General features: G+C 30.7%; 10 protein-coding genes and 1 pseudogene across 17 annotated transcripts; 6 read left to right on the top strand and 5 right to left on the bottom strand.

Moving 5' to 3' along the window:
- Positions 1–32,996: 32,996 nt before the first annotated feature.
- On the bottom strand, positions 32,997–35,916 carry LOC111274846 (pyruvate dehydrogenase E1 component subunit beta-3, chloroplastic). The gene is made up of 4 exons (XM_022859791.2): positions 35,642–35,916; positions 35,435–35,541; positions 35,295–35,338; positions 32,997–34,315 (listed from the first exon to the last, which is right to left on the bottom strand). Exons 1-4 carry the CDS (start codon positions 35,748–35,750, stop codon positions 33,343–33,345), a joined length of 1,233 nt encoding a protein of 410 aa, XP_022715526.2. The 5' UTR covers positions 35,751–35,916; the 3' UTR covers positions 32,997–33,342.
- Positions 35,917–51,347: 15,431 nt separating this feature from the next.
- Positions 51,348–52,537, top strand: LOC111274845 (protein TIFY 5A-like). Its single transcript, XM_022859790.2, has 3 exons — positions 51,348–51,552; positions 51,644–51,740; positions 52,120–52,537. The coding sequence occupies exons 1-3, from the start codon at positions 51,482–51,484 to the stop codon at positions 52,312–52,314; spliced, it is 363 nt and encodes a 120-aa protein (XP_022715525.1). The 5' UTR covers positions 51,348–51,481; the 3' UTR covers positions 52,315–52,537.
- Positions 52,538–55,171: 2,634 nt separating this feature from the next.
- Positions 55,172–59,465, bottom strand: LOC111274844 (glycolate oxidase-like). Of its 2 annotated transcripts, none has more exons than XM_089755273.1 (12): positions 59,327–59,465; positions 58,619–58,796; positions 58,327–58,451; positions 57,725–57,771; positions 57,504–57,581; positions 57,110–57,234; positions 56,817–56,883; positions 56,667–56,729; positions 56,506–56,575; positions 56,316–56,416; positions 55,862–55,966; positions 55,172–55,549 (listed from the first exon to the last, which is right to left on the bottom strand). In XM_089755273.1, exons 2-12 carry the CDS (start codon positions 58,753–58,755, stop codon positions 55,364–55,366), a joined length of 1,104 nt encoding a protein of 367 aa, XP_089611399.1. In that variant the 5' UTR covers positions 58,756–58,796; positions 59,327–59,465; the 3' UTR covers positions 55,172–55,363. The 2 variants fall into 2 exon arrangements, with proteins under 2 accessions (XP_089611399.1, XP_089611400.1); XM_089755274.1 differs by lacking the exon at positions 59,327–59,465 and adding an exon at positions 58,883–59,315.
- Positions 59,466–64,403: 4,938 nt separating this feature from the next.
- On the bottom strand, positions 64,404–66,296 carry LOC111318663 (uncharacterized). The gene has a single exon (XM_089755721.1). It carries the CDS (start codon positions 66,080–66,082, stop codon positions 64,679–64,681), a length of 1,404 nt encoding a protein of 467 aa, XP_089611847.1. The 5' UTR covers positions 66,083–66,296; the 3' UTR covers positions 64,404–64,678.
- A 4,182-nt stretch (positions 66,297–70,478) lies between these two features.
- On the top strand, positions 70,479–71,698 carry LOC111318662 (cotton fiber protein). The gene has a single exon (XM_022921535.2). It carries the CDS (start codon positions 70,560–70,562, stop codon positions 71,373–71,375), a length of 816 nt encoding a protein of 271 aa, XP_022777270.2. The 5' UTR covers positions 70,479–70,559; the 3' UTR covers positions 71,376–71,698.
- Positions 71,699–90,146: 18,448 nt separating this feature from the next.
- Positions 90,147–93,253, top strand: DEG5 (DEGP protease 5). The gene is made up of 8 exons (XM_022859785.2): positions 90,147–90,673; positions 91,055–91,204; positions 91,350–91,412; positions 91,545–91,634; positions 91,807–91,929; positions 92,226–92,313; positions 92,662–92,736; positions 93,001–93,253. Exons 1-8 carry the CDS (start codon positions 90,422–90,424, stop codon positions 93,105–93,107), a joined length of 948 nt encoding a protein of 315 aa, XP_022715520.1. The 5' UTR covers positions 90,147–90,421; the 3' UTR covers positions 93,108–93,253.
- Positions 93,254–93,670: 417 nt separating this feature from the next.
- Positions 93,671–95,320, bottom strand: LOC111274203 (uncharacterized). 2 transcript variants are annotated; one of them, XM_022858827.2, is made up of 2 exons: positions 95,170–95,320; positions 93,671–94,249 (listed from the first exon to the last, which is right to left on the bottom strand). In XM_022858827.2, the coding sequence occupies exon 2, from the start codon at positions 94,225–94,227 to the stop codon at positions 93,889–93,891; it is 339 nt and encodes a 112-aa protein (XP_022714562.1). In that variant the 5' UTR covers positions 94,228–94,249; positions 95,170–95,320; the 3' UTR covers positions 93,671–93,888. The 2 variants fall into 2 exon arrangements, with proteins under 2 accessions (XP_022714562.1, XP_089611587.1); XM_089755461.1 differs by lacking the exon at positions 95,170–95,320 and adding an exon at positions 94,636–94,961.
- Positions 95,321–95,689: 369 nt separating this feature from the next.
- On the top strand, positions 95,690–100,769 carry LOC111274840 (KH domain-containing protein At4g18375-like). 3 transcript variants are annotated; one of them, XM_089755460.1, is made up of 9 exons: positions 95,690–95,829; positions 96,315–96,931; positions 97,493–97,993; positions 98,108–98,347; positions 98,434–98,700; positions 99,498–99,553; positions 99,654–99,750; positions 100,215–100,374; positions 100,507–100,769. In XM_089755460.1, the coding sequence occupies exons 2-8, from the start codon at positions 96,338–96,340 to the stop codon at positions 100,344–100,346; spliced, it is 1,887 nt and encodes a 628-aa protein (XP_089611586.1). In that variant the 5' UTR covers positions 95,690–95,829; positions 96,315–96,337; the 3' UTR covers positions 100,347–100,374; positions 100,507–100,769. The 3 variants fall into 3 exon arrangements, 2 of the variants coding, with proteins under 2 accessions (XP_089611586.1, XP_022715519.2); XR_016334169.1 differs by lacking the exon at positions 100,507–100,769 and having other exon boundaries at positions 99,654–99,875; positions 100,215–100,350; XM_022859784.2 differs by having other exon boundaries at positions 100,215–100,769.
- A 2,812-nt stretch (positions 100,770–103,581) lies between these two features.
- Positions 103,582–109,326, top strand: LOC111274843 (ornithine aminotransferase, mitochondrial-like; annotated as a pseudogene). Its single transcript, XR_016334170.1, has 9 exons — positions 103,582–103,782; positions 104,485–104,714; positions 105,189–105,348; positions 105,559–105,616; positions 106,255–106,441; positions 106,735–106,831; positions 107,070–107,139; positions 107,714–107,958; positions 109,100–109,326. The product of XR_016334170.1 is annotated as an ornithine aminotransferase, mitochondrial-like (transcript).
- A 13,011-nt stretch (positions 109,327–122,337) lies between these two features.
- Positions 122,338–124,927, top strand: LOC111274839 (F-box protein At5g46170-like). The gene is made up of 2 exons (XM_022859783.2): positions 122,338–123,835; positions 124,434–124,927. The coding sequence occupies exon 1, from the start codon at positions 122,628–122,630 to the stop codon at positions 123,813–123,815; it is 1,188 nt and encodes a 395-aa protein (XP_022715518.2). The 5' UTR covers positions 122,338–122,627; the 3' UTR covers positions 123,816–123,835; positions 124,434–124,927.
- A 3,045-nt stretch (positions 124,928–127,972) lies between these two features.
- On the bottom strand, positions 127,973–137,380 carry LOC111274838 (transcription factor TCP2-like). 3 transcript variants are annotated; one of them, XM_022859780.2, is made up of 5 exons: positions 137,164–137,380; positions 136,935–137,045; positions 136,350–136,564; positions 133,851–135,703; positions 127,973–128,316 (listed from the first exon to the last, which is right to left on the bottom strand). In XM_022859780.2, the coding sequence occupies exon 4, from the start codon at positions 135,308–135,310 to the stop codon at positions 133,895–133,897; it is 1,416 nt and encodes a 471-aa protein (XP_022715515.1). In that variant the 5' UTR covers positions 135,311–135,703; positions 136,350–136,564; positions 136,935–137,045; positions 137,164–137,380; the 3' UTR covers positions 127,973–128,316; positions 133,851–133,894. The 3 variants fall into 3 exon arrangements, with proteins under 3 accessions (XP_022715515.1, XP_022715517.1, XP_089611531.1); XM_022859782.2 differs by having other exon boundaries at positions 136,046–136,564; positions 137,164–137,352; XM_089755405.1 differs by lacking the exons at positions 136,350–136,564; positions 136,935–137,045; positions 137,164–137,380 and adding an exon at positions 135,835–136,015.
- Positions 137,381–144,179: the final 6,799 nt, after the last annotated feature.

Raw genomic sequence — 144,179 nt, 5'->3', positions numbered from 1 at the left:
ATCGATATTGAACAAAATTTATCCAATCTTCAACACTTATGATATTTGCATATGCCGCAGGTGAAAAAGTCAATACATCAACTTCACCAACTAGCGATAAAATATATTGGATTGTCAATCTACTTTTAAAATCTCTAAATGCTTTCCCAGTAGATTGCAACATAATCTTTTTATAGTCAATTAGGATGTCGAACCGTTCCTAAATAAGTTGATACAATTAGTATGAACATTTTGAATTTCAATTAAATGATCATTTAATAAATTTTACGAAATAGTTGAATAAACATACCACAGCCGACTACCATATATCATCATTTAGATCACCAGGAACTCATTGCCAATCGATGTACCTAATGAAAATCCTACGACGGATGATGGCTCTAATATGAGTAGCCATTTTGGTAGCTCCTTCAGACACAAGCTGCCCACTTTGATTAAAGTCAACAAAAATTTTTGTGTCACACAAGTTGCCCCTTCCTTTTTTTTTTTTGGCTTATAGTTGTGTCTTGTGCACGTTCATTAAAAGAAGAATGATGTTGTTTAGAGTCCATGATACCTGCAATCTTGATCATAATTATACAAATTACACATTATGATCATCTAAATTTAACACTGTACTTAATTAAATACAATCAATACCATAATATTTAAGGTGTACTACATAGAAATAGCATACATGCAATGAAAGGTGCTTGGACGACTATGCTTACGGTGAAGTTAATGAAAATATATAAATGCATATGTAAATATTAAAGAATCGAAAAAAAACTCTATCGAATATTATAAATAATACAATAAACTAAAAAAAAAGATTTACCGATAAAAAGAGAGGTGTACACCGTTGATTTGTTAAAGGTCGGCGGTAATGATAGCGATAAAAAAACTAATGGTCTAATAGAAATGTCTTTAAGGGTTTGGTTTGGTTGAATAATGTAGCTTTTAATCATTTTGTGTACTAACAGTTTGTGATTCTGATGTTTAAGGCAGGAAAATGAATATAAAAATTATTATTAAATGCATTTTTTTGGAAACAACACCTTTAACAATCCCATTAAAATTTTATTGAAGATTATTAAAGGTATTTTTTACAAAAAGACACTTTTAGTAATCCAAAAAATAATTTTTCAATGAAATTATTAAAGGCGTTTACCCTTAAAAAATACCTTTGATAATTCTTAAAAATTATTGAAGGTGTTTCGAGTAGAAAATCGCCTTCATTGATATGCCCGTGACAAAGATGAAGGGAATTATTGATGGCGTATTATGCAAAAAACACCTTCAATAATTATGGACTTTAAAAGTTTATAACCAATTATTGAAGGCATTTTATAATAAAAGATGCCTTTAATAATCTCAATTTTTTTAAAAAAAAATTATTGAAGGTAGTTGTTATCTATAAACGACTTCACTAATTATCTATAAAACTTAAAAAAAATTATTAAAGGTATTTTTCTTGAATATATGCCTTCAATAATCATGTTAAATTTTGTGTGGCGGTATATTGAAGGCGTTTTATAATAGAAGACACATTTAATAATCCCAACAAATTTTAGAAAAAAATTATTGGAAGCGTTTATTATTAAGAAATGCCTTCAATTTTTATGAAGATAATTTAAAAGAAATTATTGAAAGCATTTGTCCGTAGAAGATGCTTTTAGTAATTATGTACTAAGTTTAAAGGAATTATTAAAGGTATTTTTCTGGAATAAAACACCTTCTGTAACCATAGTAGTATATTGAAGATATTTTTCAGTAGAAGACACCTTTAATAATCCCAAAATTTGTTTTAAAAAAATTATTGACAGCGGTTGCTATTCCTAAACACCTTTTCTTGAATTTTTCTTGAATATACACATTCAATTACCATGTTAAAATTTGTGTAGTTGTAAATTGAAGGCGTTTTATAGTAGAAGATGTCTTTAACAATCCCAACAAATTTTAGAAGGTGTTTATTATCAAGAAACGCCTTCAATATTTATGTAGATAATTTCAAAAGAATTATTGAAGGCTTTTGTCAATATAAGACATTTTTAATAATCCCAAAATTTTAAAAAAAAAATTATTGAAGGCATTTTTATAGAATAAATGCCTTCTATAATCGTAGTGGTATATTGAAGGTGTTTTTCAATAAAAGACACCTTTAATAATCTCAAAATTTTTAAACAAAAATTATTGAAGGCAGTTGTTATAAAAAATACTTTTAATAATTATGTACTTAATGAAATGTACTCAGTGAAGATGTTTTTTTGGAACAAAAGCCTTCACTAATCGTTAAAAACTTTAAGTTCTTGATTATTGAAGGCGTTTTTCACTAGAAGACGTCATTAATAATACCAATAATTTCAATTGGAAATGATTCAATGTGTTTGTACTTAAAATAAAATAAAAGCATTTAATAATGGCATTTTTCTACAATAAACGCCTTTACTATCCGTCTTAAAATTTGAACAGTAGAATATTGAAGGCATTTTGCACTAGAAGACGCCTTCAATAAATTACTTCAAAAAATAAAACTAATTAGTCAAGGTGCTTTTCTAGAATAAAAGCTTTCAATTACCCCTTAAAATTTAAGTTGTGTAATATTGAAGGCGTTTTCAATAGAAGATACCTTTAATAATCCCAAACAATTTTTAAAAAAAATTATTGAATGTATTTTTTGTAGAAAATCGTCTTCACTGATATTATAAGATAAAAATGAATGAGTTATTAAAGGCGTATTATGTAAAAAATACCTTCAATAAATACACAAAAAATTTAGATAAAATTAGTGATGGCATTTTTTATGGCATAAATACCTTTAATAGTCTCAAACAATTCTACTACGACTCTATTGAAAGCACCTATAATATATTGAAAAAATATTTAGGATAAAATTATTGTATGCATTTTTCTTGGTAAATGTTTTTCATAATCAGGTCCAATAAAAATCTTCTCAAACTTAGAGCATCCAATCACCAACTTCAAACTTCATCTTTATTATTATACTATTTTTTTCATATCAAGTACAATTTACTTTCCCTTTCCTTCAGCTTTTAGTATTCGAGCATTGTCTTTTAGAACCCTATTTTGACTATTCATTACTTATTTACTTTAGCTTTTACTTCATTCAACTATTCTTTCAACTTTTGTAATTCACGATTTTCTTTTTGGTGTAAACAATTTTCTCTAAAATCCACCTTATTTCACCTTATTTCAACCCCAACTACAAATACTCTTAGGTATTATCTACGTTAGTAGCAGAGTTTTAACATTCACAATATCTAGTAGCTGATAAATTACTTCACAACAAAGAGTTCTCATTTTGTGTAAATACTGGTCTTGTTATTATTTTTTGTTTAAAACATAGTAAACTTAAGTATTGTACATGTTCATTTTCATATAAATTATTTATATACATTTGGTCTGATAATGTAACAAGTACTAAATGGATAAGAGTTGTATGCAAAAGTCAAGAGTACAGAGATAGAGTGAAAAATTTTCTTAATTTTGCATTTGAAAATACAAGTGAAGATAATATGATATTTTGCCCATGTGTGAAGTGTGATAATATCGAGTAGCAAATGCATCAAGTTATTTTTGAACATTTAATTGTATTGAATTTCTTTTAGGATATGTTAATTGATATTTTCATAGAAAGTCTGTACTGTCAAGGTCTTCCACTAAAGTTCTTTTAACTTCAAGGGCTCCTCAACACTAACATGATCCTTTTATAATAGATGACATTGAAGGTGTGTTACAAGATACTTTTAACATTCATAACCAACATTTTCATAATCATTCTCCCCAAAATGAAGGATTTAATTAGTCTAATATTGAAATACATGAATTTGGTAAACTTAGAATAGGTGTACGTGACCAATAACCTAAAGGAGAAGCATCAAAGTTTTATAGGTTACTTGAGGATATGAATGAAGAACTTTTTGAGGGATTAAAGCATTCGAGGTTATCTTTCTATGTTCGTCTTTTTCACTTGAAATGCTTATGTGGATGGACGAAAAGCTTTCTAACTTTATTATTAGAGTTTATGAAAGAAATATTTTTTTTTACAAAAGTCCCTGAATCTTGTAGGGAATAAAAGAAGATAATCAAAGATTTAGGTCTCGGGACATGAGAAAATGCATAGTTGTCCCAATGATTGCATGTTGTATTGGAGGGATAGAAAAAATAAAAAATCTTGTTATTTGTGTGGTATTTCTCGTTAGGTGGATAAAAATTTTGATGAAAGGTTAAATAAGGATGGTGATGAGGTATATGTAAAAAAAACTTGTTAAAATTTTACACTATTTTTCATTAATACCAAGACTTCAACAACTCTTCATGTCTTCCAAAACTGTAGATTCAATAAGGTGGCATCATAAGAAGTGAACGAATGATGGATCATTGAGGCATCCTATAAATTCTTTGGCATGAAAATCATTTATTTTAAGTTTTTAGACTTTGTATCTGATCTTTGAAATGTTATGCTTATATTAACATCTGATGGATTCAACCCATTCAAAATGATGAGTACTTCTTATAGTATTTGGTCAGTTATATTGATTCCTTATAATTTGCCATCATTGATTGTTATGAAGCAACAATCATTTATATTGTCTATGATAATTCTCGAGAAAAAAAGTTTGGTTAATGATATAGACATCTACTTACAATGTCTTATTAAAGAGTTAAAGTAATTATGGGAAAGAGTTGAGACTTATAATGCATTAAAAGAAGAGAACTTCAATATGCATGCTGTTTTATTATGGACTATCAACGATTTTTTTACTTATACGAATTTATTTGGTTAAAGTACAAAAGGTCATTATGCTTGTCCATGTTATGCTGTATAGACATGTTCGACGTGGTTACCTAATGGTAGAAAGTTTTGTTATATGGGACATCATCGATGGTTAGATGATAATCATCGATTTAGATTCTAAAAACATTTCTTTGATGAAACTGAAGAATTGAGGAGATTGCCTTTACCTATTAGTGGGTTTAATATCTTATCAAAGTTAAAAAATATCAATTATGAAAAAATGACTCCATCAAGAAAAAGAGTGAGGGACATCTTTGAAGGTGTCTGGCCTCGTATTACGCAAGTTGGTGATACTCATACTCAAATTGGTGATCTTGATGTTCAAAATAATGAAGAAAATGATGAAGAAGATGATCATAATGAGTCTGAGTTATGAAAAAAAAGTATTTTTTTTAATCGTCTTATTGGGAATATAATTTATTACTCGATAACCTTGATTAGATGTACATAGGGAAGAATATTTACGAAAATTTTATTAAGATAATTTTCAATGTGAATAAAAATCCAATAATGACTTAAAGAGTCGGTTTGACCTAGTTGATATAGGGATTCGCCCAAACCTTCATCTGAAGTTGCTTTCTAATGGTAAATATCGATTGTCTACTGTTTGTTTTAGGATTTCTAAAGCTAAAAAAGATGTGTTTTGCAAGGTTTTGAAAAATGTTAAAGTTTCGAATGGCTATATGTCAAATATATCGAGATGTGTGAATCTGAAAGAGCGAAAACTTTTTTTATTGAAGTCACATGATTATCACATTTTGATGCAAGATTTACTTTCCATTGCTTTAGGTTCATTAATGTCAAACAAAGTCACTTCTGTGGTAATTGAATTGATTAACATATTTAAATCTATATGTCAGAAATGTATGAATGTGGAAGAGCTTGACAAACTTCAAAATCGAGCTGTGATTACTTTATGTCATTTAAAGAAGATCTTCCCTCCAAACTTCTTCACTATTATGATGCATTTAGTTATCCATCTTTCATATGAAGCAAAAGTCGTGGGTCGATTTATTATTGATGGATGTATCCTATTGAAAGGTATTATTTGTTAATAGATTGATTACGTTTTTATTGATGATCAAGCCACTCTACTTAAAATAACATATGATTAATGTTTTATGCTATAGGTTTTTGAGGAGGTTAAAGTCTTATTATCGCAACAAACGCTATTCGAAAAGTTTTATTGCTAAAGGATATTTAATAGAAGAGTGTATGACATTTTATTCTCATTATTTGAAAGATGTTGAAATGAGATTTAATAGACCATCGAGAAATGTTGGCATGCAGCATATAGACTCTGCCAACAATTATCTTTTTCAAAGTTTTGGACAACCAATGGGCAAAGCCGAATTGGTGGAGTTAGATGATAAATTTTGGGGACATCGATATGTTCTTTTTCATTATATCTCAATTAAATCGTTTCGCACGTAAGTTTTTTAGCAAGAAAATTATTCATTATATTAAGCATAATTTATTATCTTTTTTTTTGTTAATATTTTATCATGATGCTTTATAGTGAGTATAAAAATAATTTGAGAGATCCTACACATTATCGATGATCAAATCCTCGAGAGCTTGATAAGTTATTCGCTGAAAACTTTCATGAATGGTTAGGAGCAACTATAAGTAATGCCATACTTCCATTATAAGAAATCTACATAAAATGCTTACGGTATAAATAACATTAATAACATATATATATTTATTCCACTTTTATAGGTTTGGAGTGGAACGCTTGTTAGTGAAAAGTTAAAGTGTCTTTCACACGGTCCGAATCGGATTGTGAAACGATACAAAAGTTTCATCATTAATGGATTTAAATTTCACACTAAATCCCGTGAGAGATTTAGAAGTACGTAAAACTCAAGAGTTGTTGTGACTTTATCAACTACTAGCTATACTAGTGCTAGGGACACAAACCCTTTAGAGAAAAATATTGACTATTATAGCATGATTAATGACATCATTGAGTTAGATTATTATGGCAAATGGAAAATTATCTTATTTCGATATGATTGGGCTGATGTGAATAGTACGAGAGATATTAAGAAAGATCAATATGGATTTACACTTGTGAATTTTTTTTAATTAATTCACACTGGACAACAACTAATCGATGAACCTTATATTTTTTCATCTCAAGTCAAACAAGTATTTTACTATGAAAATCCTAAATAATTAGGTTGGTTTGTTGTTCTTCGAAACACAGTTAGAGACTTATTTGATATAAGGTTTGATACCAAAGATGATGTTGAACATAAAACTGAATGCTATTCTTTTGCTGAACAAAACTTGGATGAAAATATCTCCAGTACCTACGCTCAGTGGCTCCATGAAGATGTTATTGAAAATGTTTATGAACCATGAATTAGTGCATCTATAATTTGTAATTCAAGTGTTTAAGTCATAATGTAGTAAATGATTGTATGTAATTAACATCACATTCGCTATTGTATAATTATTGTATTCTAAATCATACATTATCTTTTGATTTAATTAAATCGATATGTTCTTTATATATCGTAGGTTTTGATTTTTTAACTTTTCAATGTCTTTATATATGTTCTAAACTAATATCTTTTCTATATTTGCTTTTATGATGTATGGTAGCTATAATGCGGAAGAGTAGATTAAAAAGAAAACATATAAGAGATATTACTTCAAAATCATCTACGACACCTGTAGATATTGGTTATGGACTGAATCCTTTAGAAAAAAATGAACGTACTGTCGGATCTAACTTCATCACTTCTAATCCTTCAACTAATATTGGATATAGCAATATGAGAGGTTTAGATTTAGATAGTACCCCATCAATTGATTATGTTTTAAATTTGAATGCAGGTATGATATACTCCAATTTTAGAATTCGAGTATAATGATAAAAGTATTATGATTTTACAAATTTATTTTTTATTTGTTGCAATTGATAATAATGGTCAACAGAGGACCAGAGGTCAGATAACTTTGAAGGAATTGTTTGCATTACCTCCTAACAAGCGTATTGTAGTGTCTGCAAACTTTGATAGGCAATCAATTGGTGAAAAGACTCAACTGTTGGCTGGATTTCTAGGCATGCTAGCCTGTAATGGAATAAAATTACCTATTCATTATGAAACATGACGTAAAGTTTCAAAATAAGTTAAGGCCAATGCTTTAAATTTTATTGAGATATTAGTATAATTAATTAGATATAAAAAAATTTTTATTTTACATTTTGTTTATTTATTCAAACCTTTTTTATTGTATTATTACAATCAAGATTTATACTTGAAATACCAATTTCATTTGTGCTTAAGTCATTAGGAAAAAATGGAAAGATTATAAGCATAGTTTGAAGAATAAGTATTTCGATCAAAATACTACTGTAGAGACAATGATGGAAAATCTACCCCGTAATGTGATTAGATGGCAATATGAACAATTAGTTAGATTTTGGTTCTCAAAAAAATGAGAGGTACTAGTTTATAACTTTGTATAGTAGAATAAAATGATGAAAGTGTTTTATGGTTTAAGTTGGCAATATTTATATTTTTATCATATACGCAATTATTTTTTATGACAGAAAAGAGAACATATTGGGATTGGTAGTAGAAAGCAATAGAAATATAGCCACACAAGTGGATCAAAAAGTTTTACAAGAAAGCAAAAAGAAATAGTATGTTTATGATAATAAACTTATTCCAATGAATGAACTTTTTCTGCTGTTAAAAAGTAAATATGCAAATTAACAATTATTGTTCTGTTTTAATAGTTTTGATAGTTTTAATACATTATATTAAACTTATCGAAAGTTTTGAACTTAGTTGACACGGATGATATGTATGAAAAAGTTATTGTTTACGTATATTTAGGTAAAAATACAAATTTGTTGTTATTATTGTATTTTAACAGTTTGGATAGCTTTAATACTTGATATTAAACTTGTCTGATTGATTGAACTTGGTTTCTATAGTTGATATATGAGAAAAAGTTATCGTTTATGTCTATTTGGGACTATTTTTGCATATAAAAGGTAAATATACAAATTAAACTTTTGGATGGCTTTCAACATAAAGAATAGCTTCAATAATTGATATTAAACTAGAAAAAAATAATTGAATTTGGTTTCCATGATCGATATGTGTGAAAGCCCAAAATACTTTTATCATTTCGTATGTTTATGACTATTATGTTGTTACGGGGTCAAAATATAAATACATGAGATTAAAATTATTTAAAATGTTAATAATTGATTAACAGGCTTGATATGCATGAATAAGTTATGATTGATATATATCCTATCAAATAACACATATTTTTGTATAGAAGAATAAGATGGATGGTACAATAGGTCATGTGGAACTTTTTCTCATAACACACACAAAAAAGACGGATCTTACATAAATATCAAAACATAATAAATTAAGGTAATTTGTATAATCCATTTTAACAAAAAGTGAATATTTACTCTTTTTAACATATTATCAATTAATCATTAAACTTGATAGTTGTATATGACAAATTCACAGAAAAAAGCGAAAGAAAAAATAACTGCTGAGATTGAAGTAACATCTGATGGTTTTCTCAACATGCAAGAAATGAAAAATCGAATATTCATAAAAGTTGCTAGAAATGAAAGGCATGGACGGGTCCGATACCTTAGATTGGGTCCAACACCATCTACTTACTATGGATATAGCTCTCAACAATTTACATTCTCAACAAGTCAGTCTTCGCAAGACATTTCAATATTGAGAGGGGAGTTACAAACTACGCTGTAGACACCCAATTGGGTCCGGGCCCAGATCAATTGGGCCTGGCCCAAAGGGGTAAGGCCCATTTCAATCCTGTATTTTTTTTTCTTTTTCTTCTTTTGTATTTTATGTATTTCATTATTATTGTTATTATGTATATCTTTGTGTATTTATTTTTATTTAGATTAGATTTATATGTATTGTATGTATATAGTTATATATTTATTATTTTTATTATCTTTTTTTTTTTGTAATATATTTTTGGGTTTATCTTATGTTATTTTTTTTTATTATCTGTTAATTTTATCTGATCTTTTTTTTGAATTATCTGATATTATTTTTTTATTTTTATACTATCATATCTTTTAATTATCTAGTATTTTTTTTTATTTATTTTGATTTTAATTCTGGATGGCTAAGATTCAAAGTTGAAGAATTTCACTCTGGAGGGGAATTCAATCAGAAGAGTCCAGTTGGATTCAAAGACTGAATTCCCGTCCAAGGAGGAATTGGGATTGATCAGGAACTCCTGATCAACCCCTATAAAAGGGATCCCCCTGGAACAGAGAAAAAGACAGAAAACAGTAAGCAAAGCTACTGATTTAAGAGAAAAAGAGGCGTATAGGAAGCTAGGAAAAGTTTAGGAGTGTTCTGGGAGTGAGAAAAAATTTTTAGAGATTTTTTGGCGAAAATTTTTTCTGGAAATTTCTGGAAAATTTCCAGAATCCGGCGAAAATTTCGGCGAAATTTGAATTTTCCGGCAACAATTCCGGCGAACATTGAAGTTTCCGGCGACCAGTCCAGTTTCCGGCAAAGAATCCCAGAAACCGGCGATCTTCCGGCGAAATTTCCAGATTCCGACGAAAATTTTCAGAATCCGGCACCGGTGTTCTTCAGTTTCTAGAGAGAAGGGAGAGAAAAAGGAAGAAGAGAGAGAGAGGGGGAGGAGCGTTCTGCCAAAAAATGGAGGAAGGTGCCTTTTATACCCTCCCAAAACGACGTCGTTTTGGCCTTAAGTAACCCAGAGGATCCGCGCGTTTTGTCGAACCCGACCCGACCCGGGCGTCGACCCGCTTTCTGACCCGCGCGTGCCAGCCCCCTCCGAGCTGAGCCGAGCCGAGCCAAGCCGCCAAGCCGCTCCCCCCGAGCCGTTTTCTCTTCCTTGAGCCGAGCCGAGCCGAGCCGCGATCCGAGCCGCTCCAGGTTGTTTTTTTTTTTTTATTTCTTTGTTTATTTGTTTATTTTATTTTTTATTTATTAGATTAGGTTTATGTAATATTCTTTTTATTTATTTTTTATTATTTTATTTTCTTTAAATAAAAATAAAAAAATTCCAAAAAAATATATTTTTAGGGAAAAGTTGAAAGTATCAATTTTCCTTAGAAATAAATTTCCAAAAAATATTTTTGGGAAAAAGTTGAAAGTATCAATTTTCCTCAGAAATAAATTTCAAAAAAAAAATATTTTTAAGGAAAAGTTGAAAGTATCAATTTTCCTTAAAAGAAAAATAAATTTCCAAAAAATATTTTTGGGGAAAAGTTGAAAGTATCAATTTTTCCTGAACAAAAAAAATCTTTCTTTTCTTATATTCTGATTTTGATCTTGATTTTTCTTTAAATAATCCGACGACGGAGCCTCTGCAAGTGAAACAGTAGTTTTTCTTGCATACTCTTGAGGTGAGGAAATTTTCTCAATTTTCTGCTAAAAGTATTAGAGTCAATTGAGAATAATTTCCAATAATTAATTACTTGGTAAAATTTTAAGGCTTTTGGATAACAAAAATTTAAGCTGGTACCATCTTTTGATGGGCATTGTGAGGGTGCTATAACCTTCCTCACACGTAACCGAACTCCCGAACCTTGTTCTGGTTTGTAGACCTGAACCTATTCTTCTAGGGACCCTTAAACTTAGGTGTTCCCTGAAAGGACAGATTCCTTAGGTGGCCAATCGCACCTAGATAAAAAAGATTGGCGGCGACTCCCTAAAAGTCAATGTCTAGCGATAGATCCCCGGATCTAGACGTTACGACATACGCAATAACGTTTTCAGCAAATGAAAGCAGAAAGAGAGCAGGAGTGTGCCAAAATTGAGGAAGAATGTGCTAGAATGGAGCAAGAGCGTGTAAAATTTTAGCAGTTGCATGATCAATTCGATCATCTTATGAATTTTATGCAACAACAATTTTCAAGAAATGATTTTGGTGCTCCACCAACTTAGGTATTATATTTAGTAAATATTTAAATTTTTAAATATAAAAAAAGCTTACAATGAAGTGTTAAAAATTGTATGATATTATTCAGTAGATTCTTGAGCACACTAGTGACCAAGGTGAAAAATTTTTTTCATCAATTGACAACCATCAAAATGTATGTAGTCATCCATTTCATACATTTTAATTTTTATTTTGTTAATGTATTAAAAATATTTGAATATTATTATACTAATTATTAAACTTTTTATTAATTAGATGCATATTTAAATGTGAATTAAGTTTATATTAATTTTAGTTTCTGAATTTAAGCTCTTTTAATGAAAATAAAATTTATTAACAGAAATTAAAAAAATATATTTTTACATAATGACGGCAATTGCGTTCAACAATATCGCTAAATAAATAATTTAGTAGCATTTGTATCATAAAATGCTACTAAAAGTAGTGACGCTTTTACTAGCAAACGCCACTAGTTAAGTGACGTTTTTATACAAACGCCACCAAAGCAACATCATTTTTCTCATAAAACGTCATTAAATTAGCGACGTCTCAAAGAAGCGTTTTAAGATATAATGCCTCTAAAATAGCGACGTTTTTAGTTATAAACGTTACCAAAGCAATGACGTTTTTCTCATAAAAATGTCACTAAATTAGTGACATTTCAAAGAAAAAAACGTCGTTAATATAGAGATATTTTCATATACAAACACCTCTAAAGTAATAGTATTTTCAGTTACAAATGCCACCAAAGTAACAACGTTTTTCTCATAAAAATGTCACTAATTTAGTGGCATCTCAAAAATAGAAACGTCACTAAAATGACGGCGTTTCAGATATAAACACCATTAATATTGAGGTTTTTTTTTTTAAATGTCGCTATTTTTCATGACGTGTGTATAGTCGGTATTTTGAGTGACATTTTTCATAAACGTCATAAATCTTTTAATGGCGTTTATAAATACTGTTAAATGTTAAAAAAAATACCACTAAAAATCTAAATCTTTGTAGTGTATGTTTCCCAAAGTTAGATTAATTTAAACACTTCAATTGACAATTCCACTCAAAAATGAAAAAGAAAAATCACAATGGCAGCAAGCAAGCAATGCATAAGCCTCCATGAAAACCCTAACTGCTTTGAAGCACATGGTGTCACGTGAAACCCACGTATTATCAAGGGCTTAAAAACCCAACCCGAAAACCAGCCAGAACAAATTAAGAGAGAAAAAAGTTAACTACTACTACTAAAGTAACAGATGAAGCAAGCCAGAAGAGAAAAGCATCCATGAAAAAAGAAAACTTAAAGAAGGGGCAATAAATGGTGTGGGGTGAGTGGGACAATGGCCGCCAAATCAGTGGTTGGCAGTTTTTGTTCACCCTGCTGACCAAAGGCCGAGAATCCTTTGGCTCTTCTATCTTCCCATGGCCATAAACAAGTGTGCACCATAGCGGCGTACACGTCCACGTTTCCCATGTCACCCTGCGAGAGAGAGAGAGAGAGAGAGAGCAAAAAAAGTGGAAAGCACACGTTTACAGTGTATAAAGGGCAGAAACAGAAGATCAATTGAGGAGAATTTGTTTTTTCTTTGTATGTTAATTTCATCATCTAACTTGCCCTAAAATCTCTGCACTATGACGAATTGGATGATGCAAACTTCTACTACAGCTACTACCATTACTATATAATATTCTTTCAACTTAATTCTTAACAAAATAATTCAATCAATCTTTTCAAGAAATTCGTAAACGCCCAAGTTTATAAAAAAAAAAAAAGCGGCACTTATTATATTATAAAATTTATAATTAATGCATAGCTTTTACTACTATTATATATATATATATATATATCTTTTATATTTAGAAGATGACCCACTTCTCTATCCTGTGTCATTGTTTAAGACTGATCACCAAACTCTTCTCCTAGTCAGTGTCTCCTAATCAGATATCATCTCTTAAATTTCTTTAATTAATTTTTTTCTATCTTTTTGGAAATCAATTATTTGAATAATTAATTAACTTGTGGACTGCCCTATTTAATCTTTCAAGGCTTGCAATTAGAGAAGGGCGAGTGGCCACCCTTGCTCCCTCCACTTCCATTGGATAAATTTATATACCCAACTTTCCATTGAGTTCGAGGATAAGTAAAAGAAGAACTAAAAAAAAAAAAAAAAAAAACCTTAATCCTAGTAACAAATTCGTTTGTGGTGGGCACAGACAGAACACCATCAATGTTTTAAAATACCAAAAGAAATAACCCAAAGTTTGCCTTGCTTGAGGTCGGTCAAATATTAATCTATTTACCCTCATCCAACTAACTTGATGATAATGTTACATAAACTCTCACTATAACAACATTTTTTTTTCCCTTAAAAAATCAGCACAAATAATTGTTTACTTTTCACTTTGTTTGGATTGCTGAGACAACAACTAGGAAATATGCTTATGCTGGTTGTGATGTCTCTGAGATCACTTACAAGCATGCATGCTTGGCAAATTTTTAAGTGTCTTTTTTTGGTCAAACCCAAGTACTTAAATGAAAATTTTGAATTACAAACATGCTTTGGAAAAAAAAATTTCTTCATCCGATCTTAACATTCCTCAGTCACTAAGACAATAAGCTTGTGATTCTAATTAAATAATTTAATTTTTTTACTTTCTAGTTTTTATAAATAATAAATAAGTGCCATTCATTAGAACTTTTCACCTATTATAAAATTCGACTTAATTAATTTGTCGGCATCTAACTGTATTATGACTCATCTCTTCCTTATTTATTCTACCCTTTTTAGGAGTTGACATTTGGTTTTGAGGCTCTTGTTTGATCCATGATCAATGGTTTTTTCTGCACTAATAATTATCTTTAACAAATATTAATATATACTTTTACTTTGTTCGATGTGCAAAATGAATGTTGCACTAAACCATAGTGCTACAAAATGAGAAATATTTTTTGGTTGCCTATACTAAGTGTTAAAGCATAAAATTAATGGAGAAAATAAAGAAAAAAATAAACATTGCAAAGTTCCCACAATAGTTCATTGATTTTAAATTTAGCTAGTTAGCCTAATTTTCTTCTTCTGTAAACAATAAGAAAAAGTTAATATCTTCTATATAACTACAATATTTTATGCACACTATTAAAAACAACTAAAATCCCAAGTTAATGTTGATCATCTATCACTATAGTGCATTAGTTGTTTAAACCAAATCACAGTCGAAGTATTTTTTTAATTAAGGGGTTAAAGTTTGAACCACTGAAATTAATAATTTTTTTTTTATAATTTTTTTATAAACATTCTTTCATAATTTTTTTTTTTTTGGATTAATAAACTGTCGAATGCAAGAATATATTAAATTTTCCTTTAAGCTCCACGAATCCTTTGGTCGAAGCCATATGCTCAAATTTTGGCAGCCCAAGCCAATGAGACCACTGAATCCTAGTTAGAAACCATCAAACATAAATTTACAAAACCTGTTTGATGGATTTCCCAGAATTTAATATATAGTCCTCATTCCCAATCATGATTAGTAAACTGAAACTATTTGTTTAACAATACCAGTGAGGTAGAACAGCATCTGGCCAAATAAAAAACCGGCCGGAAAATGTTTATTTTCTTTTCCTCTAATGATCAAGCAGCAGCCCCTTGGATGCCACTGTTGAGATTATTTCATATCGATTGTGGAAGGAGATTCGTTGTTGTAAATTATGTTCATGAGATTGGAGACATGCAATAGAATATGCTGTAACAAGGCGTTAGCTATAGGTGAAATTAATTGGATGAAGTTGATTTTGCTGCACATGAATATTGATTATCTTGTTTGAATCCGGTGGAGTTAGTATTGATTTGATCGTGTGTAGTCAAAATTTTTTGAAAGTCAATGTTGTAGTTGAATTTGTGTCAATGTGGAAATTTATTAAATATTGACTCAAATTATAATTAGAAATAAATTTGAATTTCAGTAAAATTTTATTAATTAAAAAATTACTTGGTAATTAAATTTATTTAAGGATAAATAATCTTAATGGGTAAGAGTTTTTAATAAATAATAATTATTGGTGATCAAGTAATTAAACTTTATAAATATAAAATAAGTATTAACTTTTAGAATTATGAGAGTTATGAAATCTGAGAGATAAGTTTGCAGGAATGTAAAAAAAAGTTTGTTTGAAAAAATATCGATGGTATGAGATGAAGAATATTCCATAGGTTATACATTAGGAAGTATGAAAATTAAAGATTATTTTATATGATATTTTGTATTATTTATAATCTCTACATTTATAGTATTTTTTTTTCATCCGTGAATGTAGATAATTGAGTCAAACCACGTTAAATATTATCTTTTGTATATAATTTATTTCATATTTATCTTATTGTAAAATTTGTTTCTAGTTAAAAAATTCCAACAGTCACGAGCTGATGGCACCGATACAGGGTGCTTTCAAACAAAAGTTTTGACTAAAAGGAAATTTTCAAACCGGTGATGATGAGATCGTTTCCACCCTTTACATGACAACAACTTTAAATGCATGGATGGAGTACGTAATGAAATTGTCATCATTTCCAAAACCTTAACACCAGCATCACCATCCATATCACTACAATTTACTAGAAAACAATGCTGGTAGCTAGCTAGCTAGTAAGCTATGACAGCTGCTTGAAACTCGTTTCATAAAATCGACATGCTACCATCAACAAATCCAATCCCATGACCAACAGAATTAATGATTCCAACAGGGTAGGGAAAAGCAGACGTGTATGGCCCTGCAAAGATCAACTGTAGATTTTGAATTGTTGCTGTGTCGAGATTACATTCAATCACGTATTGCTCTCTCCGCTCTCCTGGATTTCAGTTTGCTATATGAACATGCTGACCAGCTTTGAGTCGAAATCTACCTGACTCTTAAAGTTCCCATGGGTGATTGAGTGACGACTTTCATATTCGTTTCTTCATGTAAATGTGCTAAGACCAAGTACTTAGAATCTACTGGACAGAGATGGTCTGGTGCAATGTAACCAATATCAAGTAATATATTATTATAATGTCAATATTATAAGCTCATATAAATAAATTTATTGTTGCCACCATCATCTCATATATACCAAGGATCAAACTTATTGTCGCTACTTACTCTTATAATAAAAAATAGAAAATTAGTATATTTTGTACAACTAATAACTCTTCGACTTATTTTCACTTGCATTCCTATCAATTATCCTAATTATTGAGTATAGTATCAAAAATTACATAATGTAAAATTCAAATTTTAATTTAATTGATTTATACAATTATTTTTAAGATGTGACATTTAATAAGTATAAAATTCAAAACTCAACATAAAAATTTAAACCTCTAAACTCTTTTATACAAAATAATTTAAATAAAGCAAAAAAAATAATGGGTAAAATCCTTATTAAATACTATAAACTTGCTATAACAAAAATGATCTATAGAGATTGTGCATATTTCAATTTTGGTTTAATATATAAAACCCCAACATGTGATTTTGAATGCAACAATATTATTTTAATTGATTTGTTCATAGAGCCGGACTTTGCATATAGAAAATTTGGAGCCATTCACATAGTATTAATTAACTACGTGGCTTTATGGGCTGATTTTGAAAGATTGAGAGTATTTTGGGGGTTTGGTTTTTGGTGAAAAGGAAGATCTTAGCCAGAGGAACAACGCAGTCGAAAATGAAGGGATTTGGTGCTAAGGAGATGAGTGTTTTGATGTTGGAGCTGAGGCCTTTTGGCTTAGATCTAAGTTTTTAGGGGTTGATTTTGAAAATTTTGATCTTGGAACAGTGATCAAAAGGAGAATTTGGTGAAATTTTAAATTGAAAAAGAGATCAATTGGCAATGACCAACGACAATGCAATGACAGACTGGTCAGAATTTGGAATTTGGGTTTAGAGGGGATGATTTAGTTTTAAAGATTTAGTTTTTTTTAAAAGGAGATGGGATTTTTTTTTTTTTAAGATGCGAGGTTGAATGAATTAATAAAACGTTTGGATTTTTAAACTATTAAAAAAAAAAAAGAAAAAGGGTTCTGCTAACCTGACCTAGATCTTCCGACCCGAATCGAATCCTCCCTTTTGATTCAATCCCGTCAAATCCAAGCGTGAGCCGAAAGTCTATTAAAGTTGGGCTCCAATTTTTAGTTGAACCCTAAAAAAAAATTTACTTTGGTATATTTTTCTTCTCTCATTTTATTTTATTGTGCTATCATATATATTTGTTTTTAATGTTTACTTAATATTGAACACCCTTAAAAATAAATTATTTGTAAATAATTAAAGTTGTTGCCAAAAATATATAAAATTTTAAATAAACATGAATTGACATAATTTTGTAATTGCAAAATGATTTTTTTTTAAAAAGGGAATTTTAGAAATAAAAACATAAGATAATATCTCTAAATGAAAAATAAAATTTAAAATTCTATTTAGATATTGAACGGACTTGAAATAATTATTTTTTATAAAAAAATATTATCTTTGTTTTAAAAAATTTTATTATATAAACTTCTCAAGTGAAAAATTAATTTTCCTAAATTCTACCTAAGGAGTTAAGGAAAATTTTCATCACTAAAATTTTTTATTTCTAAATATTTCATTAAAAAATTAATGATAAAAAAATAGAAATAAAAGATTTGAAAAGAATGGAATAAAATTGATTATTGGCACTATTTTATTTTTATTTGTATTATTTATTTCATATTGCATCATATGCATTGTACTAAGTGGTAATAAAAGTGAAATGGTAAAAATAAAATTTTAAAAAGATAATTTTTAGAAATAAAAAGTTATTCTTAAATAAAAAGTAATTCTTAGAGAGTTTGCCTAAATATTAAAAAAAAATTTAATAATTATTCTTCATAAAAGATATTAATCAGATTATAAAGGTTATTATGAGAATTCTGATTAAAAAACTATTTTTCAAAACAAAAATTTTTAGAAAGAGATTTTGCAAAACATAAAATAAAATTACGATAATTATTTTAAATATTAAAATTAAAACTATTTTTATTAATATTTAAATATTAACATATGATTAATTAATATCATTTTTTAAAACAGATGTTATAGAAATACTAATATTTTTAACATGTAATTAGACTTTCAAAATTAATTTTATTTATTCAAAATAAAAAATTATTTTTTTAATAAATTTTAATTAAAAAATAATTTTTTTCATATTTTCAATCACATTTAACTAAAAAAAATTAATCACAACTCCTTATTTTAGTTTTTATCAAATTTTCGAACAGCTAGTTGTGACATCCTCCCACGTAAGAAAAAGGAGACTCCATGTGGAACCACCCATCTGCCTAGCTTTGACCAATATCCTATTCTTATATGCATTGGAGAGAGAAAGAGAGAGAGAGAAAGAGCTTTTTTTTTTTTATTTGTTTTACAATGTTGTTTAATTAAAGGACTAAGCAGCCACACATTTACCCCACGTGCACTTGCAGGTGCTTGCTATGTTGCAATTTTAATTGCTAAGGTTAAATAGATTATATATTTTTATCAAAAACAAAAATGAAAATTAGATACGACGGTTGATTATGTTGTTATTATTATCATTATATTTACAGTTATAGTCATAGATTGTGAATTTCATTTTTTTTTTTGTTTTTTTCCGAAACACTTAAAAAAAGTAAGTGCAATACCTTTATATATGAGGCAAAATTGTGCAACCTTGTTCTAATTTGTTACTACCGTTTGGCGATCAGACAGACGTAGGAAGCTCTCTATTTATTAAAACTATAAACAGTAGAGATTGTAAGCTCGTCTTCTACAAAATGTTTATTCTTGTTTGATGAATGAAACAAAAGAACAAATAAACAATAGGATGTCTGTATTTTATTTTATTTTATTTTTTGTTTTGCTTCATCAGTATTAAACATTACTTTGATCCATGTTCAAATATTCTTTCGTCCGAGTTTAACTACTATATATTAAAAGGTTTTGTTAACAAGTAATTAAGGTTATTGTATTAAGTTATTATTTCTAGTATATTGAAATTTATCAAATTAACTATTAATTATTCTATTAAATATAAAATCTTATTATAAATAATAATTATTCATCAAAAAAATCCTATATTAAAAGGATTTATAACAGAGTTGAATTATTAGAGGTCATTTTACGAGCAAAGGTTGGTAATTAAAACAAACAACGTTTGTGGTGAAGTAAGGTATAAAATTTCAAAGAGACAACTTTCTTCGAATGCTACATTTAAAAAAAAAAAACTAATTGCCCTAATCCGGATATCCATAAGAACAGGTTTCAACAGTTGTGAGCCCACCGGCCATTTCATGTACTACTCCATTTTTTTTTATATATATCAATCCCCAGGAAAACTAAAAACACCAGGATAATTAATGACTGACATTTTGAAATGGGGATGGCTAGAAAAGACCCTTCAGGTTGCTTTCAATCTAGCAGCTACTGCATTTTATCTCCACACCAGTCTTGTCTGGGCCACAATGGCATCTGCATATAATGTGATAATGGTATGGATGCAGTTCAATTTTTTTATGGTGAATCAATGTATTGGCCCCGGTCAAGCATGTTTTAGGCACTTGGAAACCGCAAGAAAAATTTAAAAAAAAAAAAAAAGTTGGGGCAGGCCGGGGTCACTTTCTTTAGGGAGAGTCAGGTGCACTGATAAGCCCAGTTTTATTACTCATGCTTATGCGTTGCCTTAAACCACACGCTTCGAACACCCACAACTTGCTATTTCACATGATCCATTCGCATGCCTAATGCCCAAAAGAAGTACTACAATGTTTCTTGCTGTATCCATGTTAATGATTATGATCACTGACATGGATGGTTTACTTGATTATGGTATATGAAATAATCCTTAAGGGACAAGGAATTGATTTTTAGAGCAAGGCCGTCTTTGAAACTGGTTATCATATGACAGTGTCGAAAGAATCTTAGTAAAGATAAATATAGGCAGATTCTACCAATTAACGGATGAAAAGAAGGAAAATTTATCATTTTATAAATGCCAAAAAGTATTGCAAAAAAGAGAACATATCATATCCAAATATCTATTGCCAACTCATCACATTCCAATTGGATTCCACTAGTCTTCCACATGGGTAGGATTTAAATGCATATATCTTGACTGCTGCTGGGACCAATAATCATGCCTGAATTGATTGCCTTTCTGGCAATTGAAGATGAAAGGAAATATTTATGAAGAAAAAAAAATGCAATTTTTTATCCAAGGAGCATGCTTGAAAATCATGTTCATGCACTTACAGATGTTGTGCTAACACTTTTGATAATCTGATCTGCTCAGAACCAGTAGTTAGCCAAGAAAATGAGATTAGGATGTGACAGTGAGTGCGTTCACAGAGAATAAGGCACAGCGACATTCATGCGTGGATCATAGGACAGCAAGAAGCGTGTGAAAGAACATGTTTAAGCATGTTTCAGACAAAGTTTTAATTAAAAATGAGCACGTTTTTGTTTGATTATATCTGCAGTTGATAGCCCTTTGGAAGGGTGCGAATCACATATCAGTCTATAATAGACTCCTGACCAACAATTTTCCACTAATTTGTTCTTGCCGGTACAAAGTAGCAGAACAAGTGGACAATAATTACTCTATTTTATAACAATTGTACTGTATTAGAAACGATTTTTGACCGGGACAAAATTTCATGAATAGTATGTATGAAAAGCTTACCACTAAGAGGAATCTTCAATTGAAAATGAAACAATTCTCAGATGATTTATCGAACTGTGTCCATCTGAAAAACAAAATACTAGTGAATCATTTGTGTAGACAATCAAGCAGGAAAGGGAATCTCATCATGCAAAACCAGTAGAGTCAGAGCTCGACAGCCCTTGAAGCCTAAGCTATTAAATTAAACACGAATTTCAGCCCTATATAAAATCTAATATCTTAGGTTGGTAACAATGTCCAATTGAGCGAGGGGAAAAAAGAAGAAAGATCATGGCAAGCAGGCGGCAGCTAATTTTTTTTTTTTTTTTTTTGAAAAAAGCCGATCCTGCACATGTGCTAAGAAAATAAAGAGGAAAAAAGAAAACCATTACCGTGATGGGGTGCATGTCAATACCAAAACGTAAAAGAACATGACAAATTAATCTAATTTGATTTGAAGCGCAGTCAACAAAAGAACGAATCATATCTTAAAGTATTTATGTCCCACAAGCTAAAACATCAAGGACCACTTTTACAAAAGAGTACTTGCAATATAGTGACCGTGTTTATGCTCTTGTTCATGCACTTAATGAGCTTCACCTACCATTGATCTTCTGGTTCTGCAGACCGCAATGAATAAGTAGAGACAAGTAGTTGTAAAGTGCTTTCAACTTGCAGAAAACCCCATCATGTCCATGTTAGAATGTAAAACCACTCACATGCAATGATGCAAAGCCAAAACAAATGCTGGTGAACATGTTTATGCATGTTTGAGCACACTCTGGGAAATGAAATTAGAGAAAAGATTTGCTGCATTGTCTACACTAGCAGCCAATTATGGAATTTGGAGTTTAGGTTTACTCTTTATAAATACAATAGATAGAGGATAGGCCAGTTGAAGTCTGAACAACCTAAAAATTAGACATAGATGTGGAGTACTGACAATCGAAAAATCATTAACCTAAACTGCTTACAGTTTGCTTTCCCAAATCTCAAGCAACCCGACAAAAACTGTTAGTACCTCATATTGACATTGATAAATAAATTAGAGACCATTGTGATTATTGAATACTTTGTATTATTGCATGAAACTTGGTTATGAACTCATGATTGACATGATATATCGCTCTCTGAGTGATCTTTTCCCTGACTAGAAGTCCTCAGCTGACAACCTGGTATATATAGTAGTTTCTACTGTGTGAAAGCGAGTAACATCCTCCTTGAGATTTGTTATAACCATCAACATATTAGAAACACCAATTGGCGAAACTAGAATTCAAAGCCAGCACTACTATCCAAAACTGCACTCCATATGGTTTGCCATCCTTCCTAAATGTTTCAAACTACTTCTGCAGACTAATGGCTTCTCAGGTAACTAGAGAAATTACGTAGGTATAAAAATCTAAAGGCAAAAAATCAAGGATAACATGGAAGACTTACAAAAAGCCTCTAGAATTGTAAACCCAATATCAGATTTTAGTTCCAACCCTGGAAGCAAAGGCACCAGAAATAATTAGGGAAGGCCAGTTAAAGTATAATAAAAGTGGGGTTAATATTGAGATGTCTGTGTTGCTGCTCCTTCCATATGCCCACAAGCACATGTATGTTGTTGAAAATCAAGCCAAGAAAATTGCAACTCCATCAGTAGTAACAAGATCAATTCATCTTTTGACATTTCAATTAATGCTGATACATGAACCTGTGGAGCCAGAGATTATTATGAAATTTAAGACAAAGAGAAAGAAGGCAGGAAAACCACATCTTCATCAATCTGGATCGAGAGAAAACCAGCACTAGGACTTCTGACATAAAAACATGGCTTATCTCATAAAGAAATCTTCAGCTGTCTGATTTTATTCCCCATGTCTTCCACATGGATAGATTTGAATGCAAATCAAGAAAACAATAGATTGTCAATCTCTGTAATGATTGCTTTCCCGGACTGCAGGACAGTTGCTTATGCATGTACCAGCTACCATACTGAAAAACATTGTTATTCATGCAACAGCTAGTTTTCAAAGTGCCTAGGCTAGCTGTTTCATTGTACCGAGATCCTTTGGCCAAGTAAATTGCCTCAGCGAGACCATCTCCATGGTATGACACATTCACATGCTTGGTAGAAAGCCACTGAACATGCTTGTTTGAATCCACTAACCCACACTTACATGCATTCCAGTGGACAACTAAAGATCTCAACTGATGGAAAAGAAAAAAAATAGTCCAGCATTTGTGGCAATGGAAATGGCACAATAGCAGCCATACGTCACCTTACAAAATAATCCCAAAGAAAGGGCACGCAGCTTTCAACATTTTCAAGTAATTATGGTTTTAGGAAGGGCTAATAGAAGCTACTATAAAATATCTGATGTGTCAAATTCCAATGATTTACAAGAAATTCACCTCAATCTATAGATTAAAATATCACTTAGCTTCTCGTTGATCTTATATAATTGAGTAGGGTTCTGATTTTAGCATGGACAGAAATCTCTTGATTAAGAGCTAAAAAGGAAAAAGGAACCATCAACAATTTATACCTTCTTTTCTTTTTATATTTCTTTGAATAGGTTTTACGTTGAGATGTACAACCAAATTTTCATTCATTTTTTAGTATTTTTGTGCATTGTTTATCACTTAATTTACTTTTTACTTACTTAGAAGCCTTTATTTTAAGGCAATGTTCTATGATTTGTTTAGAAGCAAAATAAATTCTATTTCTTATAGAATTTAAATAGTCTTTATTTTCTATTGTAGGGTTGCGAAATTCTAAATATTTGAAATACTATTGATTACAAAGAACATCACATGGTGATGGTAATTTATGAAAGTATTTTTTTTTTCCATAATTAGGAATGAGTTTCATCCAATTTTTGGTATTCATGAATATATAAATTCATCAATGGAGAGTTACGCCCTTTAGACTTTGTAATGCTCCACAAATTTTTCAAAGATTGATGGACAATATTTTTAGAAAATATAAAAATTTTTGTGCAGTATATATTGATGATATACTTATATTTTCTAAAATATTAAATAAGCACAAGAAACACATAAATCTTATAGCTCAAGAATTTATAAAATATGGTATAATATTAAGCCTTAAAAAGATAAAACTTGAAAAAACTAATATAGAATTTCTAGGATTAAATTTATCTTCGGATGGTCTTACTTCACAAGATCATATTATAGTAAAAATAAAAAAAAATTTCAGAACAATTAGAAGATAAAAAAACAACTTCAAAGTTTTCTAGGTCTTCTTAATTATAGAAGACAATTCATTAAAAATCTCTCTAAAAAGAAGAAAGTTTTACAAAAAAAACTAAAAAATGATATATCTTTTTCTTGAACAAAATATGATTATGATATTATTAAACAAATAAAATAAAATCTTAAATTTATACCTAAAGTATATCTTCCTAAATCAAGAGAATTACTCATTCTTCAAACAGATGCTTTAGATCAACATTGGAGATGTGTACTTAAATCAAAGGTATATAATTAAGAATTAATTAGTGGTTATAATTCAGGAAAATTTAAATCTAATGAAATAAAATATATTATTTTTGAAAAAGAGTTGCTATCAACAAAAAATGTAGCTATTTAGCACCTGGAAATTTTATTATTAGAATCGATAATCAAACAGTTAAAGATTTCTTAAAAAATAAGAAATTAAAAACTAATCCTAAAAGGATTATATGGTATAATTTTTTATGTCAATATAATTTTTCTATTGAATTTATTAAATGATCTAATAATATTCTTACTGATTTTTTTAACAGACCAAAAAGATAGAGGCAAAAAACCTATTGAGCAACAAAGACAATAGATCACCATTCAAAAGAAGTAATCCAAACAAAAGATTTCTTCTCAAAATTTTAATCAAGGATTATCGTATCCTACTCCTTTTAGACCACCAATCCCTTATCTTAATTCAGGATATCTTTATTCTCTTTAGACATTTTTTTTCCATAACCTTCAATATGATCAGTAATGAAACCTGTTCAAGTTCCCAACATTTCTCAATTTTCATAAGATCCAAACCAATAGACACCAATTTCATATTCTAAAATTCTCCAAAATTTTGAAGAATTGCTCAAGCCAAGGCAACCTCCTCTAAAAATAAAAAATTTTTATAATCCAGGCTTACTCCATTAATTATATAATCTACTTAATAATGTATGAAAATCCCATATATCTGACAGCAAAACTAATTTTAGAAGAAACATGACAAAATTAGCGCAAGTTATAGCTAATCAAGCTGAACAACAAGCTCCATTTCAAGAACTTGTATTCAAAAAATGTGTACAAGTAACCTACTAAAAGAGTAAGAGCCAGACTTTTTTGTTATTTATGAAAATTAATTCTCCCTTAAAAAGATAAATAATCTCTTAGAATTTTGTGAATTCTTTGAAAAACAAAATTTTTCTTTTAAAATATTAAAATTAAACAAAATTTTAATATTTGAAAAAGTTGCAATTCTCTTACCCAAAGAGATATTTCAAAAAATAAATAGAACTATTCTTCTTGAAATAGAAAACTATTACAAGAAAAATTTACAGATTATCATTTTCAAGAAGACAATTCTATGATATATCTTGAAAATACTAAAATAGAATAATCCTTTCCAAAAATAAAATTTAGATTAGATCATGAATCATTCGATATAACAAGTATCGAAATTGGATTAGTAGGCAAAATAGGTTTACAAAATTTTTCCTTCCACTTGATAAAATAATTTCTTGCTTTTTTTAAATCAAAATTTATTGATTTCACAAAAAATGATCAATATTTTTGTTACATTCATTTTAGTATTACCAGCCTACTGAGATTTATCAAAGAGAAAGGTTTATCCAACCCTATCAAATATGAAAAATTCAAAAATTGATGGATGGATCTCTTCTTGAAAAACTCAACGAGAATTCTAAACAACTTAATCAAACTTTAAAGTAGTTCTCATTCCTTAATCAATATCAATTCCAAATAGGAATATCTATGATGAACAAAGGAAAAACCTTACATTGTGAAATAATAAAATCTCAATATCCTCAAGTCTCTATTTCAACCGACGACTATAAAATTTTCATTCAAAGATCCTACAATGACAAAAGACTACCACCAATTGAACCACAAGCAATGAATCTTTTGGAACATTTATAAAAAATGAAAGACATAGACCATCCACAACATTTATTATTTAAATACCAAGAAAATGGAACATCTAAAATAAAATCAAAACTAGTTCTCCATAATCATTCAACTCGGATGATGAAAAATTAATAAATCTTGATAACATCCAAGAAGGATAGAACAGGCTATAAAATCAACATCAACAAGATAAATAAAGAAAACAACAAATCAATAATTGTCGCTAAAAAAGAAGATATATTCATTATAGTATAAATTATTGTTATCTTTTATAAAAACAAAAGTTACTTTTATAGGTATTGATAATTAGTTACCTACACTATAGGTATTAATTAGTTACCTATCCTAATTGATGGGGAAAAACTTTTGTATTATAAAGAATGATGGGATAATGAGAAAAGGTAAAGACTTTTTTTTTCATTTTTCTTCTTTTTTTACTCTTTCTCTCTCTTATCTTCTGTACATATTTATCTCACCTTTCTTATCTATAAATTGTCTCTAACTTGTAATAGGTATCAGAGCTTTGTAAAGAAGTTTGTAAAGAATCTTGTATATCATAGACTACACAAATCAACATTCAAATATAAATATATATTTTTTATTTGAGAGCTCCATATCCCAGTTATCATTGTAAATATTTCTTTACTTTCATAGCTTTTAATTTTAAGCTTTATGTTCTAAAACCCATATATCTGTTTACTATCTATGTGCTAGTGTTATGGCTTTGTTATAGCCTTTAAATATAGCTTTAGCGATCTTTGAAAAGTATACAGATAGTCTTAGGTATCAAGAACATAGAGTAAGATATTGAAAACTGTGTTTATTCATAAATACCTTATAATTATAGTTTGCATGTGGATCCTCAATTAAAAAATCATATACCGACAATCAGCTATAGTATTAGTGGATTAGTTGATTTATCTACTATTTTCTTTAAAAACTTATTTAATAAAGTTGACATATTAGAATAAAAAATAGATAATCTAGGAGTTTAGATCTAACCAAGATTCTAAACAGTTATTAGTAAATATTAATAAAAAATTAAAATTATTATAAGTTGATAAAAGTCAAATAAATGACTTTGAACCTTTATATTATGGTAATGCTATTCTTACTCTCAATGATGATAAAATCATTATCTTCTTAACCACTTGATTTTTTTTAAGTAGAAAATTAGATTTTAAATCTTATAAAAGTCTTAAAGAATACCTTAAATATAAAATGAAAACAAGCATTGATCCTAAAAAAATGATTGATTATTTGAATATGATAGAAAAACTATATGAAACACCTATAGAACTTTTTAAAAAGTTTAATTATCATTATATACTTAATTATGATATTACGATGAAACTAGTTCAGAAGAAAAAGATAAAGAAAAAAATAAATTTTAATCACTAATCCAGTAGTAAAAGATGAAATTAATAGTATAAAATCTTCATCTTCTGAAGAAATAAATGAAAGAATAAATATTAAGCCTACACTTATGGATCTAGATCAACAAATATTTAATTGGGATAAAGAAAAGTAAGAAAAATTTCTAACCAAGAAATTAATGATAAAAATAGGTTTGATAATAAAACCGAAGTTAGTATTTATAAAGATGAAATAAAATAAACAGGAATATCTTCTAGAACTATTATGAAACCTACATCACAATCTAGTTTTATAGAATTTTTAAACAAAAGAACTGTAGCTCAAGGAGAAATATATTTAGATCTTTTTAAAATATCTATAAATGACTATGAAAAAACCATAGAAGCTTGGGCACAATTTATGATTATTTTAGTAAACAACTACAAAGACACATGGTCTAAAAAAGAAATTCTTAAATTATTTCTGTGGAACATTTCAAGAAGATATTTAATAATTTTTGCGTAAATAAGAAAACTCCGAAATAGGAAAAGCTTAAAAAGGACTTTGTTAAATCAAATAACTACTATACCAGATTTACTAAAAAAAAAACTGACAAATCTACTAAAAAGTAAATTTTATGAAAGAATGGAACCGGTTGATGAAAACAGTGAAACTAGTTATATATTGATTAAAATAAAATTATGCGTAGAATAATTTTCTAAAAAATATATTCATGGATACCAAAAATTGGATGAAACTCATTTCAAATTTTAGAAAGAACAATATTTTCATAAATTACCATCACCATAGGATGAACTCAGTAATCAACAGTATCTCAAATATTTAAAACTTCACAACCCTATAATAAAAAATAAAGACTATTTAGATTTTATAAGAAATAGAATTTATTTTGCTTCTAAACAAATCATAAAACATTGCCTTAAAACAAAAGATTCTAAGCAAGTAAAAAGTAAATTAAGTGATAAACAATGCACAAAAATACTAGAAAATGAATGAGAATTTGGTTTTAAATCTGAATTTAAAACTTATTTAAAGAAATATGAAAAGAAAAGAAGATATAAATTAGTCAAATGGAAGCCAAAAAAGCATAAATTTGACAAAAAAAATTTATTAAAAAAAAAACTCTAAAAAGAAATCTAAATGCAAATGTTTTATTTGTGATGAAAAAGGTCGAATAGCACTTCAATGTCCTAATAAAGGAAAAAAATGCTAAAAAAGTTATTAAAACTTTCAAAAAAAGAAATTTAGAAATTTTTTTTGGAAAAGAAGTTTCTAAAGACAAAATTATTTATGAATTAATTTCTGAAATAGATTCTAATTTTGATGATTATGAATATATTTTTATGCTTAATACAAGCAGCAATCCTAATAATAATACTATATCAAAAGTTAATAAACTTAGTTCTAAAACTAAAAATATACCTGCTGAAAAACAACAAATGATAAAATTAAATAATGTCTTAAGACAAGATGTTACTATTTCAAATGAATTGTTAGAAAAACTACAATCATTAAAGAAAGATGAAATCTATAAACTTTCTGTCTTTTCACAATTCAAACCAAGGATAAAAAGACACATAGAAAAATTTAGTGGCAATACTATACTTACTGATTCTAATCAAGAATCTACAGATATTCCTTTATTTGCTAAAGAAAAAATCAAGAGAATTAAGCAAAAATATCCTGAAGTTAAATGTATTCATTTAGGAATAATTATGATAACTATAAAAACTTTATTAGAAGGTATTATAGAACATGTTCCTTTTAATAGAAAGTTAAAATCTATGAAAATTTTTGCATAAAGAAATAACTTGTATTTTAAAAACTAAGAAGAAAGTAATTCTAGTAACAATCTAGTTCTACTACCTCCCTCTTTTATACATTTATTCTCAAATAGAGATAATGAAGACAAAGAAAGTATTGCTAGTGAACAATCATTTGTTTCACATAGGTAATCCTTTTATTTTCAACCTTAATCAATAAGTATAAAAAATATAAATATTCCTTTTCTAGGGGATACTAGCAATCAAAATCAAGAAAATTCAGTTTATAACTCATTAAACTCAGTTTTAAACTCAATCTCTTCCAGAAATACTAGAATAGCAGATATTTGAAGTTTGACTATAATTAACCAATATAAAATTGGTAATGATGAATTAATTACTTTTTAAAAAAATCAACCAAAAAGGTATTATAATTATCTTGAAGCATACTTTAAATTTAAAAAGTGTAAACCATACTCTTTAAATGTTTTAATTGACACTAGAGCTACTATATGTAGTTGTTGAAATAATGTTTTACTATTAGGAAAATGGGAGCCAATAAAACACCATATTGTAGTAATAGGAATCGATGGAAAAGAAACTATAATAAGATATAAAGCAAAAAATATTTATATTTATTTTATGAATAAAAAATTCATAATCCCAAAAATTTTATACTTTCCATTTATACATGGTGATATGTTATTAGAAACAATTTTATATACAATTATCTATCTTTCTATTTGAATAACAATAATATTGTTTTTACTATAGATAAATAATCTATAAAAATACCTTTAGTAAAAAATCATAAACAACAAGGACAATGGATCACCATTAAGAAGAAACAATCTAAACAAAAGATTTCTTCTAAAAATCCTAATCCACAATTATCGTATCATACTCTTTTTAGACTACCAATCTCTTATCCTAATCCAAGATATCTTTATTCTCTTCAGTCATATTTTTCTTTCCCACAACCTTCATTATAATCAATAATGAAACTTGTTCAAGTTCCCAACATTTCTTAATTTTTGCAGGATCCAAATCAATGAACACCTATTTCATATTCTAAAATTCCTTAAAATTTTGAGAAATTGCTTAAGCAAACACAACCTTCTCTAAAAATAAAAGATTTTTATAATCTATATAATCTTTTTAATAATGTATGAAAATCTCATATATCTGAAAGCAAAACTAATTTTAAAAGAAACATGAAAAAATTAGCACAAGTTTTAGCTAATAAAGCTTAACAACAAGCTCGATTTCAAGAACTTGTATTCAAAACAATGTGTCCAAGTTACTTGCTAAAAGAGTAAGATCTAAAATTTTTTGCTACTATGAAAATCAATACTCCTTTGAAAAGATAAACAATATCTTAAAATTTTGTGAATTCTTTGAAAAACAAAGTTTTTCTTTTAAAATATTAAAATTAAAAAAAATTAATGTTTGAAAAAGTTACAATTCTCTTACCTAAAGAGATATTTCAAAAAATAAATAATACTATTTTTCTTAAAATAGAAAAACTATTACAAGAAAAATTTACAGATTATCATTTTTAAGAAAACAATTATATGATATATCTTGAAAATACTAGAATACGAGAACTCTTTTCAAAAATAAAATTTAAACTTGATCATGAACCATTCAATGTAACAAGTATCAAAATTGGATTAATAAGCTAAATAGTTGTACAAAATTTTTCCTTCCACTTGATAATTCTTTCTTTTATTAAATCAAAATTTATTCAATCCTATCAAATATGAAAATTTCAAAATTTGATAGGTAGACCTCTTCTTGAAAAAATCAATAAGAATTCTGAATAACTTAATCAAGCTTTAAAGAAGTTCTCATCCCTTAATCAATACCTATTCCAAACAGGAATATCTATGAGGAACAAAGCAAAAACCTTACATTGTGAAATAATAAAATCTCAATATTCTTAAGTTTTTGCTTTCACCGACAGTCGTAGAATCTTCATTCAAAGATCTTACAATGAAAAAAGACTACCACCAACTGAACCATAGGCAATGGATCTTTTGGAACATTTATAAAATATGAAAAATATAGATCATTTACAACATTTATTATTTCAATACCAAGAATGATAGAACATCTGGAACAAAACCAAGATCAGTTCTCTGTAATCATTCAATCCGACCGATGAAGAATTAATAAATCTTAAAAATATACAAGAAGGATAGGACAACCTACAAAATCAATATCAATAAGATGGATAAAAAAAACGACAAGTCAACAATTGTTACTAAAAAAGCAAATATATTCATTACAGTATAAATTATTGTCATCTTTTGTAAAAGTCAAAAGTTACTTTCATAAGTATTGACAATTAGTTACCTACCCTATAGGTATTAATTAGTTACTTACCCTAATTAATGGAAAAAAACTTTTATATTATAAAAAACAATGGGATAAAGAGGAATGATAAAGACTCCATTCTCCACTTTTTTTCTTCTTCTACTCTTTCTCTCTCTTCTCTCCTATACATCTTTCTCTCACTTTTCTCACCTGTAAATTGTCTCTCACCTATAATTGATATTAGAGCCCTGTAAATAAGTTTGTAAAGAATCTTGTAAACATTTAAAAGATTACCTTACTCTACAATATGAAGGATTCTCTTCCTAGGGCTATACATAACCGAACCGGATCCAATAAATAACCACCACATTTCTCCTCGCCACCAATCTTATGGTTTCAGATAAATTACCAACTCCCCTTGCTAAGGATTATATGTAAATTTTGTCTTATCAGATTTGAGAAAGTTACCTTCATGTCATTCATTGATTCTTTGTTAATGTTTCACTACTTTTTGTGATGAGAGTGAAACTGCTAACGCTTTGGTTTGATGATCATAGAAGCATAAATTTGTGCATAAGACAATCAACATATCTAACGCAAATGAATTACATTCAAAGGTAATTAAAATAAACTCAATAACCCTAATGTAATAAAATCAAGAAGAAATGATAATTGACAAACAGATTAGATTTCACTTTTTTGTCCATGGCGAAGCAAAAAACATACCTTTTTTATGCAACAATGATATTATGCCAGACTGCAAGCAGCCAAATTGTTAGTATATTACCATGTGCTAAATCTTCCACTTCAAGTGGAGCCAAGTTGTTTGGGACTTGGGAGCTCGGGGGCAAAAGCAGAGATCCAACAGCAGCTACGAGTTGATTGAAGTTTGAACGTAAACAAAAGCAATGAAAACTGAAAAACCACGGAAAATTTAAAGACAATAAAAAGATATAAATAAATGAGATCATTTTTGCATACCACATTCATAGGAAAGAATTACACAAAATAAATTAGACAGCCTTATCTCTCAAGTGTTTAGTAAAGTAATAGCAACTGGAAGTACAGAGTTATTTTGCAGTATTCTACCTGAAACTATTTCTAAAAGATCTTACTTGACATTTCAGTCAAGAAACAAGATCAAACAAAGGCCTCAACTCGATGAACATTTGCAAGTTTTTAAATGACACAATATTGCTAAAAAATGGAAATTAGATATCAAAAACAAAGTTGCAAGAGAACTAGTTTCAAAATAAATATGACGAGACTAACTATGCCATCACCATTTCTGCTATAGCAACTACTGGCAGAGCTGCTCGACAGCTGTCACAATCTGGGCAGGCTGAACGACAGTCCATTCCTCCAACGTTCCAGCATAAGGTGTAGGCACATCCTGTGAAGATAGGCACATAACTGGAGCATCCAAATAATCATGGAAATTCTCAGTAATGGCTGCCGTCAAGCTAGCACCAATACCACCAGTCCTCATGCACTCCTCCACAATAAGAACACGATGTGTCTTCTTAACTGAATTACCAATAGTGTAAAGATCAAATGGTTTCAAAGACCTTATATCAATTACTTCGGGATCATAACCTTTGTTCACCAAAGTTTTTGCTGCCTGCATCACATGATACCTCATCCTTGAATATGTGAGAATAGTGATATGTTCTCCAGGCCTTACCAACTCAGCTTCCTCAAGATTACAGATATAATCCTCATCTGGGATTCTCTCCTTGAGGTTGTAAAGCAAAACATGCTCAAAAAGTATAACAGGGTTCTCACTTCTAATTGCAGCCTTCATTAGGCCTTTGGCATTGTAAGGGGTTGAGCATGCAACCATTTGGATTCCCGGGATTGACTGGAAATATGACTCAAGACGTTGAGAGTGCTCAGCCCCCAGTTGACGCCCAACGCCACCAGGTCCACGAATTACTATCGGTATGGTAAACTGGCCACCAGATGTATAATGAAGCATACCACAGTTGTTGGAGATCTGATTAAAAGCAAGAAGTAGAAATCCCATGTTCATACCCTCAACAACTGGTCTTAGACCAGTCATAGCAGCTCCTATTCCCATGCCAGTAAATGAGTTCTCAGCAATAGGGGTGTCAAGAACCCTAAGGTCCCCAAACTTTGTAGCCAGTCCTTTGGTCACTTTGTATGAGCCTCCATAGTGACCCACATCTTCGCCCATGACACATACACGAGGATCCCTCTCCATTTCTTCTTCCAAGCCCTCTCCCAGAGCTTCAAACAGTAAAAGCTCGTGACTGGGGATACAATATAGATCTAATTAAAGTATGATCTATAAGTGATACTGACATGATAGTGCTAACATTTGTCTAAAAATAACAAAAGGCATGATGATAGCAAGTATGAATACAAAATTTGACTATGCAACATAACCCATTGCAACACATAAAAACAGAGACACATATACACACATACACCCACACATACATGCATGCATACACCCAGCACTCATGTAACACCCTTTTCATTCAACATTTGACAAACAGGTCCTTGGCATCCAGTTGGTGATAATAGAACGGTTGAGAAGACTCAGTCATTGTCCTAAAAGTTGCAGCATTGCAACAGAAAAGAACAATGCTAGTCAAAACAAAGGCACGAATTGGAAAAGACTAAGCCAACTACAACATATCAATACCAACAATAAATTCATTTGTGAGACTGCATTGATTTTACAGAGAGGTGAACTGATTAAATGCATGAACCTTACACTAAAATACAAGGTTAAAGACTTTGTTAAGCATGCATCTAAAGAGGAAATTATCTACACCCACACCACAGTAATCGCACATGCTAGAAACTAGGGTACCAGTGGCAACTCTTTTATACTTAAAAAGAGTGAAGAATAGATACATATGAAAATGATATGATTAAAAATAACACAAGCAATATTAGATTCGAAGACCATCAATGGAGATAAAACTAATTAGAAAACAAAATTACATTAAATTATAAAATAAAACATCAATAAGAACAAAAAATAGAACAAGTTGATTTCATTTTCGAGGAATGTCATTAGGCAGCAAAGTTTGAAAGCAATTTCCAATCAATGCTAATGATGCAGTACCAAAATCACAGCTATCGTATTTCCACCAGATATTAGTACACTTAATTAGTTGCTTTTTACTTTCTTAAAACTCATCTTTAACAAAAATAGAGCAATTGACTACAATGTAACACTAAGTCCAGAGTCATCTTTGAATCGAAGTAGAATCATACCCGGATTTCGAAGATGAAGAAGCTGTAGAGCTATCAGCTTTGGTCTAAAAAATTAACAAAATACCATCAATTTAGTAACAACACAAAATAAAAAATTAAACTTTGAAAATTCAAAACGTAAAGAGAGAGAGAGTCATTACTGCAACTGCATTGGCAATCAATTGTTGAGCCCTTCGACCTTTAGGGTTCAAATCCAAGTTCACGCTTCCATCGGATCTGACCACTCCAAAGCTCGCCCCTTTCCTTACTGCACCAAATCAAATTTCAAAAACAAATTTTCAAAAAATAAGAATAAAATGAATGAAATAAAAATAAAAGAAAATCGAAGAAACTTTAATGCAGCGAACCGTAGAAGGATCTACGAGGAGAGAAAAGGAATTTCTTGGAATCGATGGAATTGGACGGTGATGATAATAAAGCTGCAGCGGCTCCAGCTCCTTGGAAGATCGCAGCCATTGGATTTGCACCCGAGAAAATAAGAAAAATTGAAATTTAATTTCAAATAAAAGGAAATGAAAAAAGAGGAGGAGTAGAGAAGGAAGAGTGAAATTTATACGAGAAAAGAAAACGAAAATGGGCGGAGAATTTGAGGGTCTTTTATTATTTCTTTTATTATTTTCTCGTTTAATTAATGAGGTTCGGCGATTTATTTGAAGTGCCAAAAAAGAGCGAGCGAGCCACCACGTGTTAAAATGGCTTTGTTTTCATCGACTACTGCTCAGCGATGACGTTTTGGAATGTGACGAGGACACGCGGGTACGGAAGGAAGGTGGGATGACGTAATTGCCCTCTTTTCGGTTAGGTGGGGAGGTTTGATTGGATGGAAGTAAGAGTGTAAGATACAGGGAAAATGGGTGTTTGTGTCTGATGAAAATAGTTGGTGACTTACCATGACCAACCAACAAACTTAACTAGCAGCTCGTCGATGGTTGGAATTAGGTATAGCAACCCTATATTCGATGGATTTGATCTAATTTCTTATGGTTACTTTTTTTTTTAAATCAGATTTCAAGTGGAATCAAATAATAATAAAAACAAATTCAAGACCGGAAGAATTTTAAGAAAACTCATTTTGATTTGATGTATATATATATATATATATGTAATTATTTTTTAATTATTTATTTAATATTTATTTATGAAATTTTGTATATTTATTAAATTTTATATTTATATTAAAAAATAATATTTTATATTTTTAAAAAATATTATTTTATTAATTTTAAATCAAATTGAATACAATTTTATACATATCAAATCGGATAAAAAAATAATTAAATTAAATTCAAATATTATAAATATAAAATCAAATTAAATTTGAAATGAATAAAAATAATTGGATTAATGATGGGGCAGTGATCTGGTGCTCCTAAGGTTAAAACGTCTAAGTACAAATATTTTGATTGTTTCATTGATCATGATTCCTTTTTTTTTAAAGAAAAATAAATTGATTTGTTCAATGAAATTATTATTTTTTCATCAACAAAGAAAGAGTTCGAAGATACTTTTCTGTGGCCTAATTTAAAAGATTTATTACTAAATTTTTTTTAAAAAAATTTAATATAATTTTAATAATTTTTAATATATCATCAACGGTTGCAAATTCTATCAAAATATTAGATTTTATTAAACAATATCAAAATTCTTTGAAAATTTTTAAAATTCTTTTAAAAATTATCAAAATTCAACCAAAGGTTATCAAATTTGTATGAAATATTACAAAAATTCTATCAAAAGTAACCAAAATTATAACAAAGGTTATTAAAATTCTATCAAATACTATCAAAATCCTATTAAAGATTATTAAATTTCTACCAAAGATGATCAAAAGTTACCAAAGTTTTATCAAATATTATTAAAATTATAAAAAAATGTTATAAAATTCTACCAAATATTACCAAAATTCTAATAAAAAATTGTCAAATTTATGTAAAAAATTATCAAAATTCAATCAAAGTGCCATCCAAGGTTACCAAATTTATATAAAAAGCTACTAAAATTTGATCAAAGTGCTAAATTGATTTATCAGAATTAATTTGCGATACCATAGACTAAGCCATGTAAATTAACATCTTGAGTGAGAATTAATTTGCATTTTGGTGCCTGCAACATAAGGTTCACTTTTAACCTACGCCACCATGCACCATGACAAGCACAGAAGTGCTTAGAAAATTCAAGATTAGTTTATTACTTAGCAGCTTGACTCTGTTTCATTTGGATATGTCCCAGAGGCTGTGGCCATTGGTTTTACACTTGCCGTTAGGAATGCACACCCTGTCAACTCATTCTATCAGTGCCAGAGCTTAATTAGACTGAAATGCATTTGCTAGATGCTTTCCACTTGATACAACATTAAGCTTGGATTGACTATTGGTTTTCAGGCTCTAAAGCTATGGTGAAAAAATGTGCCATTCATACGACACCAATGTACACTAATCCACCATACAGGAAGAAAGCTTTGAAGCATGATAGAAAGCTGCAATTTTGTCCAGGAGTGCATGGGATGGAACAAAGTTGAATTCATGCAGGTTAGAGGAAGTGATTCAGGAATTGAGGCTAAGAGAAATCATGGGGAACGATTCTTTGTATACGGAGAGATGCTAAGTAGCCATGGTCTTGAATGTTGGGCTTGCATACCATAACAGATATGCTTTTTCCTTCATAATTTTCATTTTACTAAACTGCACTCTACATGAAATTCTTTTTTCTGAATACAGCATTTTTCTGCCATTAATTATTTTTGCTGACATTTTCCCCATTAGAATGAAGACATTTTGAAAGTTGTGTTTGATTGAACAACGAACTCCTTGTAAATCTGTCATAGGGAGCCATAAACGTAACTAATTGCATCCCTCTTGCCTGATCACTTAATTTCCCCATCGGCAGGTAAGTACGTAGTTTCATCAAGATGTTACCATTCCTTGCAGTGCCCTGCCAAAGCATCACAACCCCAGATTTATATTATACCGCAAAGGTAAGATCGTCTCCCCCAAATCTCAAGTCAGGTTCTCTAATGAGCACCCATAAGTAGCCAGCCTTTTCCACCCGCATGACAGTGCCACATTCCTGTAAAACATGTTGCTTGCTTTTGGAATGAATTAGGCATGGCTGGTATTTATGATATGGTTGTCATTTGTGCTTGTTGATCTTTCAGATGGAATTCTTACATTACAAACATGTTCTCCTATCTTAAAATCTGGTGTCTGATGGAGAGTTGACTCTGCATTTGTATCTATTGAAATTGAAGCTTTATATAAAGATTAGTTCGGTGGAAAAAAGATTTTATTTTCCCTTTTCAGCATAACATTAACGTTATGCCTCTGGTATGGCTGCATTATTTGTGCAAACAACTTTAGTTTAGCCTAACTTTTCATGAAGGAATTGGCAGCCTAATTTCGAAAGGAACAACCGAACTAGTTGGTTTCTTTCAAAACTATCTTCTCCTAAAGACTCTTAAATTAAGATTGAAGGGACAAGGTGGTAGTGATCACGGTTTTGGGCTGGAACCTAATTTTAGTTACGACTACGACTAAAAATCCAGTCAAAATACAAATTTTGGCACGGTGGGAGGACTCCACCACACACTCTGTCTCTCACAACTCAAAAAAAATAATTTAAAATAATATAATATTAAATTGATTTATCTTAAAAATTAAATAATTTGGATTCAAAATTATTTGAATTCAATGACTTAAATTCAAATAACTTGAATATTATTTCAAAAGATCCCAAATTGAAATGTTTCAAATTCATATAATTTAAATCTAAAATGATTCGAAATTTTTTAAACAAATTCAACCTATTAATTGAGGCCTCTTTTATTTATTTTATTAGTTAAAACTATTGAACTATCAATTTAGAAGATTTAAATTCAAATTTTAAAAATAAAAAATATTTTTATTATAGAATAAAATAGAATTACCTCTCACTACAATACAACGAGCTACATACTTAGTACCTCCAAACTAATAAAATATCAATGTGGGGACAAGGGATCAACTGGCTTCAAAATCATGGTTCTAATAAGCTTAATGAGAAACACATGCTTGTTTGGATCGCAATCAACAATTTTCTTTCATACAACAACTTTCATATGTTTGTGCCATTACTTTTCATGCTAAAATTGACAAAATGATCATGGCTTGGCTCACTCTCAATCGACAGATTTAGATTCCGCTTCATAGATACTTTCGTTTTTCAGACCAAAATTGAAAAATTCTTCGATGTTAACCGAAAGCAAAAGCAGAAAAGTAATAAAGGAGGTTAAATAGTAAATTCAATGGGAAGGGAGTCAAGTGTTCATATTGGGTGATGCCAGTTACCGTGCAATAAGAGAGCTACAATTGTTTTAGGGGTCGTGCCCCTGTCTCCCCCTGACTTCGCCCTCGTCTTAACTAGCCTTGACAATTAATTTTTTATAAAAAAAAAAATCTGTATAATCACCCAGTAAATTATGATAAATTGACCTGTAAAAATATGTTACAAGTGACATTAAATTATTTCCCAAAGTATTTTTAGCTGAATTTATATTAGTATAATAATATATTTTTCTATATAAATTTAATATTGCTCATAATATCTTAATAAATAAAATTCTTTATATATAAAAACAACTCAATTTGACTTAACAATCTTTTATATTCTCTAGTGAAAGGTCAAAGTTAAACCTTTTCAAAGACAGTTTCTTGTATATGATTTTTCCAATTCAGACCAATTCAAAAGCATTATTTAATTAATAAAAATGTTTATTTAATCAAGATATTAAAATATTATCATTTTAATGTGTTTAATGTATTTTAAAAAATTGAGCCTTTTGAATTTTGTAAAACAGATAATGGGCAAAATTTTTTAAAAAAATCAACTAACCTGATCATGAATGATTCTAATCAAATCCAGAAAACAAATTTTCATATAATTATCATATATATTTTCTTAAAATTTTTAATTTGCTGTTAATTTCCTCAATTTTTATTTATTTAATTCACTCTCAAAAAAAATTCTAAGCTTAAACACTTAAATCCTAAAACCCGTAACTTCCAAAAGCTTGCCACACTAACGCTCAATTGGCATTAATCATATATATCCATATTAATGAATATATATATATATATATATTATAGGGGCGTTGAAGCCGTAGATTTTGACAGTTGGGTTTAGGCGGAGTTGTCATTATGTGTGGTTTGAACAATCATCATAATATTAACCTCACCTAACAGTTTCAAATTGGCACAGAATGAATCGAACGGCTGTAATTTTGTTTTGATTGGGACCCATCACGCCAAAACAAAAGCATTTTCTCCCATGTGATTGCGTCGTGCACCCCACGCCCTACAACTGCACGTGAAAGCCTCATGGGTTTTCATTCTTTTTTTTTTTTTTTCAAGTATCTTCCAAAGATTTTCTACTTGTAGCATTTCCACAATTTTCGTGCAATACTGCATTTATTTTCCTTTTTTGTTTATGATCTTTTCAACAGTCAAATTTTCATCTGATTATTTTTGAAAGGTTTCTAGTTTTAGCAATTGAATTGGTTGTTCATCCACTCCTATTTTATTTGATTTGACATACCACTTAAAATGTGAAATATCGATTTTATACGATTTTTTTATATTAAAACAGGTAAAAAGTATATATTAAGAAATTCTACTTCTAAATCTGACCCAAAAAAAAGATAAAATTTATATAATCAATGATGAAAATTTTTTTTTTCAGGTCAATATGATCAACATATATGTGTATTATATTTGGTTTGAATGACACCAAAACAAATAAAATTAAGGATGAAGAAGATTTTTAACCAATTTTTTTAATTGAATAGTCTAAATATTGTTTAAAGTGAATTTTCATCTCTGATTTCTATACTTTTCCATTGGGATGACTAAATTTAGCATAATTAACAAAATTTAGTGACTTTATTATTACAAATTTAGTAATTTAAATGAGATTTTGATCAAAATTCAATGATTAATGGTGAAATTTATTTGTGAACGTTAATAGATTGGATGAATTTTGAACAAATTCAAAAAATATCACAAATGAAAAAATTGAATTGTTCAATTCAATACTAAAAATAAACATTAAAATGCAATTTGATGATAATTTGATTTTTTTTTATTTAAAAAGAATTGCAGTTGTTGACATGAAAACTTTTTCTTCCTAAGAATAGGTTAACCAAGAATGAGAGTACTTTCGGTTGGTTTGTGATGCGATGTTATTGTCAATTTGTCGGGAATTAAAAAAAGTGGGGTAATAGTTTTACATGAACCAATAAAACTTGCTTTGCTTTTAAGACTTTGTCACAAAACCACCACCACCAACATTTTACATCAAAACCCAAAAAATTCATGTGAAAAAAAAAAATTGATCACGTGCTATAAATGAAATTTTGAGCGTTTGAAAAAAAATTCAATTTGCTTTTCGTAGGTCAGATGGCAAACATCTTGAAACACCCAACGGCCAAACTCTCCTAATTTTTTTTTTCCAAAACGAACCCTAGAAGCCAAATGGTTTTGTCTTTGGTCACGTGAAAATATTTGTAATTGCCACTTTTCCCTTTCTTTTCTTTCTAACATGTGAGAAATTAGGTAATAGGAAATTTAATGTGTTTAGTTTTCTTGACAATTTTAACTCATGAGATTAGGAAAAAGATCTTTGTTTGTAAAGTGGTACCAAGATTCGTACCAAGATTAGTAGATCACAAATGCTTGGGATTATAGAATATTGGATAAGATTAAAATCATAAAAATTAAAATCGATAAATTAATAAAATTTAAGTGAGTAATTAAGTTGACAAAGGTAAAAAGTTTAATTGTGAATTTGTGATACACAAAATGTAAGTTTATATCAGAGAAACTTTTATTGTTTACATAATTTTTAGTTTATTTTCAATTAAAAATTTTATTACTTTTATCTAACAAACTCTTATAGCTATCAAAATTTAACTCAACTCAAGAAATTCGACTCAATTCAATTAAAATCATACGAGACTATAACTTGATAGTATAGCAAAAAACCTTAATTTGAACTCAATTTGATCTAAATTTAAATTATCCTTATTCAAAATTACTCCAAGATAAAGTGGCCTAACATTCGATTTAACTTGACTTGGGGTAACTCAAAATCCTAAAGTACTCTGATAGTTCATGGTAATCTAAACCTATTTAAATCAACTCAAATTTATCCTAAACTTGACATTACCCATTTCATGTTGAAATCTTTGATGATTTATATCTAAAATGATTTATACATGCTTGTATACCTAACACTTTTTTTTTTTCAAGTTGAAAAACGACCTTTGGCCCAAAAAATTGAAAAACCACCAGGATAAAAAAATATGTTGAAAATAAATCAAAGAGTTTAACAAATTAAAATTTTATTAACATATAAAAAGATTTAAATAAAAAGAGATATATCTTATATCTTATATAAATATAAAAAGTCAACCATTTGACATAAAAGATGATTGTCCTGACTTAATTTTTTTGACATGTGAATAACATAAATTAATGCCATGTGTTCTTTAAATTAATTTGTTTGATTAAATTCCACTGAATTAATTACAATTATTCTCTTCCAAATATGTGATAATTTTACTTACTATGACATTGAATATTTTTACTTTAATTTAAATTTTCATATTGAAATTATTATTTTTTTAAGTTTCATGTTCAAATACCAAAATATTTTTCAAAAGTTTCAGATTTAATTTATATTTTCTTATTATTGATTTGTTCTTATTAGTTTAAATTTTCTATTATTGTAATTTTTTTTTCTTTTTAGAGTGTAAGAAGTTTTTTTTCTTATAGTTAAGCTTTTAAAACTTAAAATATTATTGATTGAAATATCTATAATCATTTACATTTGACAACAAAATATTTTATACCTAAATATAAAATGTTCATGAAAATTTAATTAGTTGAAATATTATTATGAAAAAAATGAAACACATAACATGGGTCAAAAGCTAGTATTAAAAAAAAAAGAGACTAATTAAGAAGCAATTAATCACTATAATATTAGTTGAATGTTATCTTAATAAAATATATTTCACATTTTATTGTTTTACAAATTACAATAGTATTATTTGAATTTTAACCTAATAACTCATAATGACTCAAATTTTAAAATGATCAAAACTCGAATTTGATGTATAATGCACGGCTAGGTAAATATGTATAATAATAACGTGAACATGATTTAACCCGATTTAAAATGAACCGAAACCCAATAAATGAAAAGACTTGAACGTAAAAAAACCCAAAACACTCGTGACCTAAATTGATCTAAATCTAAAATGATCTTGTTTGAAATTGATCACACTAATCTGATTTTCACCCATATAAACTCTACTTAAATGTTTTATATGTGATCATTATTTACTCATATTAAGAAAAAAAAAGCATAATCAAATTAATTTCATCCGTAGTTAAAATGAAAATATATCTAATTAATTATTATAGGTAATGGTTGGCAACAATTGAATGTCACATTCAATTTTAAATTGACACGTTTATTGTCTGAGTACAGTTATGCAGTCCAAAATCAAGATATTCTATCTTTTTTTTTTTTTTTTATGAGGATGATGTTCTTTGCCTTTCTTGTCAAAGGGGCAGAATAAATTATAAAGTGTAGCCCCACATAAAAGCCTAACCCTTTGCATAAGTTTGTGACAAGGGCATTTGGTAATAAAAAAGATATAGTGATTTTTTTTATGTAAAAAGTTTTTAATAAATAATTATGAGTAATTTTATCATTCGTATCAACTTAACATATCAATTCAATTTGACATACCTAATATCACATCAATTCGACATAGTTCTTATTATCCCCCAAGGATCTTCATTATTTACCTATAAACATGAAAATTCAGATACCATTAAGATAAATCTTAACTTATATATTTCTCTTTATTACTCTCAGTCTGATCTCATCTATTCTAACTTATGTGTCATAATGCAAAGATAGGGACCACCCATTGCTTTTATCTTTAATCATCATTTTCTTTTATCTTTTCAGATTCTGACCCTGAAATCGAAGTTTGACATGAACATTTGGCGCGTTAGGTAGGAGACCTTTTTATTCACTAGCTGAGCATGAAACAATACCATTAAAGAAGAAAACCCTAAAGGAAAAAGAGAAGGACATCTCGATTGGAACAGATACACACAATAGCCAACACTCAAAATGACTTTTCTGATCAAAGACAGGCTCGACCATAAAATAATTTTAGGTTTTGACCGAGCAGATACAGGCCTTTAAACATATGCTGCAACCATAACCCCACCATGAGCTTTGAAAGTGCCTGACCTAATCATTCTTAGTCGAGGAACTGCGTAAAACAACTAAGCTATGAAAAGTTAGAAGCTTTCTCTGCCTTCAAAAAAGAGGTGCATAACACTTTAGTTTGCCATTACCCTAGTCACAATTCAACACATGCCATAAACCAAAAATTTAAAGAGACAAACCTTGAATCCCAACCAAACAAGGACTTAAAAGTTCAAATACATGTTATATAGAAAAAGTTGAAAACAAAAGCCGTGACATTTGAGGATAAGCTTAAGTTCCTAAAGACCTCATCTTTTATTAAAAAAATCCATAGAGCCATGCCTTCTAAGGGGTTCAAAATGTTGATCTTGGAAACTTATGACAGTACTTCCAACCATTTCAATCATCTGAAACTTTATAGGACTAATATAATGATGAAAGTCACAGATAAAGGCTTAATGTGTAAAGGCCTGGCTACCACTCTAAAGGGCGTAGCTTAATCCTGGTACAATAGCTTGGAACTAAGGTCAATTATGACATTCAAAGGGCTTAGCCATTTTTTTCTATCTTGATTTGTAAATAGTTGAAGAGCTATCTCAAGTGTTTTAATGCAAAGGCTCTACAAGTTAAAGACTTGGAACAAATAGTCAGTGTGGCCACCTTAACAAGTGGACTCAATGATAAAAAATATCACCTGAAGCTAACCTTGTTGTTAAAATCACCAAAAACTTTGGCCAACGTCCTACTGATAGCTGATAAATATATAAATGTCAAAGCTACAATGAAAAATAATCGAGGTAAGAGAGACTTATCTTTCTTCTTCGATCATAAAAAAGGTAAATATTTTTATGATCTTCTCTCAAGAGAGAGACGACATAAGGCTAGAAGCCTCAATGGAGAAAGAAACTACAATGCATTGAACATCTTTCGAGAAAGGATTCTGATGCAAATTGAAAAAAATCTCAACTTTAGATGGCCAAAGCCTCTGAAATAGAATACAAAGAAAGATCCAAGCAAAAAATGTGCCATTCACATGGATATAGGTCATAATACTGAAAATTACGTCAACTTAAAAGATAAGATTGAAGCCTTGATAAGAAAATGTTAGTTGAAAAAATTTGTAAAGCAACAAAGACAAGGCCAAATCAGAACATACTACAAATAAGATCGAAGAGAGCATAAGCAAAGAGAGAAGGCTATAAAATGAAAAAAAGAAAGTTCAAAGAGGTGAACCGATTCAAGAAAAGATTTGAACTAATAATAACAGATCGATCGTCAAGGTGATTAATGTGATCACTGAAGGTAATCCTACCTCGACCAAAAAGAAGTTCAACCTAGGAATGGTCATGGCAATAAGCACTTCGACAAAGAGAAACAAAGATTAGAGTGATAAGTTGTGAAAATTTACACCTAACTTGCAAGGTATTGTTCACTTTCACTCGAAGGTCTTACGATTTTGTTTCATAAAAAGTACATTTTAGATTTGGGTTAGATCACTACATATATATCATACCATATCCATACATTCTTCTAATGTGAGATTAAGGGTATTACAATCTCTTCACCTTTAAAGCTTGACGTTCCTATCAAGCCAAGTCTAACCATAGGATCAAGATTACATTAGACATTGAGATTCTAGATGTGACTTTCATCAGTGTAGCACTTAACAACTCCTACAACTCTATTGTGTAGCATTTAATGACTCTCACAATGTAATACTTGTTCTTGCCGATTGGTGACCACTTTGATACCATTTGTGGAGATTTACACTCAACTTATGAGGTATTATTTATTTTGATCAAAAAATCTTACGATTTTATCCTACAAAAGATTCTTCACAGATTTGAGTTTAGATCTCTATATATATCATATATATCATATCATATCTATACATTTTTTCAATTGAGATTAGAGGCATTACATGAGCCGATCTCATTTAGCTCGAAAGATATTGAAAGAATCAAACACCCGCATGACGATGCTATAATGATCACGACCGTGGTATACAACTAAGTAGTCAAAAGAATCTTATTTAGTAATGAGAGCTCGACCAACATCATGTACTACAATATCATAAAAAAAATAGGAATCAGTGAAGACTAGCTACAACTGATCACCATGGCACTAATATAGTTTGGGAACAAATAGGTATCGATAAAAGGAACAATCAAGCTACCAATTTCTTTGAGGATAAAACTGAAGACTATCACCTTAGTCATAAAATTTATGATTGTCGATATCCCATTAGCTTACAATATGATATTGGGCTGACTTAGCCAATTTGTTATACAGCTCATAGACTTAGTTTTCCATCTAAAAATAAAATTTCCAACACCCAATAGGGTTAGAGAGATCAGGGAAGACTAGTCCATGGCATGATAATGTTATGTCACTATAATGAATGGAAGGACTAAGAGGCAAACTGACAGTTCAACCGAGAATAAAAGTATTGAGAAAAGGTAGAAAGTGAAGGTCGACAAGAAACAGGAAACCACAAGCAAAAAAATAAAACGTAAGACCTACTTGATACAAGCATGCTCTTAAGCCACTCTAAGCTCAGAAGCTCTAAAAAAAATTTTTTTTTTGTTCTATTTTAAAAAGTTTTTAAGGTAACTTCAAATACGACCAAACTCTTAAGTTAAAGTGAACAATTACATATCATTTAGACTGAGCTAATAGGTCGATCAAAAGACAGTATGAAATAAAAAATATATACCAATTTTATGACATATATATTCAACAAGTCATTAACAACATACTGATCATCACGTTGGGATATATTTTTGTAAGAAATAATCCTGACCTAATCGAATAAAAAAAATAATTAACCAAAAATAAGACTCGGACGAAAGTCAACCTGAGTCGATCAAGGATTTGGTAGCCATACTATTATAGGATAATGTCCTTGAAAAATATATGCAGATTAAAACCAAAATTCAACATAAGGATTAGTTAATTCAACTTTTGAGAGATAATGTTGACTTATTCACTTGAACACCATCCGATATGGCCAGGATTGATATCAAAATGATGGTCCATAGGCTGCATATTAATCCTAAAGTAAAATCGATTTGATAAAAAAAGAGAACCTTTACCCTAAAAAGATAAAAGGCCATTGAGAAGGAGATCGATAAATTACTGTAAACGGGCTTTATCAAAGAGGTCTACTACCCTGAGTGAATAGCTAACGTGGTCATGGTCAAACAGCACAGCAAAAAATGAAATATGTGTGTTGACTTTACTGGCTTAAACAAAGCATACCCTAAAGACAGTTTTTCTCTCCCTAGCATAAATCGACTAATGGAAGATAGTGCTAAGCATGGCTTCCTTAACTTCATGGATACCTATTCTAGTTATAATCAAATTAAAATGCTAAGGGACAATGAGGAAAAGATAACCTTTATCACCAAAAAATACCTTTACGGTTAAAGGTAATGCCCTTCAGATTGAAAAATGTAGAAGTGACCTACTAAAGACTGATGAACAAGATATTTAAAAATATATTGTCCTTAAATTTCATAATGAGGTCACAAAGAGCATATACAAAGGTCTCGGCTAGTTTATCTTACTCCATAGGATTCTCTTCTTTGCTGTCACTGTCTCCAACTAAGATATTTCTTTCCTCTTATTCTTTCTCGGAACCTTTTTTATCGTTAGAGTCTTTACCACCAAAAGACTCTAACTCTTAAGTAAGAGTAAGATTCTGAGGCTAAACTTTGGCTGAGAGCAACTCAACTTCGAGAGAAAAAAGACAAAGTGGAGACCCTTCAGGAGAGGAAATGATCTCAACAAGAACTGATAGAGGGGGAATATAAGTGATAACGAGAGCATTGATAGGCGAAATAGTAAAAGTAAAAAAAAAATTAATGTGACTAAACCCCAAAAGAGAGAATAGCCGAAGATAAATGAAGGTCGACCATAGAAAATAGATCGACTTAAAATATGGGGAAAGGTGATGGATTTTATAGGTTGAAGTCTATTTGAACACATAGTTCTTTTATGCATAGGACCCGTTTTCTTTTTACCCGAACATTGTTTTGATTTTGTCGTTGCCCTTCCTTAGACATCGGATTAAACCAAACGGCCATTTTTTCACAATTACAGTTCTTGATGAATGGTGGAATTAGATCATCATTGTCTTACCCGAGCTTACCTCAATTAGGTTTTACTCTGAAACTCCTGACCTTCCCAAAACTTATACTAAAAGATATGGTTAAGAATACGTACTGAAGAAAGTAGAGAAAAACTTTAAGGCTGGAAAGCGTTTAAGATCGAAAAATTCATATCAGATTGAAAGTGAAAAAAGCAAAAAAGTAAAAAATGAAAGCCCTAATAGCCTTTTATATAGCCATGTCATAGATCAAATGAATGACACACACCACCTCATATGTCAGATTGAAGAGGGAAAAATATATTTTCATCATTCCTCTTTAATTTTTTTTGCTCAGATTATCTCTCTCCTCATTTAATACCATTAGACTGATCAAACTGGATAAATCCCAGGTCAAATGAATGACACACACCACCTCATATGTCAGATTGAAGAGGGAAAAATATATTTTCATCATTCTTCTTTAATTTTTTTTGCTCAGACTATCTCTCTCCTCATTTAATGCCATTAGACTGATCAAATTGGATAAATCCCAGGTCAGACCGACCAAATCAAATGAATCTTAAGTCAGATTGGCCAGATCAAATTCCCTAGAGCAAATCAAACACTTAGTTCATTATTAAAGTTCAAAGTAAATACTTGAACCCAAACTCCTAAAATAAAACACAAGTGTCACATTGATTAGACGAACTCTAACATTAACCTCTCACCATTTCGAACAATTATCACCTTGGCAACCTTCAAGCTAGTTGTACACCCAACCTAAGACGTACATGTAAGATCAAACAACCACAAAATCGGACCACAGTTCAAATTTAGTTGCCCTTAATACTAATCCCCCTTTTACGACGTTGACTTTGAAGAATCAAATTTTATGTCATTCTCTTTTGCCTACTTGCCCTATACTGGGTGTGTCGATCATACATTCAGCAGTCTGATACTCAGACTATTTGATAAAGGGATAGAGTGTAAAGGGCATTTGCTTGTTAAAAGGATCTAGTGGTCTTTTTTTCATGTTAGAAGTCTTCAGCAGACAACTAGAGGTAATTTTATCATTTGCGCCTACCTGACATGTTAAGTCAATCTCACAGGTCCAGTGCCACATTAGCTCGACACTGTTTTTGTTGTCCTCCAATGATCCCTTATTACTTATTTATAAATATAAAGGTCCAGACACCATTAAGATAAGTCCTAACTACTCCTATTTTTTCTTATTACTCCATTTCTAATCTCATTTATTCTGACTTACACGTTGAAGTACAAATGTAGAGAATATTCTATGCTTTTGACTCGAATTGTCCTTTTCTTCTATCTTTCCAGAATTTAGCTCTGAGATTGAAGCTCGGCACTAATAATTTGAATGTTATAAATATTATGATAACATGTTTTTTTTTTTTTTTTTCTCTTGCTAGTTATAGAAATGTTTTTTGGACTTTAATTTAGGATTATTTAATAATTTGAATGAATATTAATTTTAAATTTAATTGAAAGTAAATTATTTATTTTTATAATTGAAAGTAAATTATTTATCTTTGGATAAAATAGTAAAATTTTGTATTTTTTAAGTACTGAAGATGTTTTCTATTTATAAAGGTTATTCTGGTTCCAATCCAAAATTTATTCGCAAATCTAACTTCATATCTATCATTTGAACTAAATCCAAGTGATTTTTTAAGTTTTAACTTTCTTTTTGAATGAAAGTGAAGAGAGCACGAGGAAGCACATGTTTTGCAGCGAATTTAAATTATCTCACCATAAATTCAAATGCTATTCGTCAATTATATTAGATGATACAATAAAAATACTTAAATTTCATTTATCTAATAAAAAATTAATTGAATATTAGCTTAAATGGCATAAATGCTGAAGAAGTTGTTGGAAGTTGCAAATTCGAGGACCTATGAGTGTAATATTTTCCTAAGATAAATATTTTTGAAAACTTCCTGAAGTAAATTAAATAAGGACAGGAAGGTTAAGATTATTTTTTTTTTTTTTAAGAAAAGAAATTTCATAAAAGGACTAGACCCAGAAAAGTCTTGACCCTTAAATTTTGCATTAATATTTTTTTAATTCATTAAGAGTACTAATGAGACAAGGACAAGAACCCACATTAATCAAAGTACCAAACAAAAACCATCCAGAAATTTCCTAAAGTTTAAAAAGAGAAATCCAACCGACTAATTTCTCTGTCATTCAAGTACTATTTTAATAAACAATAAATCCAATTCACAAAAAAACTCAAAAAGTCTAATGATAGAAAATCAAATAGCATAAAAAAAAAAGAGAGAGAGAGAAAGATAGAAGTTATTAATTTATAATAGGAAAACGAAAGAAGAGTTTATGCCGACTTTTAAAGCACGTGGATTTTGTACAAGGAATACGAAAGCCGCAGCTTCAGCTGCAGTACATACAACTGGAAGGCCCAAAGAAAAAGCAAATCAGGAAAATTGGATTTACAACTACTATTTATTGAAAGGGAGGCGGTTCTGCTGATACATGAATTAGAAAAAGATGCATGTTTCACGTGCTTAAATCAATTTTTTTTTATAGCTATTTGATTTAATTTTTGTGTGTGTGCGTTACGTGTCTAACATTGCTTTCAAAACGTTGTGCCCACCACAGCTCAACCACACTTGCACACCTACCTACCTTTATATAAGACCCTATCTTCTTCAACATTTCCCATCCAAATTATCAATTTCTTCTTCTCTTTGAAATCCCCCATTTCTTCTTCTTCTTCTTCTCCAAAACCATCCCCATTTTTCGCATTGCATAATTTGTTCATCATATATATATATATATATATATCGACATGAGACGAAACTGCAACTTGGAACTTCGCCTCCTCCCTTCTAGTTATCCCGGCGACCGTCACGACCACATGTGTGTATGCATACCTTTTCTTTTATATATAAACATTGGTTTCTCAGTAATATTTCGAGTATTTGACTGATTTTTTTTTATGTGCTTAAAGGATGGAAGAGAGCAGCGAAAGCCCACAAAACCAACAGCAACAGCTAACAATTTTCTACAATGGAAGAGTTTGCGTTTGTGATGTTACAGAGCTCCAGGTAAGGATTTGGTTTTAATTCCTTTCTTTGCGCTCATATGAGAAGTAGTATTAGTTGAAACTTCAGCAAATTCATGCATTAAAATTGGTTGAAGAAGTCAAAGAAAAAGAAAGGTCATGATTTTTAGTAGTAGAAATGTTTTTGCCAAATACTATGAGGGATGTAAATTTGGATTTTGGTTGGTTTTGCCATAAATGAAATGGTGCTTTTTTGGTGTTGTACCTTTTGGAAATGTTAGAAAGTACAAGACCAGGTAGCAACGAATCAATTTCTTGTAGAACTTTCAGTAATCAGGAAACAACATTAAGCATTAAAAATTTTCTTTGAATTTCCCTTGGGTTTGTTTTTGTTTAATAAATATTTGAACATGGAATTGCAGGCAAGAGCCATCCTAACGCTAGCAAACAGAGAAATAGATGAAAGGATAAAAACTCCAACGGCATCTGAACCTGCTTCACCAACGTTACAATCTCAGCTACATAGCCCAACTACTGCACTTTCCATGAAGAAATCGCTTCAACGTTTCCTCCAAAAACGAAAGAATCGGATCCAAGCTACCTCTCCTTACCATTAATATGTATCATCATCATCATCATCATCAATCCTTGCTGTTTAGTGGAATGGAAGGAACTGATCTATCGTTTTGGCTAGCTAGGAATGGAAAGAATTCTTTCCATGAAATTAAGGAGACTTTCCGTGGGATATCTTGTTCCTTTTTTCTTTTTTTTCTTTTTTGTATATTTATATATGAAATATGCTAGTAGCTTGATCAAGACTATGGATTTTGCATTTGTTCATTGAGTTTTTTTTTTTTTTTTTTGGGGGGGGGGGGGGGGTGATCACTCTGCTTAATTACTTTGTGATATTCCGTTATATATTTCCATCATTCACAGCCCATATACAAAAAATTCAGGCTTGATATACGTTATGTACATGATAAAAACAAAACACGTTATACGTACGCATTTTAATGTATACATACATGCACGGTTTGAATTAATAATGATACATATATCGATTTTTGATTAGGTAAAAAATTAAAAACCATATATAAAATCAGAGCGGTGTAGTACTTATATGTATATGTCTAGATGATATATTGAAAACACTATGCTGTTTTCAACTTAGAAAGAAGTGAATTTCTTTCTTTATCAAATCAAAAAACCTTTAACTGGGTCGTTCTGATATTTAATGTCGTAAAAAATAAAGTACTCGCGTCTTGTTTTGACTATAAGTCTAGATTGATGGAAATATATATCAAGTTACAAGGTCGTAGACATGGGACCTGTCTCTTGTTGCAAGTCTCACATATCTTTATAATTGTTGACTAATAATATTTTAAGCTTTTAATGTTTAGAATCCCCCCCCCCTCTTCCTATTTCAAACATTATTAGTTGCAAAAGTTCCAATTTCATTAAAATATGAGTGCCCATTGTCCAATTAAAGTTCATACTTGAACTTCAAGAGGAAACAAATTCATGAAATTTTGGCGATTTAAACTCATTTTACTTGTGACCAAAAAAAAAAAAAAAACTCAGCTTACTCGAACATAATGTTTTGAGCGTTTTATTTGATTTTGAAGGCTAGATCTGTTAACCTATATGAAAAAGAAAAGTTTGTCATGATGTTAGTTGGATACTTAATTTTTATAATCAAGATTTAACTTTTTTGATAATTTCAAATATTAAAAAAAATTGAGAAGTTGAATTTTTTTTTTTTTTTTTGGCTTCTGTTAACTTCTTCGTCTCCCTCAATCATGAAGTTCTATTTATTGATAGGACATGGTGTTACATGTGTTTGGAAAAGGATATGACCTCGTCGGGGGAGGTCCACAGTCGGTCCACTGGAGTGGAGATCGGATGTGGTCTCAAGCGAACCTTCTCATGCAATAAATATGGAAGAAAAATAAATTATTAGATAAATAAACAAGTTGAGAAATAGTAATAAAAATCATATGCAAATTATTAAAGCCAGCTTCAAAGAAGAACAAAAACTTCACAATCTCAATAGTTTGTACATCATATAGTGGGTTAGAAAGAATTAATGCAAACAAAAAATACGAGTGTATATATATGATAAATGTAAATTAGCAGAAAACTATGTTCCAAAAATGTGATTTGTCCCCAGCTGTGTGTGATCTGGACTTCACCTTCTTTATCAAATGGAAAATGCCAAAGGAAACTACACCGAAGATATGTGATCTTGAGAATTGGAGAGACAACTAATGGGAAGAAAGGCGCTTGAAATTGAGGGCGAAACAAATAGGAAAGGGCTACAAATGCCCAATCACATGTAGGAATATAATAGCACCGACAAAATAGAGATGTATCAACATCACATGAGAATTCAAGAGCAATGCAGATAACATCGATCCCAATCCCCACAAAAAGCATGTAAACCATCGATAAAAATATCAATTCATAAGCCCAAATATTAAAGACCCTAATTAAAGGTTATAAAATTAATTTTAATAAGATTAAAAACAGTGATAAATATTATTATAATTATGATAAAAAAATTAATAAAAAAATTTTATTGAATATATTTCATTAAAATTAACATTTAAATTTAATTAATGATGCAATAAACTTAATTACATCATATTAAAAATGACATAAAATCTAAACCCCTTTCAATGAAAAAGAGTTTGAAACATTTTTCTCATCGTAATGCTTTCTTAATGTGTACTATTATTCTTAACATGTTTTCCTCGTGTTTTTAATTTCTTAATAAACAGGTTAATTATTACTTTAGAAATAATTTAAGAACTTGAAACTAATATTGTCCTCTAATAAATCATCTTAATTACTACCCATAAAGTTGAGAGAATAATTATGAGCAAAAACGTTCAAAACAAATTTTTGGTGGGCCAGCATATGAAATCTACAAGATACTTAAGGAGGTTGACAAAGTCAAAAGATAGTGATGATTAATATGTAGACCAAAAACGTTATAAATGTTTAATTTGCATATGGTGATGAGATATTTGTCATCAATCTGATTCCTGGGAGTGGTGTAATTAAGCCACGCTTTGATGTTCTTATTGGTAGAGCTGTCTCCTTTATCTTATCATCACGCTTTTCTCAATTTCCATAATTTTCTATGGTCAAAATTTTGACTGATACGGTTAAGCAATTAATAACAACAGTGACGTCAAATACACATAAACAATTGATCATATTTTTAATTCAAAATTTAAATAATTTAATTCATCCAACCATTTTTTTTTAATTCATATAATTATTTTTAAGATATAATATTTAATAAATTCAAAATTAAATTTTTAATATTATAATTTTTTTATCTTCACTCACGTTAGATCAACTAACCATGGTTTAACGGGATCATAAAGAAATAAACATATATATATATATATATAACCCCACACAATTTTTAATACAAGAAAAAATTACTTTGGGAACAAGCAAAAATGAGCTAATGAAAGATGGTATGGATTAATCGTCGGTAATTCTATTGTCATTACAAAAGCTAAATTCTTCAAAACATTTAGTACATATGAAGCACTAAATCTGGGATAATAATCAAGTTATTCTGATGGACAAGATAGGGTCTTAGAAACTTCGGGCATTTGCAATGCGCAATTTGACAGGGAGACCAGCACTTTATAACCTGGGGACAACACGAGGTTGGTCCCAATCGGTTACAATGTGGTTTCGGGTGATCTCCTTTAGTGAGCGACAGCCACTTAATGCCATTGTCAGCTCCAATTCATCGCGTAGCATCTGAAGCACTTTCCTAACACCAGCTTCACCTTCAGCAGCTAATGAAAATACTACTGGCCTTCCAATCTGAAAATGAAACATGATCAATGAATTGGTTCATGATGCCAATGAAAAATCACAGGATTAATGGGTTAATATTTGCTAAGCAGTGGCCTACTGGACTTAAATTTCAATTCAAGAGGACTAATGACAACAATATATATTATCCTTTGACTAGACTGCGAAAATTATATATGCTACAGATTAATAAAATCTGCCAATCTAAATGCCCAGAGAAGCTGATAGACATGTTCACCCAACTTAAAAGGGTTGCTAGGGAAATTAAGGATAGGCAATTTGGATCACTGTTTATCATATCTCAAATGTATAAACACTTACAAATATTCCAGATGCTCCCAGAGCCAACGCCTTGAAGACATCAGTTCCACGCCGAACCCCTCCATCAAGGAAAACCGGAACTTTGCCTTGTGCAGCTTTAACGACCTGTATGTTAGCTCACCTAATTATTAAATTTGAACAGAACTAATATGTATATTTTGGAATATTGCAGTTATAGTTGATGTTTTCACTGTAAATAAGTGCATCATCAAAACTGGAAAATGGAAGTTAGTCAAAATGAAAATATAGTCATTTTAACATTGCTTCAGTACTCGTACAGAAATAATATGTTAGAAACACTAGGGAAAGGATCAAAGGAGATACAAGTTATACAGAATAAGACAACATTAGTGTTGGCCACCAAAGCTTCATGAAAAGTTGTAAAATATTAAATTCTAAACATCTTTCGACATTGATTTGAAGACTTTAATGATTTCAAAAAGGGTATATTTACCTCTTCCAAAGCCATAATAGTTGCGGGTACATAATCAAGCTGGCGAGCTCCGTGATTGGACACAATGATTCCTGCAGCTCCCGCTTGTATAGCTAGCCTTGCTGCATTAATAACATTGTAGAGTTTCATGAGAAAAGTGAACAGAGGACGTTGCATTGAGTTGGTTGTTTCTTTAGGTCAGCTTGCTTACCATCTTCAGCAGTAATGACACCCTTAACTAGAATTGGCAAAGATGTGATTATCTGAAGCCACTTTACATCCTGTTTTATTGGCCAGAAAGAAAATTTGAGGAAATGTTTCTATGCTTACATTTCAAAAAGTATGAAAAATAAAGAAAATGAGGCATCTTACTTTCCAGCTAAGTGTCCGATCAATTTGGCCAGCAACATACGAAGCTAGCCCAGAGTCATTGGTCTGTAAGACAATCTCACCATTAGGTGAACAAACAGGCAAAGTAAATGGATGATTAGAACTGAGATTTATCAGACATATATCACTTACCTTATCCATTCTGCCGAGGTCCAAACCCTCAAAGTTCTTCAAAGTCAAAAATGGTGGCAAAGTAAATCTGTAAGTAAGCCCACGCAAGAAATAAGTCCTCTTTGAAAATAGTAGAATAGTTTTGTTTTGATATTTTGAAACTTACTCTTTTTCTATACACTATACCTAATGTCGGAGAGAACAATTGTCATATTCTTTGCATGGTAAAACAATGAAGCCAAAACTATATCCTCCCTAACTTTTTTCTTCCCCCTCCCACCCTTTACAAAGTTAGGCTTGCATTAGATGCTCACCTATTCTTGATATCAGCTTCCCTGCGGCCAAGTCTTGGAGTATCCACAGTAAGGGCAATTGCCTTGAAACCAGCCCTTTCAGCTCTTCTCACAAGTTGTGCAACAACATTCCTGTCTTTGTATACCTGAACAATAAGCAGTAACATTGATCCTGCTATGATATAAAATGAAATAAACACCTTAAAATATCACTTATTCATTAGCTTGGAGACAAGTGAATCCAGCATAATCCGAAAACGATTTGCAACTTTAGTGATATACTGTTCACCATGCAAGAAGTATAGATTATATAAACTATCTTTACAAGGTTCTGTTTAAAAATCAGACAATTATATCACAATGCTCAAAAGCAAGACAAAGTGTAGAAAGTGTAATGATGATCTCCGAAGCTCACATAGAGTTGGAAAAAGCGAATGCCAGGTCCTGTTGAAGCAACCTCCTCAACACTGGAAGTAGCCCACGAGGATAGTGTCTGTGGGGGGAAAAACATAAATCAACGAAGGCAGTTAATATTGATTTCACAGAGCAAAGCAGGCTTCTGCAGCATGCCAAATGCAAGCCAAGAAATAAAAATTCAGTTTTGAAGTAAAGAGGAAGGAATAGTGAGAAGCAAACCATAATTGTTCCTGCATCTGAAGCTGCTCTGGTTGTTGCATATTCTCCTGCATAAAGATACACGCTTTAACATTGGGACATAGATACATTTCCTTTTTGTTCTTTTGGCATAGAAATAGTAGCTAAAGAAGAGAGAAATCAGATGGGGAAGAAAATAACCGTTCTTCCATTAGAAGAACTAAAAAAAGCATAAAATATATACACACAATCTTAAACTAGCATTTCAGTTGAAGACATTAGAGAATTAAAGTGTTGTGAATCTGTGAAAATGCAAATACCGGCTCTATAAATGACATTGAAGAATGCTATACTTTATACGAGCATTCACTAATTAAATTCGGTTGTTTGACTTCTATGGCAAGCAGATAGTAAATGCTATATGTGCACAGGAAGCTTAAATTTAAAATTTTATTCACAGCTTTGCATCTACAAATAATTCCTCTACGAGTTTGCTCTGTTTCTGAAATCACCAAAGTTGCAATGCCAATACATCATGTATGTCTAAGCATATTCAGAACAAAAAATGAATGTGCTTAATCTGATGTGTTGACATTAATTGCTCAAGCATTCCCAACCCACGGTTAATAAAAACTAGAATATACCTTCAGGGTGAGCCATTTTCTGCATAGCAGTTGGAGCAATCATGATAGGCATTGAAATCTTGAAACCCAAGACGGTGGTGGTCATGTCAATCTTGCTAACATCAATAAGAATGCGCGGTCGGAACCTATTTGTGATGAAATAAATGAGCATCATCAAATGAAAAGGTAAACTATCATGTTCAACCTAAAAAGAAAAGATTGCCAGAAAATTGAAGTATGGTGCATTTTCTTAAGACTAAAACAAGCCTCATTTATGCAAGTGCATAATAACTTGTAAATTAACAGAACTTACAAAATCCTAGAAAATGCATTTCGATTCTCCTTAAGAGTCCACTGGTCCTCTGCTCCTGAGGCATAGTAGTCATAAACCATCTTGGGCAATTTCTCCTTTGCAATGGCCTCGTATTCAGAAACATTAGTTATCTCCATTTTTTCTACTGATACTTTTGCTATCCCAAACCAAAATTAATCTGAATTCCAGAAAAAAAAAATTGCATCAGATTGATTTCATTCAGAGTTCATTATAACAAGAGAGTTAAAATAAAGGTCAACTAACATATATGATCGGTACAAAGAGTTTATGGAAACAACAAATTCTTCAGTACACAAGAGTCAAATAGGAGAGTGACCAGCATATCAGAATCAAAAGAAATCTCTGGAGTAAGTAATACTTAAAATTAATTGCCAAAAATCCCCTGCAAGCCCCTATTAATATTCATTTTAACACTATTCTCTATCCTTTCCAGTGATTGCAAAGTTTGAAATCAACCATAAGGGATGTAATGAAAACAATAAAACTTTATTTACACATCTGGATTAAATTTTGGATGTGAACTGAAAACGAATGTTCTGATATCCATTCCAAAACCAGAGATCAGTTCAAACCGATAAATATAAACACAAATATGATGACAAAGACTAAGTTTTTGGAACAAAACTATGATCAGAAAGAACACCAAGAACAAGAAAAGAGAATAGGAATGAAGAGCAAAGAACAGACCTTGGGTGCTTCCAACAATAAAGAGAGACGGGAAAGCTAAAGTGAGAGAGTGGAGATAATGGTGCAGAGAAGTAACGCAAACAAACAACTAATATTGGTATGGAGATTGGAGACGAAATATTAAAGAAAAGGAAGTGCAGACAAAAACAGAAAAGACAAAAAATGGGTAGAGATTAGACTTGAGAGGGAGAATTATATGGATTAGTTTTTCAAGGCGGGCATTTGAAGCCAAATCTGTGTCATGGAAATGTCAGACTTGGGTGGAGAGCGTTTGGTTCAAACAATGCTCATCCCCGTATCAAAATACAGCCACCATTTTCAGAATTGGAAACCATTGTGGAATTTTTTGGGTGTGGCTACTCACACCGAAACAAAGCATTTGTTAGCAAATGCCACGTAAGAAGTTTTTTTTGGCCTTCTACATATGGTAATTTCCATTTTTGGGGATTGAATTTAAACCACCAACATTTTTGTGACAAATAATTAACCAGAAGTTAAAATATTTCATGTTATTTTCTTTGAATTTTAGTTTAAACTAGAGTCCTTTTCATGAATGGCTTGTGCAAGAATGAATCTCTCCACCATCCTCAATAACTAGATTTAGCAATTTGAAACACGATATAATGATACGATGCAAAAATAATACGAATAAAAAAATATAAAAATAATACGATTTAAAATTTTTTAAAAATTATAAATAAGTTAAATAAAATTAAAAAATTATATTTTATATTTTTATATCAACATAAATTATGTCATATAATTTTTATATAAAACACGATATAAATATAATATTTTATATAATACAATAATAAAAATTATCAGATCTATCAACAACATCCGGTAATGTGTATCAAAATCACTTCACTATTTGGCTTCATTTTGGAGAGTGTTGATTGTGCTTGCCACCCAAACATGCCTTCAAATGGTACTTCACTTAGTGATATCTTAATTAAATATATATTTAATTATTAAAATGGAAATATATTAAGTTAGATTTAGATAATCAATTATGTCTTATGATTAAATTGTTTATATTTAATACACTGATAATATATGTATTTTATACATTATCAATTAATTAGAAAATAACACATTATTAATTAATAAAGATGAAATTTTAAAGATCTCTTAAAATAAATATTTTAAATCTTAATTATCTAATAAAAGAAAAATATCTATTAATTATTTTTTTAATTGATTAGGATTTTTTTTACACTCATGCCTCTTAATTTATATAATCAACAGAATCAAAGAAATTTTAGTGATGATGAAGGCTCCGCATATGATGAGCTCTCTTTGGCGATCATCTTCTTCTTCTATAATAATCTTACCAATTACCATATAACAAGATACTATTTTGAAAATCTTTTTAGATTATTAGTATATGCTTGTATAATACTCTGTTGGGTGCTAATTAAAATTCATTTAATTAGTAAGGAAATTAAATGAAAATGAGTCTAATAAAAGGATAAATTGATGATACCCCCTTGATTTTTCTCAAGGAAATAAAACTAAAATTCAAATGCGTTAATAATTGTATGATTTATTTATACTTTTTTTTTATTCATTAGATAGGGAATATAAAATGATGAGTTTAAAATTTTCACCCAATATATACTTTTAAGTATTTTTAATCATTAAATAAAAAAACTGAAGGCCACTCTTCATTTTAATAACCAATATTCAACCCCAATAACTTAGACTATAAAAAAAAAAATTTCAAGTCACTCACATATGAGCAAGTTATGTGTTAGATAGACCCTATGTCTTCCCCATAAAACTCCAAACAAAGTGGAGAGTCAACCTCAGACATCGGACACAGACCCTTTTGTTGTCAACAACGATCGAAGTAGCGCGAGTGGAAACATTCGCTTTCTTCTGTTGGATTGGTGTTCCTCACGGGCATCTGATGCTTGTGGTCATTTGAAATAATTATCTGATGTGTTACGAGAGTTGTGCGCACTTCGCAGAATTCAAGGAAGATAGAGCTCTCCCGTTTTAATTTTTTTTCGGATAAAGGCAAATTTATAATTGGATTACAATTATAGGTTGATTTTATCATTATATTTTGATTTAGTTAAATTTTCTTATCATACTTTTTGATTCAGTTGAATTTTGTTATTTAATTTTTATTTTTGATGAATTTTAAATTAAAACTAATGAAAGTAAAATATTCCATTGAGAGTCAAATAAATTTTGAATAAATCAACAAATATGATGTGAATATTTTATATGTATAAAATGCAAGGATGGATAGTGATATCTAAAGAATTTATTACTTGTTTTAATGAAATTTTTTATTAAAATAAATAATTCAAATATTAAATATAATTTTTTTAAAAATAATTTAATGTCATTTGCTCTTATCCCATTAAATTCACCTCGAAAGCAAACTTACAAAAAATAATCAATGCAAACCGAAAAAAAAAAAAAAAAAAAATTGAATGCTTAGAACCATTTAAAAAAATTAAGCATGAAAACTTAAAGACACTCCTGCATGCCTTAAAAAAAAAAAGCTATTTTCTTCCTTTTAGTAATCGGGAAATAGCAATTGCTACTGTAACAATATGTTATTAAAAAGAAAGTGAACTCGTGAACTTTGATTATTATTTTGATGCTGATGCTAGTGGAAATGAATAGTGGCTCTGACAAAGACGAATTAATACTTACTATATACGTCTCTATTATTGGTTTAGTAATGGAGTCTAGACTACCTAGTAGCTTAAGATTATAAAAGATTATATAATTAGGTCATACGTGGGATACTTTATTAAAAAATATATTTCAATATAATGACTGAAATATATGTTTAGTATATAAAATTATAATAGAATAGAATAATATAATATTATAAATAAAATTATATTAAATAATATTATTTTATCTTATTATGTTTGATCAATAAGTAATTTAAATTGTATAAAATTAATAAAAAAATCAATTTATTTTAGTTTAATCCTTATACACATTAAATATAAGACAAAATAATATTATTTTATTCTATTATAATTTTATTCACCCAACACACTTGTTATATAAAAATAAATTGTTAAATAAATTATCCCAATGTAACATGGGAGTCAACTATTTCTTCTTTATAAGGTCTAAGCAATTTAATTGGGTCTTTTTCATTTTGGATTGGATCGAACCTCTTACTATATATACCAAATCCAATTGACTTTAAAAAAACAAAAAAAAAAAAGGAAGAGAAGATTCCCTGTTCTTTTGCGGGTGCCAGACTGCCAGAGGCCCAGAGTGCCAGGGGACGGCCATAGCTCTACGAGCAGACAGGTAGGCTAAAGCATTAAAACGTGGCAAACCCAACCCCACGATGACATGAACAATCAGTAACTTCTTTTTTCGCTGAATTATGGAGAAGCAGCCGCAAGCACTAACCCAAGAGCTTCTCGATGTTCCTCTCTGTGTAAGCCCAAAAAGATACCAATATATATATATATATATATATTAATTAATAAGAAGATTACTTGTTCGATGCGTTTGGTTTAGGCTATCTTACTGTACTTCTGGTTTGGAATTATGATTCACTTTACAATATTATCAAGTTAGATTATCAGTAATATGCCATGCATGATGTGTTTGGTTTACTTGGTCCGCATGTAAGATTGTCATGTTTTTTTCTTTTTATGCATTGTGGTAGAAATGATGAAAATAGATAAAGATAAAAAATTTATTAATTTAATAATTAAAATTTATATATAATTTTGTAATTCAATCATCATATTAACAAGTTTTTTATTTGTACTTCTTTTTTATCATTTTTATCAAGAAAAATCTTAAAATTTAGATGAGGAGAAATTATTTCACTTCAGGATCAATACATGTAACAAGTTTTATTGATGATTTATATTGAACTCACATAGAGTCTATTAAAAAAGACTGTTGAAAATTAAAATCGAATTTATATCTTATAAATAAAATATTCGATTTTTATTAATTCAACTAATTTTCGTTGACCAAGATTATCATGGGTAGGAATATAACTATTCCAAATAATCACTTTACTCCTCTTAATATAAAATAAAAACTATCATAATAATTCTTTTATAACTTTCAGATAAATGTAACTATTACATATAAAAAAAAAAATCAAACATGTAATTCTTTATAACAGAACAAATTTATCAAAGTATATGATCAACATACGTTTTTGGTAGCCAATGCTTTTATCAACATATTATAACAAAATAATGGCACTATTTAGTACATTTAATCAAGCAATCATAAAAAGATGATCTGTCAACCTTATAAAAAAATTTAATAAAAAATAGATTTCAAACAATAATGTAAGATGTGTCGAAACGCTTTCTTAAAATAATAGTGATGTTAGTTTCCAAGTTCCATCATGACAGAAAAATGAGCAAAAAAGGGAAATTACTGAGGGATCTCACCTTTAAATATTGTTGGAAGTTTTAAGCAATTACCATAATATTTCCGCATTATTTGATGGTTCAAATATTAGTACCAGACTAGTACTAGTATTTTAATCATTTTTATAGATACTATTTTTGCAAGAAAGAGTTAATCTTGGACATTAACAGCCAAAGCATCAAGATCCCATGAATGATTATAGTTAGAAAGTTAACGAATTAGAAAAAAGTGACTGTGGTCCATTTCAATCCAGAAAATGAGAAGAACAATGATGGAATTTAGCATTTTCTCAGGGCTGTTGAATAATCCTGAGACATTACCGTCCATCTCTCTTTCTCTTAAAGATAAGTACAGAGATCCATATCTTTTTTTACCTGTCAAAAGGCCACAACGCATTTCAATTACACATCAGATCCCACTGGTTAATTTAATTAATTAAAATTTATTTTTTCAACGAAAAAATGTTTGAATTCAAATCTGTTAAAATTATTTTAAATGCTTGAGTTATAATTATTTATTTTAAATTATTAAATATGATATGTTTAAATTTATAATTATTTATTTTAAAATTATCAGATACGAATATTTTTATCTTGATTTCATGACTAATCAATTTATCTCGAATTATTTTCGCACAAAAAATATATATATGTCAGATCCGATATACTTTTGCTTCTCTCTCTAAAAGGCTGCCACAAATGAACCAGCAATCAGAGATGGAGCTTTTGTCACTGGACAAAACTTTTGTGGCCCCTTACCATGTAAATTCACCTCAACTACTGATGTAAATGCCCCTCTGCATATTTTCACCAACTTGGTTGTAGGTACCCTTAGGCTGTGCATCTTTCCAGCAAGAAAATGACCCATCAATGACCATACCTGTTTTCATATTCAGTTTTGGCTTAGTTTAATTTTCATTAGACAAAATATATGTTGACAGGATATCAGTACTAGAAATGTTTACAAAAAGGAAAGCAAAAAAACAAAACATGTTGAAATGAACCGTGGATCTTGGGAAGGAGCACTCGAACTGATCTTGCCATGGTACCAAGATGGCTTTCTTCCCTTGAGATCATCTGGGTGTTCTCCAGGACAAGTGAAGTTGTCAACTATTCCTTCTCTGCCCAAGCAAGCTGTGGTTTGTAGATACGCGGAGATGTTCTTCCTGGATAGCTGGTAGCTTGTGCATAGCCCAGTATTTCCTCTAACATCCAGCCTTTTTCCAAGTCTCTTAATGAACTCCTCTGAGAGGAGTAGTTCCCCACTTAGGTTGTTGTGACTCAAATTAAGCTGGTCTAGATTTGGAAGTAACCCCAAATTTGAAGGAATTGTCCCTGTGAGAATGTTGTTGTCGAGAGAAAGAGCAGTAAGATTCTTCAATGAAGACAAAGAGTTGGGGATTGGGCCTATTAGTCCACATCCTGCGAAGCTGATTGAAGTAAGCCTCTTGAGGGACCCCAGAAATATGGGAATCGGTGAATTTATGGGATTGTAATCAAATATTAAATATTGTAGCTGCTCCAAACCTGAGAGAGTCTGAGGGATTGGCCCATTGATGAAGTTATGGCTCAAGTCAAGCAAAACCAACCTGTTTAGATTCCCCAATTCTGAAGGTATCCTTCCATGAATCCTGTTTGAGCACAAATCAACTTTTTGAAGAAGTTGAAGCTGACCCAAAGCAAATGGCACCAGCCCGTCAAGATCATTCGAGCTTAAGTCCAAAATGGTTAAACTTTTCAGTCTTCCAATTTCTTCAGGAATTTCACCGCTTAGATTGTTGTAACTGAGGTCAAGTTGCTCCAAGTTGACTAATCCACCAAGCTGACGAGGGATATTTCCTAGTAGTTTGTTCTGCGACAGGCTTAGGACCCTTAGCTTAGAAATATTCCCCAAGCTTGGAGGAACCTCTCCAGATAGAGATGGATTTGACTGAAGTGATAGATGCTCCAAGGAAGACAACGCACCAAATAATGTAGGAGAAAGCGTAACTGGTGAAGTTACAAAACAGTTGAAAATAGAGAGAGTTTTCAGGTAAAGTAGTTTGAGCAAGGAATCTGATATTTCAGCAGAAGGTTGGCAGGGTGAGGTAGCAACATCGGGGCCAACGTGAATAGCCGTAACATGAAAGATTGGAGGGTCTTGACCAATCTCACATTCAATACCAGGCCATGGAGTGTCGGTGCATGGCGCTGGATGGACTTCAGCCCAACCAGGTTCATCTAGAAGTGAACCTATAACATCAAAAAGCCCTAAAAGTTCCGCTTCTTCCATCACAATTTCACTCTCATCCAAGTGTCTTTGCACTGCAATGGCCCCACAAGACAAAACAAGGAATCCAACAAGGAAAAGAGAAGGAGAAGCCATGAGAGAAGACTCAGAAGAGCATGAAACAAACAGAACCTAAACCCCACTAATATAAGCATTCAGAATGTCAAATGTAGCTTTAGAAACCAAGGGATCGCAGTCTGCTTTCTCTTTTACGACTTTCTCTTCAACATAAGCACTTGTTGAACGTACATTTGATAGCAAAAAGAAGAAAAAGTAAAGGAATATCTACCAGTTTATTGCTTCACCTTCGTGTCAGTGTGTGAAAGCCTGCTGTTGGGAAACCCTAAGTTGTCTCTGTCTGGCATTTGCATTCCAGAAATGAGAGAGTGAGATAAGGATAGTGTTGTGTTTTTGCATGGAAAAAGGGGGCAAATGAGAGATGAAAGAAATAGTTTCTATAAGAGGAGCAAATTGTCAGGAGGTTCAAAACAGATAATAATCACGGAAAAGCAAAACAAAAATAATAAAAAAAAGGGATTTAGTTTAAGCATGATTTGACATGGCTCTTCCACGGTATCATCCCTGAAGCCGACACAACGAGCATTGCTTTTACGGGCTACAGTTGCCTCTCTCAGCTTCTCTCTTTCTCTCTCCCTGTGGCTCTGGCTCTGGTCGCTCTAACATCTATGTCTTTACTCCGTAGGATTGGCTGCACGCCACCCTACAGGTTTTTGTTTTCTTGATATAGATGGATGGATTGCGGAATGCAACATCTAAATATACAACGAAAAAAATTAAGTTACAAACAAAATATCCTTAGAATTGTTGGACAATAAAAGTTTTGTTTCTCATTATTCGGTTCAAGGTAGAAAAAAAAATGCATATGCAGTCAAGTATATGCTAATAAGTTTGGAAAATTTGATCATTGTACGTTAAAGCTCCATCCCGGTTTTCACTTTCAGATTTTGTTTCAATTTTATTTTTCTCAGTCAAATTTTTAGGGAACTAAAGTTTATCCTTGACGAAGGCTGTATGGTGTATATAATAATGGAAATAAAGTTCCTTTTCATTTATTGAGATTTGAGAGGAGAGAATATACACACTCAGACTCTCACATCAAAAGAAAATCCAAGCTTCTATTAATGCAAGAAACCGGCATTGAATCTAATAGCATTGCAGGGTTGAAGGCAACGCCTCTGCTGAAATGGCGTGCAGGTGTGGGGAACTGGGTAGGGCTCCACTTTTCAGCAACAGTGGGCTGTGTAGAGCTAACACGGATTATTCAACCCAAAGTGGGGAGTTTTCAGATTGGGTCTTGCCCCAAATGCTCGAAATTGGAGATGTGGGCTTTACAAGGTTGAACAGCTTGCCATAACAATTAAACATGATTGTTGGCTAACTGTAACGTCTTAAACTCTTTACTCAGAAACAAATTAAAATCTAACTATTCTTGTGTACATCCACTTAATAAGCTGTGTTAAGCGTTATTGTTTACTCTTTATGAAAAGAAAATAAGGGAAGAAAAAAGAATAATTATTTTATTTTTTTATATTAAAAAAATTCGAACTCTACTCTTTTGAGTAGAAGATAATATACACCTATTACCGAGTCAGTTCACGTATCATGCTCGATTAAAACAATCATTTTATATTCTATATTGAATATGGATATTATATATACTGCAACCATGCATGATCAGTGCAAATCAACTTCAAAACCTAAACATGTAAAGTGATTAGGGATGGCAACAAGGTAGGGATTATACTTATTGTCCCGATCCTCTCCCCAATCTACGTCCCCATTCCTATATTGATCCACCAAGAGGAAAAATTCCTCCCATCCTCCCCCCTCTCCCCACTTCTTTTGCAACTTGAGGATTTTTGGCATATGTTTCCTGATTCTTGTTCATGTATAATTCGGCCATGAACTTCAAGATAAAGCAAACTAAGAGATTTGCATGATAAAATTCACGTCACCATTACAAAAGTCTAAGCATCAGCCTCTAACGGGTCCATATATTTTGATTATGATTAAAATGCACCTTGGTTTCTAGCGAAGACAAGAAAACCCAAGTTGATAAGCGATCTATAATTCATGACCTTTCATTTTTTTTTTTTTCATTGATACAATATGGACAGCTAGCCTTTTAAGCAAATATTTTGTGAAATAAAGTTACCACAACTTTTCACTCAGTAGGGTTAAAGCACAGACACAATGAGCTCATCGAATATTTATCTAGATCACTCTTGCCCCCATTAAAAACTTGTAAAAGATTAAACTAGCTAGAGTCAAGAATGTCTAAAAGCCGCCACCATGAATCAAGCCTTCTCTTCCGTGATCAAATCAAAACATAAAATAAGAAATTATAAGTAATTATCAAGCACACGAAAACTGTTATTCGTCTTGCTGTCTTTGGAGTGTTCCCTTTGCTTACTACAAAATTCTATTGCATAAACATGATTAAATCCTTAACAAATTTTGTAAATGATCCGATTACGCAAGAAAGATAATTAACCAATAATCAAGTGCCATGGGAGTCTCTACTCGAAATTTCGCTCGAGTCCTTGTTCCACAAGGCTTAAAATTTTATAATAACAAGTTAATAAAGAAGGGGTAACAATTCAAAGGACCAACTTAAAATAATGGTGAAAGTCAAGCATGGACAGTGGTGAGAAGCAAGTTTACAAAATCATGAGACTTGATGAGTACTCCATTATTATAAGTACAAATATCCCACTATTGTAATCAATGAAAACTAAAGGATAATGGGGACAAATATAGTAATTAACTTTAAACTAAAATAACCCCATTTTGATATTGGGTTAACAAACACGTGGCTTGCATCCGAGTGGTTGGGACCCAACACTTGGCTGCCACAAAAGGGAAGATCCACTCCTTTGAGGGTCCCAATCGAAGTATTGTATGCTACCATGTGTAAGATTGTGGGGATTAAACAAAATTAAAAGGTGAGATATATGGGTCCACAGCCACCATTACATGCTTAAGATCAGGAAGTCTTTTTTTTTTTTTCAATATTGTGGTGAAGAAGATTATGAATAAAAAATTTTGCTTACACTTGGAGCTAGAGCTAGCTTTTTTTTTTTAGGTTAAAAAAGTTTAATGATTAAGCAATCAAACAAAGGAAACTCCAAGCCAAATTGAACTTGCATGAACCTCATGGAGGTTGGTTTAATCATGCAGAAAGTATGCACCTCTTGTGTTTGTGTACGAGATCATCCCACGCTTTGATTTGTTTTTGATCATGAAAAAAGGATTTGTAATTGTGGGACCAAAACTGGGAGATTAATACGTGGAATCAATCATGTGTTAAAATGCATTACATTCTTCCTATAGGGGTGTTAAGTAACACTGTGGATAACTTTGGTTGTATTTTATAATTTATTTGTTTATTTATTATTTTTTAGTGTTAGAGTGTGGACCAATTAAATTTGAGAAATTTCTTAAGAGATGGATCTATGATTGAGAAAAAAAAGAAAACAGTTTGATTAACTCTGGATTGCCACCATTCATATGTGATGTCGTTTTATAATGATATATAGGGCAAATATTATTTCACTTGTTTTACAATTTGACTTCAATTTGATAAATATCGAAATCTGCCAACCGGTTTTTTTTTGGCTACATATGGAACTCGATCATAATTGTTCCGGTGATGTGAAGTTTAAGTGCCCAAAACACGCACTCTTGGTCATATTCATGGGGTCCTTTTGTTCATCTTCTTTATTTTTTACTCATATGAATTCGAAATGATTGAAATTCATGATTAGGATCATTCTTTATTTTAGTAAAAAAAATCTAAATCACAGTTATAAGTTCTTGGCTGATATTGATTTACGTGTTTTTTAATTCATTTTAAAAAACTTCTTTAGGTTCAATTTAATAATAAGAAAAGAACATTGTTTGTAATGATTACTTCACCTTGAGAAAAAATCATTTTTATTAAAATTTTAGGGTTTTAATTTTTTAAATTATAAATATAATCAAAATAAAATATTACATCTATATGAAAATTCATTAAATTAAATCAAATATACAAACTAATGAACAAATTCACAATTAAATAAATCAAACATATGTATGGTAAGATTTGAACTCAAAATTTTTAGATTTTAATTTTTTGAGAGAATACAAATTTTCATTTGATGTGTGACCTAATATATTATATATGTAATATATGTATATATATATATATATATATTTCATCATTCAAAAGTAATATATGAAATAAATATTTATCAGTTCTCCCTTTTCTCTTTAACATAAATAGTGAAATTATTGATGAAAATTGCAACAGTTAATTAGTTATCCTATAATTGATGAATGATAAGAACGGTGGAAGGACATACTAAGTAACTACATCGAAATTGTGAGAGATATTTGTAATTTTAGTCGTTCAATTATTTGCCAACTTCATTCTATAAAAGCCCTTCGAACTGGGAACTTCACCTACTACAATTTCAAAAGCGCCTAAATCCCTTAAGTCTTCAAATTGGCAGATACCCCAACTAGCTTTCTCCCGCTTCTCTTCGATTCTATCATCTAGCTAAATATAATGACCATGCCATCAGCAAATCTAATGGAAAATCCAGTAAAACCCCACAAGTTCAAAAACTATCAAAAGGCAAACGGAATGTCCTTTGCCTTTCTCTTCTCCATTGTCATTTATATCTCTATTTTCTATATCTTCAGCCTTTCTCCTTCAACTCTTTTCAGTAATACCAAGTTTTGGTTTGTTATTTCCAACACTCTTATCCTCATCATTGCGGCTGATTATGGAGCTTTCTCTTCCTCCAAAGATCAGAAACGTGATCTTTATGAGGAATATGCGTTGCATAGCCAAAGAAGGAGGAGAAGTACTGCTGCTTCATTTGTTCCACACCCCGAAATTGTGACAAAGAGCATTCCCAAGGAAGAAGAGAGTTTGAAAGAGAAGAAAAAAGAGGATGTAGCTGATCAAAAGAAAAATGAAATCCCTGAAAGAATAGTGGAAGTTGTCAAAATTGAACCTAAAACTGACAATTCCCAAGCAGAGAGCCCCCAGCCGGAGCATCCCATGAAAGCTGATAATGAAGCATGTGATCAGGTAATTAATAAGAAGAAGATTGAACCAAAAACTATCCGAAGAAGCAAATCTGATAAAGTGAAACGTGCTACGTTTGATGACAAAAACAATTTGCAGAGATCAAAAACAGAAAAGCATGAACCAAGTGCAAAACAAAACGAGTTTCCAGCAGAAGAAAACGAGTTTTCGACTATGTCAGATGAGGAACTAAACAGGAGAGTTGAAGAGTTCATTCAGAACTTCAACAGGCAAATTAGGCTTCAAGGTGCTAGAAACCGCCAACTTTTGGAATACGAATTCGAGTAATAGGAATTAAGGAGATATTGCAATAATACTCCAATTTTTCTGTCTCCTTCGTTGTGCTTTTGATTGGGGGGCTTTGTCTTCCCCACTTCGTTATCTTCCCTTAGAAAGTAGCAAGTCGGTGTAAATGGGTTTGGACTTTAGTAAGAAGAGTTATCTTTTTCAATCATCTTTCAATACTTTTCCTTTTCAGAACCCCTCTTATAATTTAGCCATGATGACTTGTATCTTTTCAATTTATTAGATTGCACAAAATCTAGGCGGCATTAAGGAATAATTTTGCCTTTATAATTTGGTGTACAGTGTTACATCATAGTCACCATCTTCAATATTAAGACTAAAAGAGTAATACTCTTCTATTTCTTCAAATACTTCATTGTTTACAAATAGATAGCATTTTAGAGATATGAAAAATAATTATAGGTTTTAAGAATTAAAATTTAAAAATAATTGTATAAATTAACTGAATTAAATTTTAAGTTTTATTATTAACTAACTTTCATAGCTTGTTCTATTTTCCAAGCCCTTTCAACCTTACATCTCGTGAAATATAGCTTTCTAAAACACAGATACATAGCTAATTAATGTTCTTTTTTTTGTTACAAAGACAAAAAAAATCCTTTATATGGCATTGAAGTAAGCAAGACTGATTGCATGAAGTTTTGAATGAACGATTGAGTGGAATAATAATTTATATTACGTCAACGTATGAAGAAAGCAACGAGAAACATGATCGAACAAAAATCTGTGTTCTTGATAATTTTAAGTTAGGTCGTCATCAAACAAATGATTTTTGTTAATTATTGTATTAGTTTAAGGTTGTGTTATTGTAATATAGATATCATGTAGCTAACTAGTTCCAATTCTTACTGTTTAATAATAGCCACGAGCCCTTGAGTGGTTTTCAAAGAAAGGTCAGTCTAAAACGCCTTTTTTCCCTCCATTTTACATGTTAGAGTTTAGAAAACCTTTACTAAGATAGATATATATATATATATATATATATTTATCATGTCATCAATTTTTTTTATAAAAAAAATTCAAGAACAGATTTATTGGGATTTTGTTTTGGAAATTTAATGGGTAGATTTGGGATTATATTTTTTAATTTACGTGACTTATAACCAGTGATTAAAAAAATAATATAGTTCATATTTTTTAGTAGTTATGTAAGTAATAAGATTCTATTTTTTTTTATTTTTTATTCATCCCTATCTTTGCTCCCGTCCTATTAGTTAACTCAAATCTTATCCAGCCTTTTGCATCAAATGCCCCGAATAAGTCGTTTTCCTTGCATTAGCTATGATGTTAAATTTTTTATTTGGATGAATTTCGGATTTGATCATTTGAAATTAATTTAAGATTTTAAAATATGAGTTAATATTTGATACTCCATTTGTGTAAATTTTTAATTTTATAAACGGTTTTAAAAAAATGACATATTTATTTTTAATTAATTTTTTTATTTTTTAAATATATCTTAAAAGATATGTATTATTTTTTTAATTCTACTAATAAAATCTAAAAACTTCAATATATTGTATTTGATAATTTCTTTTACCTTAAAAGTTGTTGCAAACTCTTAAATTTCAATACTTTAAAACTCGTAGTGGTTAATTCCAAATCCAAATCCACCTTTGTACGAATAAAGCTTTTCAACTCCCCCAACGGGCCAACCCTTCCCCCAGTCATTTCCCACATGCACTATAAAATATAAATTGGCAAGCAGTGAAAGTGCCAACCTGCTTTTGACAGGAATTAAAGTTATTCTGAAATGAAAATAGCGAAATAATTGTCTTACATTAAGAACATGTAGCCGGCCAATTTCTCAAAAATATTAGTAGGGTTTTATTTTTTCAAAAGCTAACTTAAAGTTAGCCCTTTGATTTTGACATAAGAATTAAGATCTTTTACATCAAATAATTGAGAAACATATTTGCAAGGCCATTCCCACCCCCCCACACTACAACAAAAATATCAATAGAAACTGCTTAATCAGTTTTAATATTTAATATTTATTCCAAATTACAGTAAGATCCTAGAATTAATGTTGAAACACTCAGTGTCCTTTAACTAAGAAAACGAAAGCTCAAAAGATGCACAAAGTACTTTAGATTTTTGGCCCCTTCCTTTTAACAAAATCATCATTAAATACTGTTTTTTTTTTTTTCAAACATTCATTTCCCATTGGCATTGATTTCATGATGTGATTCTCAATAGATTTGGAATATTGCTTGATGCAACATAAACAACATAAATATTATTATAAATTCTAAAAAGTAGGTAGCTATAGAGATTCTTCTTATTTCTTTCTTCCTCGAGCTTATAGCCTCTAGTTGATAATATACTTCCTGGATGCATAATCTTGGATGAAAATATCAGCTCCCTTTTGCCTGTATGTGTCATTGGAAATTTCTAGTACCATAAATATTCAACTAGACTTGTTTAGATCAAGTTGGATTCGATGTGATTAGACATCAAAAAACCATACTTAGGGTTTGATTTGACCTATAAACTCATAAAGTTCAAATTTTTATTAATTAAATAATAATTTAATTGAACCGAAATGAGCTTGAATTGAAAAAACTATATTTAAGATTCAATTTGTGTCGAATCAGACCCACAAATCAAGTGGGTTGTTTAGCTCGTAAACAAATATAATGAGAATAATTTATTTTGTATTTTTCTAATAAAGAATAATTTTATTATAAAAAATTTATAATCAATGGGACTCAAAATTAATTTTAAATTTTTTTAAACTTTATGTAAAATCAGAATTGAATACTATATATAATACGAAAGAAGTATTAAAATCTTAATTTAAATTATTTAATATTAAGGTAAAATAGCTATATTGTGATTTTAGGAAGAAGAAACAGTGTTATAAGCAACCTAAATATAATGTACCAAAATCCTAAGAAGGAAAAAAACAAAATCATCCATCTGATTTCCATGTCTTAAAGAAGGATCAATGGAAAACGCTGTCAACTGTGGAGGCACTCAGGGAATGGTCTATAAGCATAGTTATTAAAATTGGATTGAACATTAAATCGTTTAAAGTTTTAAATTATTAGGTTAATAATTTAATTATCGGGTCACTCAGTTGATTATCGGTTCAATAATAAATATTATAAAAATATAAATATTTTAAAATTTTAAAATTTAAACTTTTAACTAAAATTATAGTTTAATAATTCAATCATAAAACTATAAATTTTAAAATATATCATAAACTGTAAATTTTAAAATATAAAATTCATAAATAATTAATTACTAGTTAAAAATGAAATTACTTAACATTTTATTAAAATCATATTTTATATTTTAATATTTAGAAATAATATTTATATTTTAATAATATAATAAATAATTATTATTTATATTTATTAAATATAAATATTATTTATTAATATATAATAATTAATCTTTATGTAATAAAAAAGAAATATCTATATATAAAATTAATAAAAAGGAAGTTAAATCATTTTTATATATTTTATATGAATGTAGATTTTTTTATTAATTTTACATATATACATTTTCTTTTATTAATTATTTTCAATCATGGTCAAATAATTAATAATTTGTATTAACATTTTATTTTTTATTAATTTTATATATTATTATTTTTATAATTATTTTTAATTATGGTATTAATTAATTAATTTTTTTGTTAGATCATTTTTTTAAATTGTTTATTTTTATACATGTATAAATTTTTTTTACAATATCATTATTCACATATCTCAAAATATGCTTTCATATTATTAATATAAAGTTGCAAGAGCTATGATAATAAAAAATAAAAATAAAGGACTTATTTAAACGAAATAGTAATATAACGATTTAATTAAATTATTTTAAATATTTGAAATTTTTTTATTTTATTTAAAATTATTAATTAATATTAAATCAATTTGATTAAAAAATTAATTAATTAATTATATAAATTATCAATTTATAATGATTTAAAATAATTTAATTATAAAATTAATAATTAAATCGATTTCAATATCGATTCATCGAATTCATCGTATTGAATCGACAGTCTCGTCCGATTTTAAAAACTATGTCTCCAAGTAAAATTTAAGAAACCGATTATCTCATTAATTACCATGGTGATGGCTAGAGCCTAGAAAAGTCTAGTGAATGAGGATTTGCCTCGTGTATTCTGGTTGTCGCCTAAAAGATTTGGACTGCAATCTCCACCACAAGTAGGATAGCATTTGTTCTTCACTTCAGTAATATTTCAGCACGAATGTTCATGGCTGATTGTCTCATTGCTGTCGGTTTTCTGAAGCAATATTTCTCTCTTAATCTCTATAGATCGCCTCAATTGGTAAGTTTATCCAAGTGAAAAAAATTAAGTGATTTTAGGTTTGAATTTAGTAACACGAGGAGAGATTTATTTATATTAGTGAAAACTTTATATTTTTATTTTTAAATTAAAATAATTAAAATTAAAAACATCAATTTAATTAAAATTAATTATAAATTTAATTTTAATTCAATAATTAAAAAAAGTGTAAAACTTATACCAATGCAAATGGATTTATACTCAAATTTATCTTAGATTCTATAATAAGAGAGATAATTTGTATTCTAACTTAAACTTTGGAATAATTTAAATTTTTTTATTTCAAAAGTTTTAACAAAAAATATTTATCTATTATTACATTAAATGTTCAAATATAAAATTTTCATATATTTTTTATAAAAAAAAAAAAAACTACAACTTAAAGATATTACCTTTTAAAATGTGATTAGATTAATTAATCAAATTAAACTTCAAATAAAATATTTTCTATGTTTGAATTCTATATATATATATATATATAATATTTTAATGCTTATATTTCTAAATTCTAACCCATGAACATCTCTATGTATCAAATATAATTTTTTTTTTTGTTTTTTACATGATTTATAACCATTGATTAAAAAAATAATATAATCCACATTTTTTAGTGGTTATGAAGGTAATAACGATTCTATTTTTTTTTTAATTTTTATTCATCCCTATCTTTGCTCCCGTCCTATTAATTAACTCAAATCTTGTCCAGCCTTTTGCATCAAATGCCCGAAATAAGTCGTTTTCCTTGTGTTAGCTAGAATGTGAAATTTTTTATTTGGATGAATTTCGGATTTGATCATTTGAAATTAATTCAAGATTTTAAATATGGGTTAATATTTGATATTCTATTTGTGTAAATTTTTAATTTCACAAACAGTATTAAAAAAAGACACATATTGCATATTTATTTTTAATTATTTTTTATTTTTTAAATATATCTTAAAAGATATATATTATTTTTTTAATTCTACTTATAAAATCTAAAAACTTCAATATAATGTATTTGATAATTTCTTTTACCTTAAAAGTTGTTGTATAAACTCTTAAATTTCAATACTTTAAAACTCGCAGTTGATAATTCCAAGTCCAAATCCACCTTTGTACAAATAAAGCTTTTCAACTCCCCCAGCAGGCCAACCCTTCCCACGGTCATTTCCCACATGCACTATAAAATATAAATTGGCAAGCAGTGAAAGTGCCAACCTGCTTTTGACAGGAATTAAAGTTATTCTGAAATGAAAATAGAGAAATAATTGTCTTATACGAAGAACATGCAGCCGGCCAATTTCTCAAAAATATTAGTAGGGTTTTATTTTTTCAAAAGCTAACTTAAAGTTAGCCCTTTGATTTGACATCCATATGTATTTGAAGAATTAAGATCTTTTACATCAAATAATTGAGAAACGTATTTGCCAGGCCATTTCCACCCCTACACTACAACAGAAAAATCAATAGGAATGGCTTAATCAATTTTAATATTTATTCCAAATCACAGTAAGATCCAAGAATTAATGTTGAAACACTCGGTGTCTTTGTACTAAGAAAACGAAAGCTCAAAAGATGCACAAAGTACTTTAGATTTTTGGCCCCTTCCTTTAAAAAAAAATCATCATTAAATAGTGTTTAATGATGATTTTTTTTTTCGAACATTCATTTCCGTTTGACATTGATTTCATGATACGATTCTCAATAGATTTGGAATTTTCCTTGATGCAATGTAAACAACATAAATATTATTATAAATTCTAAAAAGTAGGTAGCTATAGAGATTCTTCTTATTTCTTTCTTCCTCAAGCTTATAGCCTCTAATTGATATTACTTCCTGGATGCATAATCTTGGATGAAAATATCAGCTTCCTTTTGCCTGTATGTGTCATTGGAAATTTCTAGTACCATAAATATTTAACTAGACTTGTTTTGATCTAGTCGGATTTGATGTGATTAGAAATCAAAAAACCAAACTTAGGGTTTGATTTGACCATTAAATTCATAAGGTTCAAAATTTATTAATTAAATAATAATTTAATTTAATTAAAATAAACTTGAATGAAAAAAATCATATTTAAAATTCGATTTATGTCGAGTCCGACCCATAAATCAAGTGAGTTGTTTAGCTCATAAACAAATATAATTAGAATAATTTATTTTTTATTTTTCTAATAAAAAATAATTTTATTAAAAAAATTTATAATCAATGGGACTCAAAATTAATTTTAACATTTTTTTAAACTTTATGTACAATCAGAATTAAATACTATATATGATACGAAAGAAGTATTAAAAACTTAATTCAAATTATTTAATATAAAGGTAAAATAGCTCTATTGTGAATTTAGGAAGAAGAAACATTGTTATAAGCACCCTAAATATGATGTACCAAAATCCTAAAAAAGAAAAAGCAAAATCATCCATCTGATTTCCATGTCTTAAAGAAGGATCAAGCGAAAACACTGTCAGCTGTGGAGGCACTCTGGGAATGGTCTACAAGTAAAATTTAAGAAACCGATTATCTCATTAATTGCCATGGTGACGGCTAGAGCTTAGAAAAGTCTAGTGACTGAGGATTTGCCTCCTGTATCCTCGTTGTCGCCTCAAAGATTTGAAGTGAAATCTCCACCACAATTACGATAGCATTTTTGCTTCACTTCAATAATCTTTCGGCACGGATGTTCACGGCTGATAGTCTCATTGCTGTCGGTTTTGTAAAGCAATATTTGTAGACATCGGTTTTTATTCGGTCTATATTTTTATAATTAAAAAAATTAAAATTTTAAATCAAAAATTAAAAAAAAAAGAAAGAAAACAAACAGAAAATCTAACGGAAGAAGAAACAAACAGGAAATGGTTGGTGCCAGCGACTGTCGTGCACGGCATCGCTGGCCACCCACGCCTGCCACCATCCTAGCCATCATAACACCTTCTCGTCTAGTCCCTTCACTCCATTAACACACGCAATCACCGTTTCAATCATATAAAACACTCGATTCTCTCTTATTTCAGATCTAACTGAAAACTCTCAGATCCCCTCACTATAATAGTAGAAACACGTTTCACTACCAAAAATCTCTCAGACAAAAAAAACTCATTCCCCCAAATACCCAAACAGATCTAACCAAAGAAAATAGAAACAAAAAAAACAACACAGTCCTCCCCGCAGGGAGGAACCTCAGCGCTACAGTCGCCTGAAACAAGAAGGAGAAATCATCAGTTTAAGCCGTCAAAAAAAAAGAAAAAAAAGAGAGATCAAAAACTTCGAAGGTCGATTCACGACGGTCAAAGCACTTTCAGGTCAAATTGAAGTCGAATCTGGAAAGAGGACGTTGAGAGAAAATTTTGGTGACTCTGATCATTTTCGATCACCGGTAACTATCGTCGACGGTGACCGGCACGACGATCGACGCAGCATCCGACGTCGGATTCCGACGAAGCCAGAGAACCCCAAAACCTTTTTTTTTCTGTGAATGAAATAAACTGAGGCAAAAAAAATCTAACTTTTATAGAAAACATAAAGACAAAACGACGTCGTTTTGAGCATAAGACCAAAATAACGCCGTTCAAAGCGTATAGGATCCGCGCGTGGACCGAACTCGACCCGAGATCAACGTAACCCGACCCGACGACCTGCTTCAACCAACCTTGAATCGGTTCAGGCGAACTGCCAGTGAACCGGTCTGAACCGCTGATTGCCCGAACCGTCGATCAAACCGTCGAACCAGTCAGACCGGCCCAGACCTAGGGCTGTAAACGAGCCGAGCCGAGTAGTGAGAAGCTCGAGCTTGAGCTCAACTCACAATTCGGGGCTCGATACTCGGCTCGAGTTCGATCGAGTTTTATTTTTCAAGCTCGAGCTCGATTCGTGATCGAATTCGAGCTACTCGAGCTCGCTCGATTAAGCTCGATTAATATGTAAAAATAAGCTCGATTCGTATACTCGACAAGAATTTGATTATTCATGCTCGAACTCGAACTCGGATTCGAAATATTTTATTAATTAAAATAATAAAAATATATTTAAATATAAAAGCTCGATTAGGCTCGCGAGCTACTCGAGTCAGATATAATAATACTCGAATTCGATTCGATCGATAAGTCGAGCTACTCGAGCTCGACTCGACAATAATCGAACCGAATTTGAGTTTTTTTCGAATCGAACCCGAGTAGCTTGCGAGTACTAATGTATCATTTACACCCCTACCCAGACCAACGTTGACCGGTTCAGTTCAGGTAAAAAAAATTTTTTTTTTAAACTTTTTTATATATTATTATTTTTGTTATTTTATATTTTATGCATGATAAATGTTTAAATTTATTATGATAAATATTTAATTATTATTAATAATAATAAACTAAAAATAATATAAGATAATAACTAAAATATATATATTAAAATTTAAATAGTAATAATAATGGAATAAGCTTTTTATTTTCCCTACTTAGATGTTGGAGAGAATAAAAAATATTTTTTCAAACAAATAATTTCGCCTAAATGTTGAAAAATTATTATTAATAATTTTTCATAAAAAAATATAAGAAATTTTAATTAGTTTTCAAAAATTATAAAAAATTAAACTTGCTCCGAAAGTCTACCTAGATGATGAGAATTTTTAAAGATGTTCGCGTTTTAATTAAACCCCAAACCCTAAACTTAAACCTTAAAATTTTACCCTAAATCCATTTCAAAACTTTAAAGATACGTGTGAAAATCTCACATAAAATGATTTGTTCTCGAATGCTGCCTAAATGATGGGGTATTTAGAAAACTCCATTTCATTAAGTTTTTCACACGAGTTTTTAATTCACATTAATAATAAGATTAATAAATAAAAAATATAATAAAAAATTAGGATCTTAAATATAAACAGTCATACCTAAGCTCTGCCTAGATGTTGAAGAGTCGGGGTGGTCTCATTATATTTAAGAATTCAACTCTTAAATTGCATTTTATTTTACATGACATTCATTAGCATACATACGTTAGCATGTTATCATCGATAATTGTCTGCATTATTCTCTCTTTAATTTACTGTTCGATGATAAAATATTTTATAATAAAAAAGAATAATACTTTTAAAAAAAAATTTATGATATCATAAAATAAAATAAAAATAACATTCTGAAAGAAATAATTCTTGGTACTCTGCCTAGATGTTGGAGAGTCACTAACAATTATTTTCTATAAAGATTGTTATTTCATTTTAAGGATTATTGTGTTAAATCTTAAGCGAAAAGAGTTATTTTAAGTTCTGCCTAGATGTTGAAGAATTTTAAGATAATTCTTTAACTTAAAGATTCTCTCAATATTTCTAAATAAAAATTTTAGCAAAATTTTATTTTTCCAAATGAAGAAAATTAATGTTAAATTTTAAATTAAAACCATTTTTATCAAATACCGAAAATAGCATGTAATTAAATGGTACCAATTTATGAGCGTTGTGGGGGTGCTAATCTTTCTCCATACGTAACCGACTCTCGGACCCAATCTGATTTTTTGTAGACCGAACTCTATTTTTTTTTATAAACTTTAAACCCGTTTTTATAGTTTTATTAAAAAGATAAACTTTTGGGTAGCCAATCACACCCTAACAAATATTAGTGGCGACTCTCCCATTTACTTCGATTTTTAAAACTCATTTACGTTTAGCGGTCTCAAAATCATTACGACAACTGTGGAGGCACTCTGGGAATGGTCTACAAGTAAAATTTAAGAAACCAATTATCTCATTAATTACCATCGTGACATCTAGAGATTAAAAAAGTCTAGTGAATGAGCATTTGCCTCTTGTATCCTCGTTGTCGCCTAAAAGATTTGGAGTGAAATCTCCACCGCAATTACGATAGCATTTTTTTTCACTTCAATAATATTTCAGCACGAATGTTCATGGCTGATAGTCTCATTGTTGTTGGTTTTGTGAAGCAATATTTCTTTCTTAATCTCTGTAGATAGCCTCAATTGGTAAGTTCATGTAAGTGAAAAAAAATAGGTGATTTTAGGTTTGAATTTTAGTAATACGATAAGAGATTTATTTATATTAGTGAAAGCTTTATATTTTATTTTTTAAATTAAAATGATTAAAATTAAAAATATTAATTTGCTTCAAATTAAATATGAATTTAATTTTAATTCAATAATTAAAAAAAAGACTTATTCCAATGCAAGTGCATTTATATTCAAATTTATCTTAGATTATATAATAAGAGAGATAACTATTGAAATTTGTCTTGAATCTCATAATACCACGTTAAAAGTTAAGTGAGTTTGAGTTTGTTTTGTATTTCATATTGAAAGTTTAGTAAAAGTATAAAGGGTTTCACCTTTATAAATAAAATGATTTGATTTTAGTTTAGTAACCTCAAATAGTTAAACACCAAAAAAATAGTTAAGTGAATTGGTTACTAAAATGGTATAATTGAGTTTTGGATTAAGTTTTGAGTAAAAAATTTTTGGTAAATTTTTTCATTCCAGAAGTCTCACAATTGTAAAGATTTATTTGTTAGTGGATTAAGTTTTGTTAGTGGATTGTGTTTGAAGTAGGTCATTTTAAGTTAAATCAAAACAAATATATTTGTGTGTTCTTATTCTTGATTTGAACTTATTATTTTGTGTGTGGGTGCTGTGTGTGTATGTTAATTTTTTAATAAATGATACCAGAGCTGTGGTGATCTTTAACAAATGGTATCAGAGCTAGGTTCGTAATAAAAAGAGGCAGGCCTAAGATATCGTGAAGTAAGTATTTTAAAATATCTGAAAAATGTATGTCTAGTATGCCCATACCTAGGTTTGAGATTTTATTATTTAATAGAAAGAGTAATTTTATATTATAACAAAGTACGATTCAATATTTATTAGTATAACAAAGGTTGGATAAGGCATTAGAAAGCAATAAGCCTGAAAGAATGTCTAATGGTAATTGAAATAGAATTCAAAAAAAAATTGTTAGTACTATTATATTGCCACTAGCATCAGAAAAAAAGTATAATGTGTTGACTAAAAGTACTCCAAAGAGTTTATAGAATAAGCTTGAGGATATCTATGCTTCGAAGTTGTTAACTAACAGATTATATTTGAAAATGGATTTATATTCTTTAAATATGAAAAAAGGCATGAGTTTTCATAATCACTTTAATGAGTTTAATAGATTGATTTCTTAATTGCTAGCAATTTCTGTTAATGAGTTAAAAGATAAAGAAAATGTTTTAATTTTGCTATCATCTTTGTCCAAGTCTTATAGATATTTAGTTCAGACTTTGTTGGTATGTAAGTCTACTTTGAAGTTGGATGATATGATTGCCCTATTATGTGAAAATGAAAGATTTATGAGAGCACAAAACTTATCACCTGGGGGAGTACACTAGTTATAAAAGATTTTGATTGAGAGAGGACTCAAAAGATGATCGATGAATCAAGAGAATGATCAAAGTTAAGAAACAGAGATTACAGTGATATAGAATGTTATTATTGTGGTGAAAAGGGATATATATCCAAGTGCACTGAAAAAAGTTGAGAAGAGATATGACTACTTTCAAAAAGGTGAATGATTAAAAAAAAATTAGATGAAGAAAAGAGTAATATTGCTACTATCATATCTGATGATGATGATGTCATTTTAACGATTTATATGGATAAGACTTAGACTTTAAAAAGTGATAAAGGTTAAGTTTTAGATTCTGTTGCTACAGTTCATGTTTGCAATGATAGGAGTTATTTTGTGAAGTTGGATAAGAATGAAAAATATGGAGATATTATAGTTGTTAACAACGAAAATGTGCAGATCAAGGCATTGGAAATATTTGCCTTAGATCTCACAATGGTGTTGTTAGAATGCTTCGTTATGTAAGGTATGTACCGAGTTGTAGCTACAATATGATTGATTTGGGTGAGTTAGCTTTTTAAAGTTATACATATTATGGGAGTAATGATTCATTAAGAGTGTATAAAAATGATAGTATGATTCTATAAGGGAATAAAGTCAAAAATCACTTGTACATGCTTGATAGAAGCTTAGTTGCTATGATTCATGTGATGAAAGAAAAGAAGAAAGGCAAGCGTGTCAGTTTTACAGATACTATTAAAGTGTTTAGAGATTCAAGTTAATGAAGAATTTATTGGGATTTGCTTTGAATCATGTAATACTATATTGAAAGTTAAATGAGTTTGAGTTTGTCTTGTATCCCACATCAAGAATTTAGTAAAAGTATAAGGAGTTTCATCTTTTAAAATAAAATGTTTTTGTTTTAGTTTGGTAACCTTAGATAGTTAGACACTAAGAGAATAACTAAGTGAGTAGGTTATTAAAATAGTATAATGGAATTTTGGGTTAAGTTTTGAGTAATGAATTTTTGGTAACTTTTCTCATTCCAAAAATTTCACAGTTGTAAATATTTATTTGTTAATGAATTGGATTTAAAGTAGGCAATTTTGAGTTTGATCGAAACAAATATATTTATATATTCTTATTCTTGATTTAAACTTGTTATTTTGTGTGTGGGTGCGTGTGTGTTAATTTTTCAATAATAACTTGTATTCTAACTTAAACTTTAGAATAATTTAAATTTATTTATTTTAAAAGTTTTAACAAAAAATATTTATTTATTATTACATCAAATGTTCAAATATAAAATCTAATATATATATATATATATATATATTATATTCCAACATACAAGGTTATATGATAAAAAATATTTATGTGGATGCCTAGGTGGATAATTTTTCTATTGATACATAGAATAATATTTATATTATTTTATTTATCAAATAAAATTTTTTAATAAATTATTTAAATTGAATATTTTGGATAATTATTTAAATTGAAATCAATATCTATCTAAGATTAAAATTTTTACATAAGATTTGAATTCAAATATATTAAATTATAATTTATCTTTTCTTTTTTAATTTAATGACAGTTCCAAATATATATACTTAATAAAATTTTATTTTTTGTCAAATAATTCTATTTAATAAATTATTTAATTTAATATTTTTAGATAATTATATAAATTCAAATCAAAATCTATCAAAATTTAAAAATTATTTAATAGATTATTTAAATTTAATACTTTTAGATAAGTTAATAAATTATTGACTAGAAATCAAGTATTTTTAAAATAATAAAAGCTTACATCTTTATATAAAAATATGAGACATTTGAATGTTGATAAAAAAGTTAGATAACAATATGTTTTTGCTTTGAAAACAAATATAATGTTTTATTTATGTTATAATTCAAATATTTTTATATTATATATATGATTAATTTATTTGTTTCTCTTTAGTCCATAACTTTTTTTAATTTTACTTAGATTGATTATAATTAACTTTTTATATTATATATATTTTTATTTTATTCATTTCTTCAATGTTTTTATTATCTATTAATTTATTAATATATTTTCTTTTATTGTTGCATATATTTAATCTTGACAAATTAATATGTAAATTTATATTCTTTATTTCATTTTGCTATACTTTTTTTATTGAATTTATTTATCTACAATGGATGATATGAGAAGAATGATGATCACTATCATATTTAGCTCATAAAAAATACAATAAATTATGTTAAAAAATGATTAAAAATAAAAAATATTTCAAAAAATGTTTTTAAGCATAACATAAAGAATTATTGTTTCCCTTTTATCTAAAAAATAACTTTATTTTGTTGACAAATATAGAAATGATTGTTAGCCCAATATATTTGTGTAATAATTACTTGAAGTATGTCAAAAATAAGAACTAATAAAAAGTAAATGATTATAACAAAATTAATAACTGTGATTTATTGTTCAATCAAATATATATATAAGTCACCTAATCAACATTATGATAAAAATAATTATTAATTTTAACTATTTAAATATTAATTTTTAATATTTTTATCAAACAAGAATAAAGCGGTAGCAAAATTTTTAATATTTAGCAAATAAATTGAAAAAAATATTTTTTAATGAAAAAAATATTTTTATAATTCTTGAAAATTTACAAATTTTAAACTTCTTTTATATGAACAATATCATTTATAATATATTATGTATAAATTATCATTTAATTGTAACTTAATATTTATAAATATATGATTATATATTAGATAAATAATTAAAAATAAATTTAAAATTATAAAAAATTTAATAAAAAATTTCGTACATTGTATGGGTTAAAAAAACTTATTTTCATATATTTTTTATAAAAAAATAAATAGATTAATTAATCAAATTTAACTTCAAATAAAAATGTTTTATATGTTTGAATTTCGTATATATAAAAAATATTTTAATTCTCATATTTCTAAATTCATCGAACTTGACCTTATGGCAACGTGAAATACAAAGAAATATCTAGAAGAAGTACGGAAAATGATTGGATTTCGGTACCTAATATGTGGCTCATGTCAACTAATTAATTCTTATTGAATAAGAAATGAACAAAATCAATGCTTCACTTTCATATATCAAAATCTCATGAATTACCCATCTTAGTTGCTTAATTTCCTCAAACGAAATAATCTCTAATATGTCTACATACACCGAAAGTCGAAAGTTAGCTAGAGCTGGCGGTAATCAGGGCCTCAAAAGGTGTGCAAGTCAACCAGCACTGCCGTCATTTTGAAGCGGTACAATTGTAATCTCACACGCAATTTGCCACGACCAGGGTTTACTTGTTATTCACGATTTTTCTTCGCAGCGATGGATTTTTATTGGTAATTTATTTCCCACTTCACACGTACTTAATCTTGGTAAGAAAGAAAATACATAGTATCGTCAATAGGAATTGACGTAAATAGTTAAAATTTAAGATCTGAATATAAAATATTTAAATTTAAATTTTTATGATCTTTTATTAATAAATAATTTGTAAAATTAAAAAAAAAATTATAAATTTATAAATTTTCTTATAAATTAATATTTTATCTTGATCTTAAAAATAAAATAATCTTTCATTCTTTTAAACTTTTCTTGATAAGAAAAAACAAAGCAAAGTATCCTCATTTGGAACCTGTCATTTTGCTTTTTGATCAATCAAATGGAACGGCCAATTGGTGAAGAGAAGAGATGGCGAAAAAATGAGGCTGCTGGCAAGACCAAAAGTGAAGCATATAAAGTGAAGACATGCAAAGCTCCAGGCAGCCATGCCCATGCATGAACAAACATAATGATTATTTTCTTGAAACTTTTTACATTTGGGACCACTTGTCAATTGGTGCTGATTAACACATGTAAAACGAAAGAGGGAATTTGAGTGAGTCTTATAATTCTACAGGTAGTTATAATCCATATAAATGTTATCACATATCTTCTATAAATATAAAAAACTAAAACTTTTGACAAAAATAAAAAAAAAATTATATATAGACGGTTTAAAATGTTGACATATGAATGATTTTAAAAATAATCACATGACATTTAATAAATGTATTTTAATTTATTTAATAAATTTTTAATTTAAAAATTATTTAATAAATTAAATTAATTATATTTATATTTTTATTATTAATTTTAAATCACTCTCAATTCAATTTATATTAAAAGTACTAAAATTTTAAAAATTTCTTAATTTGACAAATTAAATCAATCAATATATAATTAATAAATTAATAAATACTATAATTACAATTATAAAATAGTTGATTCTCTAATTAATTATTTGATACATTTATATTTAATTAAATATAATATACATTTAAGTAATTGATGTATTTCATGATGTATTTAAATATATAAAGCAAATTTATCAAATTAATTCTTCATAATTAAATTAATGGAATAAAATATTTTATGAATTTATATTTGATCGATATATTTATATTTCATTAAAAATGATTTCATTTGATATCATTTGATAAAATATTAATCCATGTTGATTTCATTTGTTTTCATTTGTAACATTTTATAATTTTATTATTTAATGTTAATGCACGTTGATTTAATTAAAATTTATTTTATTTTATTGTCATTATTAAATACAATATATTTAATTTTTTTATTATTCTAAATTAAGGGATCTCTAAATATTAATAGTAGAATAAAATATTTCAATATCAATTAATTTGCCATTGTTAGATCATTATTCACTCACCATTTTTATTATTTCAATATTAACTTTCATAATTTAAAATTATCTAATTAATTGACTATATTTATATTTTTATTATTGAATTTAAATCACTCTCAATTCAATTCATATTAAAAGCATTAAAATTTTAAAAATTTTTTAATTTGACAAATTAAATCAATCAATATATAATTAATTAATAATTTAATAAATACTACAATTACAATTATAAAATAATTGATTCTCTAATCAATTATTTGATACATTTATATTTGATTAAATGTAGTATCTATTTGAGTAATTGATATATTTCATGTGTAAATATAGAAAGCAAATATATCAAATTAATTCCCTATAATTAAATTAATGAAATAAAATATTTTATTAATTTATGTTTGATTGATAGATTTATATTTCATTAAATATGATTTCATTTGGTAAAATACTAATACATGTTTGATTTCATTTGATAAAATATTAATACACTTGGATTTCATTTGATTTTATTTGTAATGTTATATAATTTTAAAATCTAGATATTAATGCACGTTGATTTAACTAAAATTTAATTTATTTTATTGCCGTTATTAGATACAATAAAATTAATTTGTTTTATTGTTTTAAATTAAAAGATCTCTAAATATTAATGGAGGAATAAAATATTTCAATATCAATCAACTTTCTATTGTTAGACCATTATTCACTCATAATTTTTATTATTTTAATATTAACTTTCATAATTTAAAATTATCTTATTAATTAACTTATAACTCACATTTTGTATAAGTAGCTCTAGGTTAAGCATAATGTATCTTTAAACACATTTCACTAATTTTATATCTTTTAATTACTACTCAACTCTACTTCAATTTTCTTTCTAATTTTCACTTTGATATGTGCCGCTTGTAGGTTATTCTCTTTTTATATTTATATTTTATATTTCTTTAACTATGATATTAGATTTCTTTTTTTTAATATTTTTTTGTTGATGATTAATTTAAAGATAATTGGGTATATACAAGAAAAATCTTTCATCAGTAGAGTCAATATCATAAAAGTTGATATCATTTTTGGTTGGTATTATATATCATTTGGGTGTAACAAGAAACTATATGAAATTGATGAAAAATTTCAATATTATTCTTGCAAGGTTGATTCCCTAATCCAACTCTAAGGTAATTTGTATTTATATTTTTTTATTTAATACATAAAAAAATTATTATTCAATAATGATAATAAAAGTATTTTAAATTATTATATTATATTTATAATTGTAAAATTTTACATTTTTTATAAATACAAATTGAATATTGAGGTCTATGATAATTCTAAAAGAGTGATGTTCGTACAGTTCAATACAAAAGCTAAGGATTTAATTAATAGAGATATTAACGATCTTTATGAAATATCTATTAAGGTATTGAGTTAAAAATTATTTTAATATTATTTAATATTCAAATTAATTGAATAATATATTTATACTTATGATTTAGAAAAATAGAGATTATAAAATTCAAGAGACATTTGAAGATTTTTAAGATAAAATTTGTGTGTTCAAGACGAGAGTAATCAAGTATAATCTTGAGATAAGTAGTACCAAATTTATAATGAATAAGGTGTATGATTATGATCTTAAGCTTGAATGTAAAAAATTATTGAAAGAGATAAATATAAACTTATTATAATGATTATGTTTGTTATAAAGATATATAGTTTATATTATAACTCAACTGTTGTCAAATTATATATTGCTGCTTTATATATTTCTTCATCTCTATATGTGAAATCTATCGGTTCATAAAGTAAAATGACACATGCTTCAAATATAACAAGAAATACTAGAAAAACAATTGCTGTATCTTTGCTTCAACAACAACTTATAGAAAAATCTCCCATGAAAAAAATTTGCATATGAGATTGATTTTAAAGATGAATTTTTAATTTCTTGAAATCGAAAATATTATTATCTTTTATTTAGAGATTATTTGGATTTAATAAATTATAGTTTGAGTTTTCTTTAGAACTGATGATAATTTATAAGTATATTCAATATGTAATTAATTTATGTTATTATATTAAAATATATAAATTTAAATAAAAATGATTATCTAAGTTATTAGTTGTTTATAAACTTTATAGCTTATATTATCATTTTAAAAAATTTATATTTATATAAAACTTATTGATATATAAATATATATCCGTGCATACGCATGGGTTTAAAACTAGTTGGTTATTAAATCTATATTAATATTTCTTATCCATATAACACTTGTTTGTAGCATAGCATGGCAAGGTTTGACACTAATTAGAAGTGGGCAAGCATCGGCCAGCTATAGTGCTTGGGTTTGAATGGACTTTGACACGTACTCTTAAGTCTTGACAGATGGGTGTTGGCTTTTGAAGACTAAACCAGGCAGCCCATTCCCGCCAGAGTTCATAATTGGGTCAAACTAGGCTTCGAATCTGCGCACTTGATCAATATTTTTCACCATCGAAAATCCAGCATGAATCTATCCAGTTGCCAAAGTAGGCCAACTCCGAAACTGTCTGAAACGACTGCACCGTAAGCAAACCTTATCCCTAAAAGCAGATAACAATAGAAACAGTTTTTCAGTTTTAACGTTTAAGGAAGCCTGTAATAACATGGCGGTGTTAGCTTCTCTGCCCACGATGCCATCTCCATTGCCAACTACAATTACTTCTTCTTCATCAGAATCTTCATATAAGAGTTTTGTTATTACAAGGAGAAGAGCCATTGTCTCAGGTTCAACTGTTGCAATGGCTTCTTTGCTCCACTTTTCTAATCCCGTCTCTTCTTTATATTCTGCCATTGCCCTGCAACGACAAGAAGACGAACTTGATCAAGAAGAAGATATAATTATTCGTCTCTTTCAGGTATCCACATGTATTTTTCCTTTTCCTACTGATTGTAATTAGTTGTATATCTTTGCTAATTTACTGACACATGTAGCTTCTAATAAGTCTATTCAAGGCACAAAAATTTTGTTACAATTGATTTTGGAGCACTGCTCTTATCATTTGTCAGAGATTTGTTCTTGAATTTGATGCTCTGTGTTTGATATGATGATTGCAAAACCTTTATTATTGTGGAATTATCTGTTATATTAATTATGTAGCTAGTTTAGGTTATCTTACCTAGCAACTTGAAGAAATGGTCAAATGCAGTTCAATTCGGTTTTAAAATGAACTACATTTTGGTCAGTCATCCTTTCTCATTTGATTCTACTCTAGTTTTATTAATTGGAATTCTTGCAGGAAACTTCACCATCGGTTGTATTTATTAAAGACCTTGAGTTAGCTAAAATCCCTAAGAGCTCATCCAAGGAAGACAGACTTGCTGAGGAAGAAGACGCAAAAGTTGAAGGGACAGGTTCAGGCTTCATTTGGGATAAGTTTGGTCACATTGTGGGCATTCCCCTCCTTTCTTTTTAACATCAAGTTTGTAATAGTACAATATTTACATGGTTTCTATCTTCTGATTTCTCTCTCTCTCTCTTTAATGATTTTGCTGATGTTCCTTTGGGTTTATAGATTGCTGAATCTGTAACAGGTTACTAATTACCATGTTGTAGATAAATTGGCTACGGATCAAAGTGGGTTACAACGATGTAAGGTGTGGTCTCTTTACTAGTTATCCTCTAATTTGTTGTTATATTGCACTTCTCATATTCTGCCAAGGCATGAACTGCATTGTACATTTGCCAAGTATTATGGCTGTTGTATAATTTGATGCCTATTTTTTCAGGTGTTTTTAGTTGATGCTAGAGGAACTAGCTTTTACAAAGAAGGGAAAATTGTTGGTATTGATCCAGCTTATGATTTAGCTGTTTTAAAGGTAGTTAATTAGTTGGAATGCTATATCTTGGCTGTTAAGGCTACTAAATAATAAATGCTGAGGTCTGAGAGTGCTTAATTCTGTCAACCCTAGTTTACTAATGTTGAATTATGTTATGATTTTTTTGTATGAAAAAGTGTTGGGAAATGCTTTAATATAATTTCATCCGCAGGTTGATGTTGAGGGCTATGAACTAAAACCTGTTGTGCTTGGCACTTCTCGTGATTTACGTGTGGGGCAGAGCTGTTTTGCCATTGGGAATCCCTTTGGATACGAGAACACCCTAACGACAGGGGTAACTTTTTAATAACACATTAGCTTTTGAACTGTTTTCTCCAAACAAAAACCCTTAACTCTATTCATTGATCCCCTACTACAAGATCTGGTTGTCAACTAAGACCTTTCTGGTGGTTCTTTCAATGTAATTTTAAAAGGGGGTTTAACTTGTTTCTTATCGTGAGAATATAAGAAAAAAGATTCTTGAGTCCCGTTCCTTTGCAGGGAACAGAAGATGGCTTACCAAAAAGCAACAGTATTGAATGAAGAGTCAGAAATGTGATTATTTTCTGCTGATTTATTCAAATAGTGCAGGTAGTTAGTGGATTGGGCAGAGAGATACCTTCCCCAAATGGAAGGGCTATTCGAGGAGCAATTCAAACAGATGCTGCTATTAATGCCGGTAATATCTTAGTTTCTATTGATAATGTTATCTTGCTTACACTCACACAGCATTTTACTCTTGATTTAGCCGAAGTTTGATACCTATTTTGTGATCGAATCTTCTTTGATGTTGGATATGGGCTACCAAATCAACCAAACTTTTGTTAATGCATTAGTAAGGAGTGGTGATCAACTACACAGGCACAGTGGTCTATATTTTACAAAAACAAAATAAATTGCCCAAAACTGTCTTTAATCTGTTTGATTCTTACCAACTTTGCTTCAATTCATTTGGTTTATTATCCTTTTCCTGAAGAAAATTATAGACGTCATTAATTTTTTTCAGCTGTGATTTACATCTGTGCAGGCAATTCGGGTGGGCCATTGATCGATTCCTATGGTCATGTCATCGGAGTTAATACAGCAACTTTCACTCGAAAAGGTAAGGAGGTGCTTCTTTTTGTTTCACTTGGTACCAATGGAGCAGGCAATTTGAGTCTTGAAATATAAAATCCAAGGTATCATGATTTTTAAAAATGCTCTAGAACAATTAGGCTTTAGATAATTATGTAAGTAGTCTTTGTTTCACAGAAGTGGTATGAAAAAGAATGATGAAATGTCTTGATTTTTCTTTTTTTGCAAAGAAAATGGTTTATTCAATACTAAAATTTTCAAAATATGCTTTTGGTTTCATACTATCTTGCAGGGACAGGAGCTTCCTCTGGTGTGAACTTTGCAATACCAATTGACACTGTCGTGCGAACTGTACCTTACCTTATTGTATATGGAACACCATATAGTGACAGGTTTTGATCAAATTTTTATCTTCCGGAAACAAACACTTAAAGTAATACAAGTTTGATAATAATTTGGATTGAAAAAGGTGATTGTGAATTGATGTATGCCCTACATATCTATGGAGATCATCAAGAATATATATCAGCGATACTTTGTTTCAAGGAATTAGAGAGTTGATTTGATGACCTATAATTTTCATGAAGAATAGTGATGAATGCTGACATCATGATAATATCTTTATTCTCTTATTATGGACTATGGTCGAAATTCTATGGTAGTGTTAATAATTGGAAACTAGGATTTGGTAGTTCTTGCCATTAGCTAGTGCTAGGTTTACAACTAATGTAGTGATATGTTCAGGGTGTTGGCTGATGGCTGAGCATGATGAGACCTTGATCAACAGTCAGAGAGTATTGGGGGTAAATAAACCAAACGCAGAATCAATCTTAAGATTTTTTATAGACACAAACATTAATAGCACATGCTGGCCTTAAAGCTTTCATTAAAATACCCAGATATTGTCTTGTTTGTCTGACAATAAAGGTGCATGAAACTGGATTCATAGGTGACAGCGGCAGTCAGAGGTAAAATAAAGGTCATATTGAAACTAATACCAGTATTCAAGCAATAACCATCTAAACCCTATAGACTATAGCGCACCAATCATAATCCCTTCTATTGCTCATAACAAAGCAATTACAATCACTCCTCCAGGAAAACAATAATAGGATAATTACAAATCAGGGAAAACTGTTTTCTTTCAAACAGATTTTATGGAGACAGAGAGACTCATTTCTTAAACCTTCAGCAGTGACAATTGTTCCTCTACGGAGCAATCCACATGACAGGAGATTCGACAAGAGAAAGGGATGAGAATCAGACCAAGGCATCGTTGCTCCATAGGAGATGGAGAGGAACGTCGGGTGCTACGATACTCAATTGAATCTTGGAGAATGATATTTCCTTGCTTGTCAATGCAGTGGAAGGTGCCCAAGAAAAACCTGCCGTCTTTGATCCCCACCAGCATACGGCGAAACAGCAGCTTCCTCACCCGAGTTACTGGATCAGAGCTGCTTGAGTTAGAACCATCTGAGCTTCCCAATTGAATCAAGGATTCCCCTACTTCTTCTTCCATGCCAGTGCACTTGAATAATTAACTGTTTGGTACAAATAAAAGGAAATGAATCCAAGTTATTAACTTGTTTCAAAAGACAGGCAAATGCATTATCAAGATAATGGCTGAAAGCACCCTTTCATCAGATATAACTATTTATCGTTCATATCTTTTCAGCAGAACAAAGATCAACCAAACACCAACGAGGCAATATAAATTACTAGAAGAAGAGGACCATAAACAGCATATATTGATAAATGAAAATCCTCGTATTCTTCGAAAGAACTAATGACTATGACGATGACAAGAGCACGAGGAGAGGGTGGATTTTAACAATGGAACAAATGAAACTGTCAAATGATGAATCAGTTTTAGTCGGAACAAATATGAAATTAGTAAAAACTCTATGGTAGAGAACATAATGGATACCTTATACTCCATAAGCCACCTATGCAAGATTTTTGGAAGAGTAAAGATTATTCAAGAGACAGAGGAAAGGGAAATTCTTGAAAGACACATAGTTATCATCAGAGTGCTAAATTGCATACATTTTCCAATTCAGGAAGTTGAGCAAACATTGCTGCAAACTTTGAATTTGACAGGAATGCAATGAAATTTATGAAAATATTCAAAAACCCACTTCATAAAATTAACGAAAACCTCAAAGAAAAAGATGATTTTTAATGATTTATCAATTAATAATAACCGAACCCACAACCACAAAGAAAAAACAGCACCCAATAATAACCAAAGTAAAAAACATTGAAACCAATAAACGAAACCAGCAAGCACAGCATAAAAAGAAAATCAAGGAAGAGGAAACAAAAAAAAAACAGTAACAGAAAAAGGGAAAAAAATTTAAAGGTACAGATAAAGATAAAAAAAAAAAAAGAATTACTTGCTAAATTAAAAAATAAAGAATGTAAATAAATGAACAAAAGGAAAAAGGAAGCAGTAACTTACAAAAGGCGGAAAAGATGAGAGAACAATAATTGAATCTTTCAATTTGTATGATTTGTTTGGGGTTGTTTCAGACAAAGAGAAGGAAAGATAAGATGAGAATGGACAGAGAGAACCGACAGAGATTTTGGGTTTTTGACTGATGGTTTTGCACCAATTGCCATGGGTTACTTCGGCCCAAAAAAAATGGGCTTGATTCTACGCTTTAAATTTATTAAAAACAGAGTATTCGACATATTTATGTGTTTATATCCGTAAGTGCATAATTATCACTAGCATAGAAAAGATCCGTAGCTATATTTCGCAAAGAATCAACTAAAAAATTAAGAATTTAGCTTTATAGATTTCAGGATTTGAATTAACTGATCCAAGCCCGGCCCACTGGATTGGCAGATTTTTCTTTTATAAATGAGAAAAAGGACCAATACATCAGAAAACCGTTCCTTGGCGGTGAAAAACATTAAAAAAAAAAAAAATCCTACCTGACAAGATAGAAATTTACGAGGAAATTCTTGTTAACTGCGAATCGAAGGAAACCTCGCCTAAAGGGGCACAGCAGATTAGGGCTCTCTATTTCCCTGTTTCTATCTATCCCCTTTCTGGGTTTTCTTTTTTCAGCGTCAAAGGGTTTTTCTTGTCCCATTATTTGGATCTATCTCTCTGGTATGCTTTCTCACTTCATTCCTCAAACTGGATTTTCCTTCGAATCTCCTCTTTTCGCTTCTATCCTTTGCCTTTGCTTTTGTTTTTATAGGGTTTTACACTTTATTTGTTGTCTTTCATATCTATCTGGCCTTCGGTATTTCGATGGAAAACATTAATATGGGAACAAACTTTAATCACTCTAAAAGTAGGTTTTTTTATGCATTATAGTTTGTTATATTGGTTGGTTAAAAACCGATTCTTTTTCCGTTTTGGGTATTTTTGTGTTTTATTAAACTAATGTTTCTATGAGTTTTGCAATTTTTTTATGGGTTTTTAAGTTTTTTTTTTTTTTTTTTTTTCAAGTTTGTAAAAAGCAATGGGAGAACTCAAGCAGATAGTTTTGATATGAAAAGAAAGCTTAAATTTTGTTAACTGTTTATACTTGCGTTATATTCAAACTCAATTTGATTGCCTTTGGACTTAAACTTAGTTTATGGTTTCAGCGTTTGAATTGAATTCCAAATCAATGGGTGAGAGTGCCAAGCGCTCTCGAGGCCTAAGAGATCATGATGGGGATAATAGGAATCAGAAGAGAAAATTGAATGATAGAGATGAAAAAAGCAATGATGAACTGGTTGTTTATAGAATACTTTGCCCTGATGGGGTGATTGGAAGTGTCATTGGTAAAGGTGGTAAAGTCATAAATTCGATTAGGCAGGAGACGAGGGCAAAGGTTAAGGTGGTTGATCCATATCCCGGTGCAAAGGATAGGGTTATAACAATATATTGTTATGTGAAGGAGAAGGAAGAAGTTGAGGTAGATGATGAATTCAATGACAAACAACCTTTATGTGCTGCTCAGGATGCTCTTCTTAGAGTTCACGCTGCAATTGCAAATGCTGTGACTGTCACAGGGGATTCTGATAAGAAGTGGACAGATAAGTACAGGGAGGAATGCCAAATTCTTGTCCCATCTAGCCAATCTGCAAATATTATTGGTAAGGCTGGCGCAACTATTAAGAAACTGAGGGGCAAGACCAGAAGCAACATTAAAGTTACTGCTAAGGATGCCGGTGATCCAAGCCATTCCTGTGCCATGGATTTTGACAACTTCATTCAGGTTTGTGTTGTTTGCAAATAGTGTAAATATATATATATATATATATATATATATATTTTACTTTTTGGTATTCTTGATGGCGTGTTTGAATGCCTCCTTGTGTAAACATTGGATTACATTATATTCTGCAACAATTGATCGTGGGGATTTTTACTGTTGTGCTACTCAAATTTGATCTTGTCAATTTATTTCCTAATGCCTATACTTAAAAAAGAAATGTAGCTAATGTGATAGACGGGTTGCAATTGTTACCAGGAATTGAATCTACTTCAACTGTTGACATTATATGCGTCTTAACCATCATTTCTCACCCTATTAGGGTGGCAGTTAATGCCTCAATCATTTTTTTAAGTCCGGTAGAGGCTGATTTCAAAGCTATCTGTGTGAGCCAATCCTAAATTTATTAAAGTTCAAATCTGATTGAAATAGCTTTGATATAAAAGGGAAGCCTTCATATTCATATGTGATATTACCTTCATGGTGGTTTAAGGTCAGTTTGTTGTTATTTATCTTCTTTGTTTCATTGATCAGTTTTCAGTGTTTCTTTTCTGCTATGAATAGATAACTGGTGAACCAGAGGCTGTTAAGAAAGCACTTTTTGCTGTTTCTGCAATCATGTACAAGTTCAGCCCCAGAGAAGAAATCCCTCTTGAGACAACAGTGGGAGAAGCTCCTGCAGCCCCAAGCATCATTATCCCATCAGATGTCCCTATTTATCCACCAGGTGGCTTATATCCAAATTCAGATCCTATTGCCCATTCTAGATCAGTTCCACCAATATTGGGTGCTGCACATGTGCCAGATCTTCAGGGATATGCTGATTCAGGGAGTACCTGGCCTGTGTATTCATCTGCTCTTCCTGTAGTTTCTGGTTTTGCTGGTGCCTCTCGATCTGAAGAGTTGATAATCAGAGTACTATGCCCATTTAACAAGATTGGGCGTGTCATTGGCAGGGGCGGGGGTACTATTAAAAGTATAAGGCAGGCAAGCGGTGCTCATATCGAGGTTGATGATACAAAGGCTGATCGTGATGAATGTATTATCACTGTCATAGCTACAGAGGTATGCCCCTAGTTAAATTTCTCTATTCTGGATTCCAGTATTAATTTATCTGCAATTCATCAAATAGTTAGATTTTTTTCTTTTCTCATGTGTTAATGTGGCTTGACTTGACAGTCACCTGATGATTTAAAATCCATGGCTGTTGAAGCTGTTCTGTTGCTTCAAGGGAAGATTAATGATGAAGATGACGATACTGTGACTATGAGGCTCCTTGTTCCATCTAAAGTTATTGGTTGTGTTATTGGAAAAGGTGGTTCTATTATAAATGAAATTCGGAAGAGAACTAAAGCAGATGTCCGTATATCAAAAGGGGAGAAGCCCAAGTGTGCCAATGCTAATGATGAGCTCATTCAGGTTTTTTCTTTCTTTCTCTCTGAAGATTTATCTTTTCATTTTCCTTCTATTTGAACAGTTTTGTATGCTAAATCTGCATCTTGTAGCTCGCTGGAGAAGCTAGTATCGTAAGAGATGCACTTATACAGATTGTTCTAAGGCTCCGAGATGATGTTCTGAAAGAAAAGGACAGTGGTCATAACCCTTCTGTAGGTGCAGATTCTTTCTACTCAGCTGGTACCAGTCTTTCAGTGCCATCTCTCTTGTCTTCTGTTCCTTCAGCTGCTCCTTTGGCTTTTGATCAAACGGCTGAAAGTGGAACTGGCCTTGGCGTGCTGTCTTCAAGCAGCCTCTATGGATATGGAACCTTGTCGGTATGTAATCGTGGAATTGTTGTTACTGCCCATCATATGTATGCTTTTTTTTTTACTTATATGTCCTGCTCAACATAGGTGTTATCTGTATGCATCATCTTTTTAATCATGTTACTTTGAAGATCCCGCTTCCTCATCTTTTGATATCATCTGAGGTTTAATAAACAGTTGATAAACTTTCTAAGTATAACTTGTTCAGAACTCAAATCTTCTTGTATTCTATTTCAGGCATGCCTGTAGTAAGCTGCTTAAACTTATGTTATCACCATTGTCTTTTTTTTTCCCTGAAACAATATGATTGCTGGTTTATAATTGTGGTCATTGAATTGATCTGCTGAAGTTTTAAATGATTGTTGATTGATTTACCTCTCAATATAAGCACTTGAGCATTCCTTATTTTTTGTTGTTAAGGCTTCTCCTTTTTTTTTTTTTTTTTTTTTCTAATTGTGGTGTGGGTGGGGGGAGCTGTTTTTGACTTCTATTTAATAGTTAGCTATGAATTAGAATTTTCATTTTAGCAATGAAAATCCGTTTCTCGTGTCTCATTTGAGTGCCTGCTGTCAGCTTCTCTTTCCTTTAATTGAATTTGTGGTAGCTTTGGGCTGAGATGTGATTTCAGGGCAGTTTTTTTATAGTTATTTTTGGTTTTCAGTTATGGCAACCTGTTTCTGACCCCCTTGTGTTTTGCTGCAACCTTCTTGTTGCTTTTTTTTCAATTGCTATAGAGAATTTGTTTTTATTCATCATAGTTTTAATTTTCTTTCTTTGACATTTCTTGTTTTCTTCCTCTTTATTAGATGGGTGAAAATGACTATGGGTCCATGTCCTCTTATTCGTCAAAGCTCTATGGAGGGTGGGTATATCATGCTTTTCAGAAATTGTGCGTAAGGTCTTTCTTCTGATATTTATGCCTTCTATTTGAATCTGGTTCTTCCATTTTTGTCTTCATACAGGTTGCCTCCATCTTCAACTCTTGAAATATTGATCCCTGCTAATGCAGTTGGTAAAGTGATTGGCAAAGGAGGGCTCAATTTATCCAACATAAGGAAGGTTGGTTTATCACTTTTCAGTCATTCCCCCAAACTTGTATTTTCTCCGTGATGATTAAGCAAATAGTAAGCCTAACATTGAGAAGAATGAAGATAGGGATTTGAATAACTACAAAATTGCATTTGGTAGGTTTTTTTTTTTGGAACTAGTATGCCTTATGTAGTTGGTGGGAGATATTTTGTGTCAATTACTGGTATTCTTTTTATATCATTAAAGCAGGAAAGGTGATCTGCTTTATGAAGTCAGTTTATGCTTCATAGCTTATGCATATGCTTATGATGGTATTATTCTAGGCAGATGCTTTTTGATTAAGTTGTCCTTGTGAAAATTAATATGGTATCACTGGCCTGTTAGTCCTAACAGTGGACATGTCATGAAATAAACATTGGCATGTTTTTCTCCCACAATATTTTAGGAATATACTTGATTGAATGGCATTCTGACACTGCCCTCTTCTCTTTCAGATATCAGGGGCAATGATTGAAATTTCTGAATCCAAATCCTTACGAGGGGAACGTGTTGCTCTTATAACTGGCACTCCACAGCAGAAGCATGAAGCTGAAAACTTGATTCAGGCATTTATAATGGCCACCTAAATCTTAAAGATATTCTTGATAGTTGAAGGTGAATAGTTAAAATCTTAGAATTTTCCCCATCAAATGTTTCCTCTAGGTCATTCACTTAGTTTTGGTGTTTGGAGATGGCTTCTCATTCTAGTCTTCTTCAACCGAACTCTTTGTGTTTCTTCCATAACAGTGCCTTTCAAGATCATTCTGGAAGATTTGCTGCTGGTTTAGCATTCATGGGAGCTAGGTTCCATCCTCATTGCTTAAACTTTTCTCCGTCTGCGATATCTTAGACTTTTTAGGATCTTTCTTTCCTTGGGAACTTTTATATCGGGTCTTTTCTTAGTATGACGTCCTTGTTTCCAATATTTTTATACTCTGAATTTAATGTTTGAGCCTAGAAATATTTCAGTGATCGTAATTGGCAAATTCATAGTATGTTTATTTATTATATGTCTATCTTTCCATCTCTTGCTCTCAGCTGCTCAATAGAGTATCCTCCTATTGATGGTACAATGTGACACTTTGATGATTATTCCTCCTCCATCTATTCCCTGGTCAGATTGTAGTGCAATTTCTAAAGAAAAGGGGAATCATCCACCTGAAATAAATGGAATATTGACAATTCTGTGAATTACATCCTCCATCCCTTTTTCTCTATTCTGAATCTTGTGCAATGTTCCTGGCTTGATGAATCAGTCAATGCAAAAATCGAACACAGTTTTATCTTATAGAAATATTTTATTTCTGAGCTTCTCTGGCTACCTTGATTATCATTTATTGCTGCAAATTTCACAGCTTGTCTGATGAGAAATTCATCATAACTCCTGTATCTGGATCTGTTTTCTGCTTGAGAATGATTGCATTTAACTTATTCACTCATACTCTTTTGCTTCCCTGGATCTTGGATTGCCAAGTTAACTGAAATCTCATGATTTTACTTTTGGCTCTTGGACGTGGCTTATGAAGAAATTTTCGCATCCTGAATATAGATGCCCTTGGTGGAACCTTTCATAGCAAACAGGAAATGCATATGGTCTAAAGTCACCTTTCCAGTTCCAAGAATGCCTTGGTTACATTTCATCAACCTTGTTTTTGAAATCGAAAATCAGTTGAGCTTTAGGGATAAAGAATCACACTGCATTTTATGCTTTGTTGGCAAATTCCTTATATTATGGTGTCAGATACCGATATTAATAGTTATGTAGCTCATGAGCATCATTGGTGATGCTTGCTTCCTTAACAATCACGTATCACATCTTTTCCTAGAAAGGCATGCATGTACAAATGTAAGGGGTGGGCTGTGTCTCCACAATGTTTACTTCCCTGGCTTCTAATATAACTATTTTCACCAGACACATATTTGCTTTCATTCAATGGCATTTTCGTTTTTCAATCTTTCTCTTCCACCTTTGACTGTTTTCCTCCCCTGCAATTGATAACAAAGTGAATATGCTTTTTATTTTTTTACCATGAAACTATGAGGTGCATTTCTGTCTTTTGATTGTTCTGCACGATTTTCCTAAGGGTTGGTTATTTCTAATGGATTGCTTTAGCATTTCAATGATGTTCGCATTCCCATTTCTCATCGTCTCATCTGGCAGCAGTTTGAAACCTTTCGGGCTTTTAATGGTTGCTAGCCAGTTCGTTTCATTTGGAAATTCTGGCTGCCGGTGGCATATCTCAAATGACTCTCTGATGTTAGTGTGCTCTCTGTCAATTAACTATCTATTGATCTTTTACTGCATGACTGGTTGCTATAATAGGCAACTTAATTCTTTTCTTCTATTTCTTCTTATCTATACAAACGGCTGGCTTCTTAGTTTGTATTATATGGTCTGCTTCAGCGTCTATGTTTAGGACTGATCACTTACTCTTCTTTAGCTAGATTATTTAGAACCACCTATATTTAGAATGAGAATCAATATTAATTATATGCAATTCTGTCGTCAAGGACTTTCTTAGGTTGATCATTATTTTTAGTCAGAATATATTCATTCTACTGAAACTATGCCACTGGATGGTAAACAGTTTACACCACCCTTCACCTAGGGGGCTGAGGGTATAGTTTAGGGTAGAAGTATCCTGTTTCTGGTTTATACATTTTTGTAAATATGGAAGACATTTTAGTGGTACTGTTAGAGGTGATATCTGTAGCTTCAGCTGGAATTATATATATTATTGGATTCAAAATTCAAAAGCTGTTTTTCTTGGTTCTGAATCATCTTTTGTGAATGAACACATGAAGGAGTTATTAACCATGAAAAACTTGTGATGAAATGCTCTTTTTGTTTTATGGGGATGAAAATGCTTTAATGGAAACTGTTAATGCGTTTTTTTTTTCCTTTCATTATTTATGGATAATAGTTGCAGTTAAAGAGCAGTCAGGCCTTGCACGACTCTCTTATTATGACTCAGGCCATTCTTCTTATTAGCATCTGAAAACAGAGAGTTCCCTTCTTGCGTAAAAAATTTTTGGGGTTTCTCAGAAGTTAAAAAATTCCGTGCGTGATAATTGTGTGCCTACTGAAACAATCTATTAAACTGTTTTTTTCTTTTTGGGTGATTCTAAAATGCCTTTGTTAATGGAGTACTAGCAATCTTGTGCTTGACCTTGCCAACTTTAATACAATTTAATTTATGTTGCTAAGAATTCAAGGTACAATCACTTAGCCAGATTTGAGATTCCAGAGCCAGAGGTTTAGTATACTGACAAGTACAAACCATCAGTGCTCGGTCAGGTTCTTATTACATGTGATTGGTTGAGAGTTACGTCTAATACTTGTACTAATAAAAAGCTCTGACACCTGCGGCGATCAGAGTACTTTGGATAAAATATTACGTGTAATCAACTCCAAAGTCTGCATATTTTCGTTATTTTTTGTGTCCTTTTATGTTTTATATAGTCTTGATCTTTCTCTTTCCAAAAAAAAAAGAAAAGAAGTCTGATCTTTTTCATTTTATTCTCGTTAGCGTCGTGTTTATAGAGAAAGATCAATAAATATGGAGGAAAACCAAGCACTTAAGACTAGGTTTTATAGCTTCTTGTTCAGTTCTTTGTTTCGGACAAAATCTTAAACAGTGTAATTGAGTTTTTCTAAACAAAAGAATGGGCTGGTTTTGTTGGTTTCTTACAAGCTGGGATAATATTATATAATTGACGGACATTGGGATTTGTAAGCAAGTATCACCGTTTAAATATTCAGCATAACGACAGTCCTATATAATTGAGAAGAGAGGGAAAAATGTCAGTTTGCTTTGCACCGTAACAGAAAAAAGATAGAAAAAAAATGTACTAGCTTTTTGTTAGTGTCACCGGAAAAGGGAAATAACGAGGAAACCGTTACAGTCTTTGTTAAGTAGAGTGAGCAGAACAAGCAGGCGGAACTATGGTGTTGTGGCTGAAGCCAGCTCTTTCTTCTTCCGGCCACCTCATCCACCTTGAATATGAACATAGTGCCCACAAGTTAGTTCCTTTCTTTCCTTTCTGTTTTATTTGATTTTACCCTTAATGACTCTGTCTACGCATAATCTTTCTCTGCTTCTAGCAATTCAGCCCTTTTTTTTCTTGATTTGAATTCTGGGTTTTGGTTATTTTGATTTTAAACATATTCACTATCAATTTTATTCATGGTTTAGGTTGTCGGTTTTGATTTGTTACCTTCAAAGCTTTTGCCTTGGCTGATCTTTCCTGTTAGAATAATTTTGTGTGGGTATTCGTCGATTTGTTTTTTTGCATGCTACATTGTGAGATATTGCTTGCTGTTGGGGATGGATTTAGCAAAATCACTTTTCTAGTTCAAGTACAGTTACCACCCTGTTCCTGTTGTATTCTCTCAAGAAAAGGGATCAATCATATGGGATCCGGAAGACAAGAAATATCTTGATTTTCTAGCAGCTTACACTGCTGTTACTCAAGTATAAAGAGTGTAAATTATGTTATAGTTTCCCTACACCTAAAGCTATAGGTGCCTCTTTACTGTGTCTCATTAGTCTGCACTTGTTCCTCCTGTTATTCCTTGGAGTTAGGGGGCGGAGGGAATTCCTCAAGCCGATTATACTCAGTCAAAAGATGGGTTAAAAGAAAATAAATCCATGATTTGCAATTCTCTTGGCACTTTGAATTTGGCTTCCTCCTTAGTTTAATTGTCATAGCTTCCCACTGTAGGGACATTGTAATCCAAAGATCATCAACGCATTCCAAGAACAGGTAGAAAGACTCACTCTCAGTTCCAGAGCCTTCTACAATGACAGATTTCCAATTTTTGCAAGCGTTTGGCAATTATGTTTGGCTATGAGATGGTGCTTCCCATGAACACTCGTGCTGAAGGATTGGAAACTGCTCTGAAGTTGGCAAGGAAATGGGGTCATGGGAAGAAAAAAATTCCCAAAGATGAGGTAAATCTTTGTTAACCGACCTTTCTTTGCATGGCAAATAGATCCCCTTGCCTGATGTAAAGCCATTATCTGGAACAGTACACTTTTTTCCTTGTTGTAAGGGGTTTTTTGGGGTAGGGTGCTTCTGATTTTATGTATTTACTGTTTTTCTTCATCCAATGACAGTAATTGGAGATATATATCATGTACAAGTGCTTAGTACACAAGGGAAAAAAAAAAGTAGTTTTGGAAACAGAAACCCTGAGGTTTTCTTTCCTATCTGATTTATTTGCAAAGCACTCATGATTTTGGATGGCAGCTAGTTTTCGAATAGAGTTATTCTTCTTTCTGGGTAGGTATTCATATCAGGAATATATATATATATATATATATATATAAATATTTGTTTATTTATTTATATAAGATCTAGTTGAGTTTTTTTCTCTTTTTTATTTTTTATTTTTCTGTTTGAGTAAAAAATTTGGGCATATGCAGGCTATTATCGTCTCTTGTTGTGGCTGCTTCCATGGTCATACATTGGCTGGCATCTCTATGAGCTGTGACAATGAGGCTACTTGTGGATTCGGGCCATTGTTGCCTGGTCATGTTAAAGTTGATTTTGGTGATGCTGTTGCCCTTGAGAAGATCTTTAAAGGTTTGAATAGTTTTATTTTGTTACTAGGTGCTTAAGAGGCCTCATTCTTCTGGATGTTACATGGTTCATTCCCTCCAAATAATCCATCTTCAATATTCTGCAATATTCAGATGAGAGTATTTTTTTTTTTTTCAAAAAATGAAAAATTTTGCTAAACATGTGACTTGAGTGTATCTTTATTCTGACATTACAATTCTTTTATGAGTGCAGAGCATGGAGACAGAATAGCAGGATTTCTCTTTGAATCTATTCAAGGAGAGGCTGGTGTAAGTTTAAGTCCAATATTTACTCATCGGGGGCTGTGAAGTAATTTGAAAGGACTTGAGTGTTTTCTGAGGTTTTGCTCCATTTAGTATAGCATCTGGGAACTTTTAATGAGCCAGGAGTATGTTCATGTTTTCCTTGTTTGAGGATATATATAAATAGTGCTTTTGATCTTGCTAACTTTAACTTGGAAGTTATGAGAGTTTTAGCTTTTTACCTTCTTGATTATTATTAGGAGCCAGACTATCTTATACAATTGCATGACTAGTAAATTGACAGTTAATTTTAAGGGAGATTTAAACTTGGGACCTCTTTGGTGGAGAGTTCTCTCAACCGGTAAGGTTTCCCATTGACACAGATAATCACTAACGAGTTAGCATTTTCACCAATTGTCCAATTTGCTAGTTTAATAAGTCCTTTTTTGAAAGAGAATTTTACATAATGTACAGAATTATAACCCAATCATCAAATTGATTCAGAGACCACAGAAGATTCCAACAAAAAAAAAAAAGCTCCTTCCTTTCCTTTTTCACAACAAGTGTGGGGAGAACCTTTTCATGAAATCCTGCACAGTTCAGTATTTACTCCTTTTGTCCCTTTATTCTTTTGAGAGTGTTCCTTTTTCCCCTTTCATTGATACGTTATAATACCTCCAGAAGGATATCTCAAAACTGTCAGAGATCTTTGCTCGAAATATAACATTCTAATGAAATATAACATTCTAATGAAATATAACATTCTAATGATTGCTGATGAGATACAAAGTGGCCTAGCACAGTCAAGAAAAATGTTGGCTTGTGATTGGGAAGAAGTTCGTCCAGATGTTGTGGTAAGGCCCTATTTAACTTCTAAGTTTTGATGAAATTCCTGTACTATTTCAGTTGCATATAACTGTATTTGGTTCCCATCTTTTATACTATTAAACAAAGTTTTGACTGACTGAATATGCTAAAAGATAGGACAATTGCACTTTTAGTACTAGTAAATTTATGTATTGAGTACGCTTTGTTTTATGGTTAATATTTATTTCAAGCTGCCTTTCCTTTTAAATCAATGTACTTCACAGTTTTATAAACTTCTCTAATATGCTTCTAAAGATTTAATATTGATGGACTAATTCAGGTACTAGGAAAAGCTTTGGGTGGGGTGTAATAACTGTAAGAGGTGTGCTTTTTGACAGAGATACAATGCTTTGCATTCAACCTGGAGAACATGGAAGGTTTGTAGTTATCCCTAGTAATCTTTGCTTAATGGTGTCACTTCCATCATTAAACAGCTTATCTTCAAAGAAACTTGGTGGTTTTGTTTTCGTGATATGCGCGACTGAGAGTCTGCAAAAGCTCTTAATTATCCACTCTAGTTCTATCTCCAATGCCTAAAGTGTCTTTCTGATCTTTCTGTTAATTGTGTTTGGTTCTGCAAGAGCTCATTGCACTCTTATTGATGTTTGTTCTCAGCACCTTTGGGGGAAATCCTTTGTTCAGTGCAGTGGCCATTGCCTCACTAGATGTAATTCAGGAGGAGAAACAATCTTAAGAGGTATTGAAAAATTCCTGCCTGGTGTTGCATTATCAAGATTAAAAATGAAGAAGAAAAGTTGGAAATCATGCTGTTTTTTAGAAAATATTTGATCTTTTACAATTTAGAGGAAGTGAAAATTTAGGTAAGATCGCAATGTAGAGAGAATTCAACATTTTAGAGCAATATAACCCAACAGCTAAAATGAATTTAAATTGCAAGTGGTGTTTGAACGTTAACATGCTGAATAACATGCAATAGTATAGCAGCATAATTGACAAAGGTGTGTCTTGTCAATATTATAATCTGAGAGTAGAAATTGCGATACACTTCGGAGTAAATTTCTCGTATCATTATTAATTTCCAAAAGGATCAATATCTCAAGAATTTACAAAAGTATCATTAGTCAATTAAAATTGAATTTGATTCGTGGAAATGGAATTCAATGTTAAATTGGCTTTGAGTACAATCTGGCTTGCTTTGCTATACGTAGCTGCTGTTTTTCTATTTCTTCCTCTCCTTCCACCCTTTCATATTCCTTTTGTGGCCCAAAGATGTATAGATAATGTTACTGATTTATTTCCTATTTCACAGATCCTTCCATTTAGGACAAGAACTTCTGCATCAGCTGCTTAAGGTTCAGAAGCAATTTCCAAACTATATTAAGGAAGTTCACGGAAGGGGTTTATTTACTGCTGTAGAGTTCAATTGCAGGACTTTCTTCCCTGTTTCAGCATATGATATCTATCTAAAGATGAAAGAAAGAGGAGTTCTTGCCAAGCCCACACATGAGACAATTGTATGGTTGACTCCTCCACTTTGCATGAGGTAAGGAGGAATGCTTGATGAGCACCTGATAGTTTTGTGTCCACTGTCCATTGAAGTTTCAAATTGTTGCAAGCATCCTACTTCACTGAATCAAAGAAACAAATGTCTAGAAAATGTGGAGATTTATATGTTAATACCTATTTCCATTAAACATCTTTAGGATATGTGAATGAAGATGGTACTTTCTAATGAGGTTGATAGGTGGAGTAGTGCTCCTCCTGCTTGGTGCTAAAAACTGATTCATCCTAATTCTCACATTTGCTGGTTTTGGCCTTGCAATTCATAGCATGATCTAAATGTGGCTGCTGGGAAGAAACCTTGTACATTCCTCCCTGTATTTTTCTATAAAATATATAGGGCACCGGCAAACTTCATTGAGCTTGTTTCATTTGGTTGTGGGAGAACTGGAGGTTAAGTCTGTTCCTTGGTACTCCCCTTTATCATTTAACTAATCTATTTCATATATCCTCCGTTTTTGGATATAAGTTATTGACCATATCCCACATATGGTGGGGATTTTAATTAGTTAATTGCTCCTTTTAGAGTGGGGAACTAAAATGGCTCCAGACTTTTCTTTTTCTAGTGATAACTCTGGTCATTCTCAGCTAAAATGATTTCATCCTTTAGCTTATATTGGGAAGCTCTATTTTAGTGTCTATTTGTTATTTTTCTTGTACTTAGTCCTAGGCCCTAGCCAAACACCCAACAAACCCTCGATCACTGCCCCCAAAAACTTGTTCTAAATCCCCACTAATACTTCCTAGAATGAACAAGAAAAAAGGCATCTCAATAACTCTTGATCCTAATTAATGATGGTAGACGGTACTACATGGTTGAGCTAAGAGCTATATGTGATGCACTTTGTGCCATGTTCTCCTTTTAACTTTTTTCCAGGAAGTCTTAATTTATAGTTGATTTCTTCTCCATTTATATTTAATGTGATCTCTGTTGTCTTATCAAGTCTTTTGTATGGCAATCATGTTGACTACCCCTCATGGATTGATTTCTAGTTACTTAAATTGGTTTAAGACATGATCATTCTCCTATTATACTGCTTATGTGCTGCCATCATGTTGAATTGTTGATACCTTTTAAGAGCCCTTAATCAGCATGTCTATATGTTTGATAAATGTGTTCTCAGTCCGGACGAGCTCCAAGAAGGCTCAAAGGTGCTAAGAGATGTTCTAGAACTTGATCTAACAAATATGCTTAAGGCCAAGCCAAAACAGTCTCCAACTACACCTATGATTTGTGATCGTTGTGGGTGAAACTCGTACGATTCTTCAGATAAAGATCTCTAAATTATTTCTTAAATGAGGGTTTATACATGCTACATCCTTGAATATGAATTCTCAATTGTCTTCTCTATCTCTTTTTCTTTAAATAAATTAAAGACGTTGAGATCTTTCATGAGATCTTTCATCATAGTCTGGATAATGATTGATTGGTTTATGTTTGGCTGCTCAGAAACAAGACAATAGCGACATTCTGTAGATTGTAAAAACCAACTTTAGGATGAGAATGAGAATCAAAATTTTGCTGCTAGTGTATGGTACAAAGAACTCTATAGCTTTGTTGGTATCTGCATTGTGTAATTAGATGGAGTCAGAGGCTTTCAGTTTCAGTTTCAGAGCCTGGACCAGAAAGTGAGATGCAATTGTTGGCAATCATCTGTTTATGTAAGATCTTGGCTCTGTTTGATCATATCATTTCTATGTTTGCCGACATCTCTCTTCGTAGGACATCTTTAGTTGTCTGAGTCCTGTCTCTTTTTGAGTAGCTTTATCATTTTCTAATATTTTCCGTTGTTGTTAGCCACCTGATAATACGATCTAATACTGGCCCTGGAGAACTTATAGCCCCAAGAGATTCCTTTCGTGGGTCTCCTATTAATTTAGCGTAGCTTCAATGTTTATTACGACGAAACTGTGTTTAGCAGCGAGCCTGTAAAGATTTATCCATGCATGTATGTTTCTTCTTACTGTTTGTTTAGGAAGACAAATGATTGCAAAATCCTTGGTGGTTATTATATAATTATAATACCAAAACTGTATTTTTATATACAGTGTTTTGTTTTCTATATTGTTGTATCAACCCTACTTTGAACCTTGAAAACTCCGCATATATTTTAGTTGAACATTGTTTAGACATTATTATTTTTAAACAATCCTTGGAATCCAAGAATTCACAAATCAAATGCAGTCTTACATGTACTCTGACTATCATACTGTAAGAACTTGTTACTCTGTTTTTAATCAACCAGATTAATTTTGTCTTTCAACAAGAAGTTTATGGCCTTTGTTTTTTTTTTTTTTTAATTTTTTTTAAATTTATAATCTATCCTTAATTTCCAACTCTTTTTATTCAATTCACTTAAAAGGGGACATAACGTGCATTACCAAACTGTAACATTATTAAACTAATATTATTGAACTTTAATAACTGCATGATTATATTATTAAATACTTTGCTTATACCTAAAATATTCTTTAAAGTTGTTCATAGATGGATCCTGGATGATTGTCTTTTTGTGAGTAAAACTTCACAAAGGACGGAGAATCTTGATTGGTCTCATTGTCAAAAGTAAAATGGACTCCGATATGGAGGTAAAAGAATGATAACAAATTTAACCTTTCCTTTTGGGAGCTATTTCCATGTAAAGAAATAATCTGCTAAGCTTACCAAAGAGAAGAATCTATCGACCCCCATTATTTGCGGTATACACCCAATTTTATGCTAACAATTTAGCTTGATGTTGAATGTGAGGTAAATTGATTACAAACTAAATATTGGGGAAAAAAGTAGTAAAGCTGGTAAAATGAACTCCAATTAAAAATTACACTTGAGAAAGTCCGAGAAATCATCCAACATGAAATTGATCCAACCCAAACCTGTTCATTTTGCTACCTCTATCTTTCAAATCAAAATTTATAAGTAAAAAGTTCTATACTGAAAAGAAATATATATATATATATATATATATATATGATCTGCCAGTGGGAGAGTTAATCAGTTGCTGATTGTACACACATTAACTCCTTTGCATGTAAGAATGCTTCACTTCGATTAGAAAGTTGTTCCCCTCACAATCTGTTGCTATGTAAAGTCTAATTAACACTGTTTTTGCTTCTTGTGTTGCTCTAAATTATGTGAATAATAATTTGCATTTTGGTTTAGGATTTTGGAGGATTGCCTACTAAAATGGGCCAATCTATCTTGTTTGTAAAGGTTTTTTTTTCTTCTAGGAAAAAAAAACCAAATTAATTGATTTCTTTTATTGTGAATCGACTCATTTTTGGCGTGCAAATGTACATAGCAATAGCAATGCTCTCGATCCATTAATAAGGAATTTAAAGTGTAGTTCCCACATTTCCATCACTGAGGTAGGTAAGTGTCAGTGATTTCTCCAGATGCCGCTCTCGATCATGCGTTTGTGGGAATAGCTTTTGCATGTTCTCTGGTCATTTTTGCTTCTTTACTTTCTTCATCATTTAATGGAGCTTGCTCTATTGGGGTCCAGGATTGAGATTTTAATATTCAAATCTATTTTCTAACCCCAGGAAAAAAAAATTTTACTTCAACTGTGCATTTGCTATAATAACATGGATACAAAAGCAGAAACCCTTTTTGAATTTCATTGCAAAGAGCGAGAAACCAAATTAAACTCGACCTTAAGTCTTTTGCATGCCAAAATTTCCGCCGTAACCTTAGACCAGGAAAAAAAAAAAACACTTTTTGGTGACAGGAAAATATTCACTTCAGCTACCTGACAATGACAGAAATGAATGTGGGAACATGATGTGATAAAATGAATACCTAATTAAGCCTCATAATTTCACCTGATCATCTTTTAGGAATGAGGGGACTACAGATTTCTAGGAGGGGCAGTCTTTTAATTTCTTAACCGGTTCTGAAGTTCCAGACAAAAAAAAAATGCTATGCTTTTTAAAACTCTCCGAGGAGAATCATGAAAAGCAAAAATTTGAGAAATAAATCCCCTTCAAAGATGTCACTCGGAAAGAATATTGCTCTGATCAGAGCACTTTCAGATCTTTCAGGTTATATCTTGATTTAGATCCAGAAGCACTCTACTTGCCTTTGGCTTGGTAATAATATTGGTTTATGCAAGCATTACCAAATTATAGAGTGCAGCAAGGAGTTGGTGATTGGAGTTGACAAATATATTTGCACCAATTTCAGAAATGGCGGCTGTAGTGCACCAGAGCACGATATATAAAAGATACTATGTCTTCATTAATCATCTTTTAAAATTGTAATCTTCCGTCTGTTGATTTCATAAAGCAAATAAGCTGTAGATTGAGACTATCCATAGGGTCATTTGTTATAATGGTTTTGAGACTATTAGATTAAAAGAATTTTAAAATAAAAAAATTATTACTAATTTTTTTAAGATGTGATTGATTATTTAAAAATTTATTTTTTTTAATAAAATTATAAATGTAAGTTTAAAGTTTATCAAAAAGATAAATTTTAATATATTAAAATCAAATTAGGTCCGAAAGTTGATTACATGTGAAAAAGAATTAGCATTCTTACAACGTTCATAAATTGATACTAATTAATCATACATTATTTTTAGTATTGAATAAAATGGTTTTAATTTTATATTTAATATTAATTCACTCCATTTAAAGGAAAAATAATTTTTTATTAAAACTCTTTATTTAAGAATATCGAGAAAATCTTTAAGTTAAAGAATTATCTTAAAATTTTTCAACATCTAAGCAAAAAATTTAAAGTAATTCTTTTAACTTAAGATTTAATACGATATTCCTTAAAATGAAAATAACACTCTTTGTAAAAAATAATTGCTGATGACTCTCCAACATCTAGGTAGAGTACCAAGGATTATTTTTTTTCAAAATATTTTTTTGTTTTTATTCCACATTTTAAAATTAAACACGTTTTTTATGCGAAAATACCAACAATGGTATTGTTTGATAACAAACGATAACTAAAGGCATAAACATGCGAATTGATTACATCAAGAATAAATAGATGTATTAATAGATGTTATGCATAATGATGAAATACAATTTTGAAATTTGGGTTTTTAAATACAATAAGACCACCCGACTCCCTAACATCTAAGCAGAACTTAGCTGCAACCATTTATGTTTAAGATCCTATTTTATATATTGGTTTTAATCCTGTTGTTAAGGCAAATTAAGGACTTGTATGAAAAACTTAATGGAATAAATTTTTTTAAATACCTCATTGTCTATATGGCATTTGAGAACAAATTACTCAATTTGAGATTTTTGCATGTATCTTTCGAGTTTCAGAATAGTTTTGAATATAGGTATAGGTTGAGATTTTAAAGTTTGGTGACTTTTGGGTGATGATTCGGGGTTGCATGCTAAATTTGGGGTTTATGTTAAACTTAGGGTCTTGGTCAATTTTTCAAGATTTAGGATCTCGTTTTAAGGTTTTAAGATTAGGGTTTTAAGATTTTGGAGTTTTGGATTTTATGGTTTAAAAGGTTTTAGATTTTAGGGTTTGAAAGATTTTGGGGTTTCGAGGGTTTAGGATTTGAAGATTTAGGATTTAGAAATCTTAGGGTTTTAAGGGTTTTAAGGATTTTAGGGTTTCGAATTTTAGAGTTTTGGAGAGTTTAGTTTTAGTGTTTAAAGTGTTTAAGGTTTCGATTTTAGGGTTTAAAGGGTTTTAGGGTTCACAAGGTTTTAGTTTTAACGTTTGAATGGTTTCAGGTTTCAATTTTAGGGTTTGGATTTTAAGTTTTTAGTTTCAAGGTTTGAAAGGTTTTAAGGTTTCAATTTTAAGGTTTGAGGTTTACGATTTTGATTTTATGATTTAAAGGGTTTAGGGTTTTAGTTTTAGGGTTTGGTGGATTTTAAGGTTTAATGAAAACATGAACATCTATAAAAGCCTCTAACATTTAGGCATATTTTTGAAATAAGTTCAGTTTTTATAATTTTTGAAAATTAATAATATTTTTTCATATGTTTTCTCTTTTTTATAAAAAAATTATTATTAATAATATCTATTTATTTTTATTATTGTTTTGTTATTTATTATCTTTTTATATTTTTTTTATAATTCTCCAACATCTAAACAAAATTATTTTTAAAAGAATTTCCTTTATCATCTAAGTAGGAAAAATTTTTTTTTATCACTTTTTATATTATTGTTTTTTTTAGCATTTTTTTGTTATTATTCTACTTTATTATTATTTTATTTTTTATTATTATTTAAAAAAAATAAAAAATTTTGAAATCTTTTTTCATTATTATTATTATTATTATTATTTTATAATTTTATAAGGTTTATTTTAAGTTTTTTTTAATGAAATTTAAAAAGATCAAGATTTAGATTCATTGTTATTTACTAATATCATTAATATTAAAAAAAAAAACACTAAACATTTATTCTGACAACAAAATTAAACATGCTTAACTAATAATTACAATTAAAAATGATATATATAACAAATAAATAAATAAATAATGCAATAAAAAATTTACTTGAACCAGAGCGGTCAATGGTTAAGTCAACGTCGGTTCAACTGGATCGGAAAAAAGGCAATTCGACGAACGATTTGGTTGAATTGACTGAGGGCTGGCTGAAGCGAATTATCAGGTCGAGTTGTGCGGATCTTGGGTTAGGTCATGGGCATATACGAATTCTCCCCTTTTAAAATGGCGTCGTTTTGCTTATTTATTTTTTTTAATATAAAAGTCAACTCTTTTTGGTTTATTTTATCCTTTCTTCAGAAAAAGAAAATATTCTAGCTCCGAAAATCTCTCTAGTTTGGTCAAAATCTAGTACCATACCATTGAGCTAACTGTCGCTTGAGGTAGTTGTTAGTAGTCGTCGGTGATCGAAAAATATCAAATTTTACCTAATTTTTTTTTTAATCTTCTGAGCTTAAATCTACCCTTTTTTTTTGCGGGAAATAGCTCTGATCGACGTAAATCAAGGTTTGAAATTTTGGTATTCTTTTTTTTTAAAAAAAATCAAAACTGGCAATGATTTTTTTTTTACAAGTAGCTCAGTGTTGATGGTTCTTCCATACATGGAGGATTGTGTTTTTTTATTTAAGTGCTATTTTTTGGGTTTTTTTTAGTTTTCTAATGGGTGGGGGGTTTTGTGGTTTTTTGGACCAACAAGGGAAGGGCTACTGTTGGTGGGTGGTTAGGTCTTATGGACGAAAGCTAGTGTAGAAGGGCTAGGTTGTTCGGGGACCAAGGCCTATACCTTTAGTTGGGTTCGTGGTCATATTGTGGGGGTTGAGTATGAAGTCTTGGTTAGGGTGCCCAGAGTCTGGTTTTTTGGTTCTAGCTGCGGGTGTTGGTATATGCGTGGGAAGGGATATACGTCCAAGAGTTCTGAAAGAGGAGGAAGCTAGGTGCTTTTATGGGGTTGGACATCTAGGATGGTAGATGGAGTAGGTGCCTGACAAGGTATGGGTGCCATGGTAAGGTAAGGCCCGTGCCTCTAGGTAGTTGAGGCAGGTGAAGTGCAAGGGCTCTGGGTAAGGGTTCCATGGGTATGGGGCTGTGCAGGGGTATATAGGTAGGCTGGTGCTGTGCATGGCATCATATCTAACCCTGTCCCCTCTTTTTTAAAATTTTTTAATATTACATTTAATTATTAATTTTAACAAAATTAAAAAATGAAATTTTATCTGGTAAACTCGAGCAAAATTTGTTGTCTACATCATTGTATTCAAATGAAGAGAATTTGTTGGAGTTGGACAGTTCTAGACATTATCATTTCGTTTCATTCTTTCCAAGCTATCCAATCAGAACTTCCTATTTTGGTTTTGTTAACACCAACTTGAAAACTTAAGGAACATGCAAACAAACAAAAAAAAATATAATTAGGTATAAATGATACATTAGTACTCGCAAGTTACTTGAGTTTTATTGGAATAAAATTTGAATTTGTCTCGGTTATTATCGAGTGAAGCTTGAGCTCGAGTAGTTCGACTTATTAATTGAAAGGAGTTTGAGCATTTTTATACTCGTTTTGAGTAGCTAGCGAGTCTAATCGAGTTTTTATATTTTAATATATTATAATTATTTTAATTGATAAAATATCTCAAACTCAAGTTTGAGCTCGAGTACAAATAATTTTACTTTTGTCAAATATAAAAATCAAGCCTATTTTTATATATTAATCAAGCTTAATCGAACGAGTTTAAATAGCTTGATTTTTATTTCGAGTCGACTCGAACGAGTTCGAGCCGAGTTTTGAACCTCGAATTTGAAATTGAATTCGAACTTAAACTTAATATTATATCGACTCAAATTCAATTAATTACATCTTTAAATATAACATATATGCTATTAATTGCACAACAAAATTTCCACAATAATGATGCTATTTATCAGAATTCACAAGCAATTTGCCAGTACCAAACTGCCAGAGTTTTCAAGAAGTTTGGTAGCTAGCCGAGAGATTCTGATTCATCCACAATAATTGTCACTATATTTAAAATTTCAAGCATATTATAATCAAAATTTTCTTGCTGGTGGAATAAGGAAATAACAAAAAAAAATTAGGATTTGAGTTACTTAATAAAAAAAAACCCTTTTCCATCTCATAAATCACACTCCAGCCCATCTTAGAAGAGACATTCACTTGTTCATTGGCTTAATTGTGAGAGTAAATAATAAGAATAATTTTTAAAATTTTGGCGAAATATTGGTCTCCAAATTATTAAAAATCACTTATTGATCTCCAAACTTTTAAATTCGTAACATTTTGATCCTTCCATCAGTGTCTGCGTCGTTTGAAACGTTAAGACTTGTGACTTTTATAATTCACACTCCGAAAGTTCAGTTTATAAGAACGTGCTATGAACAAAAGTGCTTAATATCATGATATTTATTGAGATTTTGTGAAAGATTTACCCTTCATATCTTGCTTAGTGAGATCCACCTAAAACTTTTTCATAAGTAACTTCAGCAAATCCAAATATTTACTTGACTGCAATTAATTCATTATTATCACTCTTGACATAAAAAGGCATGAGATTATCAATAAATTTTGTTTCCAATGCAAGGAAAAACACTCTAAAAGATTAAAACCATTAAATTTCAGATTCAAATCTCAACTTAGGATTTTATTAGTTTTTTCATAAATTTAGTACTTTTTAATATATAATGAAACTTATTTGATTGTGATTGTCTACAGTTATATATATATATTTATATATGAAATCAGATTTTCCTCCCAATGCTGGGTCCTGGAATTAGCTTGAGATGTTACATCATACTTATAATGGCTAAAGAGCTAGGGAGGACCACAGACCAGCCAACCCTACTTAATGCTTCCATAGTTTTAATATTAATCTTTCAATAATCTCTACTTCTTTTCTACCTTAAATCAACATTACTAAGTCGGGGTGGGGAGAATTCTTTAAACAACCAAAAACTAAAATACAATACCCATATCTAAAGAGGCCATTAGCAATTAAAACAAAAGCGTTATCAGAAACAATATTATTATAAAGTTTATTCTGTCCACCACAATCCTTGGGTTTGGCCCTTCTAAATCTTAAAAAAGATAGAAAAAGGGAGATGACCACTCTTTCAAGTCTCAACGGTTCTAGATTTATTTTAGAATGTTTTCGGATGCCAATACACTTAAGAAGCGATGTATTAACTTACTCAGAAAGAAGCGATTATTATTAATTATAATAAAATAATTCATAATTTTGATGTTACTGTTATTTCTTTGAATGTAGATTTGGCTTCAAGGGAAGTATTAACATCATTCTCGGCATTATCACATCATTAACTAAATTAATTTGTGAGCATTTATTATAGGGAAATGCACAATGTAACATCATTAACCTATTAATCTATCAAAGCCATAAAAGGACAATTATGCTAAGTGGGTGGTAAGATAACATCAAAGTTGTCATAAAAAAGAACAGGTAAAGCATTTAAACCCATTCCAAATTCTTAACTGAAGGCCCCTTTTGAGGCTAAGGTCACCACAAATTCCAAAAAGACAGGGGACCCATTAAACATGATGATGAGTAGTTAAAAGTCAATTAAGGAGCAATCAAATTGGCACAGGGCAATGCTGATTATCATTTGCACAATTTGATGCCAAAAACACAGCTTATAATTGGGTTTTTTTTTTTTTTATTATTCACAATGCTATAGCAAAGTTCGTTCCCCCTTTACATGCTTTTTGGTTTGGTTATTACAACTTTTATTTCTCATCACATTCCCCCTAATCCCATTTCTTCAATGTATGCTCATTTATCTCTCACTTTCCTCCAAATTTGAGAGGCCTCAATCGACTCACGTGAGAGGGTTTTGTGGGGTTTGAAAGAAGCACTTTGTCTCCCTTTGGTTGTTTTTATTTCTCTCTACTTTTAATTTAAAAAGGGGCTGGTGTTAATATTTCCATGTATCATTAAAAAATCCAAAAGTAGCTGCCAAAACCTCTTAGAAGTGACATTTTCAGGCATGAAAAATCTATATACAGAGAAACGATATGTTTCCCAAGTCTACATCACAGCAACTTATTGGTTCCACTAGTTTGATCTTTCAGCACTCTTAAAAGACAACAACTAAAGTTATATAGAATAGCAGAAATGAAATGTAATGTCACATGCTTGTAGAGGAAATTGATTAATTTTAAGTTTAACTCATACTGATATTTTATGCAGCAAAATTCAACGCTGAAAACCAAAACTTTTATTGTGAGACATCTTCAAGCAAAATGACACCAATTGTGGCTCTCTCCTCCTTTCTTCTTTCTTTTTCTTGCTTTCACTTTCTTTTTCATTTTTTTATATGATTGCAACTAGAAAAATATCAGAAAAGAGAAAGTGAAAAGTGTATTACTGCTTTTTACCTAAATTTTGGTGAATTTATACTTTATCGATGAGTAAAATAAGCAGTGCAGAGACTTTAATAACTATTTCAGATAATTATAAGTTATAACCAATACCAAACCCAACCCTCTGTCATAGTTACCTTCTTCTTCATATTGTAAGAAAGATATTTTTCATGAGTTTGGATTGAGGATGTTTTGCACAAATTTTACTCTTAGTTAACTAAAGCAACATTAATTTAGAAAGATAGACATTTCTTTTATGAAAATGAAATGAAATGGGCATATATATGAAAACAAAGAAAGCATTAATCCCATTCTAAAGGACAGAAAATTTTGCCTAAATAAATATTGGAGTTAATTATGCTTAATTACACTTTGCAAAGATGGAGATAGGCACCAAAAGTAGAACTAGTGAATTAATTACCCACTTAAGTATCCTAAAATTAATCACATTAGCGCCATAGCAAAGAAATGAGATGAGACTTAACAACAAATTAACGGCAATAGCATGCATGGTTGAGAAGTATAAAAGCAAAACGTTGGTGAATCTGCAAATTAAATAAAATTAATTAACACTAGTGAAATGACCATTTTGACTGATCAAGTTATTAATAAATTCTTTCTTTATGTTTAGAAGAAAAGCAAAAATGACACCAACATCAGTAATATTTAAACAAGAAAGAATCGAGCCCAATTTTTTAAATATAAAACTATATTTACTTATCATTGAATTAAATACTTGAACAATGTAAAATTTGATAACTTAGATTATGTAACTTTATATATTTGTACGGAACATCGGGGTATTTGGTCCTTTGCTTTAAAAGTCAGTTCCAAGTTCTGAGGTTTATTGCAATTGCATACAATTTAAACATGAACACATGCCATAAAGTGTGGCTCTTTGTTAATTTTTTTTTTTTCCTAATCAGAGGCCAGATCTAAATTGTAAACTCATACACAATTGCACATGATATTTGAGCGCCAAGATACGATGTCAACTTTTTTCCTTATCATTCTTGATCAATAACTAGAACCGCTAGATTGATATTTTAAGTGAGACATTTTAATATATGAGAGAAGAGATGATGATGATGATCATAATAATAATAATAATAATAATAATATATTTTGTATTTATATTGATAGTGATCTAGCTCCAACTCATCAATTTAATTATTTAAAATATGTTGAAAAAGAATAATTATTTACATTGGGGGTGGGTGTTGGAGTTATTTGGACCAAAAGATTGTTGACGAAAAAAATAATTAAATAATTATTGGATAAATTTAATGTTGAGTTTGTTAATTATGAGTAAGTCAAGTAATTTATAAAAAAAATTATAATCATATAAATAATTATACGTTAAAATATAAAAATTTGAACAAAAAAAAAAGGAAGGAATAGTATTTTCGGATTCAAAATTCTACGCCTACTAAATTATATATGATGCCCGAGTTGCTTTAATTTTGTTTTACTTTTAAATGTTTGTAGATTTTATGGGCATGTGATAAAATTAGAAGGAAACTTACTACTACAACCTTTTTATTGGTCAATAGAATTGGTCTTTATGCATAATTAATTATGTTCAAAAGAATAAAAATTTTGCCTTGTAATGGTTGATCAAACCAACTCTTCCACCATGAAAAAGTATATATTTATAGATGTTAAGATCAAATTTTTTATTGTGATTCAATATTGACTTTTACTATTGTACATTTCTATTGAATTTTATCATAATAATTTTATTATTTTTAATAAATAATAAAATTAAATATTTTATGAAATATTTATTGATATGAGTGATAAATTTCATTAAAATTCTTCATGCTTTTCAAAAATCAACAAAAAGTAAAAAATAAAATAATAATATTTGACGAATTAAAATATAATGACAAAATTTAACATTAAACCATATATAATATAGCAACAAGTTTGATGTTAATTTCTAAAAAAAAATAAATAAATATCGTAAACGCAAGGTAAACCAGATTCTCCAATTAAGAATTTTCCTTCATTTGTTTGAAAAACTATTTGCTTTTTGCTGAGTCACATTGCTTCCTCTAATTCGAATCTCCAACAACTCCTATTGTCAAACATATTGAATTATTGATCTACATTCAAACCAAAATTAATATAGAGAGAAAAAAATGGTCTTTTTAAAATTAAATGACACAGACTATTTCTTCGTATGCTACTATATCTTTCCTTTTACTCCAAGTTTTTCTTGAATATTGACTGGTCAAACTTTGTTATGGGATTTATAGGAATAAGTCTTTTTTTTCTTTACCCTTTTATAAAAGAAAATTACATACTAGAAATCGTCTTACTAATTTTTGTTTTCTTAATATTAGAATTTTATAAAATCCAATTCTTTTCCATTTCATTGATTATCCAAAAAAGAAATTTTCATATCCAATAACTTATTAGTTATTACCGCTCAAAAGGAAAAAAAAAGTTTTTTTGAAGATTGAAAGTGTGAAGTTTTGCCGACAGCGGTGTGATTTTTGTTAGGCCCGTTTTGGGGCTAGAAATTGGGCTTTACAAAACAGTACTGTAACTTTGTTATTATTATTATTTTAAAGCATAAAAGTATGGTCGGGCAGGACTAGCTACTTGGTCTTATACCCCACCAAAGATCAAGTGACAAACGAGTTGCTCACTTTCACTTGCTACTCACTCGCTTGCTTTTTCCATTGTTTTTTTAATTTTCAGATTTTTAAGGATTAAATTTTAAATGAAACTATAAATTAAACTCAAAATTTAATATTTTATTAATATATTATATTTTATGAACTATTGTTCGTCAAAAAGGAGTTGGATAGGATTAGATTTGTTTCGTTCTTTTATCAAATTATCACCACCCCTTTGCTTTTTCCCGTGAAAGGACAGTAATATTAACGTATGGAAACTATAGCCTCGACATGAGAAAATCATTTAGTTCACAACAAAATATAAATTTTTAATCAAAGGGATTAATAATAATAAGTAATTACTATATTTTAATAATTGAGGTGGTCAAATATCAAATTTTGATTATAAAATTAATATTTTATTAATAAATTTAGTACATAATAATAATTTTTTAAAATACTAATAATATTTGCTTTAAAAAAAAACTTTATTTTAAGATAAAGAATGGGTAGTGATTCGTGTTGCCACGGGATTGTCATTGAATAATAAAACAGGATTCTTTGCCATCGGTGATCGAGAGCTGATCATATATTTCATAAATGACCGCCATTTTTTTTTATTGAAGAGTTACCACTCTTTCCAAATTTCCTTACTCATTCAACAATAAAAAAACCAAGTTGTAATTATCTAACCAAATTTAATTAAACAAAAATTCAAAAAAGCAAAGGAATTGCTTATGTTTTGTTTCTTTTATTTTTATTTTTATTTTTCCATCACTGTCTTTCTCTCGTCATATTCACATTTATTTTTTCTATTTTTTCGTTTCTTTCGTCTCTGTTACAAACGTCCTTTTATTATCCTCTCTCTTTCTCAGTAAAAGACAAAAAACCGTGCATCTATCTCATCCCACCATTTCCCTTTCCATTTCCATTTCCGTTTCCATCCCCTCCCACCCCACTCTCCAAACAACGAAATCACACCCTAACCCCCACCCTCCCTTTCCCTCTTTCCCTCTTTCCCTTTCTTTTTCTCATCAAATTTCTTCCCTATTTCCCTTCCCTTAAAAACTAGCTTTCCCCTCCATCCCAGATCTATCTCAACTAACCACACTTCTCTTCCAAGCAAAAAATTTAAGGATTCCCTTCAGGTAGAAACTTAACCCAAAAGAACAAAAAAAGGGTAAGAGGGGAAAAATGTCTTCGGTTCGTTCAGATCCCATCCACAGAATCCATCCGGAGCAAATCGATCACTTCGACCGTCTTCCGGACTCTCTTCTCCTTTTAATCTTCGACAACATCGGCGACGTTAAAGCTCTCGGCCGATGCTGCGTTGTCTCGCGTCGTTTTCACTCTCTCGTTCCACAAGTCGAAAACGTCGTCGTTCGTGTCGATTGTGTCATCCCCGACGACGATTATTCCACATCTTCCTCTTCCTCCGATAAATCACGTTCCTCCAGTCCTTTTACCAACATCTTCCGTCTCGTTCTCGGAGGCATTGTCAAACCCCTCCAAGCTTTGGGCCAATTCCTCGGCCCAAAACGGCCCAATCTCTATGAAACCCTTAACACTCCATCTTCCTTATCCGTTGGCCCCGGTGGTGATGATGATGGTGAAATGGATCAGGGTGGGGTCACCCATCATTCTCCGACGCAAGTACTTAGAAATTTCAAGGAGATTCGTTTCCTCCGAATCGAATTACCGAGCGGCGAGTTAGGGATCGATGACGGAGTTTTGTTGAAATGGAGAGCCGATTTCGGGTCAACCCTTGATAACTGCGTCATCCTCGGAGCTGCTTCCGTTGTTAACAACGTGCATTTGCAAGTATCGGAATATGGTAATGGTGGGTTTTGCAGCAACGATAACATTACCTGCGGTTCAAATGTTGGCAACGGCGATGATAATGGTAGTATTCCCGAGTCGTTTTATACCAACGGAGGTTTGAAATTAAGGGTTGTTTGGACGATTAGCTCGTTAATCGCAGCATCAGCAAGGCATTATTTGCTTCAACCGATAATTGCGGAGCATAAGACGCTGCATAGCTTGGTTTTAACCGATGCGGATGGACAAGGGGTGCTTTGTATGAACAGGGATCAGCTTGAGGAGTTGAGAGTGAAGCCATTATCTGCTTCTTCTGCTTCGAAAAGGACACTGGTGCCTGCGTTGAATATGAGGCTTTGGTATGCTCCTCATTTGGAATTGCCAAATGGGGTTGTCTTAAAAGGTGCTACTTTGGTTGCTATTAGGCCTAGTGAACAATCTGCTTTGAAAAAAGAGGTGTCGGATGCTTCTTGGTTATCAACTGCTTTTGAAGAGCCTTATGGGACTGCAGCTAAGATGCTGGTTAAGAGAAGGACTTACTGTTTGGAGATGAACTCGTTTTGATGTCCGCTTCCTCTGCGAAGGTAAAAGTCTTAAATGCTGGATGTATTGGACCATGTTGATTAATTTGTTGGAAAAAGTAATTTGATGTTTGAATTGTTTATGTTAGTATGGGAACTGTTTAAATGTTTAATGTAAATTGATTCTATGTTTGTTTAATAGGCATGTGTGCTGTTAGTAGGTATTCACTTGTTCACTATCAGACCATTTCTAGTTACATGGTTTTAAGTGATAAATATGCTCTTGGTGTCTTTTGGTGATGCATATAAATAAGCTGAAATTATCTTGTTTCATGATCATTTTGTTTTGTATATATATATATATATATATATTTATATATATATATATATATTTATATATATATATATATTATGAAATTAGAGAGGAAAGCAAACATGATTGTATTGGGTGGTCAATGGGGGGTTTAGATTTCAATTTTTATGAGTTGTGAGAAACCTTTTGCTTGAAATAGGTGGGCAAGGAAACATCACGGAATGCATCTGGTGGCCGAAACTAGCATGCCTGCTATTCTTGATTCCGCTTTTAGTTTTGGATCTGATTGCATTACCTCTTTATTTATGCTTCTCTTCTAAATTTGAAAGTTCATTTTGCGCTTTTCAGGGACAGCGGTCAAGCACAATGGTCAAGGGTAAGAAGGGATAGCATGCTTTTGGAAAGCTGTTGGTCAGACAACAATTTTGTTTCTTGTTGTATAGCTTAATCTCGGGGCAGTATCCTATGAAAGCCAAAACTTGCTTTGGACTACCAGTGAAAGATATCCATGCATGTTGATAATTCACTGCTAGCGATTCAGCTTTTGTGCTTCAACTGATAAGCGAACATGCATCTGCTGGTTGTTTTTATTTCAGGCATATGCTTGTAAAGAGTGCACACCTGCAACTAGATTGATGTTGTAAGAGAATTGAGTTTCTAGTCCTTTTACTTTTTATCTATAATCCCTCTATATGTGAATATTGTAGGTATGAAGATGTCATGCTTGACGCTATATACTTATGAAGTTCATCAAGAAATGTAGTTTGCACTTAGCTTTCAATGTTTCTTCCATAAATTTACTGTACACTTTGTCAAAGTTTCATGAATTCTTTTTGGTCTTATCTTTGCAAATTCCTTAGACTTTGAATTAACCAGATTTATGGATGCATGGTAGAGGTCGGAACTCAGATGTAGTTTCGGGGTTTATATTAATTGCATTAGTTCCGATACAAATCCAGTGATGATAAAACAATGGGTTCCACTTTGAACAAACTGTGTTGGATATGATGAAAGGGGTCTGCTTCGTGGTTGTTTCAACTCCACCAATATTCTTGAAGCTTAATTAGCCAATTTAGCTTACTAAAATGGCTGATGGCTGATGTGATATCATCTATGTTGCTTTATTTGCTTCTATGTTTATAGTTAGGAGGAAACGATCAGATAAAAGTCTCTATAGGGGTACAACCTTTTGATCCTTTATGTCATTCTACGTTCTGAATGTGCCCAAACTGGCGAAGGTACCCAGAAAAGAAGACGCCTGTTTCATCTGAGCATGGTCACCGGAGTTTTTGACTCGACTATTATTCAGGGATGCATCCACATATCCCCAAACTTCCCGGTGGAAAGTAGTTACTCTTTACTGTTAATGGAAATCATTTGTAATTATTTTTTCCCAAATCATTGGTCAAACTAAAGGCCATTGATTAAATGGCCAGAACCATTATTTATCCCAAAAAGCAGAGACCAGGATCATAAATTAGTTGAAAACAGATTCCAGGTACACCAAGGCCTTCCATTCCTAGCACAAATGAAGAACTACTTTTCCTGTGAATTTAATTGGTTTGTATTTAAAAGAAGAGCAATTTGATACAAAAGAAAATAGATAGTTATATCAGTCGAGAAAATATCAGCTGGTAACGGGCAAAATCTTCAGTCAGCATTCGTTAGCAACTCTGATTTTCCCTTCCTTTTTCTTCGTTTTGGTTTCCACTTTCCACTCATTAGTTTTTTTTCTTCTTTTTTTTTTAATCTTTAAAGATCATCGAAGATTATACTACATCGGCTGAACAACCAGAATGTTTTTTATATTTGAAGAAGATACCTTATCATACATGAGAGAGAAAAAGACATATGAATACTGCTTTTTTTTTTTTTTTTGTTAATTCATAATTTATTTCATGCTGCTGGGAGACTTGCCAATAAAGATTGTGGGGGTGTGAGGCTGTAATTAAATTATCAGTTTGCCATTCACCACTTATTTATAATTTTGATTGATTTGGCCTTTTTATTTTATAGATTTTTTTTTCCTTTTGGGTTCAATTAATTAGCTGGTTCTGCTTCTTCCGTTTATCTGTTTATCACAAGAGCTTTCTTCCCTATCATACTTGCAATCCAAGTGAATCGACTCTGGACTCTTGCACTCGCCTACTATCTCAAATACCCACTTTGACTTTGAGCGTCTTATTTCTTCTCCCTATCCTCCCTCCATTTTTATACACAAATATTTCTCCATAATAATCTGTTTTTTAATAGGAAAGCAAAGCCTTACCAGAATTGATGAAGATGTCGTAATTAGATTATTTAATGTAATGTATAAAATATGATCTTCCCCAATTGAAGATCAAGGGAAAGAAAGTGGGGAAATTAAAATATGAGGAACAGAACAGATATAGAAAATGAAGCCCCACATGCTTATTTTTAAGCCGGTAAGAGCTGTGATTTTTAAAGGAGGTAAAGTAGTGGAAAATGGAAATCATCATAATAATCGCAATAAAAACACACCAAGAGGACAACAATTCTATCACGAAGCGAAAAATGCACTTTAATTCTCTATGATAAGGAGATCACTCCCTCACGCTCCCCCACTTTCTTTTCTGGAAATATATAAAGTGCGCTTTAACTTTTAATCACTGTTTCTCAATAAATTAGAGGTGGGTTCTTATTGGTTGTTATACAAATAAAATATCAGTCCTGATTTTCACCTTTTTTTTTCTTCATTCATGCTCCCACTCATTTTTGTTTTTTAACATGTCCTTTTTACGTGCAAAAAAGTCACAAAATCATTCACAAACGCTAGATAAAGCCTTCAAAGGAGGCTTTAATCTCTAACATTTTTGTTTTTTTCTTTAGCAAATCTACTAGTTTTACAAATTAATTAAAAGTAGGAGTCACTTTGTTTGCTAGAACGAATTAAGGGACGAAATATTGAAGGAATTATAAGTACTTGAAAAAGTGTTATAGGCTTATAGCTAGCCGAGGCAGTGGTCACTGGGCTCACGTGAAATTCAACAACTGCAATGATGGTAAGTTCCCAAATTCAGTACAAGCTCATGTGAAATCCAATCAACTATAATCAATGGTTAAGTGGACTGTAAATCATCTAAAGATACAAAATTGCTATCAAATGGCTCTATGAATGCACTAATTTGGCAGCTAGATGGGGGGTGGGCCACTGGTTTTATTGCCTCTTAGTTATGACAATCTATGAAATATCTTCAAGGCGCTAGCTAGATGGGGGAGAACTTGAGTTTATACTCGGGCTTAAAGCCTCGACACTGCTTTCCAGCTGCAATTAATTCTTCCTTGCCATGCCCATATGGGCTTAAGTGTTAGGATAGTCAATCCAAATTCACGTCGTAATAATAGCTGAAGTCAATGAACCAACCTTTTGTAAGCTTATGAATTAAAGCAAATTAATCTTGGGGAACTTAAAACTTATTGTATGATATAGAACCTACACCTGCCTAAGATGAGTTAGCTACAATTAATCCTTAGAATTGCCCCGCAAATAAGAATAATAATAATAATAATAATAATAATAATAATAGAAGGCTTGCAAATTGCTTTTACATATGTACATAAAATCATATCACAATATCAATGTTTGTTGATTGAAGTAATTAAGGAGTTCGATTCTCTTTAAAAATCTTGTAAATGAAGAGAACAAACGTTAGGAGAGCTTACCTCTTTTATAAAATCCAATTTGATTTCATATTAATAGAATTTTAAAGTGATTATCAAAAGATCTCCAAAAAAAAAAAAAAAAACACCATATTACAGTATTTTTTACTAGATGCAGGCATGTGAACGATAGAACATATGGGAGCTGCCATTGGTTATCAACCTTAACCACAAGAAAATAAGGTTTAATGCTTTGAAGAAATAAGTAAGAAAGAAGGGCTTTGTGGCTTAATAAAGCAGATTCATTGATGAGGCCACTTTTCTCAACAAATAGATAGGAAATATAGACAATTTTCAGAATAATTGTGAGATCGATAGGGGAAAAAAGAATTACTTCAGTCGAATATACTTGTTGGAAACACACAATGCTTTTTGCACGCATAAATAAATATATCCCATTACGCCAACCAGCTGAATCACGACTTCAAAATGGATAAACCGGAAATACTAACAATTTTCAGAAGCACAATAATAAAGGTATCGCCCAATGCAGGGAAAGGAATGCATTCACTGTCACTGCTTCGCCATCGCTTCCTCCATCTTTGCTTTTCTGCATCCAAAAATTTTGCACCAAAAATTAGCATATATGGTTGAAATTGGAAAGAGAAAGGAACTGCAATGTGTTTCTGACAGAAGTTTCATCATCAGAAACTTGGGTACTTGGCAAGATGTGCAACAGGTGCTATGATAGGAATTTGTTAGGAATGATCAAACTGTGAAAATGAACAAGCATGATGTTCGAGAAAAAGGGAAGTTTACATGCATTGCTCTCTGCAAGCAATGCTTGGCCATTTTGATGTAAAGTTGAATGATAAGCTGAAATAAGATGGTTAGATATTGGATAAGTTAATCGGAATTTATGAATAATAATTGATACTATTTCTGTCAACTAGAATGTCCTCTTAACAAACTTCACTAAAAAACAGAAGTGGAAGCATAGATTGCAATTCCTCTTTATCATCTATCTTGCATTTATACAGTTAAGCAGTTTGCGCATGTAAAACATTTACATCTACATGCAAAAAGGTAAGCTAAGCGTGCATGATAAAGCGAGAGTCCAGTCAAGTCAGTGTATATGTTTCTGGTAGCGTTTGTTCAATGCCGCCATTTGCCTTTGTATTTCATAAAACCTAAACCAGCTCTAGTTTCACTATGACCTCTTTCTATAGTTAATAGTAAATTAAGGGACTAATTGTAGGAAAACCATGAATTTTTGCAAAAGACCTTTGTGAAAGAAACCACAAAGAGATAAATAAGTAAAATCTCAGAACTGCACAAGAACATGCACTACTGGCATTCCATTTCACTAACTGTATTGTTGTTTGATCATCACACCTATAATCCACATTGGGGTAAGGAGGAAATATGTTTGTGTTACCACTCAATGTATAAACCCAGTTATTGAATCAGCAGAGAGGAAAAAGTAAAACTCATACTTGCCTGCCTATGATACAACAAATTTGGGATTGAGGCATATCATTCATCCAAACCAACCCACATGATCCACTATGCTTTGACTTTTTATCCTCATGGTAAACTATAGAAAAATCATTCCTCGAAGTTTCTTCACTACACCTGACATCCTTTGGGAAAAAATAAATCCCTTTACCTTTTCCAATAATACAGAATGCATGTCTAACAGAATAAATTCAACCCACTTTGGCACTTTTCCAAACGCCCACTTGCAGAAGATGTCAACTAATAAAGCACAATACTAACCTTGCACAGCTTCCAAAGCTGCTGGATGAAACAGTAAGGCATATGTCAAACAATATTAGTTCTAACTGCAAACTGTCTAGTGTGTCCATCCCCAGCCTTTCCTCAAATAGAAATGGAACTTACCCACTTAAATACCTGAATCCTGCTCATTTAGTGTAATAGAAAGTGGCTAAGACTTTGTATTCAAAATTGTGTCCAACTAGGCATAATAGTTTGCTGCCTAAATAAATAAAACTTCAATGACAATTATTCTTTATACATAGTCAAACCTCTGAAAAGGGGACTTTAAAAATGATACAAAGTGTTTGGCCAAACTGGAGAATATGCCTTTTGATAAGTGTCAATCTTAATTTTTTTTTTTTTTTTATGGTTAGCTAATCACCTTATTATTAGTAGTCCTTTCTTCAAGATAGCGGCAAATAATGCAGAAAAAGTGATTTATTCTTCTATGACGAGCATAACAGAGGATTCAAGCAGGTATATGGCAATCCACTTTCACCTTAAAATTTTTGTAATGCAACGCCTCCAGCCACATTACCATATTCATTCTAGCCTTATGCAGCCCCAAAGCATATTAGAACACTTCAAATTCCACCAATTACACATCCTCAATCCCTTATCCCCAGAATTATTATGCTATTCTTACTCAATGCTGTTCTCAGAAGACATTTACCAAGGCTAAACAATCCAGCTATGAGAGAAGCAGGAATTATTCTTTGGATAATGTTTCTTTACTAACATCTAACTTTGATAATATCCGGGGGAGATTTTCTTTTGCATAAGTTAACTCCATTGAATCTAAGAGTGACTTCAACTAGTGTTTTTAAAGAGCCCATGGTGTTTGGTTGAGAAGTTTTTGGATTTTAATGTATGGTATATATCTTGCTACTTCAAAATTTTGTTAAGTTACTAACTGAAAATCATGTTCAAAAGAAGAAGATAACAAGCAATCCCTCCGCTATTTCTTCCTATGTATCAAGAATCTTGAGCATAAACACTAAGGTTTTGCTTGATACAAATGATGAAAAAAGGTAAAGATGAAAAATTAAGCTATAAAGTAGGAAAATGATTATGAATTTCAATCATTAGATTAATAAGTTTTCCATCTTTCTTATCAAACAGAGTATAAGTAAAATATATACAACAAATATTATATACCTAAATGCATTAACAAGGCAGACCAATATCATATGAGGGTGAGTTATGTTCCAGCCATTGCAACATGCATAATTTCATTAATGAAGTTAGAAAATATTTGATTGAAATCTAGGAATCTTTTAAGTCCCTAGAACTAGAGATGTACTTAATCAAGTTTGAATCGATACAGTATTAAGCTCGAGCTCTAGCTTGATTCAAAATTTAAGGCTCGAAACTTGGTTTGAACTCGATTAAATTTTATTTTTCTAATTTCGAGCTACTTAAACTCGATTCGAGATAGATATCGAGCTACTCAAACTTGCTCGATTAAGCTCGATTAATATATAAAAATAAGCTCAATTCTTATATTCGACAAAAGCTCGTTTATTTGTACTCGAGTTCGAGATATTTTATTAATTAAAATAATAAAAATATATTTAAATATAAAAGTTCGATTAAGCTCATGAGCTACTTGAACTGGGTATAAGAATATTCGAATTCGACTCGATTAATGAGTCGAGCTACTTGAGCTCGAGCTTAACTCAATAATAATCGAGTCAAATTTGAATTTTATTTGAATCGAACCCGAGTAGCTTACGAGTACTAATGTATTATTTACATTCCTACCTAGAACAGTTAAATTTGGTTGCATTAACCTTTCATTCACTTTTAAATCTAAATTATAGCACAATTTTCTCTTTTAATATTTAACAGACACCATATAAATATAGATGTATGATTTTTGAAGAGCAATTTTTAACCTAAAGGAAACTGACACTCTAGATAGAGCATATCAGCAAGGCAGGGGGCTTATAAACTATGGCTTCTTTCAATTGATAGAATTTTCAGCTTTGCTGTGACTCACCCAAGTATGAAACTACTAGTAGTATTTTAAAATTAAAGCAAACTTGAATGCACAATGCATTAAGCTGTGGCTGTACACATTGTCCATGTTTCTAAAAAAATCCATGTAATTCATGTACAATTCATAAAAACTTCTGCTATGACATTTCTCTATTTAAAAATATTAAGGTACTAGAAAGTGATAAAAATACCTAAAACTTATCAACCTGTTCAAATCTGCAAAAGCCTTGTTCAAATTTATTCAAAGCTACAAAGCAAAACGCAAAATCCCTGACACCAAAAGGGAATCTTTGGTGAAGATAAAAGACCACAAGAAGAAAAAAAGAAAACCTTGTTCAACATAAAAAGCTACCATTTCAAGAGAATACATCACTTCTTTTCCTTTCTTTTTTTCCTTTAGAAAATAAAGCCAAAGAAAGAGAATGTCAACGTCTAAAACATCAAGAAGAAGATGCATGCAAGCTAATATCAAGATCCTAATATCAATCTAAAGTTTTAGCAGTTTCCTTTTCTACCTAAAATAAAAAAGAAATAACCCTAGCTAGCACTCTAAGTCACCCTTATAAAGACAACTTTAACAATTGAGTGGAATGTGCTCTCAAAAGAAGTAACCATTTTTTTTTCTTGATCTAGGAAATTCTTGAATAAAGTTAAGAAATGGTGATAGCAATTTAAGGAATTCAACAGAATAAAGATTTTTTTTTTTTGGTAGGACTTATTATAAAGATTTAGGTAACAGCTAAACCATCTTGTCTTTTATTTCCTAAACCATCCTCATATATTTTTTGTATCATAAACCTTGCTACTAGAATAGGCAGCATTTTACATTTTATTTCTCTCCTATATCTTTAGTGGTCTGTCAGAAAGTAAGTCTTAAGATAAAACTATAATAGACATATGGAAGAAAGGAAAATGATTTACTTTATAGTCTTCTACAATAAGATTTAGGACTCGTTGAAAGTAACTTTTGCATTTAAAAGTTTTTTTTTACCCAAATGCAATGCTAAACAACAAAAAAAAAAAAAAAATTGACTTAACCATATTTTTATCATCACATTTTTTAAACTCAATTTTTTCAATTTAAACTTTTTTCAATTGCAAGAGCAATGTTAAACTAACCTTTATCCAATACTTCAGATATTCTTTTATTCAGATTCTTAAATAAAAATAATCAAATATTTAAATTCCCAAGTTAGAAATCACTAAAACATTTAATTTGTTGATGTTGAGTTTCAATTTCTTTTGCTGCAGAATTTCTTAAGTTTTTAATAGAAGCTTAATTATTTACAAATTTCTTTATTAGATGAGATTTTCTTTTCTAATAGTACAATTTGTAATTGTTGCCTTATTTTGTTCATTTATTAATTTATTATTTTTTGGCCTAAAAGGAAAGTTTGATAATTGATTTCTATCATTAATCTTTTTGGTCATCAAATGAAGCAAATTATCAATTTTCAACTTTTCAAGCACATTGCTTTAAATGAATTCAAACTACTGACACTTTTTCTTTGTTTGTCTTTACATTTAGTAATTTTTACAGTAAGAACAGTGACAGCTCATTTACAATAACATATAAAATTAAAATCTGCCTTCATCCTTTCAAAACCTAGAAAAACACTTACCTTGGAAGCAACCATTTGTCTTGAAGTTTGAAAGCTCGAGGTCTTACATGCATGGATTTTTCCTTTTTTCCAGATCTAATTTACCCCTAATCCTTTAACAACTCAAAAACCTGACAGTTAGCTGATCCATTGCCATGTGGTGCAGTTGTGGCAGAACTAAATTAAGGTTCAGTCACATCGATCCTATTTCAAAAGTAAAACTTTTCTTTTGATTACAATCAAAATTCAAAAGTAAACTATAATTGTTCTATTCAGTGCCCAGCGAGGCTTGGCCATCAAGAAACTAACACCTGGCAATGGATTCATAGATGTTAGGGTGAAGGGAACCAGGAAGAGAACAAACAAGCAGACAACCAGCCGATCCTTATTCACAGCAATCCATGCAGGAATCATAAAAAAGACAGTATAATACTTGATACCCACAAAATAAATCGCCCCAATGGGAGACTTCTTTATTAATACCAAGAAAGTGAGTGATTCATGGTACTACCGCTATAAACAAGCACAACACGTAAATCCAAAAAGCAAGCCAAAAATGAAAAATAAAAAAGCAACTCTAGACATCAGCGAAAGAGAGGGAAAATGAAAAAAAAACAAAAACCTTTTGTCAAGAATGAAGCAAAAGAGCTAAACAGGCACAAAAATATAGAAGCTAATTAAGAAAAATAAAGCAAAGGGAATACGTTTGAATGTCAAATACTACTAGTAAAGAACTTTAATTAAATGAGGCTGTTCAGCTTACCAGAGAAAAGATGGGGTCAAGAGGAAACGTCTTCAGGAAACTGATTAGTTCTTTCCTTTTCCTTTCTGGTCTGAGCTCTTGCTTCCATCCCGATAGCAGAGCTGCAAGCGGCCATCTAATCCAGCTGGGAACTGATGGTAGTGATGATTCTCCATTGGTGGTGTACCAATGTAGAAGGGTGATGATCCGTCTATGGAAGAAAACCTCTGGAGGTGATGAGGCAAAAAAGACGGAGAATTGGACTGAAGGGTCCCCCTATTGAAACCAGCAAGGCCGGAAGAGATTGTGAAGTTAAGGTTGTAGTCACCCCCTGGCCCCGGTTGTGTTGTCGCCACCGGGATCAGATGGTCAGGATTTGGAACAAACGAAAAATGCTGCAACTCTTGATGATTTTCACCCGACACAGTGAATGGTGGAATTGATATTGGTTGTGGCAAAGAGTTTCCTAGTTGGATTTGTCCTGGAAATCCTGAAGAATGAGGACTTCTTGAAGAGGAAGAAGGGCCTAAGAGCCCAGTGGGAAAGTAATCCATTTGAGTCACAGGCCACTGCCTGGCAGTATTAGCCTTGTGGAAAAAATCAGGCTCCGCATTGGGGTTTTGATGAGCTGAAGCTGTAGGACTAGTATTATTGTTGCTAACACTGCCAATACCACTGGTAAGTAACTCCGTAAAGGAGTTTTGAGAAATGGGGTTCACATTTTGGTGGTGTGCAATGCGAGACTCATGCTCTTTCTCCTTTTCTTTTGCTGCCCTTTCCCTGGCTCGTTCCCGGGCCTTTACACGGTTCACACGGATCTCGGACCTTGAAAGGGATAAACCCGAGTTCTTACTAGTCTCAGACGTGCTACTGCAAGCTGATTTGGACAAAGAAAGGTGTTGGCTTTGGTTTTGTTGGTAATTGTGTGGATCACCATCTAACTCTACTTCAGCTGAGTCGAACCCTTGTTCTGTTCCCCCACTTTCTCTTTTCTCATTATTCAATTGCTTTGGTCTATCAGGAAATGAACTGTTAAGTGAAGGAAGCTCCGCAATTGCATCAGCAGCAGCTTTAATTAGCCACTCTACAGCTTTACTAGGCTGATCATAGCCCAACCGATCTTGTAGATCGTAAAATTGTATAGCTGTGGTGACAGATAGCCTTACCCTCCTGTCTCTTGACCCTTTTGAAGTCCAAACCTTGCTGTGCCGATCTTTGCCACCGGAGGCTCGAGAAACCCTAATAATTCTCGAAGAGTGGTGCCAACCTCGAAGCGGATTAGTACCAACAGTGTCAGCACCAGCACCACCCACCCCTCCTCCTCCTCCACCGTTTGCACCAGACCTTTTGATGAGCTCCCCGTCTTCCTCATCATCAGGGTAGTTGTCACTACCTTTTTGGCCTATCTTGCTTGAGTCATTTCTTTCATTACCAACTCTCGAGAACTTAAAGGCTTGTGTCTGAATGTCATCCACCTCCATACCAATTTCATTCCTTTTGTCACAGACTAAAAACTCAAAACCTCCCCACCCCAAACAATAACCCCCACTTACCTTTTGTCCTTTTCTTTTGTTGTGTTTATTTCACTTGCAAAGAGATAGAGAGAAAATCTAGGGTTTTGGAGTAATGTTAGAAAGAGAAAGAGGAGATGATGGTGGAGGTGTGAGGGAAGAAATGCAGGTGGGGTTGAGATGTTCTATGCATTGAATATTGATGACTAGTATACAGAGAGTACTTTGGTTATGTAGTGATAAAAGGCCTTTTTTTACGCTTTGAGATATCACGGTCCAAGTCAGGAGACTATCCTGCCTCGTTCAAGCTTTTTGCAGTTGCAGTGCTTTCAAAAGCAAAGCCTGAAAAATGGCAGCCACAGTCTGTAACAAAATAAAAAATAAAAATAAAAATTAGATAAGGCAAAAGCATCTAGACTTCAAATATGGCGTTTGACAAACTGGTTTTAAGTTTTAACCACACAAAAATAAAACTCGTATAAGCAGTAACTAACTCATCGGCCATTGCAGCACAACAACTGAGCCTGAGACTCTGAGACCCTAAGCTGAGAGAGATCTGACTTCTGCTATTTTGTTTTGTTATATTGTACTTAAGGGGCTAAAAAAACCTTATAAAAATCTAAAGTCTTGTAAAGACAATAAGCCTTTAACAAAAGTTGAAATAGAAAGCTTTCCTTGCAATGTATAGCTGCTCTATATATATACCTTGAATCTGAGACAGACCCTCTTTTCTGCTTCACAATTAAGCTAAAGAAAAGAAGCAGTTGCTGTACGATTGGCATTGATCTGAAGCCAACCCTTTTTCTTTCTTAATTTCTTCTCTCTTTTCTCTCGCTTCAGTTATTTAAAGCTTTTTTTTTTTTGGCAGCTGACCCATAAAAATGGCAGAATCCACCACCACCAACACTATTTAGCTCAACACAAACCCCCATTAATAAATCAGATGTTTCTGAAATTACCAACAAAGAATAAAAGCTCTTTTTATATATATATAAACGTATTTGCTCACTTTGAACAATGTTGGTTGTTGTAACAGGTGTCGAGTTCTCAGCAATGAACATAACAAAATAAAAGGTATATTTTGATTTTTCTTTTCCTTCACTGATTGAAGTGAAAAAAACAGATCTTTTGTAGTACAACTTAGAATCCAAAGCCACAACAACAGATCTGCAACTCTTCCTCAGGTACTTTGAAGAAAGCTTCAGCTCTAACCAGATCAGTTATCTGCAACAACAACAACAAAATAACAACAAATGAAAACTCCTGAGATATATGATTAGCTTCTCCATAAATGTCAACTGTATCATCAATTTCCATCGCCAATTAAATCCTCATAAAAAAGCTAAAACCTTTTATACCTGTAATTTTCAGCTCATTTAAAAAGATGGGTGCTTTAGGCCGGTTCTCCTTAATCTCAAAAACAAGTAGTAAAAAAGATTTCATTTTTATACATGTAGGTTCCAAATTGAAACACAAGCTTTAAAGCATCAAGTTTACTTTTTTTAGCTTAAAAAAAAAAACAGACTAAAGAGAAAATTAAACATTCAAAGAAACAAAATTACTATAACTAGAGAGAGGAGGAATCAGAAAGAACCTTGGAACAGAATTTTCTTTGCCTTAACAAAAGTAATAAAACAGGTAGCTAACTTCTTTGGCTTTTTTTTTTCCTTTATTTTTGCCTATAGTCAGCTTCCCTTTTAACTTCCTACAAAGTAATGAAACAAAACTTTCATTAGCAAGCAAAAGCCATTGAATTCACTTGAATTTTCATACCAAAAAAAAAAAAAAAAGAAGATTTATTGAACAAAAAACAAAAAACTTACAGCTAAGTTAGGGTTGAGCTATTTGGCAAGAGAGGCTTAGGGCAAGAAGTGGAACAGAAAAATCCAAGAAAATGGGAATTGGTAGGGTAAGAGGAGAGGAAGATATTTGGAAGTGAGGGGTGTGTCTGTGTTTATGAATATGTGAAGAAGAAAGAAATAAAGGAAAGAGAAAAGAAAAGCTTTCATTCCATCCCTATTCGAGCAAATAACCGGGCTTATCGGAAAAAGACACACTGCGCTGTTCCAATGTATCCTCCTCCACCTTTTGCCCCTTATTCCCTCAACATTTACTTATTTGCCATTCCCTTAATTATTTTTATTAGTATAATCTTAAAAATTATTTTAATTATAGATATATAGTATTTTTTTTACATACTTAATTTGTGTTTTTGTCCGTTAATTGTACTTCAATTTTATAAGTAAATTTCTTCAAATAGGTTTTAATTTCATAGATTAATTACTCGTATGAAGTTTTTTTATAAGTAATTATAAGTATGCATTTTGTCTTCTTTATTATTGTGGTACTATCATCTTTTATTTTTCTATTGGAGTTGGAGTACGATGTAGTTTTACTTTTTATAGTTCATAAATACAAGGGCTAACATCATCATTTTTTTACATCTAAATTGCCTTAGTTTCTCTTCTTTCTTTTTTCAATAATAACAGGAATAAATTTATTTTTAGAAATAGAAAGATGAAACAAAAGTTGCAAATGATTTACTTCTTGTTGTTTGCCTAGGTTATTTCTTTGCATTGATTTAATACATATAATAAATTGGCTGATGCACCATCAAGCCATTAACCTATCCCCTTAAAAGCAAAAAAATATATATATATAGTTCTTCAGACCATTTTTTTCTAGAAATATGTTCAAGTTCAACTTTTTAACAAATTCATGCTGCATTGTAATTTTCCTCTTAATAAATTTGAAATTGGAAGATGAAAGAAGAAAATGAAGAATTGAAACTTAAATATATATAGAGAGAGAGGTTCAAGAAAATTTTTTGCTTAATGTTGACATAATTTCTGATCTTGGTGGGATGGAGGTTGAACTGAAAAACATATCGGATCTATCATAAAAAAAGGTCAGGGACATCAAAAGTATTATTTCAAGGCGTGTTCCAAAGGCAGCATCAAAGAAGAAATCAGAAAAAAAATGTAGAGTAAAGAACAACATAAGACTGGCTATTTTTTCTTTTATATCTCATGAATAATGATGTAAATAGTTATGCACATGTAGACACTAATAACGTGGTAACTAGAATATTGAAAACACGACAACATGCAAATAATTACCATGAAAAAATTTTATAAATGAATGTGCATGTTTAACTAATCTTTTGTTTCCTCTTTATATACCCTCTAAACACAAAGTAAACTTCATTGAATACAAAATTCATGCAGTATTAATTATGATAAATGCAAATGCCTAATCTAATTAGTGCAGTGAAAGATTTTGACGAGAACTATTAATAGAAATAACCTGAATAATACATCAAATAAAGAAGATAATACATGGATGGCACATTTTTAAACTTCAATAATCTCACACATACTCAAAATTCTCCCATAATTGTATTAATTAAAAGCCTTTAAATTTGCATGTTTTGAGTAGTATAATTTTATGAACAGTAAAAATCATCTCCCAAAGCCATAACAATAACGTAAACACTTGCATATTGATTATCTTCACCTTATCACAGAATCAAATTGAATTAAGCTTCGATTAAATTTCAATTGTTGGAAATATTGACTCAAATCTTATAAGAGATTTGTTTGAGATTTGTTAGATATTTAGTTGAGATTTATCAAATTACTTGATGGACAAGAAGATTTACAAAAGAAGAATTTTAAGAGAAAAAAGATTCTTAATAGGTAAGTTTGACTTGTAAGAGAAGAATTCTAAAAGGAAAGATATTCTTAATAGGTAAGTTTGACTTACAAGAGAAAAATTCTAAGAAGAAAGGAATTTTTAATGGACAAGTTTTTATGGTTATAAATAGGTGAATTCTCTACAAGATTAAGTATGAGAAAAAGATGTAAGAGAGTTGTAGGGTTTTGTGGGATAGACACCCTATAGGAGTATTGAGACTCTACGTTTTATGAGCGTGTATGTTTATTTATGAGTAGACTAAAAGAGACTGAGAGGGTCCACATAGATATGATGTATGAGAGCATATGGGTATGTGTTTGGTTATGTTGAAAGGGTGCACAAAGATTTGAGTTTGTATTTGTTTGAGTTGAGAATACTCCATAAGACTAAAGAAAATTGAGAGTGTCTTATGAGTATTGATTGTTGAGTGAAGTTGATGATTTGATGTATGTTTATAATTCTCTATAACTAGTGGATCTTATTTCTCATCCGTGGATGTAAGTTAGTTAAATCAAATCACGTTAAATTATTGTCTTTTGTGTATTTGATTTATTATTTGATTTTACTTCTACTGGTATAATTGGATTGAAGGTTTTTAGCCCAACATCAAAGTGTATCAATGAAAAAAAAAAAAAAAAAAACCTTTTGGCCATTCCCAACCATACAAATTACTCTCTAAAGACTATTTGTTTTAATTAGTTTCCCCTGAATGTATCTATAAATAAATATACATATATATATATTTCAATTGGTTCTAGTTAAATAATCTTCTCTACTAGAATTCAATGGGATTTTTAGTAATCTCTACTCGCAATAATCAATCCTTACTCATAAAATGCCATTACTGGCAATGCCACCAACAGAAAAGTTAATTTCAATTCCTCTTCCAAAAGGGTAATTGATAGGGCACATCATTTACATTTAATTATATATAATAAAACTAGAGGTTAAGTAAGATAAATGTCAGTAGTTGCATAAATGATGATGTGATTTGCAAATAAAATATTGAAATTTTAGTTTTAGTAATTGTAGGATTCAATTATCAACAACCTCAAGTGAAAAAATCAACAATTGCATCCAAATGATTAATTTGGATGAAAAACACAGGTGCCACACCTGCCATATTGAAGAAAAAAAAGAATTAATTATCATCATCTTCTAAAAACATTAATTTCATGCTTCAACTGGTATAGCCATTGGGGTTGAATTGAAGGTCATGTAATTGCCACCACGTGCAAAACAAATAAGATAAATACTTAGACATATAGCTTACATATGCCTCTCATTATTGTGTATACAAGGTTGTTTGGGAGTTAGGACAGACAATTCTCTATTAAGATACAACTGGAAAGGCAGGAATCCCTTGCGCAACCAATATTCCATTCCTCCGAAATATTTGTCATGATTGATTTTCATGGAGTTAAAAAAAAAAAGTATTAATTTTAATGTATTTAATATTAAAATTTAAAATTTGTTTCAAAAAGTAAAAAAATTATAAAAAAATTTAAAATATAAAAAGTAAAATTTTTAGATATTCAAAAAAGAAAATAAAATATAATTTTGAGATATTCTAAAAAAATGATAAATAAAAAAAAATGAAACAGAGAGAATAATTAATTTAAGGCAAGTAATAATTGATCTGCTTTTGCTTCCCTTCGAGCTAAGATTGCAAATTAAGGCTTTGGTTTTTCAGTTTTTTCATGAACTTGTACATTTTGTCGGTTGTGATACAAAAGCATAAATGCATAATGTCAATTTTGATTATAAAAAAATTAAATAGATTATTCAATGCAAATATCTTTTTACTTAACCTTTACTTATTTATTGGTTTACTCATTTGGTTATTGTGTTGATATGTCCTTTTTATTTTCAATTTTAATGTTTTACTAATTATTTTTATTGAAATTTTCATAAATTTATTCAAAAAACCCTACTTACCTTATCATTAATTTTCACAAATAAAAATGCAAAAACAAAATCATCAAATTGACCAAAAAAATTTTAGATAACTTGTTAATAATTGGAGCCAGATTTTGGTACCTAATTACGTTTGGGAAGGGATCTCTCTGTATATTGGTAATGTAATTCATCCATTCCCACTTAAATCAGAAAATTAAATTTGCCTTTCCTAATTATAAAAAAAAAAAAAGTTACTCTGCCAAGTGTGTTTCACTCATTGGGTAAAAAGGGAAAAAGCAATTCAAACAACTTAGTATCAACAAATCTATGAACAAAATAAAGAAAGGGAAATTAAAAAAAAAAAAAAAGAGTGAAGGGCCAAAAAATCATATTAACTATTTTAATATCATAAAATAAATACCAATATAATAGTAATAATTAAAACATTGAAACCCTAGTTGGCCTTTGTAGGGTCATATTAGTAATTATAACAAGATTTGAAGGGTTAACGTTAGGATGATGGAAAATATAGCAGCAAAATAAAAAGTCTTTCGTTTTTCCCCAACCAAATGTCGAGTTGAGAACTGCGGGCACTCACTCATTCTCCCAACTAATAAAAAACTTTATTACAAAAAGAAAAAGCTTTTGGGGTCACTTAAACTCACTGATAAAACATTTTTAAGCAAAAATTTGAAGGCATAAAGGATTTAATTAATGTGATGTCCGTACGAGTAATGAATTTGATGGGCCATGGAAGCACCAAAAACCCACTATGATCCCTTTGCTGGCAAAACAGTAGCAGCACCATTGCCATGGGAGACACCACTTAATCTTGGCACCCTTTCATAATACTAGTAAACAATAACTTGGGGATAAAAACATGGGCGAGCCAATTTTTTATGTATAGATTTTGATTTTTAATGTAATTAAATTTCAATTTTCATGTGAATATGTATAAAATACAAAAATATGTAAAATTTTGGACCATCATGCGCTTAAATGGCAATGAACTTTATATATATATGTAATACTTGCTTTATGAAATTGAAAATTTATTCAATCTGCTATCTTAATTTTTTATGTTTGTGTAATATGGTCAATCATATTATAAATATAATTAATATTTTATTCAATGACCTGACATACACTAAGCGAATGATGATAATTGATATATATGTAAGCACTTACGTATCGATCATATGTAAATGTTTATATAAGCATGATATGTATTAACATTGTTCTCTTATGATTAACAGATCCTTCACTAATTAAGAGGTTATTAAAAGAAATGTTGAAACTTAATTTAAGAGCTTATGTTAATTGGGCGAATTCAATTAAGATTTATGTTAATTCGTTTATTAGCTATATATATATATGTATATGATGGTTTATTCATTGATTTATTATATTATCTACAATTATTGTAATATAATTAATTAATTATAATTTAAAATTATATAAAGATCATTAAAATATTATATAAAACTCAAAATTATATGTGATGAATTTTTATATAATTTTTTATTATAATTAAATAATTATGATATTATAATAAAAAATTATAAATAAAATGCTTCCGATAATACATACATATTAAAGGCTATTTGTTTAAGATTAGATTTTCTCGTTGTGGTAGCAAACAACATTTTAAATGTGAAATTAGAGGCAATGAGAAGGTATTGTAAAAGCTAAGAGAAGCAGCCAAGTTGGATTGAGATCGTTTTGTCATTTTTGTTGCTTACCCATCATTCATCTTCGTCTGAATTCGCATGTGACCACCATGCCTACAAATGATTATATATCCAAAATTCAACAGCTAACGTTCTGCACTCAAATTTCAAGATCTCCATTGATGATTAAGCTTTTTATCAACTAATTAAGGCCCTTTTTAAACAATGAATGATCTTAATTAAGTCCCAATTTAAAGCTTTTTTCTTTTAAATTCTGTTAGAATTTTTCTAATTGTATTGATTTGTTAACTTATTTATTAGTTATATTATGTGTTTTCGTAGAAAAAAAAAGGCCTTAGGATGCGGGAAAAGTGATGTGAAATTTAGCAACCTTAGTGACACATGAATCAAACAGAACAATTAAAAAAAAAAGATATAAAGTTCAAACCAACCAATCAAAATCGAATCCTCTAAAAGGTCAACAAAATTTGAGTTGGCTAGAGTGGATGCTCCAAAACTTGAAAGTGCATGAGATCAAGTGGCATGGAAAATCCTCCAACCAAAGCTATAGATATAGATATTATACCTATCTACTAAAAGCGAAAGCTACCCTCTCTCTCTCTCTCTCTCTCTCTCTCTCTCTCTCTCTCTCTCTCTCAAATATGATGCCTGATGGCCTCCATTATTTCTGTACTAAGTACGAACCAAATTTCCATTTTACCATCATTTTTTCCATATGAGTAGGGCATGGAAGTTGGCTAAGCATAGGACACAGAGGAACCAGCACATGCGATAGTACTGTTAAAAAAAAACTACATATATTTATGCGGGATTAAGGGAAAAAAATGATGGTCATGGTTGTATCATGTTTCTTATCCAAATCAAAGTAATGTCTCCCCCCAAATACCAAAAACAGATCTCAGAAAAAAAAAATCTTCTGTTACCATATAAATGCAAAAAAAAAAAAAAAAACAAAAAAACAAAACTCTAACCCAAAAGCGTGTTAACTCGCAATCCAATGTTCAATCACTTGCCGGTTAAAAGAAGCCAAACCTTAATATGATCACCCCCATTCCCCCCACTTTCTCTAATCTTTCACAATTTTAACATTAAATTAAACAAAACCCTAATCAAGAATATTACAAAAAAGAAAGGAATAAATGGGTCAGTAGTGAGTGGTGATAGTAATAGTAGTAGTAGTAGTATATTTATTTAGTATTGGTAACATTTTTATAACACGGGGATCTTTTCATATTTAATTTAGTTTATTTTTTAAAATAATAACACATTTTTTTATTAGTTTGATGTATTTAAAATTTTATTTTTAAAATAATTTTACATGAATTTAATTAAAAAAAGAAGAGTATTTTTCCTTTGGCGTGGGTTTAATACTAATAATGTAATTAATACTTCATCATGAAAATTGAAAAATAGCAATGGGAGGAAATGAAAAGCGTAAGGTTGAGCTGTTCAATGCAAAAGAAGGAGTGGGGTAGTGGTGACGACAGAGTTTTAGGCTCGAGAGAGAGAGAGAGAGAAGCAAAGGCACGTGTCATGGTCTGGAGGGAAAGTGA

Source organism: Durio zibethinus, chromosome 26 (genome assembly GCF_047325235.1).
Source record: "Durio zibethinus cultivar Kanyao isolate XHJ-2024 chromosome 26, ASM4732523v1, whole genome shotgun sequence".
Classification (NCBI taxonomy): domain Eukaryota; kingdom Viridiplantae; phylum Streptophyta; class Magnoliopsida; order Malvales; family Malvaceae; genus Durio; species Durio zibethinus.
This window is presented reverse-complemented; position numbering and strand designations above follow the sequence as displayed.

Coding starts and splice junctions, on each gene's coding strand:
- LOC111274846 (XM_022859791.2), bottom strand. CDS start 35,750: ATGGCTGCGATCTTCCAAGGAGCTGGAGCCGCTGCAGCTTTATTATCA. Junction 35,542..35,641: donor TCCTCGTAGATCCTTCTACG/GTTCGCTGCATT, acceptor GATTTGGTGCAG/TAAGGAAAGGGGCGAGCTTT. Junction 35,339..35,434: donor TGATTGCCAATGCAGTTGCA/GTAATGACTCTC, acceptor TTAATTTTTTAG/ACCAAAGCTGATAGCTCTAC.
- LOC111274839 (XM_022859783.2), top strand. CDS start 122,628: ATGTCTTCGGTTCGTTCAGATCCCATCCACAGAATCCATCCGGAGCAA.
- LOC111274838 (XM_022859780.2), bottom strand. CDS start 135,310: ATGGAGGTGGATGACATTCAGACACAAGCCTTTAAGTTCTCGAGAGTT.
- DEG5 (XM_022859785.2), top strand. CDS start 90,422: ATGGCGGTGTTAGCTTCTCTGCCCACGATGCCATCTCCATTGCCAACT. Junction 91,635..91,806: donor ATGATTTAGCTGTTTTAAAG/GTAGTTAATTAG, acceptor TTTCATCCGCAG/GTTGATGTTGAGGGCTATGA. Junction 92,314..92,661: donor AGATGCTGCTATTAATGCCG/GTAATATCTTAG, acceptor ACATCTGTGCAG/GCAATTCGGGTGGGCCATTG.
- LOC111318663 (XM_089755721.1), bottom strand. CDS start 66,082: ATGGCTTCTCCTTCTCTTTTCCTTGTTGGATTCCTTGTTTTGTCTTGT.
- LOC111274844 (XM_089755273.1), bottom strand. CDS start 58,755: ATGGAGATAACTAATGTTTCTGAATACGAGGCCATTGCAAAGGAGAAA. Junction 56,730..56,816: donor ACCTCGGCAGAATGGATAAG/GTAAGTGATATA, acceptor ATTGTCTTACAG/ACCAATGACTCTGGGCTAGC. Junction 55,550..55,861: donor TGGGAGCATCTGGAATATTT/GTAAGTGTTTAT, acceptor TTTCATTTTCAG/ATTGGAAGGCCAGTAGTATT.
- LOC111318662 (XM_022921535.2), top strand. CDS start 70,560: ATGACCATGCCATCAGCAAATCTAATGGAAAATCCAGTAAAACCCCAC.
- LOC111274203 (XM_022858827.2), bottom strand. CDS start 94,227: ATGGAAGAAGAAGTAGGGGAATCCTTGATTCAATTGGGAAGCTCAGAT.
- LOC111274840 (XM_089755460.1), top strand. CDS start 96,338: ATGGGTGAGAGTGCCAAGCGCTCTCGAGGCCTAAGAGATCATGATGGG. Junction 96,932..97,492: donor ATTTTGACAACTTCATTCAG/GTTTGTGTTGTT, acceptor TGCTATGAATAG/ATAACTGGTGAACCAGAGGC. Junction 97,994..98,107: donor TCACTGTCATAGCTACAGAG/GTATGCCCCTAG, acceptor TTGACTTGACAG/TCACCTGATGATTTAAAATC.
- LOC111274845 (XM_022859790.2), top strand. CDS start 51,482: ATGAGACGAAACTGCAACTTGGAACTTCGCCTCCTCCCTTCTAGTTAT. Junction 51,553..51,643: donor GGCGACCGTCACGACCACAT/GTGTGTATGCAT, acceptor ATGTGCTTAAAG/GATGGAAGAGAGCAGCGAAA. Junction 51,741..52,119: donor GTGATGTTACAGAGCTCCAG/GTAAGGATTTGG, acceptor ATGGAATTGCAG/GCAAGAGCCATCCTAACGCT.